General features: G+C 35.0%; 1 protein-coding gene across 3 annotated transcripts; it reads right to left on the reverse strand.

Annotated features, from left to right (window-relative positions):
• Positions 1-30,952: 30,952 nt before the first annotated feature.
• Positions 30,953-75,948, reverse strand: LOC149576749 (uncharacterized). 3 transcript variants are annotated; one of them, XM_089819549.1, is made up of 8 exons: positions 74,796-75,948; positions 32,975-33,058; positions 32,729-32,858; positions 32,445-32,558; positions 32,050-32,248; positions 31,904-31,949; positions 31,552-31,627; positions 30,953-31,425 (listed from the first exon to the last, which is right to left on the reverse strand). In XM_089819549.1, the coding sequence occupies exons 2-8, from the start codon at positions 33,029-33,031 to the stop codon at positions 31,121-31,123; spliced, it is 927 nt and encodes a 308-aa protein (XP_089675675.1). In that variant the 5' UTR covers positions 33,032-33,058; positions 74,796-75,948; the 3' UTR covers positions 30,953-31,120. The 3 variants fall into 3 exon arrangements, with proteins under 3 accessions (XP_089675675.1, XP_089675684.1, XP_089675690.1); XM_089819558.1 differs by having other exon boundaries at positions 32,729-32,874; positions 74,796-75,158; XM_089819564.1 differs by lacking the exon at positions 74,796-75,948 and having other exon boundaries at positions 32,710-32,858.
• Positions 75,949-135,118: the final 59,170 nt, after the last annotated feature.

Consider the following 135,118-nt stretch of genomic DNA (forward strand, 5'->3'; position numbering starts at 1 on the left):
TGTGGCCATCATCTTATATACAGATTCTTCCACCATATTCATTTCTACCTTTCCAAGTTTATCAAACCCAACATGTTTTAACCTAAATAAATCTACATTATTCTTAATATTATCACACAAGTTGTCTAAATCAAAAGAGAGACTACGGCTTACTACTTGGAATTGAATGCTGTCATGTGATTATGTCCTCTCCTTGTTTGATTCCATTGGAGCTACAAACTTTCTCCTCTTTCTCTTTTCAAGTTCATCCACCTTTGTAGCTTCAATAGCTCTTTTGCCTTTAGGCTTCTTGGCTTCTTAAGTCTCCTTTGCAGTAGCCCTTGTGCTATCTCTGGTAACAAGTATTGCTAACTTTTGTTGTTTAGGTTTCACAAACTTCTTTTGTTTATTTTCTACTTTCTCTTTGGCTTTCCTCTTCTTCTTCTCTATTGGCTTAGGTGCTTTATTGGATTCTTCTTCCTCGAAACTTTAATCATGTTCTACTTCTTCTTCTTGGTCTTCAACTTGACCTTATGTGAGTGCAAGTGGGGCTTGAGCTAGTTGAACTTCTTCAACATCCTCATCATCTGCTTCTCCTTCTTCTCCTTCCCCTTCACCAAATCTTTCCTTTAGCTTCTTCAAAAGCTTATTTTTCTTTCTCACCATAGAAGTTGTCTTCAAGTCGATAGTGATTCTTGAATTAGCTTCATCATAATTGCCAAAAGATGTTGTACTCTTGTTTATTTCTTCTGCAAGTAAAGATATGATGGTTGCAAATGCCTCATCAACATTTATTTCATAAGGCAATGGTCTGAGCCATCTAACCCTTGGAACAAAATCTTGTACATATTCATGATCAACATCAACTAGAAAGAAAACGTCATTATAATACTTCTCCGCTAGTGATATTGGAATCCTCAGTCTCTGTTTCATAGACTTCTTAAAGTCTTCAAAGTAACTTGTCATGACTGACTCAAAGTTGTCTCCAAGTTTCTCTATGAATTCTCCAATTTGAACTACAATAGACCTATTGGTCTTCCAAGAAAATTTTCCAAATGAAGGAAATTTGTTATGCACATAGAAAAATATGTAGACAAGCAATTAACCAAATTTGCATTCTGCACTTTTATTCTTTCTTATGGTTGCCAAGTTTTCTGATAATTTTTGGAGTTCCAACTTGGAATGGTCATAAGAGTGGTCCTTCTTCACTATCTTGTAGCCCAAATCCAAATCCATACAAGACACACTGTTCAATTTACTAGATTGAAAGAACTTGTGAGCAACCACTCTCACTGCAAATGTAATTAGGGTATCTGGTATTGTGTATATGGTCATTCCTCTTTTGTTCCATACAACCCCTGTATTCTTCTCAATTATCTCATTGGAATCACTTTGCATGGTCTTGGGTCTTTTTAGGGTACGATACCCTATTACTTGGTTAATAATTATCTTTGTAAACATTCAATTTTTAATACATCTAGAAAATCAAGGGCACGAGTTAACTATTTTCTTTCTACAATTTTGTTCTCCTCCTTTAGTACTAAATCAACACATAGTTGTCCATACAAATATTTGGTTTCCATGTCTCCAATACTTCTAACCTTATAGGTGTAACAACATCTAACATATTGTATCATCAAAACTTGTGGTGGTATCATAGATAACGCACCAGAAGGATCTCCCTTGTATTATATCTCAGGAATAGATCTGAAGGGTGGTTATTTGATCTCATTACTTATTAATCAAACATTGAAAACCTCTTTTCCTTCCTTCCTAATAGTAGTAGAAGAACTAGATGCCATATTAAATTACTAGGATTTGTGATAATTCAGACAACATAACTCAACACATGATAAATATTGTATGAATCTAATGATTGGTGATGAGTAGCAGTTGAATCATATTCACAAATGCTTGAATATTTCTTCTTAAATATCCTTAATCTCTTTGTGCTCTCTTCAATCTTGAATGAATGTAAATGAGTCAAAAATTGACCATATAACCCTTAAAACTCGGCAATAAATGCTCAGTGTTTACACAGTTGTAAGCTTGGCTATCATAGCAATTTCAACTCACTCATCTTACACATGATTTCCACTTCTCTTGGCAACCACAATGAGCTTGTCAAATACTATCATCTTTAATAGCTCGACATCAATTGAGATTTTATTTTCACTTGGCAACAACTATGTAAATTTTCATGCTCGGCAGTCACATAAGAACTAACAAAACTTATAGATTTCTTCCAAGTTCTAACCAATACATTTCATATTAATTCATGCATATATAATCTTTTCAAAACTTACATTCTTGGAACTGATGTAGAATATATCAATAAAAATATTAGTCCCACATACCTTTTGATTGCCTAATTGGAGGTGATGTGATCACCTGATCCATTTGATGAAGTGACCTCATCTAAACTTGATGTGTTACAATCTTCCTTTTTCTTCCATGTCTTGTTCATCTATACTTTTAATTTCTCAACATCAATCTTATCTTTTCCTTTATTGGATTCATTACTTGAAGCCTTTGACCTTGTTGGACAATTTCTATTGATATGACCAGTCTTCAAACAATTAAAACATCTAGTTTGACTCAACCATCTACTATAGTCACTTCTCAAATGTGTTCTAATACAATTTTCATCAACATGTCCATACTCTTAAAAATAGTGACAACTATACCTTGTATTGTAATCCCAATTATAAGAGTTGTCAATATGGTTTACCTCTGCTTTCTTATTTGATGACTAGTTAGGATTTGATCTGCACTCATATACTCTATGTCAATACTTCTTATAGTTATAGCAGCAACCTTCAAATCTTTACGTGTTTTAAGTCTTGGTCTTGCATTCATGTGTCTGATGTCCTTTCTTATTGCACTTATGATAGTTACCCATGAATTTCTTCTTAGGGTTCTAATTTGAATTGTTGCTCCTATAAACGTTTGTTGTATGACCTAGCTTTCCATAATTATGACAAGGGGATTTTTAGTTCTTACCTTTGTTTTTTCTTTGTTCACCACTCTTAGATGATTCTCCCTCCTCAGTACTAGTGTGTCCCAATCTAGTAGTATCATCATTAGATCTAGGAGATCTCATTAGTTTCTCAAAGTACTTGACGACTTCACTAGGTTTTTTGAAACTTTTAGAAAATTCATTTTCTCTCTTTAGTTTATTCTTCATTTTTTCATTTTGTAACTTCAAGGTTGTGATCTTAACATCCTTTCCATTCAGTTCATGATTTGCAATCATTAATTGATTCATTATGTCTAGTTTCATGCAAGAAATCCTTTGTACCTCTGATATCTTCTCTTCCATTATGTTGGTAAGTAACCTTTTGTCATCTTTAAGCGTGACTTTGTCTTCCTCAACTTTCTTTTTTTGCTCGATTACCTCACATAGCAATACCAATTGGACTTCTTGTTATATCTTTAGATTTTTGACCTCTTCAGCTAGGGCACCATTCTTTGTTTCATATTTGCAACTGCTCCATCAAACTAATGAGTTTCCATCTATGAAAAATTCAGTAGTGTCTTCCTCTTGGTAATGTGTATCATTTTCCTCAATAGTTGTCTCTTTCCTTCTCTTTAATGAATGCTTCAACTCATCTCTTGCTCCATTCAAGTGATGTAGGGAAAGATAGATTTTAATCTCATGGTTCTCAATAGTCTTTCCCAACTTGTAGAATTCCATCTTCAAGATCTTTTCTCAAAGTTGCAAAGCTTTCCTTTTCAGAGAAAAATTCTTTGATACCAATTGTTGGAATTTTACAATAGGAAAAGTAAACTCTAAGAGGTTGGGGGTGGGGGGGGGGGGGGTTGGTGTTGAATCAATCCATCTAAACTTTAACCATAAAAACATTCACCACACATCCATCTCACAATTTTCATGTATTTGAAATAGCTATCTAAACATATTCATCCATAGCATGAAAGAAAATAAGAAACCATCCAATGAGAAGGTAAAACTGGGGTATGGATGACACCCACAAATCTCCACTACTGCAATTGTAAAGTTCAGCCAATTAAGGTTACAATAAGTTTGATCATAAACTATGATCTAACTTGTAAAAGTTCTACCCTATTAAAGGCTTACAAAGACTATTAGGTCTCACCCTGTTGAAGGATTTCAACACCTTGCTAAAAGTGTGTCTGGTTAAAGGACTTTAACTTACAATAAAGTAAGCACGCAGTGAAGAAATTTATACAAAAGTCTACTAGAAACTTGAAACCTATTAGGGCTACTCTTTTAAGAGATTTTACTGATTCACCTATTAGAATGAATCAACCTTGATCCTTCAGTTAGCACTGGTTTGCTGGATATTAGATATTCTCTTTACCAATGTATACTTGATCCTCTTTGATCATATGTATCACTTCTACTCTTTCCTCTTCTTCTTTTTCTTCTCTCTAACTGATTCTACAATACAATCCTTTCACATCTTCTTAGTTTCCATGAATTCTCTATCTGTGCATGCAAATATCTTCCTTCACACACTCACAAACTCTTTAGGGTTTTCCCTCCTTAAAATATTTAGGTGACCTAAGGTTAGGTAGGATTCAACGATTGTGATTTAGCCATTTTGTCACTTAGAACATCCCTCAATCTGATTGGTTGCATGTACTACATAGTGATTTATAATATACCTTCGTATACATCTTCTAGAATCGCAAATCAATTCTCAAGTCAGTCCAAAAAATGGTTTACATTGGAGCTTGTGCCATTACAAACAACTATGTCCAAAAATGTTTACTCGATAGTTGAAGCCTTTGATGCCATGCATCCACTATATCTTCAATGTTGTAACTTGACCTCTAAATGACTCGACATCCACTGTTCACTCAGCATCTAAATCACTCACCATGTACTAGCTTGCTCATCACTTGAGTGACTTATTGTTTGCTCGGCAAATGCTAGTGCCCAATACATACTATATATTGCACTTGACATGCATTATCTAACAAATTATGTTTGGCATACACTACTTTCTCATCATACACTTTATAAATATGACTAATTATGTAGTCATTCATATGTCAAAACCAATTTGAGATTAAAATTTTCCTCACTCGAGGAAGACAGATAAGAAAAATACCTATTTGATGATACTTGCAATTCATCAAATGAGAGACATAGTAGGACTAAAGTTGATGTGGATGGTAAAGAGTCTACTGCAAATAATAAATTGTATCTATAGGGTCTATTGACTTATGCCTATTGATCCATGTTATTGTGCATGATCTTGGTCAAAGGAATTAAATTTCCTGCATATGTAAATCATTTATCTTAAGTTAGCCAAAAATTACATAATATGTATGCAAAAAATTACATAGAAGACAAAAATTAGATGATGCATTCATCAAAATCACTGTATATTTTCTAATTCCTTACCTGTACTTTAAGTGTGGTGCGTATGCAAAATTATTGTATATATTCCATGACATTAGAGTTCAACACATTATAACTTAACTATAAAATCATAAAAGTCATACAAATTTCTATGAATAAATCAATACCTCATACGTGACATTGATCATACCTCGACATACATTTCATTGATCGTGTCATTGATCATCCTCTTCATCCATTTCATCATCGTGACTATCATCATCATCATCATCACCATCATCATTCTTGTCCCCTTTATCATTGTTGTTGTTGTCATCATCATCATGACAAACACCACCACGTTCACCATTATCGTCATCTTCATCACCATTATCATGACCATAATTGTAATGCCCCACCAAGGGATCCAAAGAATTAACCTAGAATTTCACTAAGTTTAGTAGCATTTTTTTTTTTTCCATAGAAGTAAACATCACATATAACTTATGCACAATAATGGAAGCAATAGCATTGTCCATCTGAAATTAAACATAACATAAATAACAGATTACATTCTTTAAGATCCCTAAACGTTGAATTACATACATGAATCCATCTAGCACAACATCCACATGAAATAATAATGATACATCCAATATACAAATGTCCTTTCTGAATTACATTCCAGAATGCACAATCATCCACTGTACATGTCACAGGGTATGATAGGCACAAAGAATATACATATGTAGAATATGGTACATCATCCTATTCTAATCCATGATACATCAAAGTAGAGATAATCACATGATACAGCATCATAGAGAACATATATATCCATCATAAAGATCAAACATAATAAACTAAGTGCACGGTTCCTCCCAACCGTCAATAGCATCATTAGACCATCGTGGATCCTAGCCATCCCTCCGTGCATAACATTCCAAATCACCGAAGAGATCATCGGTATTACATAGTAGGAATGTCACTCCTAATAAATACAACATCATATGTAGAAGTAACCTAACATGCAAATAAAAGAATAAGATAGCATCATCTAACATATGCTAATCATCAATGAAAAAGGATACATATCTACCATCATGAAGGATGCATCAACCACGATGTCTCAATGAATCTCAAAATGATAAGAGTGGAAAATACACTACCACCCGACTGCGTGGTACCTAAGTGGTCCACTCCCACCGTGCTAAGGAGATAATCTCAAGTCCCAAACAGGCTATTAAAATCACATAGCACATATCTCTATAAGTCCAGAAATCCTAAAAGTATACTAACTCAAAGATTCCAATCACAAAACTGACATCTAATCCCAGAGGCACACAATGACATGTAGGAACCTACTATGCAAGCGGGAAAGTGTCATCGCAATTATCACGTACAAGTTACCCTGGCAGTTAGCTAAACTCCACGGGTCCATACTGATTTCATGCGGCCACTAGTATCCTCTCATACTGATGAGGCATACTACGGAATGCAAGGTCGCAACCATGCGTCTCACTACTCCCATCCTAGCCTGTACAAGCGCTCAAGGAATGGGCGAGAACAAAACACTTATCTTTTTAGGTTCATTCAGTTAGTATTAGCTGTGAATGTTATCACTTATTAATCCAACTTACAATGAGTTACCCTGGCAGCCTCTTAGGGCCCCGGCCCCCATTGCAAGCCACTTCCCGTCACTACATGCAAATATCCTACCCTAATGCTCATGGACTCATAAATCTCAAAATCACAAAAGATAATCCATAATAAAATCATCAAATATGCATAAAAGCATCAAATCTCCATGAGCAAACATCCATAGAAAATCATGAACACAACAGCTCTCTATTGGCAACTGAAGTATCATTGATAATCAAATATCCAATGGTTCTCAATAACCAAAATATATCTCAATCAAACTGATCGAAGACTCCAAAAATGGTTGAGTCAAACATGTCACAACATGACATCATCAAGAATAAATCCACATCTCAGTCCCATCATGGCGACTAGAAAATAATCAAGGATAACTGATCGATGACCAAAATAATGGTTAGGTCAAGAGTCTCATACACAAGAATTTCAACTATAACAATCAGTAATCACATCCAATACATAGAGCATTCCATCACATAACCATGGTTGGGTTTATAAAGATCGAGATTAAAACATCATCATGACATCACAATCACATAACCCCCAAGCCTCTGGTAGACGTGCTATACTGGTCAACACTAGTCAACCCAAAACCCAAAACAATAGCATAAAGAATACACAATGTAAACACATGTTTTGGTTTTGCTAAGTTTTCAAATTTGAATTTAAAAGTCTCAGTTTATGTTTTTCCAAATTATATTAAGTGGAGAAATTTCACGTTTTTCCTAACCCATGTATTTGTTTGGCAGATAAGAGTTTCTCTCCAAAACTATTAGACTCAATTTTCTAATTGATCTAATAATATTTTGTTTATATAACATTGTTTGAAAACTGACACTCTCAATGAATCAAAACTTCGATTATATATTCTAATAACTAATCTTAATTAACTGAGTTTAATTAAATTAATTATTAATATCTCTTCATAATTGACAAGCTCAATATCAATATTTTAAATCATTAAAAGAGTGATCCATTAATTTAGAACTTTATAATATTCATTTATAATTAATTATATATACATATATACTTACATACATACATATATATATATATATATATATATATATATAATAACATTTAAGAATTAATGATATTGCAACAAAATTGAGATTCATATCCAAATCTCATATGAAATAACATTGCAAATAAAACTTTATATAATTTAAAACCAAACTCAAATCACAATGCGATTTTAAAATCGCGCGGCCCAATACATCCGCATTGTAGGTACACTGCGGTCTCGCAGGCCTGCGCTAGGTGGGGTATATAATACCCGCCCAACATCATATATATATTTTTTTTAAATGCGATTTTCAATTACGTTTTTTATAAAAACGTTCCCATGCAATATGAAATACTATTACCATGAAACTCTATCGCGATTTGACATTCGATTATTATATAAATAAATATATACATGTATATATATACATATGTATGTATATATATATATATATATATGAGTATATATATGTATATATATATATATGTATATATATATATATATATATATATATATATATATATATATATGGGTATATATATGTATATATGTATATATATATATATGTATATGTATATATATATGTATATGCATATATATATGTATATGTATATATATGTATATGTGTATATATATATATATACACGCAGAGTTTATCACCATCACAGCACATACATATATATGTATATAATAATATATACATATATGTGTATGCAGATTCAAGAATATACATAGTTTACTTAGAAATTCTAATTTTCAAAATTTTTCTTTAAATCTTTGATCTTCAAATTTATCCAATAAATAATCTAATGGGTTTGGCTATGAATTTAAACCCTAGCCCCGTTTTCTTTCAGATCTATGCATATAAAGATTTTCACATAAATTCAATTGCCCATATTGAGAATGCATACAATAAAAATATGAAATTCCTCAGAAGACATATGGAAGACACGAAGAAGACAGGGAATGCAAGATGCGGAAATAGCATAAGTAAAATCACAAGAATCTACTCGGATTCTGATGCTAATTCGCTCTTCCTCAGAAAACCCGCAGAGCAAGCTCCCTTCTTCAGAATTCTCGAATGCTCCAATTGCACTCCAAACGCTATGTCTAAACTTCTAGGAATGCCTGAATATAAAGAACTCTCAGGAAACCTCTAGAATGTTTCTAGAAACAGCTAGAAGGTGTCACCAACTAAGCATGAGTCTTTTCCAACCTTCAAGATGAGCCTTAGGGTTGTAGACACCATGTGCTTAATTGATGCACAAACCCCTGTGTTGTTGACACATGAGAAATAGAGAAGTGTGTTAACTCCCATGCAAGCTTATAACTCCAATCCACTTTTATATAATTTTTATTTAAATATTTATAACTTTCATTTTAACTTTATAACTTTTATTATTATTATTTATTTATTACTTTATTATTATTTTATGATTATTATTAATTTTAATTTCTAATTTTCTTTTATTTAATTCATTTTCCTCAATAATTCACATTTAATTAATTATAATCAAAATATCAAAGATCATGATATTTTATTAATTTTCTCCAAAATAATTAATTTATTAATTAAATCTATTTATTAAGACTTAATTAATAGAAAATTCACCATAGACCTCCAAGATAAAATATGAAAACCCATCATAGAACAAATCATACAAAATCAGTTTAAAGGGTTAAAAATCACGAAATATGTCATCCGACACATTCGGTGGGTACTCAACTCTGATACTTGTCCTAACTCACTAGGACAAATGGTTTAAGGGTTTGGGATTTGGACTTGAGAATTTATCTCCCTTCTCTTATCATTGAGATAGTATGATAGGGTACGCTCATCCTAGCAATTCAGAGAAGTCGATACCCGGTACTTGCAACCTGCAGAAAAACCATGCATGTACATACAATATATATAATGCTAAGCTAAATAGATAATGGCAGGAAGTGGTCCATTGTGTAGATCCCGAATAAGCAGGTGACTACGATTCCCTTCCTGAACCACATCAGAAATGCCATACAATAAGAAAACACGCACACCATACACATGCAACTATGGGGTAAGTATCCATAATAAAACACATAAGATAATAAACCATCCATCCAATCATCAATAATAACTGAAAACCGTATAATGATCATCATACATACATGAAATGTAAAGTCTAAATGATCTCATCATATATCAACTGAATCCATATCATAATATCTGATAGTGTCAAAACAATACCACTAAACCATCAACATAAGACTAGTCCATCAAAGTCTGATAATAATAACAATGTCCAGAAAAGATGTGAACAAGGGTAGGCACTACATCCACCCCCCCTTGGGTTAGGCTTACTCCTGGAAGCCTACAAACAAGTAGGGATATAACTCCCTCAATCTGGCTGCATCCTCCCAAGTAGCTGAAGAATCATCAGTAGGGTTCCATTGGACCCTTACCTGCTTGATGGTTCGACCCTTGAGGGTCAAACCCTGCTGCTCCAGAATACGAACCAGCTCCAAAGCCAGCTACTCGTCCTCTACCTGCAACGCATTCCAATCAAGAACATGCACAATATCAAGAATATACTGCCTAAGCACTGAAACATGGAAAACATCATGAATGCGAACTAGGCTGGGTGGTAGAGCAAGACGGTAAGCAACAGGGCCAATCCTCTCTAGAATCTCGAATGGTCCCACAAAGCGAGGTGCTAGCTTAGAACCCTTTCCATATCGGATCGAACTCTTTCGCGGTCACACTCTCAAGAAAACCTTATCACCCACAGCAAACTGCTTATCAGTCCTATGAGCATCGGCATACTTCTTTTGCCTATCCTGTGCCATAGTCAAGTGCTCACAGATACGCACTACCTATTGCTCCATATCACGAAGCATCTCAGGACCCAAAAGGATGCAATCCTCAAGACTATCCCAACTCAATGGTGTACGACAAGGACGACCATATAATGCCTGAAATGGTGCCATACCAATAGAACTATGATATCCGTTGTTGTAAGAAAACTCCACTAGGTAAAGATAATCCTCAATGTGTCTGCCTATCCATCACATACATCCATAACATATCCTCCAAAACCTGATTCACCCTCTCTATCTGACCATCAATCTCTGGATGATATGCCAAACTAAATTTTAACTGAGCTCCAAGATCATGCTGCAGCAATGTCCAGAATGTAGATGTGAATACAAGATCCCTGTCAGAAATGATCTTTCTAGGAATACCATGTAATCTCACAATATCATGCATAAAGATATTAGCTACAGAAGCTAGTGTGTAGGAAGACCTAATCGATGAAAAATGTGCCACCTTAGTCAACCGATCAACGGTGACCATGATAGCATCATGATGCCGAACTATCATAGGTAATCCTACAATGAAATCCATGGAGATGATATCCCACTTCCAAGAAGGAATGAGATTAGGCTGCAAAAGTCCAGCCGGGTGCTAATGTTCTGCCTTAACTCTCTGACACTCAAGGCACCTAGCCACAAAATCAGCAATATCTCGCTTCATCCCAGACCAAAAGAATAAACGTTTCAAATCAGCATGCATCTTCTTGACACCTGGATGTGCTAAGTAAGGTGTACGATGGGCTTCTGCCAGTATTAAGGTGCGAAGCTCATCCGAAAATGGCACATAAATCCTCCCCAAATGTCTCAAAAGACCATCTGACTCTCGAACGTAACCTGCAAACTTACCTTCCATAGGTCTTCCTGAATCAATCTCTCTACACACTTCCTGATACCAGGAATCCGTAGGAAGTGCCTTAATAATCTGACTCCTCAAATCCACACTAAGAGTCATCGATGATACCACATGTCTCCTGTGACTCAAAGCATCTGCCACCACATTCTCCTTACCTTAAATGTACTTAACCTCAAAATCATACTCGCATAGAAACTCCATCCATCGCCTCTGGCGAGCATTCAAATTAGGCTAAGTAAAAATGTACTGAAGACTACGATGATCACTGTGTAGCTCAAAGCTGTGCCCCAACAAGAAATGTCTCCACCTTGTCAAAGCATGAACTACTGCTGCTAACTCAAGATCATGCGTAGGATAATTTAACTCATGATCCTTGAGCTTGCATGATTCATACGCAATCACTTGTCCATTCTGCATCAAAACTGCCCCAATCCCTTCAAGAGAAGCATCTGTACATACCATGAAATCACCTTCTGGATCCGGTACAGCTAGAATCGGTGCACTGGTCAAAAGCTCCTTGAGCTTCTGGAAAGCTTCCTCACATTTCTCTGTCCATACGAACTTCTTTCCTTTCCTTTGAAGAGAAGTGATAGGATGTGCTATCCTAGAGAAGTTCTAGACAAATCTGCGATAATAACCGGCTAAACCCATGAAACTACGAATCTCTGACACATTAGTCGGTGTAGGCCAATCTATTATCGCCTGAATCTTTGCAAGATCCACTGAAATACCATCCCCTGAAATAACATGCCCTAAATACTGAATCTCTGATTTGAAGAATTCACACTTAGCTACATTAGCATAAAGTTGATTATCCCTTAAACACTGCAAAACCAACCGCAGGTGTTCCTCATGCTCCTTCTGAGTCTTAGAATATATCAATATGTCATCAAGAAACACAAGTACAAACCTGTCAAGATATGATCGAAAAAAACCATTCATCAAACTCATGAAAATTGATGGAGCATTAGTTAATCCAAAAGGTACCATTGTGAACTCATAATGCCCATAACGAGTTCGAAAAGCAGTCTTGTGAATATCTGCTTCCTTAATGTGAAGCTGGTGGTATCCTGACTTAAGGTCAATCTTGGAGAATATTGTAGCTCCCTTGATCTGATCGAATAAGTCATCAATCCTAGGTAAAGGATACCTGTTCTTAATAGTCACCTTATTCAACTTTCTATAGTCGATACAAAGGTGCAAAGAACTATCTTTCTTCTTCACAAAGAGCACTGGAGCTCCCCATGGTGATACACTAGGTCGAATGCTCCCTTTGGCTAGAAGTTCCTCTAGCTGAAGACGTAGCTCACCCAGTTCCTGAGTAGTCATATGATAAGGAGCTTTAGAAATAGGCTCCGCTCTAGGAATCAAATCAATACTAAAATCAATGTCCCTCTTAGGAGGCATGCCTGGAATCTCACTTGGAAAAACATCTGCGTACTCCTGCAAAATCGGGTGATCCAAAGTCTTCCTCATGGGATCTTCTTCATCAAGATCTTTTACCATAACAGCAAATATCTGACATCCCTTATGGAAACTTTGCTTTAATTGCATAGCAGAAATCATCTGCAAAAATATAGGCCTCGGTATCCCAACTATCTGCACATCATTCCCTTGGTCATCTTGGCACATAATAATCTTCTTCCTGCAATCTATACTGGCTCTATGAGATCCAAGCCAGTCCATGCCTAAAACCACATCATAGGAACCAAGGGGTATGACTCGAAGATCCATTGCCGTATCGGAGCTTCCTAAACTAAGCCCACACTTATGAACTACAGAATCTGTGAAAACCTTAATGCCTGAGGCTAGTTCCACTTGCCAACCACGATCTTGCTTCACCGCATCCAACTTACACATAGAAACTATAGATGGTGAAATAAATGAATCTGTAGCTCCTGAATCAAACAATACTGAAAGAGATATACCTCTAATAGCACCTGTGGTTTCAACTATTGTTCCTTGATGATCTGCCTGACGCTGATCAACTGCTGCAAATACTCTATGAGCTCTACCTGCATCACCAACTGTAGGCTCTGAAACTGTAGGTCTAGGTCCTAAAAATTGAGGTGCTCGCTGAGGACACTAAGCTGCATAATGTCCAATCTGACCACATGAAAAACATTTCGTATTTTTGCTAGAACCTCTTCCCATAGGTGGTACATTAGATTGCTGGCGACTGTTCCTGCTCACAAAAGACTGGCTACTCTGAGCTAGCTAATTGGTCTGATTATGTTTATTGTGTTGAGCATTGTGGTTGTTCTTGGTGTTAGAACCTTTACCACCGCCTTGAGCTTGAGAATTTGAGCCCTTCTGTTGCTGTGTCTGTTGAGATTGCTGCTGATACTATTTCCCCTTAGAGAAAGAAAACTTCTTGTTACCACCTAAATTAAAGTTGCCTTTAGATCCTGATGCCGCTGGTGCTCCTACAAAACCACCTTGACTAAGGTTGACACTTTGCTCAACAAGGATAGCTCGATGCACCACATCCTTGAGGGTTTTTGGTTCAAATACCTTAACTCCCCCAATAATACAGTTATTCAAACCCCTAATAAAATGTTGTGTCAACTAAGCTGAATTTTCACTGAACCCTGAGAAAGGCATAAGCTCATAAAACTTACGCTCATACTCGATCACTGACAAAGTGTACTGCCTGAGATTATGAAATTCATCAACCCTTTGTTGTTTCCATTCCTCTGGTAGGAATCGTTCACAGAAACTCTCTAGGAATAATTCCCATGTAACACTACTCATATCGATTCCCAACTTCTTCTCCTCTATCGTCCACCAAGTGGCCCCAAAATTCTCTAGATTAGTGATTGCAAACCTTGCCTTAACATTGTTGTCGAACTCCTCCATGGAAAAAATCCTATCGAGAGAAATAAGCCACTGCTCGGCCACATAACCAGAACCTTGCCCATTAAAAGGCTTAACCTTGGATCTTGAAAGATCCTTCATCTGAGTGGACACAATGGACCTCTGACGTTCCTTCCAAGGACTTCTAGATCTGGGTCTATGCTCTTGTTCTGTCTGATGCACTTTAGGCTATTCTTGAATAGGAGGTAGATGTTCTAGAATAGTCTGCATCATCTGCCTCAAGCCAACCTCTTCAAACTCAGCTTGGTCCTCTCTACAGCTCTCTTCATGCTGCCTACTAGAGTGCTCTTCCCTGCTCTCTACATGAGCCGATCCCTCATGGGCAGACTCATGGACACTGATAGTTCTGCCACGACCATGGCCTCTACCACAGCCTCTAACAGAAGACCTAGTCCCAGATACCATCCTACAACAGTACAAGGTACTAAGTTCAGTTCTATGTTTAAGTTTAAGTAAAAATTTCCAATTTTGAAACTAAGTGTTGAAGTATGAAAAATATCCAAGTAACAATTTGAGTCCTGTGTTTCAATTCACCTAGATCAAGTTTGGAAATTACACTTAATAGTTCATAGTCCTAGTTGTTCCAAAATACCCAGAGCTCCCAATGTAGAAACTCAGGCTCTGATACCAAATGTAATGCCCCACCAAGGGATCCAAAGAATTAACCTAAAATTTCACTAAGTTTAGTAGCATTTTTTTTTTTTTCTATAGAAGTAAACATCACATATAACTTATGCACAATAACGGAAGCAATAGCATTGTCCATTTGAAATTAAACATAACATAAATAACAGATTGCATTCTTTAAGATCCCTTAACGTTGAATTACATACATTAATCCATCTAGCACAACATCCACATGAAATAATAATGATACATCCAATATACAAATGTCCTTTCTGAATTACATTCCAAAATGCACAATCATCCAATGTACATGTCACAAGGTATGATAGGCACAAAGAATATACATATGTAGAATATGGTACATCATCCTATTCTAATCCATGATACATCAAAGTAGAGATAATCACATGATACAGCATCATAGAGAACATATATATCCATCATAAATATCAAACATAATAAACTAAGTGCACGGTTCCTCCCAACCGTCAATAGCATCATTAGACCATCGTGGATCCTAGCCATCCCTCCGTGTGTAACATTCCAAATCACCGAAGAGATCATCGGTATTACATAGTAGGAATGTCACTCCTAATAAATACAACATCATATGTAGAAGTAATCTAACATGCAAATAAAAGCATAAGATAGCGTCATCTAACATATGCTAATCATCAATGAAAAAGGATACATATCCACCATCATGAAGGACGCATCAACCATGATGTCTCAATGAATCTCAAAATGATAAGAGTGGAAAATACACTACCACCCGACCGCATGGTACCTAAGTGGTCCACTCTCACCGTGCTAAGGAGATAATCTCAAGTCCCAAACAGGCTATCAAAATCACATAACACATATCTCTATAAGTCTAGGAATCCTAAAAGTAGACTAACTCAAAGGTTTCAATCACAAAACTGACATCTAATCCCAGAGGCACACAATGACATCTAGGAACCTACTATGCAAGCGGAAAAGTTTCATCGCAATTATCACGTACAAGTTATCCTGGTAGTTAGCTAAACTCCATGGGTCCATACTGATTTCATGCGGCCACTAGTATCCTCTCATACTAACGAGGCATACTACGGAATGCAAGGTCGCAACCATGCGTCTCACTACTCCCATCCTAGCCTGTACAAGCGCTCAAGGCATGGGCGAGAACACAACACTTATCTTTTTAGGTTCATTTAGTTAGTATTAGTTGTGAATGTTATCACTTATTAATCCAACTTACAATGAGTTACCCTGGCAGCCTCTTAGGGCCCCGGCCCCCATTGCAAGCCACTTCCCGTCACTACATGCAGATATCCTACCCTAATGCTCATGGACTCATAAATCTCAAAATCACAAAAGATAATCCATAATAAAATCATCAAATATGCATAAAAGCATCAAATCTCCATGAGCAAACATCCATAGAAAATCATGAACACAACAGCTCTCTATTGGCAACTGAAGTATCATTGATAATCAAATATCTAATGGTTCTCAATAACCAAAATATATCTCAATCAAACTGATCGAAGACTCCAAAAATGGTTGAGTCAAACATGTCACAACATGACATCATCAAGAATAAATCCACATCTCAGTCCCATCATGGCGACTAGAAAATAATCAAGGATAACTGATCGATGACCAAAATAATGGTTAGGTCAAGAATCTCATACACAAGAATCTCAACTATAACAATCAGTAATCACATCCAATACATAGAGCATTCCATCACATAACCATGGTTGGGTTTATAAAGATCGAGATTAAAACATCATCATGACATCACAATCACATAACCCCCAAGCCTCTGGTAGACGTCCTATACTGATCAACACTAGTCAACCCAAAACCCAAAACAATAGCATAAAGAATACACAATGTAAACACATGGTTTGGTTTTGCTAAGTTTTCAAATTTGAATTTAAAAGTCTCAGTTTACATTTTTCCAAATTATATTAAGTGGAGAAATTTCACATTTTTCCTAACCCATGTATTTGTTTGGTAGATAAGAGTTTCTCCCCAAAACTATTAGACCCAATTTTCTAATTGATCTAATAATATTTTCTTTATATAACATTGTTTAAAAACTGACACTCTCAATGAATCAAAACTTCGATTATATATTCTAATAACTAATCTTAATTAACTGAGTTTAATTAAATTAATTATTAATATCTCTTCATAATTGACAAGCTCAATATCAATATTTTAAATCATTAAAAGAGTGATCCATTAATTTAGAACTTTATAATATTCATTTATAATTAATTATATATACATATATACATATATATATATATATAATAACATTTAATAATTAATGATATTGCAACAAAATCGAGATTCATATCCAAATCTCATATGAAATAACGTTGCAAATAAAATTTTATATAATTTAAAACCAAACTCAAATCGCAATGCGATTTTAAAATTGCGCGGCCCAATACATCCGCACCGTAGGTACACTGCGGTCTCACAGGCCTGCACTGGGTGGGGTATATAATACCCGCCCAACATCATATATATATATATATATATATATATTTTTTTTTTTTTTTTTTTTTAAACGCGATTTTCAATAACATTTTTTATAAAAACGTTCCCATGTGATATGAAATACTATTAACATGAAACTCTATCGCAATTTGACATTCGATTATTATATAAATAAATATATACATGTATATATATACATATGTATGTATATATATATGGGTATATATATGTATATATATATGTGTGTGTGTGTGTGTATATACACGTAGAGTTTATCACCATCACAGCACATACATATATATGTATATAATGATATATACGTATATGTGTATGCAGATTCAAGAATATACACAGTTTACTAAGAAATTCTAATTTTCAGAATTTTCCTTTAAATCTTTGATCTTCAAATTTATCCAATAAATAATCTAATGGGTTTGGCTATGAATTTAAACCCTAGCCCCGTTTTCTTTCAGATCTATGCATATAAAGATTTCCACATAAATTCAATTGCCCATATTGAGAATGCATACAATAAAAATATGAAATTTCTCAGAAGACATATGGAAGACACGAAGAAGACAGGGAATGCAAGATGCGAAAATAGCATAAGTAAAATCACAAGAATCTACTCGGATTCTAATGCTAATTCGCTCTTCCTCAGAAAATGTGCAGAGCAAGCTCCCTTCTTCAGAATTCTTGAATCCTCCAATGCTCCAATTGCACTCCAAACGCTATGTCTAAGCTTCTAGGAATGCCTGAATATAAAAAGCTCTCAGGAAACCTCTAGAATGTTTCTACAAATAGCTAGAAGGTGTCACCAACTAAGCATGAGTCTTTTCCAACCTTCAAGATGAGCCTTAGGGTTGTAGACACCATGTGCTTAATTGATGCACAAACCCCCATGTTGTTGACACATGAGAAATAGAGAAGTGTGTTAACTCCCATGTAAACTTATAACTCCAATCCACTTTTATATAATTTTTATTTAAATATTTATAACTTTCATTTTAACTTTATAACTTTTATTATTATTATTTATTTATTACTTTATTATTATTTTATGATTATTATTAATTTTAATTTCTAATTTTCTTTTATTTAATTCATTTTCCTCAATAATTCACATTTAATTAATTACAATCAAAATATCAAAGATCATGATATTTTATTAATTTTCTCCAAAATAATTAATTTATTAATTAAATCTATTTATTAAGACTTAATTAATAGAAATTCACCATAGACCTCCAAGATAAAATATGAAAACCCATCATAGAACAAATCAGTCTAAAGGGTTAAAAATCACGAAATATGTCATCTGACACATTCGGTGGGTACTCAACTCTGATACTTGTCCTAACTCACTAGGACAAATGGTTTAAGGGTTTGGGATTTGGACTTGAGAATTTATCTCCCTTCTTTTATCATTGAGATAGTATAATAGGGTACGCTCATCCTAGCAATTCAGGGAAGTCGATACCTGGTACCTGCAACCTGCAGAAAAACCATGCATGTACATACAATATATATAATGCTAAGCTAAACGGACAATGGCAGGAAGTGGTGCATCATGTAGATCCCGACTAAGCAGGTGACTACGACTCTCTTCCTTAACCACATCAGAAACGCCATACAATAAGAAAACACACACACCATACACATGCAAGTATGGGGTAAGTATCCATAATAAAAACACATAAGATAATAAACCATCCATCCAATCATCAATAATAACTCAAAATAGTATAATGATAATCATACATACATGAAATGTAAAGTCTAAATGATCTCATCATATATCAACTGAATCCATATCATAATATCTGATAGTGTCAAAACAATACCACTAAACCATCAACATAAGACTAGTCCATTAAAGTCTGATAATAATAACAATGTCCAAAAAAGATGTGAACGAGGGTAGACACTACAATAATCACCATCTTCATTAACATGATCATCATCATCATCATCATCGCCATCATCGTCAACATCACCAAAATCATCATCATCATTGTGCAACAGTCATTTGCGATCACCATTTATTTCATCTTCTGATTCTTTAGTGTCTTCTGCTTCCATCACATTATACTTTATAGACATTCCTCTTCGATCATGTTTAACGAAAAATGACCAACCAAATTTATGTGGAACGCCAAAGTAAAACACTTGCTCACATTGGCTTGGAAGAACATAGGGCTCGTCTCCAACTAGCTCAAATAATCTTGTGTTAATTATTGTAAATCCACTATCATGTTCAATAACAGTCCTATCGGGATCATTTTGATTTAGTCGTAGCCTATACCATTTGATGACAAATAGAAATAATTTGAATGAGTTAAAGTTGCACTCAAGTATATCATCCAAAATGCCATAGTATCATTTTTCATATTAATGAGGATATATGTCATTTCTAGATGAAATATTAGTGACCTTGAAGACTGCAATTATCCTTGAATTACAAGTTTTCTTCATTTCATCTAACATTTTTATGCAAAATTTATGGTCGTGATAGTACATAGCTTTATGGTGTTTGATCTGCAATGATTCAAACATGTCAAGATTATTTGCATCTATCCGTGAGTTGATATTAAACTTATGAGTCATGATTAGTAATTTTATAATACCTTTCTACCTCTTAAACCATATGCTAGATTAAGTACCATTGGCATAAAATTGGGATCTCCATTACGATGAGATTCTTTAACTAATTATGCAACACCATCCCATGTTCATGAGCGACCATTTTATTGAGATTGTTGAATCCATACCATGATTGTTTGCAATATACAAATATAGTGCATCCCACTCACGACCAACTTAAAGAAAACAAATAGACCACTTAGAAACAACTTATATTGAAAATTTATAAGAAGTAATAAACTACAATACCATCTTATAATTCGTTGATAGAGTTGGGATCCCAAATGCGATCTACATGGATATTTGATGCAAACTTGGGAAGATATTCACTAGTGTACATCATGTTCCAATATACCATATATCCCTCCACTATAGAACCCTTAGGACGTTCTCTTTGTTGAACCAAGCCCTTCATAAATTCTAAGTGTCTCTCAACCATCCACATTGACCTAGTTTGTACAAGTCTACATAATTCAATCTCCTCAACTTCATGTATGAGGTAGTGTTCTTGAACATTGAAAAAAGATGAAGGTAGACACTTTTGCATTTCACATATAAGTTGAAAATTTTTTCTCTTCCAATATTTTATAATTTTTTTATCAATTTCTTTAAATGATAACCACCTAAAAGAGATTCAACATGCAAGAACATATAAATAAGATTTTGGAAAAAAAAAATACAATAAATTACATAAAAAGTAAAGCAAGTTGTAAATATAATATATGTACAACAAATGTAAGAAATAACACTTCTAACCTCATGTATTTTTCAAGATTATATATAACTTGTTTAACATTGTTGCCAAATTGGTGTGGGAGGGATAGAAGTACGGCGTACTGCAATAATTAAAAAATTATATTTTCAATATATTATAAAATAATGCAATAAAAAGTGCATACAATGTTACAAATATATTGTAAATAGACAACATGACTTACCTTGATGAAGGTATGCCAATCACGTGTTTTCAACCTTAGCCCAAAATCACCTTTCTTTGATACAAGACTGCTTATATTTGCAACAAATCCTGTGGAAATTTTTTTTTTTATGACTTCTTTGAATGCATCACTTTGTTGTTCCGTTAATAATCAAAGAAGAGCACTCGTACTTATGCAATCTCCATTGCTCTTTGATTCAATAAAAAATTTCAGTGCATGATTGGATTCATGAATGTCATTACAAATTTTGACAATATTATCTTTGTCATGCCTTCCATCCAATATTTTCCATAGTGTCTCTATTACATTCTTTCCAATATTCATAACATCAAACAAATGCAAGATTGAGAAATCCTTGTAATATGACAACCTACTAAATTAAGCAGGATAATATTTTATTCCTCTAAGAATTTGGTCATTGATGTCTTGACTACCTTCACGAGCATCAATTACATCATTACTAAATAAAAGACAATATCAAAATATAAATTTCTAACAAAAATCATCAGATCAAATGATATTACCTCAACAATTTAGTCTATTGTATTCTAATTCCACAGACGAGGTGTCATTCTTCATGGCCTTGACATTGTCTCTTATTTCCCATTAAAAAGATGTTTTTCAGTAATTCGATACTTATGATTATTATGGAGAAAGTGCCTAAATTCATTGAACACCTTCTTTCATAAACTTCTTGAATGACAATATTTTATCTTCTGACCACAAACTAGACATGTAAATTTTGCCTTTGTCCGAAGACCTAAAAAATCGTGTACAATTATCATATGCAAACTTAAACTTACAATAATAATTTATATGCACTATAACATACCAAAAATATGTGACCTTAAAAATAAAACATACCATAAAAATGAGTTTACCCAAGGACATCATGTATTGTCCATACAAGCATTACATGGAATTGAAATTGTCTTTGTCCTATTGGTCTAGAGATGTCATACATAGTGACCCTATTTCATAACTTCAACAACTTGTCAATAAGGGGCTCAATATACACCTTCATATCTTTAACTTGGTACTTACCTAGTTGAATGAGCAGAAACATTACATAATTATTATGACCATTTTGATACAATGTTTATAAATTAATTTAGATAACTATTAAATGAAAAAATACTTGGTGCAATCATTGACAACATAATGTGCTCCTTCTTTATGGACATTCAAGGAGAAATTCTATTGTTAATAACAAAAATAGGCCACATTGAGTAAATAGATCTCATATCTCCAAATGGATTGACACCGTCCGCTACCAATGCAAGCTTCAGATTATGAAATTCTTCTTTAAATATTGGTCACCTATCTTCTATGTCCTTAATACAAAACCATCCATAGATATTCACATAATGTCATCTTGACTTCTATTATGTGTATTATAATACATAAATTGTGCCAAGGTAGCGCACCTTAATAATCATTCAAAACATGGAATAATGAGATTGTACCAAAAAATCTTGTGAGGCACCTTTTTTGTTATTTGATCTTACCGATATCTACTAATATGACAATCAGGGCATTCTGTTGTAAATTCATGTTGTTTATGATATAGAATGTGATCATTGGGACATGATGTATTATCTAATACTTCATTAAAACTTGATACATAATAGTAGATAATTCTTTGTATGAACGAGGTAGAATATTTGATGGTGGTAACAAAAACTCACCTATCAAACTACAATAACAAGTATGATTTGTTAATATAATGAATAGTAATGGTATACTACTATTAAAGATGGAAAAAATGGCATACCTTAGCATACGTTACATTGCTACGTTGGATAAACATTCATAACCTTCAAGTTCACCAACAACACTATAGCGAAGAGAAGAGTTGTTTGAGAGCCTTGGTATAGGGGCTTGTATGCCTTCTCAAGTATAGGTATATCAAGACCATCTTCATCATCATTATCAGACATGCTAGTATCATCATCATGATCATCTTGATCAGTTGCACCAATACCATCTTCTTCAATCATGTCCTTTGGCACACTATCAGCTATGCCAATACCATTATCTTCAATTGTGTTCTCTGTCATAAGATCATCTTCTTCCATGGGAGTGTTGTCCTTGGCTTGGATATTCACACCTCCATGTTCCTCCAGTTGGAAATCCACATTAACCAATCGACGAAAATCGTGCCCCCCTTTAATGTGACCATATTGCCTACAATGACTCTGGGTTGTTGTGATTATAATTCTTTGATTATTTAAGCCCTTACACTTTTTGCAAGGAAAATTACATTTATCAACTTTTCGTTGAAACTAAGACGACGATCTAGCAATTGTCTTGTTATTTTGTTCTGGGTTCATATTGGTAGGTGTGATCTTTCTTCACAGGAAAATATTCAGGCTAAAAATATACAAAATGTAAACATAAAAGCATTAGTAGTATCTTGTATATAATAAAAAATTAATAAATGTTACAAGATTATACAAGATCTACAAATACACACACAACTCATGCTCACAAGATTAGGCCAACTAACTTGCACATTCCTTCCCATATCATCTTCATTTCCCCTTTATTTCTAAATGCCTTTTCCACAATTTCCAAAGCTTATACATTTGTACATCTAGTTTCAACAAACTCCTTATAGTGATATGTTCTAGTGTTTATGTAGTCTCTTGAGTTGTAGTCCTCTTTTAGACCCTATTGATCAACCATGTGACTGCATGTATCCCTTAGAATGACTACTCTAGATATTTCTGCACACAAAATCATTATTATTGAAATTGTGATGCTAGTGCTTTCATCCAATGGATAGTTTTTATCTCCAAATCACATGGAAACCCCCAGACTCATTTACTCTCACACATTAACATAGAGTTGGATCTAGAAATGACTACTTGGAATAGTTTGCTAACATTTTCCTTTACTCTTGACACCTACCATCTTGGCCCACACCTAGTTGCTTTGCTTTCACTCTATCGGCCCACACCTAGCTGCTCTACTTTCACTCTATTGGCCTTTCACTCTAAAGGTGTAAAATATTATGCAAGGCCATATATGGATTAAAATGTAATGTTAAAATGATCATTGTAAGCCTTTGGACCTATTTCAGGTGCCAATTAGGCATGTGGTAGCATAAAATGTCAAAAATGGAAAAAGTTGAAAAATATTACAAAGTTGTCAAAAATGTTGCTGATAACATTTTCTTGCAAAATGACAATTTTGGAATGTGAAGGGTCATCAAGTTTGTACTCTTGGATATGAGTCTTTAGGAAGTTGAAAAGTCATTTTCTATGGCATATATTATGCAATTCATTGTAATGAAGAGGGGTACATAGAAGGATATGGTGTGGTTTTTGAATAAGTTAATCAGTTTTTGGTTATGGTGAAAGTAGACTGGGTACTTGTATTTGACTGCAATTTTGGTGCTTTCTCCCTTACATCGTCGATGTGATGGTTCCTAAGCTTTCTATATAGTTGAATGAAGTCTATAACTAATGTTAATGTTAAAGTTGTACTTAGCATCATTGGTTTATTGACAAGATCTCATTGCTCGCTGATTAGACAACAAACTGTGTGTATTTTTAGAGTGAAGTACCCCAGTGACTATATGATCTCACTGTGTTGAGTTAGAGAAGGTTTAAAGGTATTCCTTGTTGTTTGAGATTTCTCTCTCATAGATTCACACCATAACCGTGATCTTGATAAAGGATTTGGCCAAGAACCTATAAGATATTTGATGTTGCATGAAATGGAAAAATTTGTAAAATTGGTCGATTGCAAAGTTACTTTCACCATTTGCATATCCAACCTTGAGCTTAGAGTTATGTGTTGATAGCAAAGGGTTGTTCAAATTGATTAATTTGTAGAGTAGTTCTTGTGGTCATGCATTTTGTAGAAGCTCTTGAGAATTTAACAATGGTGGATCCAAGTGTTAGCACTAGATACAAGGTTGGAAATTTTTTTGAAGAATTTGTGTAGCTTCTATCAAAGACTTCTAACAGTATCTCTAGAAATGATCACACATGGAAGGACACATGCTACCAGTATAGATATTTTTTTAGTGGTACTTCATTGTTCATGTATTTCTTGGATAATGGAGTGAGGGAAGTACCAATGTGCAACCCTTGGTAGATAAACTTGGAGAAAATGATTATAATTAATTTATTCATGAATGTGGACCTAGTTAGGGACCTAACAAAGTATTACTGCCCTCAAGCCAAAGTGATAAGGAAAAGGGACAAGTCCAACCTAGTGAAGATTGATAGAGTGAGTTTCATGGAAGCTTTTGGAATAAGCGGTGCACCCTATATTGATATCAATTTGGAGGAAATAAGGAAATATAACCTCCACAAGACTATTCTTAAGAGAAATTCTATACCTAGGTACATGCCTAGACTTGGTAGAAGGATAGCCCTAATTACAAATGATGTCAAACGATCATTTGAGTTGGACACTTTCCACAATCATATGAGATACATTGTCTATGGACTAGATAAAGTCATTGGAATGGATTGTGATAAGAGTGTGACTTAATATTTTCTAAAAATGGAAATGAATGTTCAACAAGATTCCACTAAGGTAGACTTCATCTCTAATATCATATATGATGAGTTGATTTTAATGAAAGTAAATATGGGCATACCTATGCTAGTTAAACAATAGACCAGTATTTGGGGGAATGGTACTCATGTGTCTTATTTCCTTAATTTTAATAATTGGATAGTTATTCCTATCATAATTGTGTTAAGGTATCTCCCATTTCCGTAGCAATGTGCAATAGCATAATGAAGTGCTATATGAAGGGAAAAGAATGGTACAAACTCAATTATAAATATTTTAATTGCCCACATGTTGTTTGCAAATTTTCTTTTATCAAAGTCTTGAGAAGCTTTAACTATATGTTGGATGTGATTCTGATTTTGATATACTTGTTTTGACATTTGGAGAGACTAATGTCTTGTCATTTTGTATGCTCATTTCACAAGGAATGAGTTATATCCTACCTACAACTATGTTAACAACTTATTCTTCTCAATGTCAAATTTTTAGTATTGAAGTTTTTTTTTGTCCGTTGATGCAATGTCATGTTAGCAAAGAAAATTGTCAAAGCAGTTCTTGATGTTGTAGATTTGGAAAGAAAATATGTTAACTTAGATTTGATTAAAGTTGAAGGAAAAGTTGGTGGAAGGTTGGAAGATACAGAGCTAGTTGAAGGCATTGTTATTGACAAAGATATGAGTCATCCACAAATGCCTAAGAAAATTGAAGATGCAAAGACCTAGAAATGGTTGGCAATGTTGTTTCTTTTGCAAGTTTTCTTAGATATATATTATATATTAGTACTAGGGAAGAGAATATTCTTGCAAGGTTAAAGAGAGTAATCAAACCATTGCATATAGAGAATAATCCACGAGTCTAGTGAGTATTTCAATTAATTAAGAAGAATATTGAGGGAAGCTCAAGTACCTCCACCATATGATACCATCATCGATTTGACTAATCGAGAACTATACAAAATGGCACTCCACAACTCTCCAACCAATATTCAGCTCAATTGATTTGGATTTGGGTTAACAAATGGCGCTCCACATAGCTCTCCAGCAACTATTCTGACTCATGCCTCCATTTTCTAGGTTAACAAATGTTCATGTCCAATATAATCGACCTAAATGCATGAAATCACCAGATCAATCTAATTTGTTTACATATTTGTATTGTTGCACTTAACCCTTTCTCCTACCCACACATAGCCACTGGAATGAAATGAAATGAGAATCAAATTATTATTTTTTGTTTATATCCCGTGTTGGTCGAAATTTCGACATTAAACTTTACAAAGGTTGAAATTTGACCTTTTCGAGACATATACTAAAAAACCATCATAAGCCAAAATGGCCTTTAGTCAAAAATCAATGGTAAATGTACTAGTGTCAAATAGGATGGCAATATTGAATTAATTCTTCTACTCCTTGAGACTATCATACAACTGTGATAATATTACAGAGGTCTATCTAATATTATATGTAATATGTTGCAGAAGAAAACACTTGGTCGCAAATATTGTTGAAGATGATTTACATGGATTGATTTGATGGTTTTCCAACGATCCCAAACATTATATATATATATATATATATATATATATATATATATATATATATATATCAAAGAGTCATGTCCATGTAGGGTCATGACCCTACATGTGTAATAATTCAATATGATGATCGATATCATAAACACAATTTCCTAATGTAAACTCGATAGGTTAAAGACAAGCTTGATCATTTCATACGCAGTGCTTTAACTAGCATAACATAAATGTGGCACACAAGCTTGAGCATTTCATATGCAGTGCTTTAACTAGCATAACATAAATGTGGCACAAGGGTATGATGAATGTGGTTTGTCATAGATAGATGATAATATGCTTCACAAGGGTTATGTTCCTTGATCAACGAACACATAAACCACAACAACTATGTGATGTTGTCCAAATTGCAAACATTAAACATATAATATAACTAATATAGAATTATTATATATGCAATCAGTTTGAAGGCTTTAATATATTTATTTGACATAATAAAAAATACTTGTGTGTGCACACAAGCGCACGTGTGTGTGGGTGTGTGTCTGTGTCTGTATCTACGTCTGTGTCTGTGTGTGAGTGCACGCACTTTTGTGCATGTGTGTGTGTGTGCGTGTGTGTGTGTGTGTGGGCACATGCGCGCATGTAGGCACATGAATCAAACTTCACAATCTAATTGATGCTATATCTTCAACACTTTAGATTGAGACTTCCAATACTTTTGTTGTATTGAACCTTTACACTTTAGGTAATATAATTTTTAATACCTTTTAATTGCTTGTGTTTGCGAAATGTTCTATTTATTTGTATCATTATTGTCGGATAGATTTGTCAAATCTATTTATTTTTTAATCAAATATCCTTGAGTTCTTTAGTTCCAACATATCAACAATTTGGAATAAGTGTACATAATCCCCAACAAAAAAAATAGAGTGCACAAGAGTATACATGCGTTCTAGAAGACAATATTTCAACTAGTTAGATATATCATGTTAAAGGATATAATGAAATATATTGGTTGGTTGTTCAAACATCCATAAACACTTAGTACTTGTGGAAAACTTAATCATATTGATAAGGCGTTTTCTCAACCTATATGTGTAATGCATAGGAAAGTGGTAGTTATATTTAGCAAAACCATAAATAGTAAGAATTTATCAAGTGTAAAGCATCAATCTTGAATCATGTACGGCCCCGTTTGTTTGCTGGAATTAACCTGGAATAGGGAAACAGGAATAGGAAAATTGGAATAAATCTATTCCAATTTTGGCCCAAAATGAGAATAAATCGAATTCTAATTTTTTTTTGGAATTCGATTTATTCTCATTTTGGGCCAAAATTGGAATAGATTTATTCCAATTTTCCTATTCCCGTTTCCCTATTCCAGGTTAATTCCAGCAAACAAACGGGGCCGTAATGAAGTTCACACTTTAAAAGGGATTACACTCTAAGAGGCAAAATAAAATTATTGTAATGCAATATAACTATTTGAATAGAGTATTAAATGTTTTACCAATAACATATAGTTTTCTTATTTAGCTATTTCTTTACAAAGATTCATACCATTTACTATTAGAGCTCTTTCCAAGGCAAAGTGAGCAATTTTTTCCCAAATTATTTTTATTACAAAAATCTTATAGAGTTACATGTGGCTGTTGCAAATTTGCATGTGATCACATAGTATAAGAAAAGACTTGCATTTGGTTGTAAAATACTTGCATGCAATTGCATACTACATCAATAAGCTTGCATTAGGTTACATTTGGCTATAGAAGATTTGTATGTGCACACTATAAGAAAAACTTATATGAGACTACTTATGGTTTAAGAAAAAGTTGCATGTGATTGTCCATTATAACAAAAGACTTATATGTACAACATTTGAATGTCATCACAAACCATAGTTCCAAGAATCACGGCGATTCATGCGATTCACGCGATTCAGCGATTCGATTCAAGCCAAACGATTTTTTGTGAATCGGTGAATCGAATCAGCGATAAAGGGTTTATGAAATAAGTTACTCACTAAATTTCAAGGGTTTTTTAAATTTTCCGATTCATGGCCGATTCGATTCCGATTCATGGCCGATTCACGATTTGATTTGGCCTTGCCGATTTCGATCCGATTCCGATTCTTGTTACTTTGTCACAAACAACTTGCATGTTGTAAGAGTGCTTTAAAATTATTTGTAGCACTAATGAAGTTGATTAAGGATGAAACAAAGCCATTTACACTATTTCCATAAATTTAAGAGTACTTTGGTTTAATCTTATCTTTGATTAATATGTAAAAGTAGAATATAAAGACTAAATAGGTGCATGACTAGATTTGGACGATGATGTAAAAAGTGATATAAAGATTTCTATTGGTTAAATTTAAAATATTATAAATTCTTAGAATGTAGTCATGACCCTATACAATATTGTTGAACCAATAGAAAGACATTCTTCTTCAAAGAAATTCTTTTACATTTCAATATAGTGGAATATTATCACAACTCGGGGGGAAAAAAATGGTAAGATTAAAAAACAAGTAGATGACCTTCAATTTAATCTCATTTGAAGAACATAAGTTATCATGTGATGTAAGTAAAATTTTATAAATCTCAGTTTTGTCATATGTTATATAAGTAAAAATTTATTTCCATATTTGAAAAATAAAACATAGTTTATATCCATATTTGAAAAATAAAACATGCTGAACTATTGAATGTAATTTACCAAAAATATGATATTATGATATATGCACATACTTTGTAAGTCATCCTACTAGTTAACGATATGAAACCTTATCAACCCTCAAAACAACTGACCATATATTGTATATTCTAATTTAACTATTTAAGAAACATATATTCTCTCTATTTTAATTATTTGACCAATATCTTAGAAAAAGAATCATGATGAAATTATTTCATGTAGTAGTGTTCCTCGTTATTCCGTCTGACATGTTAGCATGCCTTTTCCATTATTTCTTTCCTCAATCTGCAGGTTATCCTCTAAAGCAAGTCAAATGCTTACTTTCATTTGTCTTGCTTCATAGACTGCCTCGTAAGTTTTCCTAAGCCTGAAGATTTCCTTATTCGATGAAGTGAAGACATCCAAAAACCCATTTAAGGTGGGAAAATATGTTAATGCCCACTACTAAGGATGCTGGAAATTTTACAAGAAATTCTACAAAAACAAAAAAACTCTCTACTGACAAGCAAAACCTGTATCTTTTACTCATCCTTCTCCACTATTTTATTATTACCAATCATGCCCCAAAACAATTCATCACATGTATATGCCTCACACAGTCCTCACAGACATTCAATTGTCCCAACAAACACAAAAGCTGTCTTATATCACTAACCAATCCAGATACCTACTGCTTAACTAAACTTGACATTTCGAACTGCAACCATGAAGCATCACCAATAACCAGAGTAAATAACTGCAAAACGACTTTTACACCTGTTCCCTATTGAAATTTTAAGAAGTCTATTCCAGGTAGGCAGCAAAAGAACACTCAAACAAAGAAAAGATGGCAGTGGCAAAAATTTTCTCAAATTATACTATCTTCTTTAAACATTTGCATCCGCCATCTTGTCCAAGAGCACAAATATTCAGCAGACAGGACTTAGTTTCAAATTTTCTAAAACTAACATTTAACTTTAGAAAAGTACATCTAACTCTTGCACTTATCCTTTTGCTCGTATTTTCTTTACATTTCAACTTGTTTATTTTACTATTTTGGAAACTGAGATGAGATTTATTGCATAAAACGAAATCTCCAAATATGACCCATTTAATCTTCAGACAAGAGCTCATCTAATTCTTGAACAAAATCATCAGCAACTTTCTTTGTTTGTGTTTCATCTAGCCTCTTTTCTACATTAAATGGCTGTTGTTCAGACAAGAACTCATCTAGTTCTTGAACAAAATCATCAGAAGCGTTGTTTGTATGGTTTTCATCTAGCCTATTTTCTACATAAAATGAATCTCGTTGTTGATTCCAAATTTCAGCAATCCTCTCTAGATCCTCCCCAACTTTTGCTCCATTTTCTTTTGCAACATCTAATAGTTCATCTATACCTTCCATGGCACTAGTCTCTGTCAAGTTACAAACATCATGTTAAAAGTTCCTCACAAAAAACCAAGCCCGATAGCTTTTGACTTTCCAAATGAACTTCAAAATGGTGTCTCATCTAAAAAGCAATCGTCATTTTGAAAATATACCTTGAATAACTGATTCTTTCGCCTTTGAGTACTCGGAAGCAAGTTTCCTAAGTTCATCGAGTCTTAGATCCATCCCCTGCCATTGCAAGCATAAATCTTAAGTTTCAACATGAATAGTTAAAGACACATAGATCAATATCTCTGCTGGAAAAGACCCTATTCTTGCACAAGTTTCAGGCTCCTGCCTAATTGTAAAATTAATTATTTTTTACTTTTATTAAAACTTCTGTTCCTTGATATTCAAATTTGGAAAAAGTTTATAATTCTTCTATAACTTTATATAATATAAATATATAACCAAAAAAATCTTCAGCAATCTTTGACATCGGTCATGAAATCTGATGGCACTTACAAGATTCATGTGAGTATGGTTTTGTATTGGAAGGTAAGATAACAGCCTGAATTCCGAAAAAGACAGATCAGTCAGCAATTTCCTCATTTAAGAGCACAGGAAGCAAAAAATGAACTATAAAAAAAATAAGCTGCTTCTTTAGTTACTTCTTGGAGGCAACTTGGAGATGCGCATGTTGTTGTTTTGCCATAGCATTAACTGTTTTGAAAACCAATTCCTCGTCAACTTCAACAAAACCAAAAAGAAACATGTTTTTGTTCAGCATCATCTTTATTGTCGCAATAGCAACTCCAACACCATTCTGCTTTGAATCAATCACAAGTATATTTAGCTTCTCCAAGTCCTCTGTATTTAAATAAATTCATAAAAAAACATTGCCATTAGATCAGATACAAGGAAAGAGTACAAGACAACTAGGAAGCTATAAATTCTGAGTACAAAGCTCTCTTCAAACTGTAGCTGGATAATTAGTAAATTTTGAATCTACAGAATTATTTCTGAATCCAAATTAAAAAAGAAAAAAATTCAATAGTGAGCATACTTAGCGATAAATAAATTTTGAATGGTTGTTCAAACAGTTGTGTTTCATAGAGACAATATAAGGTATATAATCCTGCTAGTCTCTTTGAAAGTGATTCTCCAGAAACCATATGACCTGTGTACATTAGTTTATGTTGATATGAGTGGGTCCAGAACAATGCTTCCAAACTTGTAGAGCAGATATAAACAGCACTTCAGAATAAATGAAATGACACTAATATGACAGGGAAATGTCTTAACTAAACAGATGTGTGTCATTTAATTACATAATGAATGGCTGCTTACTAATTGCACGGTCATATAATGTCTGCATGAAGAATGCTGAATCCTTATCAGTAGGCCTAGCCTCGTGGATGAACGAAAATTTCCTGTTACGCCATATAACTTTCATTTGTGCAAGAGTTGTTGCTTCAATCTACAATCCAACCAGACTTTGGGTTTATAACATTTAAACATATAATAATCAGGTTCTGTCAAAAATAAACTGGAATAGACCATAGTAAAACCTTGATCCACAGAGATAAAACCCACCTCTGTAAATTCAGCTACAAGCTCGTCGATATCCAACTTAAAAGGAGTCATATCCATGGCCAAAGTGATGAGCCGTCCGGTTAACTGATACATAATAAACCAAAGGGTTATGGCAAAACATGCTACCTAAAACCACTTAAAGCAGCTATCGAAGTCATAAAATTTCTTGATGAAAAGCACACACGCATCAGAACAAAATGAAAGAAAGAAATTATGCTAATGTCTAGAGAAGACCTTTTGGCTTTGGAAGTAAACCAAACCTTGCAGGACCTCTGAGCACCCACCTAAATAATTCAAGCTGAATAATCAGGAGAAAAAATCAGAGCCAAGTTATTAGTATAAATCGATGCAGGGTTTTTTGAGTCTTTCCAAAAACTCATAAAGATGTGAAATGTGTTTTCTCTACTTGTATAAAAGAAAACTTCAATTGGCTACTAGGTCAACAGCTAAGGTGTAATTTGAGACTGCTACAAAGGAATGCAAGGCTGCGGTTGAGTTTTTGCGGTACTATAGTGTGCATGGTGTCGAACTTTCAAACTTACCTTCAAACTTTCCAGAAAGTACATTTCAAAAAGTGGATAAAAAATTATAAGTTCAAACTTTGAATTTTCATATTTTTTCCTTCATTATGCTTGTCATTGTTTAAAATTTTAATGGGTATTGTGTAGTCCATGACAATCAGTTTTTTAAAATTTAGCAACTGTCATGGGTTGTAATGTAGTAGACTCTGTAAAACTCGGCTGGCCCAAGAATTATAAGACGCAGAACTTGCCCGGAAAAACAGTTTAAAAATCGGCACCTTGGCAAATTTATTGAGCATTTTAAAATACATATTTTTTTCCTAAAATACTCTTCAAAAACACACATATTACTAAATTTGATGAGCAGATCACTAACTTGCATCATATATAAATCAAAATTAGAGTTTAATGCTAAGTTGGCAGTACAGATATAGGAACAAGTAGAAGAATGAGAACCAGGTATGCTGGTACAGAAAAACAACTGCCCTTGGGTACAATATGTTTGGTTATGTTTATATATATGCAAAAGAATTCAAAGACGAATACACAAATGTAAAACAAAATACATTTTATAGTACAATACTTCATTACTGATCAATGACAAAATGGTACTGATAAAGATAAATATTAAATGCCAGTTGATAAATAAATATTTAATATTTATCTTTATCAATTGGCATTTAATAGTGATACTTTCAATTGTCTAAGTATTCTGATCTTCACTCGAAGACCCCCTCATTGTAATCAAATTTCTTTTCTGAAAAGAGATTCCAATAACTAGAGGGGGATTGGCAGTGGAGACCCTAATGGGTTTGATGGGCAGCAATGATAAGCTGGACTAGGTGTTAGATGTCAAAAAACCCAATGATAGAAGAAAATAACAAAAGAGAGAGTGAAGGGCATTACCAATGAGAAACATGTTTTTTAACTACATGCAAGAAAAACAATATTATATGAATTTGAAAGAGTTTTTCAAGGAAAAATGTGATTTTTTTTGCATTTACTCAGGAGTTTTCCAAGAAAAAATTGCTTTGAATTTTACAGAAACTTGTCGATGGGTTATTGGGTGAGTGCCTCATCTAGAGAACGCACACGCGCATTTTGGGAGTATTTGGCGAGTTTTGCAGGCTTGATTTTAAGGCAAAAGTTAGCAACGAAAAAAACATTTCACATTACAAATGGTCTCAAAGCAGCAGTCCTGCCAGCCTATGGTGCAAAGCTAAAATCATGAATGCAATATAATCAAAGAGATTTGAAAGCCTATGAAAGGAAGAGGGCACAGATCATATCAAGATTTATTGTACAAACTCAAGGCACCAAAATTATCAAAAAGTACTAAAGGTTGTCAAATGATTTGGGAACCATAATCCCTAAACAGAAATATATATGAATACATAAGAAAAAGGGCCCAAGGAGGAGGAGCACACTCCAAAAGAATCATTAGAAGAGAAGCCAAAATTAGAACCATAGGAAGTTACTTAACCTAAGGAGAAGAAGAGCCGATACAATGTGTTAAAGATGCATCCACGATGGCAGATATAACCAAAGAAACATTCACCCAATTTTCTAGTATGGACATAGTTCAACCACATGACAATGATTTTCAATGTAAGGAAACTATTGTGCCAAGTGATGCTATTGTGAAGCTACAACTGACCCCCGTGACAAGGAGTTGCAAGATTATAAAAATAACTCCATAATGATAGACATTGACTACATGGATGTTGACTAGGAAACAGTTAAACTCCCTTGTTCTAATGAGTTCGTTGATGGATTCATTTGTAATCATGAGGAGACCTCTGATTTGCACGTGGCAAATCTAAGCCAACATGAACACCATGCAACAATGGATGCTTTCACCAAGTTGTCACTTCATCATGCTTAAAGAACAAATGGAGATTGTAACCTTGTATTTGAAGCCTGATGAAGAGAAGCATTCCCATCATTCATACCAGTACGATTCAAAGCATAAAAAGGATGATAATTGTGAGGATTTACTTTTTGTTATATCCTTTCAACATTTTTGTCATCATGGAAAGTACTCTAGGCATGGAGAAAAAGTGAAAAATATGATCCGCGGTAAAGCACACCTAGATCTTTTACTCAAATCAAAATAATGTTTGCCAAAAGAGTGGGATCTTAATATTTTCATCATGATTGGAGGATACAACATTTTCCTATCATTCTAAATTTTGACAATGGCAATCGAGAGTTTGTATTCATTGTCCACAATAATTGATAAAAATGAAATGATAGAGCAGAAGATCGTGATATTGTAAGGTCTTATTCAACATGATCGAGATAATCTTTCTTATTGATCGAGATAATCTTTCTTATTCTTTTTCAAGTCCAAAATCTAATGCTATAAATATATTAAGCAGAATTTTTATAGTACTTGGTTGATCAGAGCATATTGTTTCGTAACAAACACCTATTACAACTGATGAAATTATTGCCATTGATGTCAAAGGTATGAAGAAGAAATTGTCATTGATACCAATGTTGTTAGATCTTGTCACAGACATGAGATGATGAGACGCATAATAAAATAAAGGCCCAATAACAATAAGTCTGTGTATGAGTCCATTAAATGAGAGGTATGTGAGAGATAGTAAGTTAAATGAAGTGCCGAAAAGTACATGTAGACTAAACAAAATTCTTAGGCACTAAAGAAAGAAAGAGTATACAGATTCAATAAGCAGAAAGTAATGAGAAGAAGAAAAAATTTCAAGGAGATTATTTCAGACTTGTGAAGAGGAGATTATTTCAGACTATTTCAGACTTTTGAAGAGCGTCATATTTTGTAAGACAAGTCTATCAAATATCCTATTAGAGAAAGAGAAACAATGACAAGTTTAATCAGCAGTAAGTCACTACATATTGAAGTATCGGAGATATAAAAATGATGAAGTCTTAACAAAAGTATCACCATTTGGATAAATAAACAGTTGACATATTGTCATAAGCAAAGAGCTATGAAGACCAACGTAGTGATTTAATGAAGTATGATAATATAAATCACATTCAAGTATATAACAAACATAGTATGGTGAATATGATAGTTTGAAAGATTCAGAAATGACGAAGAGACATGTATATGGCAGTGACAAAATAAGACTAAGCAAATACATATTTATTCAACAAATGATTTTAAACAGCAATTATAATTCCAAATTAAATGAAGGCTATCCAAACCATTGTTGGAGGATACAAGTTTGTTAATTTCTTTGGAAGTTGATCGATGGAAAAATTTAATAAAATGACAACAGCAAACTTCCAACACCGATAAAACTATGTCATAAGCAAGAAGGCAATATCCTTACATTAAGACGGCATCTTTAAGAAGCTGCAATGGAGTATATAACAAATAGTTTGCATCAACAGAGCATACAAATAAACTAAGTTCATAGCCGGCTAAGTCTACAGCGATAATGATTATTTTATTTGAGGCAAAATGTTAAAGACAGGGGACGTGAATCACATATAGTATGAAGATGATGAATTGCATTTGATGAACAGCAATTGGAAGTTTGAAGTCAATGGAAGAAAAAAATGCACCAAAATTTGTATCGCATATATATATATATATATATATATTTTCAAGAAAGATGTATATCACAGGAGTTTGAAAAGTGTGTTGCCGCTGCTTATTCATTGAATTTGCCAAGTCATCAAAGTCTTGACCAAGAATGTGATGATACAGCAATTTCAGAAATTTTAAAAGGGGAAGAAAGTCCAATTGATAAAACAACAGTTATATGTATCCGGATTACAGAAGGATAACATTTTATCAACAACTCAGATTGAACCTGAAGTTATCCAAATACATGCGTACCAAGTTATGATTGTGAGATATGCTCAAAAAGGGGCTCGTCAGATATCTATGCACAGATGGCATCAGGAGTTTTAAAGTCAGCATATAACAAAATCTAAGGAGATTGCACAAAGCAAATAGTCATTTTTAATGAAAATTATAACAAAGATATACTATGAAAAAGTGGGACTGAAATCCCAATATATTGAAACAATACAAGATGGAAACTCATGATAACAGCAAACACATCACAGAAGTAGCAATAACAAAATAGAATTCATATCATAAATAGCAAGAGCATTCACTAATCAAAAGTGTGATTGATTAAAGGCAGTTCACGGCAAACACAGATATACAAAGCAGCAACTTTATGAAGAAAGGAAAAACAATACAAACATATGTTTTGTTTAAAAGAAAAATCAGTGTATTAAGTGCTGCGATTTATGTTACTAAGCATAAAAGATTTGTTTATAAGTGGAAGGGTACCACTCAGTTAAGAGTGATGTGTTGTGAGGTTTTCACACATCGCCCCAAAATCTTGGGGACCCCCTTTTTAATCGCCTTTAGGGCCAGTGGAGAAGGTTAGATGTATTTTTCACCCGGTTTCAACTTGATTTTCCAGAGCTATCAGTTCTATCCTTAGGCCGAATAAGTTCAAAATTGATTTCAACTTGGCAGGATAAGATTGTGAATTTTGTACTTAGACGATTTCTTTTGAAACTTTGGATTTAATTGTAAATTTGAATGATTTTCAAATAAGGAAATTTTTCGTTAGACTTAGGTTCTTGGAAAATCTTATTTTTTTTGGTGAAATAGAATTTAATTTTGTAAGATGAAGTTAAATTGCAAAATCGATTTTTACTCTAGAGGCAATTTTATTTTTTGTCATAAAATTTTAATTATTTAGCAAAATTGATTTAGAGGAAAATTGCAAAAATTGGCTTTAATAGATTAAATTTGCCTTGAAAGCTTTTGGTATTTAATGAAATTGGTAAATTAATATTAAGAAATGGCTTTTGGTTAGCCAAAATTCAACTTCAAGGATGTATTAATTAGCAAACCATCATTAAATAGAAATTTTTAGCATCCCCAAGGCACCATTTAATTTCGTTTTGCAATTTGTGGTTAATTAGTAAATTAAAAGTGCAGTTTTCATTTTAGAAAATTAAAATTTTGGCAAAGTATTTAAAGTGGGCCACTAACTTAGCTTTAATTTTGGTTTTTTTTTCTCTATAGGACCAAGTCGGCCAGCCTGGGAGGAAGGTGAAAGCTGCTATAAAGGGAGTCCCCTCCCATTTCATTTTCATCAATTCATTTGCTCCTCATGCTTGGGCGAATTTGAAGCAAGGGCAGATTTCCAGACTTGGGCGAAATTGGTGGAAGGCAGTTTTTTGGCGATTTTTGGACAATTTCTCCATTGCCATTGTTGGGCGATTTGTCTAAGGGCCAAATTTTTTGCGTTTTTGGGGATTTTTGCTCCACTTTGCGGGCTGCGATTTGTGCCCCTAGGTGGCAGATTTTATAGATTTTGCTCCTTCTTTGCTTAGCCGAATTTTGTGGAAGGGCAGATTTTTTTTCATGCTTAGCCGAATTTTGTGGGGGCCGAAATTTGTGGAAGACAAAATTCTGATTTTCTAGAGGGGCTGCAATTTTTATATCAGATTTGGGCAATTTTGTTGGGAGAAGAGATACATATGAAAGTTTGATTTTTGCATAGAAGGCAAGTGTTGGATAAGCTTAGAGGCTTTGTTTTCTAATTTGCAAAGAGATTTGTAATTCTTTGATGTCATATCCCGGGTTCCAAAAAGTTGCTGTAAGATTATTAGTTAAGGTGAAAGTCATCATCTAGAGTTGCAAGGAGTGCTTAAGCTGACATCCATTCTTTCGCTCTTTTCTAAGAATTGCACTACTTGGTTCTTCTTGCCTTTTGGTCCACCACTCTACCATCCCGTAATAGGGCGACGAGCATGGAGGATGATAGTGCAAGTAAGAATCCCAAGCGGGCAAACGCTAAGAAAGACAAAGAGGATATGACGCCCAAAACTTCCTTCTTCTCGAAAATGAAGAAAATAACCGATACTAATATCGCTACAGTGGACATGATACGGATGAGGGACAGGCTAAAGGAAGGACAATCCCCCTTGGCAAAGAGGATATACAAGAGCGGAATTGTACATGCAGCAGCTTTTCCTCCTACTTTGCCTTGTCCGGAATTGATTATGGAGTGTGCATCCAGATTTGATCTAGACAGTAAATCCATCATTTTTGGCGAAGGGAAGAGAGTGTTGGCCAACATTGGCGAACAAGCAATTGAAGAGACATTTAATATTCCCCAGAGCAAGGGCATGACAGTTGTAATGGTGGATCAGGCGGCCAAATCATTTCAAGGTAACCAAGAGGCCTACTTCTCACATCTAAAGCGGAATTGGATACACGAAGGAAGGAAAGGAGTTAACAAATCAACAAGGCTTACAGTGGCAGATTTCAAGCCGGAATATGGCGATCTCATTGTTCTTCTCAGCCGGATCATGGGCCTAGCTCAAGCTATGCAATTCGAAAACTGGATGTACTTCTTCATTGATGAAATTGAAAAGGGAAAAGGAAAATTTGATTGGGCTAGGATCATAAGTGAAAATTTAGAGTTGCAACTTAGAACAGTTCAAAACCAAAGGCAATTCTACATGGGATCCTATCTGTTTTACTTAATTGCTAGATTGTATGAGAGTCCGAGACTTAGGGCCTTAGGAGAGATTGGTAATGGGCCGGGGCAATATTTGGTGCATGAATGCTATCCGTAGCTTCATTTGCACAATAACAAGGATTACAAGATGTTTTGCGATGCATTCGCCATGAAGACAGTAAGGGTATTACAAGGGGCGCCTGCTAAGAGACTTTCATCGGAAGCAAAAGCAAGGATTAAGAAGTTTGGGAGTTGGTTCATCCAATTCCCGCAATTCACATACATTAGAGTGGCAGGAAGTACAGTTTGTCCCAAGAGGCTTCCAAGATACCCGCCCGACAAGGTAGTTTTGATGGAATTGGCTAGGCAGCTTGAGCACTATGATAGAGTAATGAGGAATGAGGGGAAAACAGGCGTTTCCTTCTCAATTATAATTGGCAATGATAGTTGCCCAAATCGGGCCACCTTTGAGGCTGCGGAAAAGGAATTGGAGTGGTATCATCTAGGATGGTACAGAGCAAGGCAAGGATTCGACCCTATTGGTCTTATCAAGGCATCTCATGGAAGCGAATTTAAGCATGTTCCCACTATAGAGGACTTTTGGGCCAATGCAAAGGATGATTTTCACGTGAGAAAGCTAGCTTTCTCGAGATTGTCGGTGAACATGATGAGAGATATCAGATGGAGAGGCCTTGATATTCCCGATCAATTGGAGGATGATCGTAGTGTGTTGAGAGAAGACTATGAGACAGTAGTTGGAACAGAGTTGAATCCAGTGGATTGGGACGATCATCAGGATCCTTCCTTGGAGGCAGTCACAAGGACAGTAGATTTGCATACCGAGTCGTGGTATTATGCCAAGTTGAGAAAGCTACAAAGACAAAAGGTTCTCCTTACTTATGAGATGATGAAACCGAAGGAAGGTCTAGTAGAATTAATCGGACAGAAGGGTGAAGGAAGTGGCCGGCAATCGGAGACAGTTAGAAATAGCAAGAAGAGGGCTTTGGAGGTAGAGAAAAGCCAAGAACGTTCGGAACCTCCAGCCAAGAGACAGCGGGCAGCGCCGTCAAGAGAGAGTATAACTAAGGCTAGAAGCCAAGAGGTCAATTCGAGTGATAAAGGGGCCGCAGTGGAGGTGAGCTCTGATTCGGAATCAAGTGGCTACAGTGAAAGTACGGAGTACTCCCCTCTCTCGGAGAACCAGCAAGGAAATATGGCAGAAACTAGTAGAGAAGAAGATGGGCCGATTGATATTGAAGAGATAAGTCAGGCGTCTAAGGCCGTTGGTGATGCTTTGTTGGTCGAACCGAATCCGGATTTGGGGAGATGCACTGCACCACTATGGTTAAGGCAAATGCTTATGCCGAGAGGCGAGGTGGTAATGGCTCACGCAGTTGATGATATCCAAGGACTAATAGAAAAGGATGATAGCGAGAACCAAAAACAGATGGCAAATACGGTGGCAAGGGTAATCAGAAGCGACAGTGATGGTCACCGAAGGGTTCAGATTGCTATACCAACAGTCAATAAGGCAGCGGATGAGATTGCAGCCCAGGAGTACGAAATAGTAGAACATAATTTGGGAAGAAATACAAATGATATGGAATGTGAGGAGGTTCAGGAAGGCATAGCATCAATCAGAGAAAGATTGAGGAAGGCAAACGAAAAGATAGTAAAGTTGGAGGCCGAAAACAAATATTGAAGAGATTGCCAGCCAATCCAACAGCTGCATCAGGCAGCCCTTCCTCAAGACAGCGGGAGCAATTCAGAAGAGGTATCAGCTCAGTTACATGAAGTAAGGGGTTGGATCTATGATACAATCCAAGATGGGCGAAATTTCTTGCCCTCCTTCATCTCAACACTCCAGTCATTGGTGACTGTTAGAAACAAATTCAGATTATTTGAAGAGGAATGGAAGAATTTTCTTCCCATCAAGGATTTGGTTATTCCTAGGCTGCAGGCGTTCATTAGGCTACCGGAGGCATATTTGGAAAGAGCCCGGTTGGTTGATGAGAGAGGATTGAGCATAGTTGAATCTTGGTATGTCGCATTGACTACCAGATTCAGAACACTTGAAGAAATTCATGATGAGATTGCACAACACGGCCCAAGCGTCAACACTTCCATTTCGACCATGATGAGCGACGTTGGGGTGGCGCTTGATTTTGAGGGTATTAGAGAGGAGGATGTCAGTGAGACAGGATTTGGATCGAGATTGGATGAGTTAGGAAAGGCTGCCGTCAAAAGGAAACATCTGAACACCCTTTCCTCACTCAATGCTTTTATTGGGTTTGCAAAGGAATATGAGAAGGATCACGAAAGGATACTACAAGCAGCAAACAGCGTGGCAAAGTCAGCAGAACTCCGAGCGAAGCACACACCTTGTCCTCCTATGGAAGAAGTTAACGAAAGGCTAGCTAAGTTCATTGCCTTAGCTAAAAGAACAAAAGAAAAAGGAAGAATTATATTAGAAGATCATCTTATGTAAGCCCAAGTGGCAACTTTCTCTTTCTTCTAGAATAGGACAAGTGTTTGTTTCTGATTGGCCACCATTTTGGTGCCTTCTCATTGGTTGCCACTTTTGCACTTTTTTCATTGGTCCATTGATGAGGTGGCATCTTCTCATTGGCCGATGGGGTGGCAACCCTAATTAGGGTTTTTGGATCCAATCTGAATCGTCGATCTTGTTTTGATCTCTACCGTCCATTGTATTTTGGACCTCTATATAAGGCCATTGGCTCTCATTTGTAAAAAAAGGGGAGGGGTTGGAGAAATTGTTGCGAAAATAATACCAAAGTGCTCTCTTTTTCATTGCATGTTGACTAAGAACATTGGGTGTTATTGCATGTTTTCTACTTCCACATAGTTAAATTTTCTTTTCAAGTTGAAGCAATTTCATTTCAAGTTGTTAGAGTAAGAGTAAAATAAAATGGATAGTTGCATGGTAGCTTTGGTAGATGTTTGATAGGGGTCAACAGTAGGCCACTAGCATCCTAGCGGCTGGTTGGGAGGCTTTGTGTGGTGATCTAGTTTACTTTCCTTTGAAGCGTTGCATCTATGGAGGTAGGGCCGCTAGTTAGCCTTCATTAGATTCGATCCCCGTCCATCTGCTAACCTTCCATTCTTAGGAGTAGGAGTAGTTGAGTAGCCAAATTTCATGCTTAGAAGAGGTTAGTTAGAGAAGTAAACCAAAACATCGACATTCTCACCTTCCATCGCCATTCACCCTACATTGCCATCATCGCGCCATCAACATCATCTAGCATTCACACCGAACCACCATCTCCATTTTCTCACCAAGATCCAATTTTTTCTCAAACAAGAAAACGTAAGGCCGCCTACGTGATTACCAGCAAATCACATTGATAAAACTGAGCGAGTATCCAACGGTGTAAGGAACATTGGAGTTATACTCATGTCCCATGAGAGATAACTTTTCAAGAGAGGAATTGTGTATTTGATATTCTGTATCAAGCATCCAATTACTAATATGTTATGTAGTGACACAAAACTCGCATCAACATGATGCTTATTCGAAAGGATGCCACTTTTCATAGAAAGCAAGTAGATATAAGGAGAAATGAGGAATGAGTTATGTTGAGTGTTGAGAAAAGTATATCAGAGGTATGCACCAGCTCTAGAAGGCTATATAAGAGAGAGATTATTTCAGATTTAATGAAGAGAATATAAGAAGTTTTGTAGCAAAACTACCTAAGGAGTTTAAGATCATATTCATGGCAGATTTGAAGAGAGTTTAATCAGAATAGTGAAAGATATATGAACAGAGATGTGAAAGAAAGAAGTCCCTAAGTGAAGAAAAAGAGTAGTGGATGTGCAATAAAAATTATATATATCAGAAAAAGAAGCGAGAAATAAAAGGAAGAGCATTTGATGCACAGAAGAATAGTGAGAGCAAGAATATTGAGTAAAGTATACATGAAGGATTATACATGCTTGTGGAGAAATAACAAATTATCATGATCAACTAGTGAGAAAACTTACGGCAGACTTGAAGTATAGATTATTGCAAAAGTGTGCAAAGAATAATAGTGGAAGGATTTGTGTGCTACAGATATCCATCATCAGTTGCGTAAGAAACATCATCTAGGTGGAAGAATAGTTTGTGTACAGTGGGTTGGTGCTCATGAAGACAGAAGTAGGGAGTTGGAGCTTCCAATGAGTCGGAGCTTGCGAAGTACAGGAGTTGGAGCTTCGAGTGGGTTAGAGCTTGCGAAGTGTGGGAGTTGGAGCTTCCAGTTGGTCAGTGCTCATAAGCATCGGGGTCGGAGCCTGTAGTAGGTTGGAGCCTACAAAATATTGTAAAAGAACAAAGTTTATATAAAAGCATTTATTTGTCGCGGTTTTCTCCCGCATTGGGTTTCCACGTAAAATATTGTGTCATTGTGTTCATGTGCATAATTGTTCATTTTAGCATTTGAAGATAGTTGTTTGGATCAAAGTTTTAAATTGGTAAATTTGTTATTATACTAATTCACCCCTCTCTTAGTATAATCGTGTGCTCTTCAATTAGTATCAAAGTCGGTTCCTTCTCTAAAGCCTAACAACTTGAAGGTAGATCTGTCAAGCACACGTGGTAAAAAGGAAAGGAAATAAGAGAAAAGGAAATTTGAAGAAGATTAATAATAGCAATGCACTAGCTATTAGAGATGAAGCAATTGATAATGAAATCCTTGAAAAACAAAGCAACTCCTTATGTCGTGATGACCGCATCGACATTATAGAATCAAATACATGTGATAATATGAAGGTTAACATATGTGATGAGATGGTAATTGGAATACAGAAGGAAATAGAAAATAAAGATAATGTATCAAATACAAAAGAAGTTCTGATTGATGGAAATCTCAAAGAAGAATCCACTACATATACAGAAGATGAAGAATTAGCATACAGTGAGGAAGAGGATGTTGAAATCATGGAAGAACTTCATTATGCTTACGAATAAAATGGAAAGCTTGAGAAGAATGCAAAACTGAAAACACAAATCCAAGAGTTTCATGAATCCCAAAAAAAGTCAAATAGAGTAATTAGATATTTGAAAGAACAATTAGAAGATGTCAAATGATTTCAGGATGATATAATGGAGTTAAATGCAAAGGAAGTGTTGTGAGGTTCTCACATCATCGCCCCAAAATTTTGGGGACCCCCCTTTTTCAATTGCCTTGATAAAATTCTCGGAGTTGTCCAAAAAATTTAGATTTAGAAAATTTTACGCCTTGGATGCCTTCAGGCCAAGAAAGATATGGTTAGATTTGTTTTTCACCTGGTCTCAGCTTGATTTTCCGAGACATGTAATTTTATCCTTGGGCCAAACTAATTTCGAAAAACAACACTTGGCAAGATAAATTTACAAATTTTTGGACTTAGACAATTTTATTTTAGAAAATTGGATGTAATTATATAATCTTTAGCATTTTCAAAATTAATTTTTTTAGATTTAATTGCTTCGAAAAAAAATTTATTTTTTGGTGAAAAAGAAAATTTTGCAAGAGTGAAATTAAATTGGAAAAATCGATTTTGAATGCTAGAAAAATGGTTTATTTTTGGTAAAAAATTGAAATTGCATTGTAAAGTCAAAAATGGATTAAATTGCGAAATTTTGCATTAAACTGCTTAAATTTTGCCTTCAAGATTTTAAAAATATTTAAAGAGATTGGTAAATTAAAATTGAAAATCGATTTTAATCCGATTTTAATGATATTTTAATTACCAAGATGTTATTAAATGAAAATTTTTAACACCTCCAATGCTTCCTTAATTTTATTTTGCAATTTTTGGTCCTAACCGGCAATTAAATATGCAAATTTCACTATGGGCAAAATTAATTTTGCCTTGGCATTTAAATTGGGACCATTAATGAGACACTAATTTAGTTTACTTCTCCTATAGGTGCTAGTCGGCCAGCTTGGAGGAGTAAAGGGAAAGTGGTATAAGAGGGCTCCTCCCTCTCCCATTTCTCCATTCCATCACAGCCTTCTCTTGCTTGGGGATTTTTTTTTAGAGCAGCTTTCTTCTCTTGCTTGGCGATTTTCTAAGGAAGGGCAGTTCTATGTGTTTGGCAATTTTTGAGGGCAGATTTCAACCTTGGCAATGATGGAGTAGACCTGAATATTCTCTTGCTTGAGGATTTTTTTTCACAAAAGGAGGCAAATTTCTGCCCTAACTGATTTTCCTTGAGGAGCAGATTTTCATGTGTTTGGCATTCTCCTTCCTCCAAATTGAGCAAATTTCAGACCTTGGCAATTTTGTTGGGGCAGATCTAAGTGCTTTCTTCTTGTTTGGCGATTTTTGAGAAATCTGATTTTCTTGCTAGAGCTGCAATTTCAATTTCAGATCTGGGCAACTTTATTTGGTAGAGGATACATATTTGAAGATCTGATTTTTGGGCAATGTGGGCGGTTTCAATAAGATTGAAATCTGATTTATTTATTTTTGCAATGTAATGATCCCATCTTTTAGCAGTTGACCAAGTGTGTGTGCGTTAGCCTTGTTCTACATGGTCCCGAGGGCTAACGAAGGGTTTAATGGGATCCTGGAGTGTTTTGGCCTAGTCATTTCCAGTTTGGGCCAAAACGAAGTTGATTTACTCAGTTTCAGACATACTATTTTTAGTAAGTCGGCAGGACACAGTACAGGTCAATTTTGGTGATTGGAATTCGATACTCCTCGGTGAGAGCTTTCCGATGAGCTATCACTCGCATTATTCGGAGTCCGATTGCTAATACATTTTAATGCCTGAAATTTTATTAAAGTAACGTCTAGTTAATTGTAAAATATTAAAGTGTTACTTTAATATTTATTTTATGGTAGTGTGTACCTAAGGGAGACATAAGGGGTATTTTAATATATGTTTTATATAGTACACATCTTTTATCCCACATTGCCCATATGAGTTGAGCGGACCCTTGGAAATAGAATAAAAGGAAGCATTTGTGGCTTCATTAGGCAGGTGGAATATGAGAAGAAATTGGTGTGTGAGTTGCAGCTTCGTTCTTGGCATTTGAGGACGTCTATCCTCTCTTGTAACATTCTAGACGTCATTCCCTTGGGGTTTGGCCTTTGGAATTCTTTCTTATTGGCTTCATTATCAGGCAGTTTAGTTGCATTTCCGGCTACAGACAGATTTGATATTTTGCTCATATCTTCTTCACTACTTGTCCGACGCTTATGCCGCTTGGAGGGAATGGTATTATGAAGGTAGTGGATTGATTGGAGGACAAAGTATTGTAGCAGCAAGTTCGTAAGCATGGGCTGGAGTATTATGACAATATTGTTGAAGTAATTAGTGAGTTGATAAATCTGCTATGTATTTGGTTTTATGAATTCTGAAAATAACATTTTATTAGCAGCAGTTCATTTCCACTTTGCATATTATTGTAGTTTATTTCTTGTTTATGTTGTATGATACCAATTCCATGCACGAAACACAACAAACAAATAAACGTTTGATTTCCAGAGTTATAAGAGGTTTTAAGAAGTTGAATGCAAACTGTTTGACATAATTCCTTTCAGCAATTTGGTTTAGTTTTTTGGGACATCCAAGGGTGTCCATTACAGTGGTATCAGAGCTATAAGTCCTGCCATCCTGTGGAGGTCTTATAGGGAATTTGGAATAGCCGGATAGAGGGAAAAAGTGTTTGACGAAATGTCAAAACACTAAAATCAGAAATAAATAAAAAACACAGGCTAAGCATTTATGTTTGAGCATGCGACAGGGGTCTTATAATTTCCGCGATACCAGAGCAAGACAAAATAGGATTTCAGACTTGCAAAGCAAACAGTCTAGTACATCCGTGCAGGGGGACATTGAATCCAACCATACAGACACAGAGGAGATATTCTGTGATCAGGACAATAATATGGGTGATCGAGATGACAGGAATACAGGATTAGGCGGAGGCAGAAATGCTGGTCCAGATCAGGGGGAGGTACTGTTCAGACAGTTATTGGGTACATTAGAGAAGGGGCAACGTATGCAACAGGAGCAGAATAGGCAAATGGATATGATGTTGCAGCTTATGGCTAGACAAATGGGCATCAACATTGATGATTTGTATGCTGCTCCAGAGCAGAAGGTAGTTGATTCCTCAGGTGGGATCGAGACACGTATAGAGCCAGCCAGTTATGATGTTGGTGATGTGGGTATTTCGACAGAGTCTATAGAGACATGCGTGCAAAGTCAGGAGACCACATATGAAGCCTTGTCAGGGGATGATGATGTAGCAATAGTGGAATTAGGAGAATGCAAGGGAACTGTCATATCAACAACCACTTCTATGTCAGTTGAACCATCCAATGAGGAGTTTGGTAATAAGCATTCGGTTGTAGATGTGTGCTCTGATGATAGTACACTTGTTATTGCTAATGAGGTGAGCAATATAGTGACAGAGTCATATTATACTATCGATCAACAAAGTGTTAATGTTCACTCTTGGGATAATATTATGTTCAACATGGATGCAACATTGTCTTATGACAATCTGATGTTTGAGGCTGATGTTGATCATTCACCTGAGTGGAGTTGGGCTCAGTTTTCACTATCTACAAAGATTCAGTTTTGTGTTGCAGCAGTTGGGAGGAAGAGGTTTCATAGATCTTCTATGGAGCCACCTTCTAGTGACATCCAGACTTATACTTCATCAGCACAAGTTTTGGGAGCTAACTTGCAGGACATGTGGTTGGTCCTAATGATGTTCATTTGTAATTTGTTTAATGTCTATATGGATATCACACATTACTTCAATTGGGATCCAGGCGGAGGTTGGAGTTCATTATGTTACTTAATTGCTTGAGGACAAGCAATTTCAAGGAGGGCGGATTTGTAATGATCCCATCTTTTAGCAGTTGACCAAGTGTGTGTGCGTTAGCCTTGTTCTACATGGTCCCGAGGGCTAACGAAGGGTTTAATGGGATCCTGGAGTGTTTTGGCCTAGTCATTTCCAGTTTGGGCCAAAACGAAGTTGATTTACTCAGTTTCAGACATACTTACTATTTTTAGTAAGTCGGCAGGACACAGTATAGGTCAATTTTGGTGATTGGAATTCGATACTCCTCGGTGAGAGCTTTCCGATGAGCTATCACTCGCATTATTCGGAGTCCGATTGCTAATACATTTTAATGCCTGAAGTTTTATTAAAGTAACGTCTAGTTAATTGTAAAATATTAAAGTGTTACTTTAATATTTATTTTATGGTAGTGTGTACCTAAGGGAGACATAAGGGGTATTTTAATATATGTTTTATATAGTACACATCTTTTATCCCACATTGCCCATATGAGTTGAGCGGACCCTTGGAAATAGAATAAAAGGAAGCATTTGTGGCTTCATTAGGCAGGTGGAATATGAGAAGAAATTGGTGTGTGAGTTGCAGCTTCATTCTTGGCATTTGAGGACGTCTATCCTCTCTTGTAACATTCTAGACGTCATTCCCTTGGGGTTTGGCCTTTGGAATTATTTCTTATTGGCTTCATTATCAGGCAGTTTAGTTGCATTTCCGGCTACAGGCAGATTTGATATTTTGCTCATATCTTCTTCACTACTTGTCCAACGCTTATGCCGCTTGGAGGGAATGGTATTATGAAGGTAGTGGATTGATTGGAGGACAAAGTATTGTAGCAACAAGTTCGTAAGCATGGGCTGGAGTATTATGACAATATTTTTGAAGTAATTAGTGAGTTGATAAATCTGCCATGTATTTGGTTTTATGAATTCTGAAAATAACATTTTATTAGCAGTAGTTCATTTCCACTTTGCATATTATTGTAGTTTCTTTCTTGTTTATGTTGTATGATACCAATTCCATGCACGAAACACAACAAACAAATAAACGTTTGATTTCCAGAGTTATAAGAGGTTTTAAGAAGTTGAATGCAAACTGTTTGACATAATTCCTTTCAGCAATTTGGTTTAGTTTTTTGGGACATCCAAGGGTGTCCATTACATGCAAGGAGGCTTGAATTTTTTCAATGTCTGATCCGAACTTCAAAAGGAGGCCTAGCTATTGGTTAAGGCAAAATCAAGGTAAAATGATACTCGTTTTAGAGGTGAAGATTGGTTCAAAGGCGGATTCCACTCCTTGTTCTTGCTTGGTTTCGTTTCTCTTATATTCTTCTTGCATTCATCATCCACCACTTCATCATCCCATTGATAGGAAGAAGTTTGGAGAGATAAGTAATAGATTTCATGATAGGACACCTAGCAAGGCAGAAATAAGCTAGACCACCCTATGTTGAAGTTGGGAGTGTTAAGTGTAGTCCATCCTAAGGTAACGAAGAGGCAGAAATAAATGGTAGCCCACCCCTAGGTTGAAGGTTGGAGATTGACAAGCATAGAGATAGGACTTGGCGAGGCAGAAATAAGCTAGATTCCATTTATATAAAGAAAGTTGGAGATCGATAAAGGTAATCCATATCACTTAGAACGAAGGGGTAAAAATAAGTGTTTCGGATGGTAGATGTTAGTGCAAGCAAGAACCCCAAGGGAACGAATACCAAAAAAGACAAGGAAGACATGACAACTAAAACCACCTTCTTCTCAAGAGTGAGGCGAATAAGTGATACCAATATCGGCACAATAAACATGATACAGCTAAAGGACAAACTAAAGGAAAGACAATCCCCCATGACAAAGAAAATTTGCAGAAGCTGAATTGTACATGCAGCGGCCTTCCCTCCTACCTTGCCTTGTTCAGAATTGGTAATGGATTGTGCATCCCAGTTTGATTTGGTTAGTAAATCTATCATTTTTGATAAAGGGAAGAGGGTGTTAGCCAACATTATCGAACAAATGAGCAAAGAAGCATTCAATATGCCCTAGTACAAAAGCATGATAGTGGTAATGATGGACCACGCGGCTAAGTTATTCTAGGACAACTAGGAGGCTTATTTCATTCATCTAAAGCAAGATTGGCTACACGAAGGCAAGAAGGGAGTTACCAGATCATCAAGGCCCACCGTATCAAATTTCAAATCAAAGTATGGCGATCTCATTGTGCTTCTCAGCCGAATCATGGGCCTAACTCAAAGTATGCAATTCGAAAACTAAATGTACTTCTTTATTGATGAAATTGCAAAAGGAAAAAGAAGATTTGATTGGGCTAGGATCATAAGTGAGAATCCAGAATTGCAACTTAGGATAGTACAAAATCAGAAGCAATTCTATATGGCGTCCTATCTGTTTTATCTGATTGCAAGATTGTATGAAAATCCTGGACTTAAGGCTTTAGGAGTAATTAGTAATGGATCAGGGCAATATTTAGTGCATGAATGCTATCCACAACTTCATTTGCACCATAACAAAGATTATAAAATGTTTTGTGACGCCTTTGCCACAAAAACGGTAAGGATATTGCAAGGGACACCTGCTAAGAGGCTCTCATCAAAAGAAGAGGCAAAAGTCAAGAAGTATGGGAGTTGGTTCATCCAATTTCAACAATTCGCTTATATTAGAATAGCTGGAAGCACAGTATGTCCCAAGAGACTTCCAAAGTACCCACCCAACAAGGTAGTTTTGATGGAGTTGGCTAGGCAACTTGAGCATTATGACAGAATGATGAAACTTAAAGGTGAGACAGGCATTACCTTCTCATTTGGAATTGGCAATGATAGTTGCCCCAATCATGTTGCTTTTGTACCTGCGGAGAAAGAATTAGAATGGCATCATTTAAGATGGTATAGAGAAAGGCAAGGATTCGATCCTAATGGTCTTATCAAGGCATCTCATGGAAATCCATTCAAACGTGTTCCTACTATAGAAGATTTCTGGGCCAATGCACAGGATGACTTTCACATGAGAAAGCTAGCTTTCTAAAGATTGTCAGTGAACATGATGAGGGCAATCAGATGGAAAGGCCTTGATATTCCAGATCAACTAGAAGATGATGAAAATGTGCTAAGAGAAGATTATGATACAGTGGATAGAACAAAGTTGAATCCAGTGGATTGGGATGACCACTAGGATCCTTCCTTGGAGGCAGTTACAAGAGCAGTTGATTTGCACACCGAGTCATGGTACAATGGGAAGTTAAAGAGATTACAAAACCAGAGGGTACACCTTACTTATGAGAAGATGAAACCAAGGAAGGTCCAACAGAGTCAGTCAAAATGAAAGGTGGAGGCAGTTGCTAGTAGCAAGGAACAGTTAGAAGCAAGAAGAGAGGTTTGGAGGTTGAGAAAGGAAAAGAACATCAGGAACCCCCAACCAGGAAACAGAAGGCAACACTGTCAAGGGAGAGCATAATTGAGGCCAGAGGCCAAGAAGATAATAAAAGTGGACAAGAGGCCGCCATAGAGGTGAGCCCTAATTCAAAATCAAGTGGCTACAGTGATAGCACCAAGTACTCTCCTCTCTCAGAGAATCAACATGGAGATGACATGGCAATTACTAGTGAAGTAGAAGATGGGCCAATTGCTATTAAGGAAGTAAGCCAGGCGCCCGAGGCCATTGGTGATGATCTGCTAATTGAACCAAATCCAGATTTGGGGAGATGCACTGCACCACTATGGTTAAGGCAAATGCTTATGCCAAGGGGTGAGGTAGTGACTGTCTAAATAGTTGAAGACATCCAAGGATTAGTAGAAAAGGGTGATAGTGAGAACCAGAAACAAATTGCAGACACGGTGGCAAAGGTAATCAGGAGCAACAATGATGGTCACCGAAAGGTTCAGATTGCTATACCAACAGTTAACAAGGCATTGGATGAAATTGTAGCTCAAGAATACGAGATAGTTGAGCATAACTTGGGAAGAATCACGGATGACATGGAACGTGAGGAGATCTAAGAAGGCATCGTTTCAATCAAAGAAAGGTTGAGGAAGGCAAACGAAAGGATTGTAAAATTGGAGGTTGAGAACAAGTATTGGAGAGATTGCCAGCCTATCCAACAGTTGCACCAAGCAGCCCTTCCTCAAGATAGCGGGAGCAACATAGAAGAGATATTGGCCCAGCTACATGAAGTCAAGGATTGGATCCATGATACAATCTAAGATGGGCGAAATTTCTTGCCTTCCTTTGTCTCGACATTCAAGTCATTAGTGGCTATTAGAGACAAATTCAGAATATTTGAAGATGAGTGGAAGGATTTCCTTCCAGTCAAGAACTTAGCCATTCCTAGACTACAGGCATCCATTGAGCTACTGGAGAAATATTTGGAAAGAGCCAAATTGATAGATGAAGGAGGATTGAGTATGGTGGAGTCTTGGTTTGTTGCCTTGACTATCAGATTGAGAATACTTGAAGAGGTACAAAACGAGATTGCACAGCACAACCCAGGCATTGACACTTCCATTTCAACCGTGATGAGCAATGTTGGGGTTGCGCTTGATTTTGAAGATATCAAAGAGGAGAACATCAATGAGACAAAATTTGGATCGAGATTGGATGAGTTGGGGAAGGTTGTTATCAAGAAGAAAGATTTGGGTACCCTTGCCTCCCTTAATACCTTTATCGGATATGCAAAAGAGTATGAGAAGGACCATGAGAAGACACTGCAAGCAGCAAGCAGCATGATGAATTCAGCTAAACTCAAGATGAAACATACACCTTGCCCTCCTATGAAGGAAGTCAACGACAAGCTAGCCAAGTTCATTACTTTGGCTAAAAAGATGAAAGAAAAGGGTAGAACTATATTAGAGGATCATTTGATGTAAGCCCAAGTGGCAAATTCTCCTTTTTCTTGGATAGGATAGGTGTCTGATTCTGATTGGCTACCATTTTGGTGCCTTCTCATTGGTTGCCACTTTTCCTTTTTTTCATTGGTCCATTGATGAGGTGGCGTCTTCTCATTGGTCGATGGGGTGGCAACCCTAATTAGGGTTTCTAGGATCCAATCTAGATCGTTAGTTTGCCTCTTTATCTCTACCGTTGGTTGTAATTTTGGGCCTCTATATAAGGCCATTTGCTCTCATTTGTAAAGGGTAGGAGAAAATTGTTGCTAGGATAATACCAAAATTGCCTCTCTTTATCATTGTTGTGACTTGCATGGTGATTAAGAACATTTGGTGTTATTGCATGGTTTCTAATTCCAATAGTTAATGTTAGATTTCCTTTGAAGTTGTTAAAGTAGATTTTATTTCAAGAAAGTTGCCAAGTAGGAGTAAGAGTAGATGAATAGTTACATGGTGATATTAGTGGATGTTTGATAGGGATCCATAACTAGGCCACTAGCATCCTAGCGGCTGGTTAGGAAGCCTTGTGTGGTAATCTAGTCACTTTCCCTTGAATCATTGCATCTATGGAGGTAGAGCCGCTAGTCAGCTTTCATTAGATTCGATCCCCGTCCATTTGCAAATCTTTCCATTCATAGGAGTAGGAGTAGAGTAGCAAGTAGTTGATTAGTCAGATTTCATTCTAAGAAAGTTAGGAAGGTAAAAGTCATTACAAGCATTATTGCCTCCTCGCGCAATCAACATTATCTCGCGCTAAACCCTCCATCACTGCCACCATCAACATCATCTGGCATTCATATAAAATCATCACCATCATCTCCAAATCCAAGTCATCCTTGAATGAACAACATAAAGCCGCCTACGTGATTACCAGCAAATCACATCGATATAACTGAGTTAGTATCCACAGGTGTAAGGAACATTGGAGTTTTTCTCATGTCTTCATGAGTATTAACTTTTCAAGAGAGGAATTGAGTATTTGATATCCCATATCAAGTGTTCAATTGCTATATGTTATGTAGTGGTACAAAACTGACATCAACAAGAAGTAGATCATGCCAAATTAGAGAAAGATAATATCATGTTGAAAAGTGATTTAGAGAATTCTAAGCACTAATCTTAAGTTTGAAAAGAGCTCTAAAATTCTAACTAATATCATTGATAGTCAAAGGCCATCTTCAAGCAAAATGGGAGTAGGTTATGAAGGAGATTCAAGCAACCATGATCGTACATTCAAAAGCTTCATCAAAGAAGGAAGTAGTATGATAGATTCATCTAAGAAAGAGGAAGAACTTGAAAGATATATAAGTGTCAATAATTCCTATCAAAGACAAAGATAGAAAGAAGGATCAAAAGTCGGCCACATCTACAAAGAATAAGAAGGATAGAATCAAACAAGACCATATATCTAAGTTGCGACATAACTTCTATGGATATTGTGATTCCTACAATTACTTTGGTCACAAAGCAAGGGAATGCATAACACAAAATAAAAGCTTTCAAGGATGGAGGAGGAGAAATCATGATGGGCATTTAGCACAACACTGCAAACATGAGTTCATGGAATCACACAAAGGATACAAGAGAGATTATACAAAGAATAGACAAGAAAGGCCTATCTTTGTATTAAGAAAGAAAGAAAACAATAAGAAGAATGAATCTTTATGGACTTCGAGGCAAAATAATCTAGAGGGAAGAACTAGAAAAGTTTGGAAAAAGAAGATAACTAAAGGAGAGGAACAAACAATTGCAAGTGCAAATTGCAATTCATATGCCTCCTAATTGAGAGGAGTAGCATGAGTTCAAGGGGAGACACATGAGATTATTCATTAAACCCTTAGAAAAAGGAGTGAGGTTTATTGATGTCTTGAAGATGGAAAGCTGATTGCATTGAGAAAGCTTAAAAGAGGAAGATATAGTAATGGCAGAAATAGAACATGCAGGAACATTGAATAATCCTTCTTAGGAGGAGTACGAGAGAACTTTCACAAGGGGCGCTTTCGATGACTAGTTTTGATAATTAGCCCCCTTTGCCATTAGTGTCAAAGGGTGAGAGATAAAGGATAATAGATGGAGGAAATGAAGAAGTATTACCATCAATGACAAAGGGGGAGATTGATGAAATTATTGTCACTGATGTCAAAGGTACGAAGAAGAAGTTGTCATTGATACCAATGTTGTTAGATCTTGTCATAGACATGAGATGATGAGATGCATAGTAAAATATAGTAAAGGCCCAATAACAATAAGTCTGTGCATGCGTCCATTAAAAGAGATATATGTGAGAGATGGTAAGTTAAATAAAGTGTGAAAGAAGTGCATGTAGACTAAACAAAAATCATACGGACTAAAGAAAGGAAGAGAATACAGATTCAATAAGAAGAAAGTAATGAGAAGAAGAAAAAAAATTCAAGGAGATTATTTCAGACTATTTCAGACTTGTGAAGAGCATCGTATTTTGTAAGACAAATAAGTCTATCAAATATCCTATTAGAGAAAGACAAACAATGACAAGTTCAATCGGCACTAAGTCACTACATATTGAAGTATCAGTGATATAAAAATGAAGTAGTCTTAACAAAAGTATTACCGTTTGGATGAATATGTTAATAAACAGATTGTTCTTTTACTCTACTCTTTGAATACCCAATATTCGTGAACAATAGCTGGTTACAACAGTTGGGAAATCATAGCTAAGTGATTGATTTCCCTCGAAATTCTTAGGTACAGCTCCCTTGGATTTGTGATTTGCAATGAATCTTGTTTATTCCTGATTCTAAATGGGGTTTGTTTTTTACCAGAGAACAAGAGAGGTAAACCAAGTTAGGCCTAAATAGGAACTAACTCAGGCAAAGTTTGGATCTTAAAACTTAACCAAATCTGTGAACTCACACATCTTATGAACCTGCAGAATTTGACGAAGCGTTAATGGATTCTATCTATGAATTAGCTGTTTAACTGAAAGTTTCTACATCTGATAATGAAGAGACTATCTTAAGGAAAACACAAAACAAAATCTCTTTTAACTTTCAATAACACTTCTATTATCTTCAGCTTGTTGTATTGAACAGGGGAACAAAACTCTGTTTATTCTTTAGCTCAATTCAACTGAAAGAGATATCTAAAACTGTCACAAAACAATGGAACAGAAATTGATTAACACAAAATACATTCAACTTGTCTCTGCAATATGAAGTATTTCACACCAAAATTAGCCGATAATTTATTAATCTTTTGATTATCCGAGATGACCGTTACAAAATAATACTCAGATTGGTTCATCTCCTCAAAATTGACAAATGGCAAGGAGCCAATTATCAGTTACAATCTTTACATTAAAATATGAAAGGGTGGGATAAGAATCACTTCGCCTTCTTTCCTTCTTCCAACTTCGCCTTATAGGCTTTGATGACAACAATGATTGGGATCAACTCCTCATGTCTATGAACATGGACGTTAGTGTATCTTAAGAGCCACTTGGAATGCTCTCTGGCTAGATCTTTGATGGCATTCAACCGCTCTTGCATTTCCTCTATACCCACATGTACACACCCGCCAAGCTTTTGGAGCTCCGACACTCTGTTCTGATGATCAGAAGATTTCTCTATTAAGCTATTCAAATAATTAGAGAAATTATTTTGCATGACAGCAACTCCGACTATCCCTTTCCCTCATCCACTAGCTTGGGAGTCCGTATGTAGACCTCTTAGTAATTCATAGTCTTTGTCCTGCTCCTTTTTAATTTTGATCTCCATTTCCTTTAATCCTTCTTCTGCCACTAGAATCATTTCAGATTTGAATTGCATACCTGTAGCCATTCAAATAAGGGCTCATCTCCCTTAGGCAGAATCTTTCATTTGGATGACCATTTTCAACAAGGAAGTGCAATCCTCACTCTTGGCTTTTTCTGTTGACAGGGTAGCCTGGTTAGCCAAGATGTTATCTTTTTCTGTCTCAAGCCTCAATACTGCATTCCCAGGCTGCTCTATGCTTGCAAGTTCTTCAAACTTGAGTTTTCCGCTACATTCTCTACCAATTTCCCCGAAGTGTTTGTCCTCTTGTAGCTAGGAAATTATAGATTGGATATCCGCAGTTGTAGGATCACTGGTAGGAGAAGCTCCTAAAATACTTGCTAGTGGAGCAATTAGTTGCCTGATGAAATGATTAAGCTCATAAATCTCCGCTTTCATCCTGACTTTGGCGAGCTTGAGGCTTTCTAGTTCCTCCTCTATCACTTCATCAGTTGACTTCCACAAGCCCACTTTAGTGTCGTGCCTAACTTCCCTTAGATCTAAAGACTGCAAGGTGAAGTCATCGGTAGTCAGGTCTTCAATTCTCCCCTCCTTGGTAGGTTTAGCAATTTCCATAGTCAGGTGCCCTATGTCAAGGTCTCGGCTGAGAATTGATAGAGTTTTTTGTTTCTTAACCTTGCTTAATGCTGATCCAGAGCGTATGGCTAGAGATAGAGTCTCTTTATTTGAAACTCCCTCCTCTATCCTTCTCTTCTTCCTGTCTAAGGTATTCTCACGCCATGATTCAGTGCCAGTCACCTTAGATGTAGTCCTGAGCATATCTACACTGAACATTTTCCTCTTGATTGGAGTTAATGTCTTTGTAGCTGAAGAGAAAGGATTCTATGGAGCCTCGGAAATGAGTTTTGAAGTTTCGAGAACTTTCTCTGTTTTTGTAGTCTTCTTTGTAGCTTCGAAAGACTTAGTAGATTCGCTCTCACTACTTCCACCATCTCCAAGGTCCACCACTTGTATTTGGGGGCTACTTGGAAGGAGTAATGCAACACTTATAGATGGAATCAAACTGCTGTGGGGCGAGAGAGCCACCGTGATTGCACTGTCCTTCAATTCTTCTGCATTCTTCTTCTCAGCCTCCATTTCAGTTTCGATCACTGGTACTGAACCATCCTGACAAGTTTTATCAAGAGGGATATTCTTGTCAGGAGGTTGGTCACCCCCACCGACTGGTTGAGCAGGCCCTTGAGTGATGGGCAAGATTGTGCCTGAGGCACCAGTTTGAGAAGATGAGGCCACCACTACATTTGGGGATGATTGGGCTGGCGTGCCTTTATTCCTGCTTCACCACGCCGTGGTCCACTCAACCCATTTTCCAGTTCTCTTGTAAATTCTAGCCATCATCACATCTATGTCTTCTATAGCATCTTCATAAGGTTCCGAACTTATGGGAGTACTCCTTAGCTTGGTCAAGTAAGTATTGCTATACATGCTTTGACCATCATCTTCAACTCCTACATCAATGTTAATCTTATACATCTTCACTTGGTTGACTGTCCATCTAGCAAAGGCTCAATCACCGCTCTCGAACCCATCTTTGCAATCAGCCCAATAGTCCTCAATGGTAGTGACGTGCTTTATCACACTCCCTATCTGCAAGACATCTCTGGCATACCCATTCGAGTCGAACATGGGCCTTAGGACATCATACATATGCAGCTTATATTTCTTCTCGAACACCTTCATCATGTTTTTGGCATCAGACCGTGTGTCGCAGCTGAAGGCTCCAACTTTCATGGGGAATTCGTATCCTTTCTCTTCAAGCTCCTGCTCAGTATATTCACTTGCAGGGCTTGCCGTATGATCTCGATCAACACGATCATGTCGCTTGGATACCATGATAGCTTTAAGGGAAATCCATCAAATGTTGCAAGACGCGAATAAGTAAATGATGAGAACTGAATGAAATAACATCCAAACTGACTAATAGCTGCCATGGCTTCTGGGCTAAATCTCCTTCCCCGACATCCCTGTAGCTCCTTGCAAATCCTCATGGTAAACACATCATTCACCTTAACATAATCCACATAACTATTATGTAATTGTAGACATGGATAAAATTCATAAGATTTAACATCAGTAGGGAAATTCTCTAATCTAGGGAGGCCTAGCCATAATTGCAATGAGGCCAACATGTAAATCAAGAAGGAAGACGTGTAGAATGTATTATAGAACTTGGTTGCCTGGAAAGCACTGGACAGAATTTTGCTTACCTCTTGCGCCCAATCAATGTATTGGGTATCTAAGCAAATTACTTGAACTAAAAAGAAATATTGCTCAACAAAATTTAAAGCTTCTACCTCACCTTTCAACCTATGCAGGAGAACCAAAATATCAATGATTTATGGCTCAAGACTGGTCCCAAACAATGTTTTGGGACTTGGAACCATGTCCTCGTGATTCTTTTCTCTAGATCATCTTCTTTGCAGAGAATTCTGAGACGGCTCCACCAACGCCTAAATCGGAGAACTCCCACTCTAGCACACGAATGCAGTTTACCACTATTTGCCTATCGATTAAGATTAGCACCGTAACATCAGGTAGCACAATTTACCTAGTTTATGGGTTGTAGTGATGAATGCATTCGTAAATCAACTCAGGGACTTTGACCACAACCAAGAAACTAGCGGCCTCGACTAAAACCGCATCCTCGAAGATTCTCAGTAATGTGATAAATTCGTTCAGATCTCACCCTTTTCTAGAAGTCTGCCATGCCAAAGAAGCGAAGAGAAGTATCTATGAAGTTCTACAATTAGGACTTGATCCCAGTTAACCCATCAAAACCCGCAAACTTGGTTGCCATGAGTTCGTGAACAAGATTTTGAATCGAGAGTGAATGAGAACGAATGCAACAGTTACAAGTTTTTCAAAATCTATGCGTATTGATAGAACGAAAAATCAAAGAAAAAGCGGTAACTTATTCAACTGCTTGTGCATCTTTAAATGAGAGCTTCAATTCATCAGTTGATCTTCAGAATTTGTGCCACACGGATGAAATTTAAGGAAATACCCGTAGGATAGTAAATGCAAGAGTTCAACGGACATCTAGGGGTCTTTTCAATGTTCCGTTGAATTCAGCAGTAACTTTCTATATGCCCACTACTTACTTTTTCATTTTCCTTTAAGTTTCAAAAAGTTACCATTAGGGTACCCCGTTGAGGAAAATCTGCTAAATGAGATTCTTGCGATATTTTTTCTTCCCTAACGATTCAATCCATTCCAATATCATTCTAACATACTTTGAATCTAGTACGAGGGTCAAACTTAATCATTAACTTGATTTTCTTGAAAAATCGGAAAACTGTCTTCATGGGTTGGAAACCCGCCGAGGAGAAGACAGTTTCCATTTTTCTGCCAATGCTTCCATCTAGGTTGAATCTTCGACAATTGCATTTCTGGAAGTTGGGAATGCTTGGCAAAGGTGTTAGGACCTGTTGAGAATCGTCAAACATCCTGTTTTTCACTTCAAGCTCTTTTTGCTGAAAATTGTCCTCATGGGTTGGAAACCCGCCGAGAAGACAGTTTTCATTTTTCCACAAGGGTCAAACATTTAATTAACAATGAATCTGATCAATGCTTGGAAGTCTTATTTTAGATTCAAACATCAATTTATTGTAGAATCTTTCGCCTTTTGCATGTTTTGATCCATATACGTCTTCAAGTGGTTTTCACAGGAAATCACCTTCATGAGTTAGAAACCCGGCGAGGAGAAGATGATTTTCAAATTTTCGCCAACGCTTGCTTATCAAGGAGTGGTGCGCCGTGACTGGATATGGAACATGATTGATCATCCATTGAGCAAATTCGATCTCTATCGGACTAGGTACTAACTTACCCGACCAATCACAAGGTAAAACAAACACCCCCCCGGTAATAGGGAAAGACAAGGCAAAAGGGGAAAATCCGATAGAGATCATCTAGCCTTAGGAACTTAGACCTAGACTCAAACACAACTGAGAACAAGACTCGCTTCGTCTACTTCACAAAACTCACTTTTGCCAATTGGTTAGAAAACAAAAAGTGGGGCAACAAAATAATCAGTTGACATACTATCACAAGCAAAGAGCTATGAAGACCAAAGTAGTGATTTAATGAAGTATGATAATATAAATCACATTCAAGAATACAACAAACATAGTATGGTGAAGATGACAGTTCGAAAGATTCGGAAATGATGAAGAAGAGATGTGTTTATGGCAGTCACAAAATAAGACTAAGCAAATACATATATATTGAACAAATGATTTTAAACAGCAATTATTATTCCAAATTAAATGAAGGCTATCCAAACCGTTGTTGGAAGATGCAAGTCTGTTAATTTCTTTTTCTTCGTAAGTCGATCAATGGAAATAAAATGACAACAGAAAACTTCAAACACCGATAGAACAATGTCATAAGCAAAAAGAAGGCAGTATCCTTTCATTAAGACGACATCTAAGAAGCTGCAAATAGTTTGCATCAACAGAGCAAACAAACAAATTATCTTCATAGACAGCTAAGTCTACAGTGATAATGATTATTTTATTTGAGGCAAAACACTAAAGACAGGGGACGTGAATCACATATAGTAAGAAGATGATGAATTGTATTTGGCGAACAGCAATTGGAAGTTTGAAGTCAACAGAAGAAAGAAATGCACCAAGATTTGTATCGCACACACACACACACATATATATTTTCAAGAAAGATGTATATCGCAGGAGTTTGAAAACTACGTTGCTGCCGCTTATGCACTGAATTTGCCAAGTCATCAAAGTCTTGACCAAGAATGTGGTGATACAACAATTTCAGAAATTCATAAAAAAAGAGGAAGAAAGCCCGATTGATAAAACAACAGTTACATGTACTCAGATTACAGAAGGATATCATTTTATCGACAACTCAGATTGAACCGGAAGTCATCCAAATACATGCGGACCAAGTTATGATTATGAGATATGCTCAAAAAGGGGCTCATCAGATATATATGCACAGTTGGCATCAAGAGTTTTAAAGTCAGATTATAAACAAAATCTAAGGAGACCACACAAAGCAAATAATCATTTTTAACAAAAATTATAAAAAAGCTATACTAAGAAAAAGTGCAATTGAAACCCTGACATATTGAAACATTATAAGATGGAAACTCACGATAACAGCAAACACATCACAGAAATAGCAACAGCAAAATGAAATTCATATCATAATTTCATAAATATCAAAAGCATTCGCTAATCAAAAGCCTGATTGATTAAAGGCAGTTCATGGCAAACACAGATATACAAAGCAGCAACTTTATGAAGAAAGGCAAAAAAATACAAGCATTTGTTTTGTTTTTAAAAAAAAATCAGCGTATTAAGAGCTGTGATTTTTGTTACTAAGCATAAAAATTTGTTTATGAGTAGAAGGGTGCCGGTCAGTTAAGAGTTATGCTATTGAAAAGGATGCCACTTTTCATAGAAAGGAAGTAGATATAAGAAGAAATGAGAAATGAGTTGTGCTACATGTTGAGAAAAGTTTATCAGAGGTATGCACCAGCTCTAGAAGGCTATATAAGAGAGACATTATTTCAGATTTAATGAAGAGAATATAAGAAGTTTTATAACAAATCTACCTAAGGAGCTTAAAATCATATTCATGGCGGATTTGTAGAGAGTATAATCAGAATAGTGAAAGATATATGAATAGAGATATGAAAGAAAGAAGTCAATAAGTGAAATGAAATGATTTTACTAACCTCCACGAGACCAAAGGTCTATGGGACCAAAAAGGGGGATTCACTAAATATCCTTGTGAAGTCTTGGTCCCTCGAAAAGCTCTTTTATACTGTCCACTTGTATCGGGTCCATGATGTCTTCGTATGCTGTGCACTCCTTAATATAGTGAAAAAAGCTCTTTTTCTTGATATAGTGAAGAAAAAGGGTAGTGGATGTACAATAAAAATTATATATATCAGAAAAAGTAGAAGCTAGAAATAAAAGGAAGAGCATCTGATGCGCAGAAGAATAGTGAGAGCAAAGGGCATAAAGGATAAAGAATAATAATATTGAGTAAAGTATATGCGAAGGATTATACATACTTGTGGAGAAATAACAAATTATCATGATCAACTTGCGAGAAGACTTACAAAAGACTTGAAGTAAAGAATATTGCAGAAGTGTGTAAAGAATAATAGTGGAAGGATTTGTGTGCTACAGATATCCATCATCAATTGAGTAAGTAACATCATCCAGGTGGAAGAATAGTTTGTGTGTAGTAGGTTGGTGCTCACGAAGATAGAAGTGGGGAGTTGGAGCTTCTAGTGGGTTGGAGCCTGTGAAGTGTGGGAGTTGGAAATTCCGGTGGATCAGAGTCTGCGAAGTGTGGGAGTTGGAGCTTCTAGCGAGTTGGTGCTCATAAGCCTAGGGTTGGACCCTCTAGTAGGTTGGAGCCTACAAAATATTGTAAAAGAACAAAGTTTATATGAAAGCATTTATTTGAAGTGGTTTTCTCCCACATTGGGTTTCCACGTAAAATATTGTGTCATTGTGTTCATGTGCATAATTGTTCATTTTAGCATTTGAAGTGAATTGTTTGGATAAAAGTTTTAAATTGGCAAATTAGTTATTATATTGATTCACCCCCAAGAGGAGGAATAGTTTTGTGTGCAGTGGGTTGGTGCTTGCAAAGACAAAAGTAGGGAGTTGGAGCCTATGAAGTGTCGGAGTTGGAGCTTTCAGTGGATCAAAGTCTTCGAAGTGTGGGAGTTGGAGCTTCTAGCGAGTCAATGCTCATAAACATAAGGGTTGGAGCCTGTAGTAGGTTGAAGCCTACAAAATATTGTAAAAGAACAAAGTTTACATGAAAGCATTTATTTGAAGTGGTTTTCTCCCGCATTGGATTTCTACATAAAATATTGTGTCATTGTGTTCATGTGCATAATTGTTCATTTTATCATTTGAAGTGAATTGTTTGGATAAAAGTTTTAAATTGGCAAATTCGTTATTATACTGATTCACACCCCCCCCCCCCCCCCCCGGTATAATCATGTGCTCTTCAATCACCACCTAAGAGAGCATTGTGCATAAAGATGGAGATTCGTAAGCAAGGAAAAACTAACTTGCAAAAGCTCCCTAGCTGCTATAAAAATGACCATAATACAATATTTCTCATCTTCTTATTATGGTGAAACCTTACGGCCCATTTGTTTGTCGGAATTGAACTGGAATTGGAAGCAGCTAATCCCTAAAATTTCTAATCTGTAGTTTCGAGGCGCCAAACCAGAATTGGGAATTGAATTTTGTATTCCCATGTTGGGCCCAAAATGAGAATTTGGCATTCCACCTAAAGAGATGGAATTGAAATTGGCAATTCTAATTACCATTTCTAGGCACAGAAGAGTAAGGCCTGATTACAAAATAGATGTTGGCAATTCCTTTGAGCATGAAGGATTTTCTTTCCCGATTCTTTCTGTTGAATCCCAAGAAAGTTCGAGATCGCCATTGGAAGTGTTTGGATCCCTAGAACACTCAACTGCGAAGAGACTGGTACGCACCAAGGAGTGGACAATCCTTTTCAAAGACTGTTGTCATCACAGAATTCTCAACACTTGCTATGGGTTTCTGAGTCAAACAGTAATGTGGACTCTAATCACCGCATCATTCCAATGGATAACGGAGGACTCCATGAAAAACCAAGATCATTCCATGCGATTTACACCACCACATAGTGCACTTGCCCATTTTCATTTTAATCGCAGTTTTGGGAATTTAATTCCCAGTCCCACAATACAAAATGTTGACAGATTGGACCAGTGGCAATATTTTCAAACCAATAAGAAAAGACTCGTAGATAGTTCTGTCATCAAGATACAAGTATTGGACAACAAGATGGTGAATGCATCCAACACACCATTCTTGGAGATAGAGACCTCAGATCTAAACAGGTGCTTGTTGCTATTTTCTGTAGAAAGAACCAGGATGAGTTTTAATTTCGATTTCAACCCTGAAATACCCAAGTTTGGAAGGAATAATAATGAGGACGGTGATGATGACAAGCGTAGCGATTTGAGCTTGAATCTTCTCAAAATTGATAGCTTTGTTTCACAGGGGGTCACACACTACCAATATAGCATAAGGGGTTCTTTGGACCATGGTCTCATGTCCTCTGTGCAACATTGGTGTTACGAACCAACCGAAATTATAAATAACATGGACAAGACCAATTCTAGGAATTGGAATTCGGAGAGCAATATATTCTTCTCAAAATCTTATGATCAGAATGTTACAAGATTCAAGAAGAGTTGGCAAATTAACGGATTTCCGGATGATTGATTAATCAGAGGAACAAATGTGTTCCTTATAAAGAATTACAAGGACGTTGTTTCTAAAAGAAACAACGTAGACTGAAGACGGAATTAGAAACAAAACTTGAGACAGGATAGGAAACATTCCCATCTGGACTGAAGACGGACTACAGACAAGTAGTTGACTATTATAGAAAGTATGTAGTCCGTCTTCAGTCCAGATAGGAATGTTTCCTATCTTGTCTCAAGTTTTGTTTCTAATTCCGTCTTCAGTCTACGTTGTTTCTTTTAGAAACAACGTCCTTGTAATTCTTTATAAGGAACACATTTGTTCCTTTGATTAATCAATCATCCGGAAATCCGTTAATCTGCCAACTCTTCTTGAATCTTGTAACATGGTATCAGAGCCATGATAAGGAATTTTTCGAAAAAAATTATAATTTCTTTTGAAATTATCTGCTAAATTTTTTGAAATTATTTCTAGGGATTTCTCTATAGCATGTCCAAGATTTCTACTTTTTTGAGAAATTTATCTGTACCCATCTAAGTTTCAGCTAGGGTTTATGAATCTGAAAATCGCATCCATGCAAAACGAAAGTTGTTTTTATCTGCTCATGCTTGCGTCTAGGGTTCTAATCACGATCTTGTTATTATCATGACTTGTCTTCATTCCTGCCCACACTTGGCATTCTGTTCGTGCCTGCACCTGGTCTTCATTTCCGCTCGCATCTGGTTTTCAGCTTGTAACTAGTATTTCCGCCCGCGCTTGATATCCTTTTTTCTCTACAAATCAAGACGGGAAGTTGCGTATTTCCTTTTTTGTTTGCCTACATCTGCAAATCGCACCATATCCATCTATAAACTCGTGATTTTTGGAGGTCTTTTTTGGCATTTTTTGTGCAAATTTTTTTTACAACCAACAACTTGCAATCTCGACCATTTGTGGAGTTAAAACTCCAATTTTCAATTCTTCGTGGGTTTTCCGAGAGCTCAACTAGGTTGTCGTCCATTTTTTTTGGGTGCCTCGATTTTTGTGCCTCAATTTTCGAGCCAGCGGATCTAGAAAACGATAGCAGATTCCTTCTGGGTTTTTCAAGCTCTCTTCTGGGTCATTCTCTGATTCTTCTGGGTCTTTCGTATTTTTGCCTCGAAGAACGTGCCTTCACAGATTTTCACAGTTTTCATTGAAAAACGTGCCATGGCATCTCTGACAAATATTCTGCTCGAACATAATTCCAAATTCAATGGTCGCAATTATGGAACCTAGAAGCAGCGCATCATCGCAATCTTCGAATATCGCAACACCGCTCAACTTGTTCTGGGTGTTACACAGCGTCCGACTTCTCCGGGTCCTGATAAAGATACATGGGATCTGAACAATCGAGAGGCAATAATGCTTCTCAAACTATCCGTAGTTGATGACCAGCTTCCTCAAATTCCATCCGGCAAGACAGCTGTCGAAATCTAGACACATCTAAAAGGTCTTCATGAGACTTTCGACAAGAGCAGAGCCTTCTTTCTGAAAAACACTATGTTTTCTATTGTCATGGATGAGTGCACCTCGCTCCAGGCACACCTGAATCGGATTCAGGAAATCCGTGATCAGTTACTTGCCATCGGTCGCAAGATGGAGGAAGAGGATATTGTGGTAATCACTCTTTGGAGTTTACCAAAATCTTATGAGCATTTTATCGAGACTCTCAACATCACATCTACTGGTGTTGATCTAAAGTTCACTGATCTCTGCACCCTGCTGCTTCAGCAAGATCGGTGGAAACAACAGTTTGGTAGCAGCTCCAGTTCCACCTCCACTGAGCAAGCCTTTGCTGCAAAATCCTTTCAACAGAACATTGGCAACCATCAGTCTTCTCAGCCTTCCCAGCATCAACCTCTTGCTCAATCCTTGGATGGCTCTACGAAGCAAAATGTACAGTGTAATTACTATCACAAGTTCGGCCATATGAAATTCGAGTGCCGGAAACGTTTGGCTGCCCAAGCAAGGCAAAATGCTTCCCAGCCAACAACACAAGTTGTCGAGCTTCCTGATCAAGGCGAAGCCGCATTTTTCGTCTTCTGAATTTGTTTCTGTTTTTCATGGGTTTGTTGATTTTCTCCTCAAAAATCATTTCAAGTTGTCTATAATACGCAAGGTTGCGTGAGATTCTGGGTTTTACTGTTTTTTCCACAAAAACGAAGTTTTGTAATTGCAACTTATTTTGAGTCATAGCACTCTTCTGGCAAAGCTTCTTGGTTTCAGCATTCTGTAGATCCAGGGAGGGTCTCAGTTATCACAGAATGTTCCATCATCTGTACGTTGACCATTAAGGGAGGGTATTAAGATAATATCTTATACTTTCTATAATAGTCAACTACTTGTCTGTAGTTGACTATTATAGAAAGTATAAGATATTATCTTAATACAGAAGACTGTTAGGAGACTCTATAATATAGTTCTTGTCAAACAATCAGTGAGGATTATACGGGAAAAAGCATAGGGAAAACATTTCAAAATGTTTCAATTCTAATTCAAATTCCAATTTTAATTTTGTAGGACCAGATGTAGGAAAAACATCTTCCCCATGAAATTCTAGGTGAACCAAATGGGTCCAATTATTTTTTCAAAACTCAATTCCGAATTACAAATCCAGAATCTGACAAATTCCAGATATGAAACCAATGCTAGAAATACAAATTCCAGCAGCCAAACGGGCCCTTAGTGACTCTCCACAATACTCAGCTAGTCCATATGAGTTCGTACAAAAGAGGGAAGTTATTTTATTGGATTATAATAAGAACATATTTCTACCACATACTATAAAAGGACTCTAGTGGGAGTGAAAATCTTTTTTGTTATTTTGGGAGAGGAGAAGAGATTAGTATTCATCACTATTCCAAGGCCAATGATACCATCTATAGTGTATAAGTGTAATGCTCCTATGTTCTACATTTTGATTAAGAGGGGAGGAAGGCAAGAATTGGTAGAAAATATCATATTGGCTTTTAGTATTCACACAATCGGTAGCTGATCTGAAATTCACCTACCAATTGTTTGGGTTAATAAAAATCAAATGGTAATATATAATGTAATAAAAATCAAATGGAAACCATACTTCACACTAATTTGATCATGATTAACCAATATCATAAGGCTCAAAAATAAGGCAGAGTAACACCAAGCAAAATTAGGGAAAGTGAATAAGATTTTCTCATACAAAGTAAAGGAACCATGAAAAGCACCATTGCAATTCCAAAGAATTAATTTATTCCATTAAGAGTATTGAGTGAGAAGCATGAGAAGTTATGTATTCAAGTAAAAGATGAAAAGATGACGCAATGCAACAATATGATTGAAGAATAACAACAAAAGATGAATATAGATGGATGCTTATGGGATGCTTGTAAGACAGATATATATGAAGAAATGTACACAAAGCTAAGACCAGAACAAAATGACTTGAAAAATAAATCACAAGAGTCTAAGGATATAACTAAGTACAAGAAACGTTTATTGACAATGACCTTTTGTTTGATGCTTGTAAGGTGAAGTTGGAAAAATTGGCCTGCAAGATGTCTTTTTGTTTCTTTCCTCTAAGGATAGAGAAAACTTATCTTAATGGACCAACACTTGGAATGTTGATTAGTGTCATTAGGAAATACAAGTTCATGAGCCAGAAAAATAAAGGACAATAAACTGTCCTCATACGTCAGAGAATAGTATCTACTATCAACCTTATGACATTGAAGGACTATACTGGTAGTCTGGTAGTGACAGGTATGTTAACAACTACTTTCCAGGAACATCAGTAAGTACAGAGGCGAACATAACCAAGTGAACAAGAGAAGCATCACTTGGTGTAGAGTTTTCCATTCCTAATTACATGAAGTATCCCAACAAAAATTAAATTGTGAAATAGAGCTTCATTAAGCACAAAAAGAGCTTCATGTAGCACAATTCTTTGGAAAGTTAGAAATTGCTGAGCCAAAACATTTAGCTAGGCTGGGTATGACTTGAGAAGTTTTGCAAAGTGAATAAAGGTGGTCAAGAAAAACTATTTGAAGAGAAGAGAGACAAAGTTGTTCAGCAAGACTTAAGAAAAAAATAGCCAGTTAAAGAAATACACCGCAAGATTCATTGTATTTCCAAGATTGATTTGGCATCCTAGTAGCTCCTGGTGCATCCTAACTCTGATTTCTTGAGGACAAGTAATCTTTGGAAGCCCCCGCCTGCCAAATTTCTACCAGTCGCAGCTACATAGCTGCCCGTTTTACAACAGTTATGAGATTTATTAACCACATATCATCCTAGCAGCAATTCAAGAGATTGCACCAACTGCTTCCTTTCTTCTTTCCCTTTGACATCTAGATTCTGTGCTAGTAGGATTAGTGTATCTTGGAGCTCCCTTGACTTTTGATTAATCAAAAAGGTTTAGCTTATTAACATGTAAGGCCTACGCTTCACGGCTTCAAATTGTTAAGAAAACCGAGTTATGGCCTTTTACAAATGAACGAAAAAGTCTGAAAGCTGTTTGGACTAGTGTTTATAACTTTATAACTAAAAGAGAGTCTTTCCCTTGATTTAGAATGACATCACAACACTTGAAATTTCAAGTCTTGCTTGCCCCACTCCTTTTACTCTTTTTAGATTTGATTTGAAACAAACATTTGGTGTTTTGACTGTTAATTGTAACATGATGGGAAATAACCAATCTTATGATGACAGTTATCTGCCACATTTTCCCTTTTAGTATAATTTCCCCTTTATGGCTCCTTTACCCTATTTAATGCATAAATCTAACATTTAGGATTCAACAGTCACTGATTGGGTGATTACTATAATTTTCCATCACATATGCCACTGACACTTTGGGGACATGCACCAAACTTTGATCTTCAAAGAAGTGATGGTGTGAACCACAAGATAGCTTTCTGGGTTATATATAACTTTTGAAAGCATACAAAAAACTAAAACACTATATCATTAGTCTTTTAATCATAGAACCTGAGACCTTCCAGCTTTTATACATCTGAAATCTCCTGCCACAAGCATATCCCAATTTTAAACACTGCAGCAGCCTCAAAGAACATGCCCCAAGACCACAAGCACAAAACTTATTTTACAAGCCTCATAAACAGACAACACACAAAATAAGCAAAAGATATGATATACATGTAAGGACCATCCTGTCCTTATTTTTGAAATAACAGATAACCAAAGAAAATCAATCATATCATATCAGTTCAAAATGCAAAAGTAATTTTTAGGCAAGAGCCTACAACATAAAGGTAAATTGTGAGCCTCTTATCTGAGAGGTTTTGGTTATGAGTCTACTCGAGCTCAATAAATAATAATAATTAATCACAACACATAATAATAATTAATCTTGGCTTTGGCCTCTTACCAATCAAAAAAAATGCAAAGGTAATTTTTTTTGTTTTCTCTTTCAAAGTTAGTCATTGATTACCGAGGGAATATATTTAAGATAGTACATCCGGAATCAAAAAAAATGCAAAGGTAATTTTTTTTGTTTTCTCTTTCGAAGTTAGTCATTGATTACTGAGGGAATATATTTAAGATAGTATATCCGGAACAATATTAAAATTTAGCCATCTAGGCTCTTCTATCGTGGGCAAATAAAAGGGGCTCTTTTATTGTGGGCAAATAAAAGGGGTCGTCCAGACCCAACCTCTATCCATACAGAACAGGGGATAATGTAAAAAATCCATCCGGGATGGGTTCTCATAGGGACAGGAAATACGTAACACTCTGAACAGAGACTTACACTCTTTGGGACCATTTGGATCCATAGTGACTTGCCAAAAGTTTCACAGTCTGCCCAAGACTGTGCCAAGGTTCTTGGCAAGTTAAAAAGAAGCTCTACACCCTTGGCAAGGTTCTTAACAAATTAAAAGTAAGTTCTACACCCTTCCTTGGATTTCAGGCTTACAGCCAGATGCAGACTATTGAAAGTATCTCTAAGTCCTATACCCCCTCTCGGCTTTCAGGCATCCAGTCGGGTATAGGTGTCTCTTAAGAATCATTCATTTACTGAGTTTAGTAATTTTATAATGTGATGATAAATGAATGAATACCACATAACTATGTCCAAGACGCTTGTGCACTGGAGGTATCCTTCACCTTTTAGGCTGCCTACATACGTGTATCCACGGGATCAAAGCCCTTGAACTTCTCTCACTAATGATATGTAGTTCTATCTTCTAATTTGTTTGATGTAACTGTTGTGGAGACAAAACCCTTTTGGGGCACCATCCATCCCAAACAGTTCTTCGTCGTCATACACCCGCTTGGGCGAATCAAACGACATTCCAAAATATCCACTATAACAGCAAGAAAATTAGGTTCAAAGTTGTACTTTAACCATGTGTAATGTTTACATATACGCATGTATCCCTATTTCTTCACCTATGATACTAGGTGTATCAAGTTCTCTTGAAGTTGTTGAGCTTCCTACAGTGTTTGTTTTCTTTTCCATGTGCGATGCTTAACAAAAGACAATTTGCTAAAACAATTTAATTTGTACAATCAAACAATTATAGGATAACATGAGCAACTAGATAATTAACAAGACAGTCTTTTTCAAAACCATTCACATTTGATTAAAATACAGGACAAAACTATTCTATGCTATGGAAAGCGTTTAATATTAGTACAGAATACATATAATGACTATAATCTATCTAAAATCATTGCAACTTCAGCACAGCCTAGTAAAAAGACTAAAAACGTATTGATGCATGAATACTAGCTTGTGATACTAAGGTGTGTTTCGCGTTCACAATCTACCATCAACAGGGAAGTTTGTCCACTTTTACTGCAGCAGCCAAGATGTCTGATTGTATCAGTTGGGCTTTGTATAAACAAGTGCATATTAATGGTAAGTGTGTCCAGTTTTACTGCAGCAGCCAAGATGTCTGATTGTATCAGTTGGGCTTTGTATAAACAAGTGCATATTAATCATACCATTTTTTGAGATGGAATGCTAAAAGGGCTAGAGCTGAAGATAACTAATTTTCCTTCTTTTCATAAATTTGAACAAATTACTCTAAAACTACGCATAGGTCAGAGCTTATCTTAGTCTAAGTCAATGCAGACACATCCAGTTAATGCCAATTGACATGACAGAATTGTAGCATAACGGTACTGAAATCTGAAGGTGGAAGGAAACTATTAGCGACAGGGGTTGTTAGCTTACCTTTCTTGTGAGAGAACATTCATGAAAGTCTGGAAACACTCGGCCTACCTTTGCAACTCACCAAGCTGCCTAATTTGATGGTTTTTAAGTTTTTATCCTTTACTTACGAGTCATATTGAATATTCTAAGATTATAGACCTTCCGTGTGCTGAAAAATAGTTGTGTTCTAGACCTTATCATACTGTATCTGTTAAAGTAGTGGCAACCATTTTAGTGTGAAATTTCATTAGATAGTATAATAGTGCTGGCATATTTTGTGATCGCCATCATTTGTTCTGCGTAACCCTACAGGCTACTATATTTAGGTTGTGTATGGTAAAGAATGTAATTGACATGTCTCATTCTACTTCTACAAGGCTCGGCTAAATAAGGTAGATACAATTGTTTTATCGCTTTCCTAGTTTGTATTATTGGAGAGACAGTATACATAAGGCTAACTAATGTGCACAAATAAACAATATAATGATTTTGATTTCTTTAAAATTTGGCTTGGAGCAGGATATAACGACATTCAAGTTTAAATCATAATAACATTTAAACATTGTGCTGAGCAGCCATTGATTACTCTAAGAGCAGCGATACTAATCCACAAATAAGTGGCGTAATCAGAAATTATAACAGCAAGAAGACCTGACTCAGCTAAAATCATTTTAAGTGGAGGCACATAGACTCCAGACCACTTTAAAATAATAGCAAAAGAACTTCAATTCAATGTTTAACATTTATTTCAGAGTTATAAGTAACCCATCAAGTTTGCTTTCAGAATTAGGTTCATAAAGGAACATGCTACAACAGACTGTAGAAGAGGACCAGGTTTGGACAAGAAATACAAATAATATATCAAAATAGTACTTTTCAAGGCGAACAACTAATTTTCAAAATATACTTATTAGGAAACCTGACAGCGATTCTGTACCACTGTAATCCACCTAAACAGTTGATCGTCGTAGTTCTTAGCTATTAGTATTCTTATAAATTCTATTCTACATATACGTTTCATTTAGAGAAGCCATCTTTCATTCTCAGAACACATCAGATACTATCCAGCTTGAACTCATTTAATCATGACATTAGGAGACTTTTGAGGCGGCTGGAATTAAATTTTTTTTTAAAAGAGCTAGACATTATGTTCCTACAGAATCTCTTGTTTGACATTTACTTAAATCTATATTAAATACTGTTAACATTCTTCACAAATAAAAGCATCCTCGTAGCCATTTTAACTATGAAGAATCCTCACAGAAATAGCTAAAGATTTTATTTTAAACAAAATTGAAAGAATCTAAGATACCGATTCTCTCCCAAAAGCTCAGGGTGCTGATGCCAGTGCGTTAGGATGTGCCGGTGCTTTTGGATGCTGCACTGGTGCTCTCAGGAAGCACACCCAGCGTCTGTGGATGCACTCGGGATGCTTCCAAGAGCAACCAGAGAGCACCTAGAGAACATCCAGGTGCATCTGGAGAGCATCAGTGACTTTATCAACACACAGTCACTTAAGCGACTTTAAAAAGCATGTGTTAATTGATTTTTTAATTCTATTTTTCTTTTTTTTCTCCTAAACCCTAAAACGGCCCTAAAAGAGACCATTCATTGCTCATTCTTCTCATTTTGTTTGCAGCTGGGCTCTCTTTTTATTTCAATTTGAACTATTAATGTTGAAGTATCATGCTATGGAATGGTTTGTTTTTGTATATTTCTTGCATTTCTTTATATATATATGGACGCACCCAAACTCATCCAAATTTCCTAAACAATTCGTGCATCCGTGCATCAGCGCCCCGCACCCGCATCAACAGGCATCGGTAACTTAGGGAAGAAGAAATAAGAAATGTGGACATACCTGGCAATTTTCTACCGGTAGTAAGCACTCAAAAGGAAACTTAATATAGCTGGATCTTCTACAGGTTAGATCGCTGCCTCTGTCAATTTATAAATCAATGGCTTTCAAACCCTAGTAAATCACTTCCAGTCACTTCTTCTGTGTCTTGTCAAAATGATAAGAACCTTGGCCTGAGGATTTGAAGTAGAGTTGTCAAAGGAAGCATTCAGATATGAAGGTTGTGAGAACGATTCTTTTACACTTGAAAGTTGCATCAACAACAGGTCCAGAAATAACCCGTAACTATATTGCCCCAGTTTCCTTAGTTTGTGGAGATAGAGATTAGGGTAGATTGCAAGAACATTTCATAATCCACCCGAGGATGACACTTACTGTATCAGAGTAAAGAAATATTGCTGCTGACACGTCCTTTTCACTCACAATCTTATTGATGTTTCCATATCCTTTCCACTCTCACTCTTATTGCTGCTGTCACATCATTTCCACTCTGAATCTATTGAATTTAGTTGCTACTCCAAACTTATAGAGCTATAAGCTGGCTTCCAGCGGCTACCCTCTTCTATAACCTGATTTTTTTGTATTAAATCCCTATTGTTTCCTTATGTAAGAAAATCACATACCAGAACTAGAAAGAAGCATATACATCAATGCTGGATATTGGGGTGGCATTGAAACAAGCATAGTTGTGATTCCCTACGTTAGATGGGAGGTGCGACCGATCACCCAAACCACTCGCGATTAAAGGAGAGGTTCATGTTGGATTCATGCACTCCCTTGTTCAATCCTTTTGTTTCTCTCCCGCCCAACTATAGTTCTCCCCGAATCCTGGAACTACCCTCCGGCAGAATGAATCCCGAAAGCTGAAACACGTTCTCGGATAATTCTTCCCAAGGATAGATAAGCTGGAAGAAATTTAGTGACTGATTTTAATCAAATTCCCTTGTTTGAGACTCCATGACTGATTATAACGTCTGTGTTCCCATTCCATGCTGTCCAGGTTTCCTGTCTGCATTTCCTTTCCTGGTTGCATTTCCTTCCTTCCTGTCACTGGACGTGTGCCTTTCTCCATGTCGTGTTTTGAATAATTTGCAGCTTAACATTTGATGAAGGAAGAGTGCGAAAGATTTATTTTCTTTTTTTTGCCCTCTCGTTTCTAAAGGTTTAAATGTTTTGTTAGTCCCTGCCTTATGGTCAGGGAACAAATGTTTTTTGTTGCCTCATTCTAATTAATTCCTTCATAAAAAGTAATTCACGTACTAAAGTTTAAAATTGTTTTATTTAAAAAATAGTTTTACTCGCAATTTAGCTGGGGTTTTCATTATTTTTTCAATTCTAAAAATACAATTTTTTTCTACTCTAGAATTTTTTCGTGGTGTGGAAGCTTCTGAGGAAGACTGGAAACGGATGCTTGAATTTTTTTGAGAAGACTAGAAGCTCTTGATTAATTGTAGAGGTTCAAATGATAGATAAAGCCTATTATGAGACTGACACAAAGCCTATCGCTGAGATGTATTCATATGCGATAAAATCATCCAAAGTTGATCCCAGGAGAACCACCACATCATGTACTGTAGATAGTGGACAAAACCCTTTCATATGAGAAAAGGGAAGTTGTGATCTCTAAAGTGCAACAAAGAGGAGCGCTCTAAAAGGTTTTGGCAAAGCCTTGTTTTTGTTATCACTTGCACTAATATGAAGGGTAGTGGGTACTTCTACTCATTCTTTTATCATACTTAGGCACTAGACTTTTTGCCAAGAAATTCCTCGTCTGATTTAAATGGCCGGGGTGGAAGTTTAGAGGATTTAGTCTAGGACTCACCATTCTTCTCTGAATGACTCTGTGTTAGAGCTTTAAAATTCTTTTTATAATGTTCAAAACGACTTTTGGCAGGAACGGTAGAAGAATACATTCTTGGTTGTGAGGAACTTGAAGTGGCATGACAATCAACATCACAATTATTATTGATCTTCTTTGCAGGTGATTTCAGAGCACTGCTTGACTGTGAACAAGCATAACCTGTAGACAGCTAAGGCTATTTCTAAGATTCGACTTTGTGATTCACTTGCTTCTTGTGAATGCAAAGCTTCATCATTTTAAATTTGATTCAAGAATTTGAAGTGTTGGTGGTATTAGTTTATGGGTGCTTCATAGTCAGCGTGTGTACTTGCAATTCTAATAATATTTGGTTGCTATCTAATAGAAAACTGAAATGAATAGTGGCTATGTATAGCCTACTACCTAGTTAGTGTAGTTGAGGCTGCTATATCAAGCCTTAAACAGTACTTTTGACAATTTCAAAATACATATTTTTACTGTCCATCTTAGCCCCTGGTTGTTTTCTTTGCATCCTTCTCATCATAACTCTACAACAAAAACACTATAGCTTAGATATATTTTTGTTGATTTGAAAATAAGGGCTAGAAGTAATATCTATTTTTAAAAGATTTTAATTCATGTTCATTTTCAAATATGCTAATTTGTTTGTAACAAATGGAAAAAAAGTGAGCATTATTTAATTTTTTTTAAACATTCTATAAATGTTTGTTTTTAGATATGTGACAATGTATATTATAATGATGCCTTCTAAAAATTTGGCACAGTATGTAAACATAGCTACACATCTATGTAATATTCATATCTTTTATAGAGTTTTGAACTGTTAATTTGTTAATTTATATTATGTTTTAAAACATGAGGTACTCTATGTAAATATAGCTACACATATATGTAATATTCATAATTTTTTAATTTATATTATGTTTAAAACATGAGGCACTCCTCTTAGTTTCTGCATTTGATTGTCTTTTTCAAATTAACATTATGTGTTTGATATTAAATATTATGTTTAATTATTTTAAACTCTTGGAAATAGGAACATTACTAACTAGCCATTTAAATTTGACTATCAAATTTTTAGTTCGAAGCATAATTTTCTAATAGCTAACAGCTCCAATTTCCACTTTCAAATTTTACTGGTTTTGTTTCATGCTTCAAATTGAAGATATTAGCTATTTTTTTCTAATTCTCCATTTTGTAGGGACTCCAGCTTTCACAAGAGCTCTTGTTATATAATACTTTTCATAATGATGTTCGTATTAACTTCTTTTCTTATATCATTTTTTTAAATCAGTAGCCCAAATTAATTATTATTAGTTTTGGCCTTTTTCTAAGATCATTATTAGATTTCTAATAAGTATTATTCCATCAATTAATTATTATGTTTTTATTATTTATTGAGAATAAGTATTATTATTATTATTATTATTATTATTATGTGTTAAGTTCTAATAGATTTGGAGAAACTCAAAATATTTTTAATTTTATAATTTTTATAAAAAAGAATTATGATTAATGAGAATATGATTTATTATTTGATGTTTTTAATTTTAGTAAGTGAATTTTGATTTTTATAATTTTTAAAATATCATTTTTTTCATCTTCAAAAAGATAATATATACTTATATTGTATAATCTATTAAAAAAAATTATTATATTTTGTTATTACAGAAATATTGATATTATAATTTCTTTATAATATTATAGTATCATATCATATATGTAATAGAAAATATATAATAATTATATTTAGAAATAAAATTTAAATTTAAATTAATTATAATTAATAATTAATGATTATAATAATTTAAAAATTAAAATTTATAAGTCAAAAGTTAAAAATCTTGTGATTAATTAGGCAAAAGTTTACAACACAATGGTAAATTGTGAGCCTCTTATCTAAGAGATCTTGGGTTTGACTCTACACAAGCTTAATAAATATTAATTAATTAATTAATTAATCTTGGCTTCAGCCTCTTACCGATCCAAAAAAAAATCTTGTAATTAATTACTATTATCATTTATTAAGTAACGTTTGTGTCACTGTTTTATTATTTTGATTAGTTTTTATTATTGCATTATATGCTAAATACTTAATAATTTCTAATAGTGGATGAAGTCTTGACCATAAAAATAAAACTAATTTTATTCATTATTATTTTCTTTTTATTTAATTAATATTTTACTAAGCTTTTTCAAATAAACTTTCATACAAAATTTCTCTTTATTGTGTGATTTTTTTAAACTACTATCTAAAACAACATTTTTCAATGCAAATAATATGGTTAGCTTACAAATCTTAGTATAATTATTTACTATTATTTTTATTTTATTTTTTCTTAGTAATAAAATAAGACAATGTAAGTTCATCTATTTTAATTTTAGTTATTGCCCTTAAGATATTTTACCTAGTTATTTATTTCAATGCAAACAATATGTTTACTTTATACTATGAATCTTAGTTTATTTATCTATAAAATAAAATTGTAAGCAATTTATTTTAAAATATATTATCTTTTACCATAAGGTATATACCATAATTTTTTCATAGAAGCAATTTAAAATATTCAATAGAAGGTACATTTTGGCATATAATAACTAGGAAAAGAAGCTATATTTAATCGTTGAATTTGTTGATTCCTAAGGTATGTTGTCTGTTAGGGTCAAACACTTAGTCATTTATTTGGCAAAGTTGGTCAATCATCACTATAACCGAGCCATCCTACTTAGGTTGAGCTATGTATATTAGACTTGTTCATATTTTAGTTAGAGTTGAGCAATTGTTATTGTCGAGCAAGTCTATGGTCATTGAGTACTCCTATGCATGTCGAGTAAGACATAAGACAGTTTAAGTTGAGCTATAGAGAGTCATCTCATGCTCAGTCATACAGTAAGTGTTGATCATATAGAAGTTGAGGAACAACATGAAGATTAGTTATGACTGAGCATTAGAGTGTTCATGTGTCAAGCAAACCAATTTTGATATATTTGTTTGGAATTGCACAAGCGTTGAGGTAAATTGTTTTTGGCCAACTTAATGCATGTTTTAATGATTGAGGAGTAATTTAAGGAGATGATAATGCATTTTGTTGAAGGACATCAATCCCTATGCAAGGTAATCAACCAATTAGAAAAAAGGAAGGTTTTAGCGGCAAAAGGGAGAAATTTGGATCTAGAAATTTCTCCATATGGTTATAAAAAGGAGGATCCAAACCCTATTTTCATTATGGTGTATGTGTGTGTTGTAATGCCTAACCCTAGTTGACTTTTCATGTTGGATTGTTGGATTCTTTTAGACCTATTTTATGGTCATCGCTACTTGGTTATCAGATTTGATTAGATGTTATTTCATACTTAGATGATATATTTGATGAGTTACTTAGTTATTTCATGTGTTCGTGATTATTTCGATGATGATGTATGTGTGTTCATTTAGTGATTTAAGTTATCTCATGATGATTAGTAGATGGATTATTTATATTTTGTTCTATGGTTACTTACCTCATACTTGCATGTATATGGCATACTTGTTTGTTTTACTTTACGATTGATGTTCCTAATGTGGTTGAGGGAGAGCATTGTAGTCACCTGCTAGTCGAAATCTACACGATGCACTACTTCCCACCATTGCCTATTTAGTTTAGATTATATGTGTATGTACATGCATGGATTTGATGTAGATTGCAAGTATCGAACATCGACTTCCCTAAATTGCCAGGATGAGCGTGCCCTGTCACAGTATCTCAATAGTAAAAGTGGAGAGATAATTCTTGAGTCCAAACCCTAACCTAAACCAATTGTCCTAGAAAGTAGGACAAGTAGCTGAGTTGTTTACCCACTTGAATTTGTCAAGTGATGTGAATTCATGATTTTGACCCTGGAGTTTGATTATGTCTTTGTCTTTAGTTGAGTTGTTATATTTAGTCTTGTGGGTCTGTTGTGATTTTCAGTTATAATAAAATCAAATTAAAGATAATTTAATAGAAATTTTATAAAGAAAATTCAATATTTAATTATATTTAATTAAATAAATAAAAGAAAAATAATTAATTAAAGTTTGAATTTTGGCATAATTATATTTATTTAATTTAATAATTATTATTTAAGAGTTTATTATGAAACTCTTGAATAATTATTAGTTAAATTAATAAATAGTTGATTTAAAATGTCTCGTAATTTAATAAGAGAGAAAATGAATTGATTAATAAAGATTATTTTAACTAAATTGCAAAAGTTCATGCATGAAAATTAAAATATAATAAAGTAATTAAGGAAAAGGGGTTTTATGTGATTGCACAATCGAAGCCCTAATTTGGGGAAAAGCTCTTTATTAGGAAATCAGAGCACATTTATGCATATCAAGGTTTAGAGGAGCCAATTTCCAATAAGAGGGTTTTCGAAAGAAAAATAATTTGCTTGCAAGCTCTGTGCATCTATTGTTTAGCATCAAATACCAATAGGATCTTGTGAGTTTTGCATAGTAGATTTGTCCTTTGAAATTTTTGTCTTCTTCATGTCTTCTTATGAGTTTGTTTTCAAAATTTCAATTGGGTTGAAACCCCTATTGCAAATTTCATTGTTCCTTGTTTCAAAATCATTTGTATATGAATTAAGAATTAGAAATCCGCCCTTTGTAAATTTTTAGTAGGTTTTTTGTTTCAAGAATGTTTCCAGTTTTAGCAAGTTTATGTTTTTGGAAAGTTTGCATTTTTAGTAGGTTTTTGTTTCGAGAAAGTTCCCATTTTTAGCACGTTTCCATTTTTTGAAATTTTGCAATTTTAGCAGGTTTTCATTTTGAGAAAGTTTCTATTTTTAGCGAGTTTCCATTTTTGGAAAGTTTGCATTTTAAGCAGATTTCCATTTTTGGAAAGTTTCCATTTTAGCAGATTTTCATTTTTGGGAAGTTTCCATTTTTAGCAGTAGTCATTTTTGGAAAGTTCTCATTTTTAGAAAGTTTCCATTTTTCGAAAGTTTATGTTTTGGCAGGTTTCCATTTTTGGAAACTTCCCATTTTTAGCAAGTTTTCATTTTTGAAAAGTTTCTATTTTTAGCAGGTTTCATTTTTGGAAAGTTTATGTTTTTAGCAAGTTTCCATTTTTGGTAGTTTTCCATTTGTAACAAGTTTCTATTTCAAGAATATTTTCATTTGTAGTAGGTTTACGTTTAAAAAAAGTTTCCATTTTTAGCAATTTTCCATTTCAGGAAAGTTTTTCCAAAGTTTAATAAATATAAAATTATTTTGGTAATAATTGATAGTTATTATTATAAAAAAAATTAATAAGTATTGTTAAAAAAATTAATTTAATTATTTGAAAATTTAATTTATCACTTTATTAATTAAATATAATTTTAAAGTAAATTGAAAATCAAAAAAATTAATTGGGATAATTAATGTTTTCTTTTCTAAGCTTTGATGTGTTTATATGGTTTAGATATATGAAAATGATTTATAATACTAGGGAAATTTTATTATTCAAAAACCTTGGTACTCATAATACTTTGAGAAGACAAAAATTGGAACCCTAGTTGCATATCGAATCTCGTGTTCTTTTTTGAAAACCATAGTGAAAATTGACCTTTATGACTTCAAATCTAAACGAACTATGAAAATAAATGTTAAAACTTTTGATGACATGTGTGTTGTATTTCATGTTGGGGTTCGAGTTTGACTTAGTTCTTTGACCAATCAGGGTGTTTACTAGAGGCTTAGGGGTTTTTGTTCTATGGGGATGTTTTGTATATAATCTTTTATACCTAACCATGGTAATGTGTCATGTGTTTCTATGATGAGTTATGATCAATGCTTGTTTGTGCTTTCCAATTGCTTGTACATAACTAAGGTGATAATTATGACTTTCTTTTTGTAACCGTATAGTTTTTGATCGGTTATCTTCTGATGCTTTCTAGTTACTTGTATAGGACTGATGTGATTATTGTGTTTTATCTTTTGGTGCTTTCTAATTGCTCGTATAGGACTGAGGTGATATTGAGATTTGTCTATAGGTGCTTTCTAGTCGCTTGTAAGGGACTGAGGTGAAAACTGTGATTTTATGAGTTATACTTTATGAACCTAAGGTAGGTTGTTTTAATAAGTGATAACATTTCATTAAACATGCTTAAAATGAATTAAAAAGAGTTGGTGTTTGTTCCTCGCTCGTGCTCTAAGTGCTAGTACAGGCTAGGATGGGAGTAGAGAGGATGCTTGGTTGTGACCTTGCTTCTCAGTATGCCTTGTCTGAACGAAAGGATACTGGTGCCACATAGAGACACTAGGGGGCTAGAGTCCAGAGAGGCTACTAGGGTAACCTTAGAGTTGGCTCATGTGATGACACTTGCCCACTTACATAGTAGATTTCCTATGTGTCTTTGTTACCTCTGGGATTATTTGATGCTTATATCTTGGTACCGTTTGAGATAGTTTGCTTTCAGGTATTTTCTTGACCTAGATGTTGGTTATGACTTATATTTTGATATCTATATTGGACTTGAGTTCATCTCATCAGTGCAGTGGGAGTGAGCCATTTAGGTTCCATGAGGTCGGGTGGTAGTGCATTTTTCTTATACCATTGAGATCCGACTATTGGATGCACCTGTGTAGTTGATCCTTTCTTTCTTATCATATATTTCTATTGGATGGTTATATCCTCTTATATCGTACTTGATTTATCATAAATCTTATGAGATGATGTATTTTATATATGTTGTATATTCTTTGAGCTTTTCATACGCTATGACTTGTACAATGGATGATTATGCATTCTGGTTATGCCAAGTGGTAGCTTATGTAATTGTATATTTATTTAAATGGATTCCTACTTGTGATTATTCCATGATGTAGATTTTTGTTATGTATTAGATTTAGTATTAATTAACTTATATGTGATTCAACATCATGGGACCCTTAAGAGATGGAATATGTTATGTGTTGCTTATGTATATGTGTATGTTATTGCTTCCACTATATTATATTTGTTATTGTTTATAATCTTTAAAAAAATGTTTGGCAAATTTAGTGAAACTTTAGGTTAATTTCTTCTAGGTTCCCTAACAGGGCGTTACATGTATGTGTTTGGATGCTTGAAGCAAAGTTTGAAGGAGAATCAGATAGAGCGACCAAGCAGAGTAGTGAAGGGCAGAATATTGAAACATCAGATTGGAGATCAGGTCAAAGATTGGAAAGAGGAGATCTATAATCAACATATTAAGTGCAAACTAAAGGATCAAGTACTGATACATTCTAGCAAAGTGTTTCAAGATAAATCTCTTAATAGAGAGGTCCTAATAGACCTATTATGAATCTCCTTTAACAAAATGCTTGCTTATTTGTAAGTTTAAATCCTTCAATCAAGGTAGATTGAATAAGTCATGTAAGCTCTTAATAGGGCAAACCCCTCATAGGGTAGATCATCAGAAGTGATCAAACTTGTAGCCTTGACATGAAAACTTTATTGCGGCAATAGTGAAGATTTGTGGGTGTCATCCCCACCCTAGTTTTACCTTCACCTTGGAGGGTTTCTAGGTAACCAAATCTTTGTGTTATGTGTTGATCATTTAATTTCATGTTCATGGATGTGATTGGCTGTTATATCTAATACATTATTGCAATATATGTTTATGTGATTTATGATATTGTTGAGATAAGGGTATAAGGTGAAGTTATCATATTTGACATTTATTTCAAAGGTTAAAAGTTTTATAGATTCAAATTCACCCTCCCCTTACCCCTCTCAATATCTAACTTTCCCAATAGACTTCCAACAAGAATGAACTTCCAAGCAATTGAGAATCATGTGTAATATTTATAAATATACATTATAATATACTTCTATATTAGGTATAAGAAATGGTTCTAACTACATATCAAGTTTATAAAATGTACATATAGAACCTCACACACCTTTGAAATATCAAGCATTCTATATAATTGTATCACCAATTATAACACGTGCCATGTAGTGGTGTGTACTTGCCCTTATAATGTTTAAGTAATTAGCAGTTAGAATTTAAATAATAAATTTAGTACTTTTCTTACAATAATTTAAATGATGAGTTCACCACCAAAATAAATAAATAAATTCTAATAATTTAACTAATGAGCTCAAGTAGGAGATTAATTTTAATCTGATAGATTATTTATAATTTTTTTGTTTAGATAAAATGAATTCTTTTACTGAATTTAATTCAATGGTGATTATTAATTTAGATATATAAAATCTTTCATAATATTATAATTTTTGTACATAAAAAAGAGATGTCAATGTTTATCTATATTAATTATTTAAATTAATATAAAATCTCATGATAAATTACACATTCTAGAAATAAAAATTTACTAAGCATCATTATGATATTGTGTTATTAAAATAAAGTATAATAAAAGATTGTGCTTTTCTACTTTGATATTGAATCATTTTAGTTAACAATTTCACTACTTTCATATAACAAATGTATTGTTACAAATCCCTTTCAAAATATCATGTATCTTTAATATGTACAATAGAAAAGAAACAAGTGCCACATAGTGGCATGTACTTGCCATTAGAATAATGTATTGTTATAGAAAAAAATATTCATAGATAAAAAATATTATAGTAAAATATTATAGAAATTATATTATAGTAAAATATTATAGAAAATACAATGATTTTGCATACCATGTTAATTTTAATTTAAATAAAAATTAATTAAAAGTTAATAAAAATTTAATTTACATGGTAATGTTTTTTTATATGTGAAAATTTCTTTTGTATTATGTTAATTGCACTCGTCATATAAAGAATTTCTTTTGTTGTTTGTTTTTTGTTATTTGTTATTTTGTTAAATAGTGAATGTTTGGTAATTCTTAAATATTTAGATTAGGTAATAATGTCAAAATTTTCAAACTAAAGTTCTAAAAATAAAGTTATTAATTTTTTTTAATAGTTTATATATATACATATACACATATATATAGAGAGAGAGAGAGTTAGTTTTATAAAATATAGTTATATAATTTAATAAATAATTATCAATTGTGTAGCAAATTTTTAATTTTTATTATTGTTCAAATAAAACTATAGTATATTATAATTCATAAATTTGAATTATGGAGAAACTTTTTTTTTTATGAATAGACATTTCTGAGTACAATCATTTGATTTTCAATGTGTAAATTATACATCTATGAAAAATAAAGCTTTGATCAATTGACATCATTCTAATATCTCTTGCTTCGTGATTTTTTATTTAATATTTTTTTTACTTCCTTAACCTTTATCTTGGTTGTGATTTTGATATTAAGTTTTGGAAAAATTCAAAAGAATTGTGATATGATTCAAAAAATAAATAATATAGTCCTCCTATTACAACGATGTTAGATAATTTAATATACTTAGTCATACAAAGCATTTGAATAGTTAAAAACTTCAAATCCAAAACATACCTAACTTTGGAAGTGAAAACCATTTAGGTTGATAAGTTTTTGCATTTGATTTTTGTTTGAATATTTTGAATTTTTAAGTATGATTAGGTTTAGAATTTAGAATATAGTACAATATAATTATAGTATAAGGTGTTTTAGAATTTAAGATGACAAATAAAGGGTGTGTTAAAAGAAAGTAAACAACCAAATTTAAATATTGTTAGTATTTGGTAAAAGTTAAATGTAGTGAAAAATTAATAATCATATTAATTCAATATTCTATGTCATAAATTTTAACCAAAAATATTGCAATATGGAGAACCTCCGAAAAAGGGCTCCTATAATGCAAAACCAAATCAACCAATCATATAATTTCTATAAAATATAAAACTTATAAGCGAATAACAAAACTTTATATATTTTTTAATAATTCCAAAAAAAATGCTTGGGATTGGTGGATTGATGTTAAACTAAGTGAGTAATCTTGCAAAGTGAATGCAATAGTACTAGCCTACGACAAGTACAATAAGAATGTGATATTGAATAAACATTCATGAATGGTAGCAATATTTCAAAAAATAATAAAAGAACTTATATATATATATGTGTGTGTGTGTGTGTGTGAAAAAAAATTATTTGAATAGAAAAATATCAAATGTCAATTTATTTATTTATTTCATTGATTTTTTTACTTTGTAGAATATATTTGTATGTTAATAAAAAAATAAAGGATATTTAATTGACATTTATATAAGTTCTATTTATAAATTGTCAATTTATAATAAATAATTTTAAAAAAAAATCAAATGACAAAATGCATTAATTTTTTTATATTATTGATGACTAATTTAATAATGCATATAATTCTTTAGTATTAATATTACATATATTTTGCATTCATCAAATATATACAAAATATCAAGTAGAAAATAAAAATATATAAACTAATATTTATCTGGAGGACCAAACCAAATCAACAAGTAAAATTTGAGAAAAATAATTATAAATAATAAAACTTTACAAATATTTAAATGATTCAAAAATAGTTATCTCAAACTAATTATTATTTATTATAGTATATTGCCTATGGAAAATACAATAATAGATCAAATCATTTTGACAGTGGTTGCGCATAACCTTGTTATGTGTTGTGATTAATTATATAATTAGTTCAAGTAACTCAAACTCAAGACCTTGATTATTTTTATTATTTATTAAGCTCACATAGACTCAAACTCAAGACCTCACAATAAAAGGTTCATAATTTATTGTTTTGTTACAGGCTCTATTACTATAATTATCATTATTTAAAAACTATAATTATAAAATATTTTATATATACTATAATAAGTTTATTAAACTAAAAATAGATGTATACTTAGTTTGCGAGTACTAAATACTATATGCCACTTGTTTATTTTATTATTAAATAATTCATTAACTTATACATTATTTAATCTATTTTAATTATTTTAATATTTATATTATTTCACAACTATATTATGTTCTTACTTGAATTTCTAGGTTATAAGTAGTCATGATATTTTTAATTAATATTTAAATTTTAATAAAATGAAAAATCTAATAGTCACAATAAAATTCACAATTATTGTAATTGAAATTAAATAATTAAATTAAAAAGAAAAATTCTAACATCTTTTGCCAAGAGAATTACATTGTTTGTTCATGTTAAAGGAATACTTCAACTCAAAATAATTTAACAAACATTGTCTAAAATGGTGAAAGTTCTTGAATAATATATTAAAAGGCAATACATTAATGCATTTGTCAAATAATATTTTAATATATGAGAATGTAAATAACTTGTCTTTTAGAGGTTGTGACATATATATATATATAATTTTTATAATCAAGATGTTGAAGCCATTGATCACATTCCGAGGTGAGAGATAATACAACCCAATTCATGGGGCACTAATAGGACAGAGTTGGGTAGGAGTCTTTTAATATTGTCCAATAGAAGTTCCAAACTACCTGTAAAGGGTGTTATAATAAAATTATATGCAATCCCATGAAATTTTATCTATATAATTTGATGGCTTGTATAATAATGACCCATTCATCTTCAGTTTTCCCTTCTATTACACTTGCTAAAAACACACTTCCGCAACAACAACAACAAAAAACTCTAATCTACTAACTAGGCAGTTAGTAAAACTAGATGAGAAAAATGCATGATACAAATAAATTAAGGGAAAGGCATAGAGGATTAAATACTAATGAAAAGGAAGAGTGAAAGTTGTTAAAATAATTTTGAAATTAAAATTTAGAATTTCCAGCTTCAAATGAATACAACTGAAGCTTTGAAACAATGGTTTCAAACCCACTTTGAAGTTATCTACCTAATAGAAGAAAACATGAAAAGTTAATTGAATGACATATGGTTTGAGGCTGGGAAATCTTCAATGTCAAAAACTTCTACTTCATCCTCTAGGGCAAGGAGTTCCTATTACAAAGTAAAGTCCACCAAGATAATTGAGGGGTGGGGGAGGTGAATCAATTGTTAGATCAATGTAACTTATATCAACCTTATCAAATCTTAAACATGTACTTATATACAAGTTTCTTGTAAGACGATGGACTCTATTAGGAGCCAATGAAATAAATTTAATGCATATCAATCCCTCTTAGGAGATTTTGAATCCCTATGGCAAGATTCCAACCCTGTTAGGAGTTGTGCCAACCCTATTTGGAGTTGTAAAAGGAAAATGGACTTATTGTCCAAACAACTTCAAGGGCAAGACCACCGAACTCACTATCCAATTGGCCTTTGTATTATTCCTTTCTAAATAATAGAAATGCAACTGATCTTAGCAACTCAATTCTTGCTCTATCCTCTTACCATGCCACTAGCGCACTAAAATATTTCTCATATCTCAATGCTAGATTTGCAAACTCACATAACAATAATCCCTTTGATCACTTAGTCACATTTACTAATCTTCTTTACTTATTGCATTCACAATCACTTGTATATATTTTATATCTTCATCATAAGGAAAGTAACTTTCCTTTATGTTATGTCCTTAAAATAATTCATTGAGTCAGCTTTGAGGTTTTCCCAATTACAATTACAATAGGACCTCATTAAGATAACACTCTACATATATCTTTTCATAATTACAAAACATTGTCGACTCATAGTCTCTACAACTTCTCATGCATGTGACCTTGAACTTCATGCACTTGTTTATGTCATCATCAAGGTGTCTTCTTCCTCTTTCTATTAATTAGATTCTGTCCCTATTAGGAGATATAATCCAATTACCAAAAACTACTTCTTAGGAATTTTGTCTACAAGTTGTCTTCTATAAATCTCAAGTAACTCTCACCAGTCTTTGACTTTATGCACATGCTCTTAGCCACATCATTAGGACACATTTTAGAACATGTCCCCAACTGTGCTTGACCTCATCTTCAATATTTGATCCATGCGACCTCAATCTCTATCTGTTACTCTATCATTCTTTTCAAAATTCTGACATAAATGAAAAACATAGTGATGAATGTAACACACGGTCATGATGTCAATCTCTCCAATGCTCCAGCAATGCTAAGATACTCCCCCATAGGAATATGATCAATGTTCATGTTAAAAGTATCCAACTTTGGTATTGATGGAAACATAGAGAAAAACATATAAGTTCCAAGAATACCAAACATACTACTCTGTTGTTGTTGTTGCTTTCATCTTTTCAAATCCTCTTCATCAATCAAATATAAAACTCTTAGAAAAAACTCTGCCCCTTTTGTATGCATATCCTTCCATGAATTCTCCCCATTTCACTCACTTCTCCCCCATTGACATCAATGACAAAGGAATCATTATGCCAATTTTTTGCTCAATATCTTCAACCAGCTCACTTGTCCAAAGACACTATTCAATACAAGCTACCAAGAGTCCTTTATGACTCAACTCAAACATAGATACTACCCCATAAAGGAAGCATCAACATTCAGTCTAGATAAATAATAGTGCTCTATACCATTAGACCAATGCAATCTTTGCATCATCTACTCAAAAGTAGGCAGGGGCATAACCCCAAGCATACCTCACAAGTACTCAAATGTATCCTTAGGCAAAGGATTTGTAAATATATCTGTAATTTGTTCCTTTGTATTAACATATTACAGTTTGATCTCTTTTTCTGCAACCTTTTCTTTCAAAACATGATACTTAATAGTTATGTGCTTTGTCTTAAAATGCAACACAAGATTCTTAGACATACTCATTGTACCTGTCTTATCACACTTTATGATAACAAGTTCTAAAAACTCTATCCCAATATCCTTCAACATATATTTCATCCATAAGATCTAATTGCAATTTTTTGTTGCTGCTACATACTATGCTTCTATTGTACTCTATGAATTATAGTCTTGTTTCTTGCTTATCCAAGAAACCAATCTTCCTCCAAGGAAAAATGCTCCACCAGTTGTACTCTTTTTATCATCCATATTGTCTTCCCAGTACACATCAATATATGCACATAGAGTAAAGTCATTTGATCTATCATACCACAATCTAAAATTAGGTGTGCCCTTCAAATATCTATATATTCTCTTTATCGTTGCATAGTGTGACTCCTTAGGATCAGCTTGAAATCTTTCTACTGTACCAACTGCATTGCTATATCTAGTCTTGTGTGAGTTAGATATTGAAAACCTCTAATCATGGATTTGTACTTCTTCTAGTCAAATATAGGTGTCCCATCTTTGATAGATAACTTATGACCAATTATCATAGGTGTACCAACGTGCTTACAACTTTCCAAACCAAATCTCTTCAATAAATGTTTCAAATACTTAGTTTGAGAAATGAAAATACTTTCATTGTTTTGCACAATCTACAAACCCATAAAATACTTCATCTCACAAATCATACTCATCTCAAATTCCTTCTTCATTTCATTAGAAAATTTGTCACTTGCTTCATCATCACCTCCAAAGATCATGTCATCTACAAATAAATCAACAGACCATTCTCAATTTCCTTTAGATACATGTTACTATTTGTGGTACCTTTACAAAATTTCAATTTTGTCAAATATGTATCCAACCTTGTATATCAAGTTCTGGGTGCTTGCTTTAATCCATACAATGCTTTCTTTAGCTTACATACCATAATTCCTTCTTCTATCAAAGGAAATCCTTCAAGCCACTCAATACAAATTTCTTTAACTTCTCCATTCATAAATGCTAACTTCAAATCCATTTGATACACTTTGAATTTCTTGTTTGTTGTACAAGCCAAGAACATTCTCACTACTTCAAGTTTAGCAACAAGTGAAAATATCTTTGCATAGTCTATACCTTCTTATTGTTAATATCCTTTGCATACTAGTCTAGATTTGTTTCTCACAACCTCTCCTTGTTCATTTATCATATTTCTGAAAACCCATTTAGTTCCTATAACATTTTTGTTGTTGGGTCTAGGGACCAATTCCCATGTTTCATTATTCACTATCCAGTCTAGTTCTTCCTTCATTGCTTGAATCCAATTGTCATCCTTGCATGCTTCATCTACACTCTTAGGTTCAACTTGAGAAATCAAACATAATTCTTCATGTGCTAGGTTTCTTGTCATTATTCCTTTGTCTTTGCTTCCAAAAATCTAATCAACATGGTGATTCTTTGTCAAATTCTTGTTTGGTGTGGGTGTCATTGTCTTAACTCTTACTTCTGCTATAGGTTCATATCTTGTTTCCTCTCTCAATTCCAAAATTTGAATATCACTCTACAAATCATTGTTATTCTCATAAAACAACTCAACATTCTCATGATTATCCTTAGGATTAACTTCATCAAAATTTTAATCAAGTATCCTCTCTTAGATTCTAAAGTTCTCATCCAATTTAACAGATGCACTCTCAACAATAGTCTTAGTCCCTTGATAAAAATATCTATAAGCTTTGTTGTTCAATGCATTTTTAGAAACAATAGTCCACCAAGATAATTGAGAGGGTGGGGTGGGTGGTGGGGTTGAATCAGTTGTCCAACAATTAAAACATTTATCTTCTTTAAAAAAACTTAACCATTCAACCAAAGTAAACAGCAACCATAATAGGATGTACATAGACAATTACACCAGATATGTCAACTACGAAAACTCTTGATTAGAGGGAAAACCTCGAGGGGAATGATGCCCACAAGATGATGTACTAATATAAATATTTCTTGTTAGAGGATGGACCTTGTTAGGAGTCTGTTACAATATTTAGTACATATGAATCCTTATTAGGAGACTTTGAATCCCAGTTAGGAGATTCCAACCTTGTTAGTAGTTGTAGTACAATGTATGCAAGAAGAGCCCACTACCAAACATGCAATTTCAACTACAAGAAGGGCTCATTGCTCAAACATGTAATTTACTATTATGTTCTACTTTCCTTTGTTCAATAAATTGAACCAAACACTTTTAGACCTTGTACATCAGGTCATGAACCTCGGATCCAATTATCAAACCTCGGATCACTTAGCAAATCCTCGGTCAGTTTCGCTCTGCTCTACTCAACTTCACATTCCACTCTCTCTACTACTTACAATTACTTCATCATGTCATGTATCTTTACTATATGATAAAGGAAAATTTCCTTCCTTTATACCAAGTCTATAAAACAATTCTCTAAGTCGGTTGTTAGACCTTCTCAATTAATCATTATAGGACCACATCAAGAACATGTTATAGTTAGTGATAACATTAATCTTCCACCTTGCAACTTGAATATATTTGTGTACACATAATATTATGATGAGAAAACTTAGCCATGTCATCACCAACATGTCTTCTTCATATCCCCAACCTCGATTCTCAAAATAACAACTCTGCTTAGAGATATAACAAGTTTACCAAAACATGCTTCTGTAAAATCTATCTCAAAATAAACATCACCAAAACTTACATAACTTCTTCCAAAATCATCATTTATTCTTCTAATGTTAACTGCATATACTAGATACTTGGAAGTATCTCCTATAACCTTGGATAGTGAGAATACTAAACTAGTCATCCTACCAACTTGATCTTTTTGTTGTTCTTCTGTTAGATACCACAAAAGATTGTTATGTTAACATCAATGACAAACTCAGTCATGAATGTAACATATCATCATAGTAACATATTTATAATACTCCCCCATAGGAATATCATTAGTATTCATGCTTCCAACAATCTCCCCCTTTGGCCTTGATGGTAACATAGATGAAAAACATCTAGTTCCAAGAATACCAACAAAAGACTGTTATGTTGACATTGCAATCAAGTTTGTTATTAGTGACACACTCTTATTTAGATTGTAAGTATCTACCAAGCTTATTGTACAGTTAACAGTGTTAACTAAGCATTTTAGGCTTTATCGAGTTCTATAGTTACTACTGAGTTCAAGGAACAATATTCAATTTGTGTTGAGTAGTTTTTACTTGTGTTGCATAAAAATGTAACTAAGGAAATAACACTAAGAAACTAATGCACATTCCTACATTATCATGCAAAACCTCAAAATATGAAAGAAGACATGTAAATGAACAACATGAAATAAACAAGAGTATTAATGAAATCAAAATAATAAATATGCAAACCTCATGAAACCATCAAGTGTAAATGATTTCCTTGCTCGTGGGATGTGGTTGCTCACAAATCCAGTAGCATAACAATGAGGTAGAAGGTGCTTCTGGAAATGAGGAGAGAGCTCTTCTTTTATAGGAAAATGGATGCAATGGACGGTTAAGATTGAATGCAAGATGGAGGGCTAGGATCTCTCAGGATTGATGAGGTGTCAATGAGGTGGAGGCCAAGTAGACTCCACATGGATTAGGGTTTTGACCAATTCAAAGGGGGCAATATGCTCACACATGTGTGAGCAACCTTTGATGGTGACATGATCAATGAGGTGTGAGAAGCATGGCTTCTCACACATGTGTGAGACAACTTGATTCTCATGCAAGAGGACAAGTGTGCAATGGGTGTGAGAAAGCATGGCTTCTCACACATGTCTGAGACAACTTGACTCTCATGCAAGAGGACAAGTGTGCAAGAGGTGTGAGAAGGCATGGCTTCTCACACATGTGTGAGACACATTGACTCTCATGCAAGAGGACAAGTGTGCAAGAGGCATGCAAGATATGAGGGATGAGGAAAGTGTGAACATCTCTCACACATGTGTGAGGATTCCTCACACATGTGTGAGCACACACTTAGGATTAAAAGGAGATTAGCAAGGTGATTAGGAAAAGAAAGCATGATTAAGGAAGTGGGCAGGTTTAGCAAGGTGGGTTAGTTAGGATAGTGAGGTTAGGTGAGGGTTAAAGGTAGGAGCCATGTGCTCAAATAGGATTAAATGCAATATTTAATTCCAAGGGGGATTTAGCAAGGAATTAATTAAGTAAATGAAGTACTTAATTAAAAGGAATGGGTTAGGATGCAAGTGGGAAGGCTAGGGTTTAAATAAACCTTAGTTTATTTAAATCAAGGAAAGGCAAACATAATTAAATACATGTAAAATTTATTTAATTAAGGTAGGGGAATTAAATAAATAATGAATATTTATTTAATTGGCTAGGAACAGGTTTTGGACAAATTTAGGTGTCTACATTTTGCCCCTCTTTGATATAGCATTAGTAATGTTATATCAAAGCAGAATAAAATATAGTGGCTGAGAGGATAAGACTAGTAGCATGATGCCCCAGTTATGAAAGGATGAGGAAGGATGACGAGGGTGGAAGGATATGCCCCCTCGAGAGGACATGCGGGTTAGGAGAACACATATGTTCTCTCAAAATGGATGGGAGGATGCAAGGGAGGGGGAAAAGTTATGCTGCAATGGTGTGAACAACCTAAGTTTGATATTGTATTCGACACTATGCACCAATGTATGAGGAACCAAGATGACAATGTGTCAAGTACGTGAAAATAGGGGTCTAATACAACCATATGCCTTATGAAACCATGATATGGACGACCATGATTCTTGGGACAATAGGATGCAAAGACCATGATAAATGCAAAAAATGCTAATGCATACAAGTAATCAAGCAACCATGCATAAAAGACCAAAAGCAAACCACCATTTTGCCCCTAGTCAAGCTGAAAACCCATTAATGGATCAATTGATGATGATTGATTAAGGATGGCAAAGCTAACGATAAGCGTAATGCACATCCAAGGATTGGGAAGGATTCATCCCATGATAATGATTGAATATGGTTAATGGATTATCAGCTAATTGGGTCAAAGTGATGAATTGAGTAAAGATTGATGTACAAGATTGTAAGATTAGATTGATTGAATTAGTATTGATTGCACAACGAGATTTTTTTTTGATTTTTTGATTTTATGGCAGATAGAAGAATGAACGTGGATGAGATTGGAAGAATGATGTTGATAGGATGAAGAATTATTAGAGTAGAAGAGAAATTGATGTGAAAGAATTAGAAGAATTGAGAATTGATTGAATTAGAGGATGAATGAAGTTGATTAAAGTGATTGGAAGAATTAGATTGAATGTTATATGCATGAATTTGGAATAGAATGGATAGAAATGAATTGATTAGACAAATCTGAGATAGAATGAATAGAATGGAACCAATGACAAGGGAGGGTCAAGGTATGGTAAATGGAGGAAAAACAACGTGATGTTGGTGGATGCAAGGAATAGTGAAAGGATATGAGGGGCCAAATGATATGGTGTTGGAAAAATGCAGAGCCAAGGACCATGTTTCGAAGGAGTCCAAATGCCCCATACCAAGGATAGGAAAATGGAAGAAAATGTGGTGGGAAAGGATGCATGAAAATGGAAGGATAGTGTAAAGGCTAGTGGATGGAGGAAGAGAAGGCATGTGCTCTTCCAAAGAATGTATGAACATTTTGTTATTGTGCCTCTAATAGGGATCATGAGCATGGGTATGAAAGTGGAATGAAGAAGGGATATGCAAGGGAGGGTATGAAAAAGGGATAATGATATGAAGGGTATGGATGAAATGTGGGATATGAAGTGGAGGAAATGGAAGGGACAACCAAGATCAAAGACATATGAAAGGGGGAAGGAAGCATGTAGGAGTATGGATGGAAAATGGATTAAATGAACATGACAAGGACTATGGGATGCAAGAGAGGGATAGCATGTCAAGATCAAATATATGGAAGAATGATGGGCGTATGTAGGAGAATGGATGGACAATGCACAAGGGATACAGATAGATGAAAGGAAAGTGAAAGTCAAGATCCAAGATGGAAGGGGATAATGAATGGTAAATGGAAGGATGGAAGAGATTTAAGGCAGTATGGTATGGCTAGAGCTTGCCCCCAGTGTAGAGTGCAAGTGGAAGAGGAAAAGTGAAGGGATGGATAAATGGAATGGGAAGGCAATGGGAGGACTCAAGCATCTAGATATATGGATAGTATCCCTTGATATTTTATATTTTCTTTTCTTTTCTATTTTCAAGGAATTTTAATGATTTTCTCATAGATGTTGGTAGGATAGTGAATAGAGGGCAATGACTTATGAAAAGGTTTGGATTAACAGGGTGGAGGGGGTGGGAGGAAGACATGGTTGATGGATGCTAGGTTGGAAGACTTGTGAATGAGTGGATAAAAGAGGCAGAAGGATCATCATCAACACATACCTTGAAGGGTGATGGAAAGGAGGGAATTGTGGATGATATGTAAGGGAAAGTATGAATTTTGGGATAAAGGGACCCAAAATGGATGAAGGAGACGATGGATTTAGGATGGTGGATTTTGGGGCATAAGGACCCAAAATAGATTTGGAAAGTGGAAGCGTGGATGGATTATGCATAGGGGAAGCCTTTGGATTAGCAAGATTGGATGCCATTTTGAAGTTTTCTTTGAGATTTATTGCTACATTAAGTAGCTTTGGGATCCACAAAATTTTTGCATTTTTGATTTTCAGCCTTTACGGCCTTTTGATGTTGCTTTGGATCAGATTTTTCTTTTCTTGGACATGTCGTTTAGAGGGGACATGTTGATCCTTGAATTTTTGTGGATTTTTGGCTTTATTTTCTTTGTCTCTGGCATCCAATTTGCTTCCATTGGCTATGGTATGGGTGCATGAAGGTAAGTGGGATGGAGAGCAGATAGATGGTGAACATTGGAATGAATTCAAGGATATGTGCCTTTGTTGGTCTTTATTAGGAGAAGCATGAGGGGATGAAGTGGGAGACATGGATATGGTGGATGAATGTATGTAAGGACCCAAAATGGAAGGAAGGGATGAAGGATTTGGTGATGGAACATAAGGACCTAAAATGGATGGAAGATAAGGACCTAGAATGGACTTGGAAGATGAATGATGGGAAGCTATAGGTTTGGAAGGAGGAATTTTGGATTACGAAGGAGTGGAAGGTGTACCAACATCTTGAGACATTATTTCTTCAATGGGATAGTTATCATTTTTAACACAAGATGCGAGTCCAGGTATATGGAGTTCATGAGGGGATTGGATAGGTGTGATAGGATCATGTGGAGGATTATGAGGGATAATAGGATCTTGGGATGGGGTGGGATCATGAAAGGCAAATGAAGGGGTACTTTGATCTTGACTTAGAAGAGGATCATGGAGTGTAATGCATGGATCATGAGATGGAATAGGGTCATTGAATGGAGTGGAGGGAATGGAGCCATGAGATAGGGTGATTTGATCTTGACATGGAGAAGTATTAATGGATGGTAGGAAGGAAGTTTTGTACGAAGTGGAGGAGTGACGGAGGCTAACTCTCTAGATGGAGTGGAAGGAGTAATGTGCTTGGTACATGGAATGTCTTGATCTTGGTTAGGAAGGGAATCATGAGATGGACTAGGGGGGATAAATGGATCTTGAGAGATAGGGGAAGGATGGAATGGAGAAATGGACAGATCTAGAGGAGAAGAGGCATCTATAACGTCATGCTTTAGAGGAAGGTCTTGAGATGGAATGGGGTGTATGACTTTAGGTGATTGGCTCTCTTCATTTTGTATTTTACACTTAGCCAAGAATGATGAGAAATACCCCTTACGAGGTGGGGATGATGTTTGTGGAGGATTAGGATTGTGTGAAGGGGGAACGATGGGTAGGGGATTGCATGGAGGGTTGGGGTTGGATGGGACATGAGGACTAGGATCTTCGAAACATGGAGGAAGAGGACACATGGCATGGAAGGTAGCCTCTTTCTGTTGGCTTGCTAAAAGATAATTCTTTAGTTGCTCCATTTCCTTAGCAAGGTCATTTGTGTTTGCAGAATTGTGTGGGCTATGAATGGAATTGTATGTAGATGAAGGATAATGGGGTGGATTTCCCTTTTCAAAGGTAGAAGAATAATGAACATGAGATGGATTAGAGTTAGATATGAAATGTTGAGAATGAATTTGATATGCAGGTTGAATGGGAGGTATAACTCCATATTGTCTTTGAAGATTGTCAACCATTTGATTAAGAAAATTCAAATCCATAGATGTTAGAAGAAGAGTGACGAAAGATTTGATATGAACTTAGGACTAGGAGCCTTGGACTTTGACTTGATTTGAATTAGATTTGACTTGATATTGATTTGATTGAATTTGATATTGATTGGATTAGCGTTTGATTTGAATTGATAAAAACCCTATGATATTGCAAATAAGTGAATGCGAGATTTGAATGAAAGTCCAAGGGTGATGACAATGCTCCTATGTGCAAAGTAGAAGATGCGATGCAAAGTTGAATTAGGAGACGTGAATGGATGAAATTAGAAAGATTGATTATGGATGAAGAGGTAAATGGATTGAATTAGGAGTTGATTAGAAAAGAATGAATTTGACAAGGGATTAGATTAGAAGGATGATGATGTGGAGGATTGAATTAAGAATGCATTATGAGATTGGCGGAAGAAATTGAAGTTGGATGATGATGAAGCATGACTAGGATGAAGATTATGGATGAGATTGAATGACAAGGAAGTGATTTGGACGAATGGAGATGATTAAGAGGTTAAGGAATGGTTTGAATGATGAAGACAAGAGATGTATGAGGGTGATGAATGTGATGGAAAGAAGAAGTGATGTGGAATGATGTGGACAACTTGACTAAGAAGACCTAGACCAAGACGTGCTTTTGTTGTTTTTGAAATTTGTTTTGATTTTTTTGGATTTTTGAACTTTTACAAAAAAAATTTGGATTTTATGTTTTATGATTTTTTTGGATTTTTAGGTTTAAGATGCAAAATATATACAATGAAATATGTACAAGGAAAATGTGTTTCAAACACTCAAGAACATCAAACACACCAAAAAACCTATAAGGTTGCAACTAGGTTGTACAAGGATCAACTAGAGGGCATCCTCAATATACGCAAGGTACGTGAGGCCCAAATCTGTAGATGAAAGAAAATACTGCCACACAGCCAGGGGGAGACGGTAACCCAAATATCCTCCTTCACTTCCCAAAGGTATAAAGTTCTTTGGAGCTTAGCCAAGAGTGACAATATTATGCTTCCAAGAGAGGTGTCTTCCGATTCACCTCCCAATTTTTATACTCCGCCAGAACACTGGAGTCGAGGTCGTCCCAAGGGGTGATGAAATCTCCAAGCAGGCCTCCTAAAAAATAAAAACAAAACCACTTATTTCTTGTGTACCCAAGATCACCCAAAGGCACGAGGGGAGAGAATGCGTAAGTGGTCTTGGGGTTTAAAAGACACTTGTTCTTTCCCAATGAAGCTTTAAGTTTTCTATCTACTTAAAGACACTCGTGATTAAAACATGCAAGGTTCTTTCCAACTTGAAATAGCACCAACATAAATGAAAACGCGGGTTCCTCAACAAGAAAGTAAAGCGAGCATGTGCATAAGCAAAATTGTTGAAAATGAAATCAATTTCTCTTAAGGCATTCAAGATTGTGTGAGTTCGTTTTAAGCACCAATTCCAAATGTTTGCTAGCCTAAGCATACATGTCAATTCCCTTAAGGCGTTCAAGATTGAATTTGATTGTTTAAGCATTTAACCATGCATTCAAAGATGAGTGTTTAGGCATACAAGTTCATTTCCAAAACAAAATTGAAACAAAAAGCTGCAAGCAATATGGTTAGTGAGCAAATATCCCTGCAAAAACACAAGTTAGTGCATCGAAAACCCTGCAATGGAAGTGTTAACACAAAGTTTGTTCTTTGACAAAAAAATCAAAGATCTAAATTGCATCAAAATCTTATGAAATCAGCCCAATGATGACGGGCTCGAAATCAGCTTTTCGACGATATTTTGTTTTGCAAAAATGGAGCTCGTATGCTCAAGTTATGAGCAAAAAACCAAATGCTGCTCCTTATGGCCTAAAAAGGCATGTGGACTGCTAATGCAGTGTTGACGTCAATGACCTGCAAGGTTAAATTTGACAGTTAGGTGCACATCAAGCAAATTTTTTTTTGTTTGTTTTTGAACATTTTTGCTAAAAAAAGAATGTCAGATCTGAATGACTTTCATAAAAAGCTAAATTTTATTTTTTTGTGAAAACAAAACTTCTTTTATTTTTCAAACGAAATATCAAATTTGAAAAAAATGGGCAGTTTGAAGGTGGCAGTTTTTGAAGGTGGTGGTTTTGGGGGTGGCAGTTTTGAGGCCGCCATTTGAGGGAGGGTCGCAGGGTCGCGGGAAGGGGAGGAGTGGCGGAGGAAGGGAGGGTGGCGCAGGTGAAAGAGGTGGTGGTGTTGGCTGCGGGAGGCGGGGTGCTAGATGCGGCCGCAGGGGAACAGCGGACAAGAGAGTAGGCAGCGCGTGGAGGGTTGCAGGTTGCAAGGTGGAACGGCTAGGGTAAGCTGTGGCGGATGCAGGCAGTAGAGGTTTCGTGTGGAGTGGCGCATTGTGGTGAAGCGGCAGAGAAGTGACTCGACGGTGGGGCAGTTGGTGGGAGCTGCCGGGGAGTGGAGCGTTCAGCAGAGGATGGGCGATGTAGCGGGGTTATGGTCATGGTTGCGGCAGAGCGAGGTCTATTGCAGGCGGGCTCCAGCCAAGCAGCAGACGACAACGAATGATGGCTTGAATTGGCAGGTGGGCGGAGATTGTAGATAGGCGGGCGAAGATTACAGATTAGCGGCTGGGTGACGCTCACGGGAGGGAAGAGGGAGAGCTAGGGGTTTCAGTGGATTGTAGCAATAAGCCGTGGGGCTATAGTATCGGCGGCGGCGGCGAAAATAATGACCGCAGGAGGTTGCAGTGTTAGTTGCGGAGTAAACGCAGAGGTTTGTGGGGAGGCGCTAGGGGGTTCTGAACGGTGGAGACGCCGGGCCGTGGGAGGCAGCGAGCGGCAGAGCAGAGGCCGCAGTCGTGAAGCGCAAGGGATGGAGTCTGCAGTGGAGGCGGAGGCGAAAATAAAAAATGGCGGCCAGGGGTGCAGGGGTCGCAGCGGCCGCGGGTTGCGCCGCTCGCGGGTGGCGTCGCGGCGGTGGCCTGCAATCAAACAAAAATGGAGTTAAAAAATTTTTGTTTTTTTTTTTAATTTGTTTTTTTTTTTTTTTGAATTTTTGAATTTTTGAAGTTTTGTTTTTGAATTTTTAAATATATATAAATGCTAACCAAAAACCCCCACTTTTTTTGTTTTTTTTTTTTTGTTTTAGATTTTTGACAAAACTATATTTATATAAATTATTTTATTTTTATTTATTTTTTTCTATTTAAGCTAAATGACAATTTTTTTAAATTTATTAACAAAGAGTATATTCAACGTATATACACCCTAAAACTTGAAAATAAAGCAATAAGAAATGAAATATAGAGTGCTATATATCAAAAGATGTCCCTTATTTCCTCCAAATGCAATGATGGGCTTTATGGCTCGATTAGACGTTCCTCATGAAACTTGACCTCCCAATGCAAGCCTTCAACCTACAAGCTTGAAAACTCACAAAACACTCAAAAATACATTTGATGGTTAGTTTGAACCCGTGAAGTGGGTCCCACTGGGCATGCCAAAATGTGTTGCATAAAAATGTAACTAAGAAAATAACACTAAGCAACTAATGCACATTCTTACATTATCATGCAAAACTTCAAAAAATGAAAGAAGACATGTAAATGAACAACATGAAACAAACAAGAGTATTAATGAAATCAAAATAACACATATGCAAACCTCATGAAACCATCAAGTGTAGATGATTTCCTTGCTCATGGGATGTGGTTGCTCACAAATCCAGCAGCATAACAATGAGGTAGAAGGTGCTTTTGGAAACGAGGAGAGAGCTCTGCTTTTATAGGAAAATGGATGCAATGGACGGCTAAGATTGAATGCAAGATAGAGGGCTAGGATCTCTCAGGATCGATGAGGTGTCAATGAGGTGGAGGCCAAGTAGACTCCACATGGATTAGGGTTTTGACCAATTCAAAGGGGGCAATATGCTCACACATGTGTGAGCAACCTTTAATGGTGACATGATCAATGAGGTGTGAGAAGCATGGCTTCTCACACATGTGTGAGACAACTTGATTCTCATGCAAGAGGACAAGTGTGCAATGGGTGTGAGAAGGCATGGCTTCTCACACGTGTGAGACAACTTGACTCTCATGCAAGAGGACAAGTGTGCAAGAGGTGTGAGAAGGCATGGCTTCTCACACATGTGTGAGACACCTTAACTCTCATGCAAGAGGACAAGTGTGCAAGAGGCATGCAAGACATGAGGGATGAGGAAAGTGTGAATATCTCTCACACATGTGTGAGCACACACTTAGGATTAAAAGGAGATTAGATAGGTGATTAGGAAAAGAAAGCATGATTAAGGAAGTGGGCAGGTTTAGCAAGGTGGGTTAGTTAGGATAGTGAGGTTAGGTGAGGGTTAAAGGTAGGAAGCATGTGCTCAAACAAGATTAAATGCAATATTTAATTCCAAGGGGGATTTAGCAAAGAATTAATTAAGTAAATGAAGTACTCAATTAAAAGGAATGGGTTAGGATGCAAGTGGGAAGGCTAGGGTTTAAATAAACCTTAGTTTATTTAAATCAAGAAAAGGCAAACATAATTAAATACATGTAAAATATATTTAATTAAGGTAGGGGAATTAAATAAATAATGAATATATATTTAATTGGCTAGGAACAGGTTTTGGACAAATTTAGGTGTCTACACTACTATAATGGTGATCAACAATGTAAACCAAGCCTCTTAGTGTTTACCGAGTTCCTGAGTGTAAACTGAGTTATGTAGTGTTTACCAAGTTCATAGTTATAATGATGTGAATCTAGTGTTGGCTGAGCCACTCAGTGTTAAGCAAGTGATTCAATTTATACTGAGCTCATTGTGATACCATTGATCAAGCTATGCAGTGTGAATCAAGTGATTCAATTTTATGTCAACTTTCACAGTATTCATCGAGTCACTAGTGCAGACTGAGTTCAAACTACTTGGAAGTGATTAGTATGGATTGAGCTTCTATGTCTACCAAATGCATGATGATGTCGAGCATTGATAGTGGATGCTAAGTATCAAAACCTCACTGAGTTAGTCTTCAGAACCCGAGTTCTTGCAGTTGGGCTGACTTTGTGTATTTTGTGTAAACTTGTATTGTAGCCGACTTTGTTGAATTATAATTTGGATTGGTATATATGTAATACATTTTATCACATCCAATAGGAGAAGAATATATGGCAAGAAGTATAATGTGAATTTGAAGAGAAGAAATGTGAAGTAAAAAGGCTATAGCAGTATAAGGAGCAACAAAGATTTATCTATCACAACAAGGTGATCATCACACTCAAAGGAATCTCATTCAGCAAACCTAGTTGCAAATCAAAGATCAGCCACTGTTTCATCCTAACAAGTGTATCAGTTAAATCCTTTTACAAGATAGACTTAACAATCTTTTATAAATCTCTTTACCAAGTGAATACTTAACTGTATATTTGTAAATCCTTTTGCAAGGTGGACCTAGTAGTCCTTATTACTCCTCATAGGGCTGATCATCAGAAGTGACCATTGTAAGCCTTAATAGGCCAACTTTATACTATAGTACTAAAGCTTGTGGGTATCATCCCCACCCTAGTTTTACTTTCTATTTGGAAGGTTTCTAGGTCACCATACTGTGTGTCAAAGTGTTATGAATGTTTTAATGCTTTCTTATGCATGGAATTAGATCAGAATTCATATAAAGGATTGATTGGTAAATAAAGATTAAGTTCCATTGGTTACCGATTCAACCCTCCCCTCTCAGTAACTTAGCCTATCATATATATTTCCAACAATTGGTATCAGAGTTTTGTGGTTCTTAGGAAAGAAGTTTAATAGCTTGAGCAAAAATCAAAGGTTATGGAGGTATTCAAACTTGACAAGGCTATTGATAATGAAAAGATGGATTTGGAATTGGCTATTGGACAAATCAAGAAAGTAAAGGAGCAACTCTCTCAATCCTTGAAAAGAATAAAAGGTCTTGCAATCCAGATGAATGACACACTACATTGAAGAAAGAATTGAAGACATCCACTCATAAAGAAATTCAGATGAAGCTAATGAGGCAATCAAAGAACTATTGGAAAATAATGGTACACTTCAAGAAGAAGTAAGAAAGTTGAAAAGAGAACAAGAAATTTAGTCAGTAAGATTGTGTGAAGTTATGGAGGAGGAAAACCAGACAAAGAAGAGATCGAAGGAAAGAACAATGAAATTCCCTTTAGCGAGCAGACTTCATTGATTAGATCACTAATGCAAATGAAGAAATCATGAATCTAAGATCAAAAAATGAAAGATTGCAGAATAATCTAAACACTGAAAGGCAAACCAATGAGAGGATGATGAAATCTCAAGCAGACATGGATCAACAAAATGAGCAAATCTAATGCAAACAAAAGGGAAAAACAAGAATTGGATATACAGAAGAAGGTGAATCCTCCAAGCAAGGAGCTCAAAAGAATCAAAGACCTACTTGCAGTCACTATGGTAAGATAGGTCATACATCAAACAAATGTTGAGCAATGGGAAGCCTAAATTCAATGGAAAATGCTACAATTGTAATCAACATGGTCATAGAGCTAATGAATACAAAGAGAAACCTAAGTTTGAAGGCAAATGTCACAAATGGAAGAAGCATGGGCACAAATCTTCAAAGTGAAAAACTAAGATATTGAACCCAGCAGAACAGATTGTAAAAGCTATATTTGGTTGGGACTATAACACTTGGTGCAGATGTCATTACTGTGGAGAATGTGGACACATTGGAATGACTTATGTAAAACATCACATGAGGACAAGAGACACAACCAAAAGATATTTTATTTGTATAGAACTTGGTCATCTTACCAAGAACTGTATGAATATTGGAAGAATTAAAGATGAAAAGAAAACCAAGGCTAATAACATCAGAAAACTTATGAGACAACAATAGCTTCCAAAATCTTCTAAGAATGCAAGTCTGAGCAATGAAGCAATTGTCACTCAAGAATTGGGTGACTCAAGTATTTCCACTTGATCTCCCACAAGGAGAACTGGAACTAGGATTCTGAAGAAGACATCTCACATCAGTTCTAGTTAGCTACAAGGAAAGATCCATATCAGCATTCAAGATGCAAAGGGATCACTGAGCATTCAAGAAGATGCCAATCATTACTGAGTGAGGTCAAGTTGCAGACCTTGTTGAGTGAGGTCAAGTTGCAAGACCCTACCTAGCAAGGTCAGGAGTAACTCATTATTATGTGGAAATCAAGTCGTGGATGTTCCTACCAAGCATTTGATGTAGGCCGAGTGGAAGACCGTCTGTCATTTGAGTAAAAGCTTGTACCAAGCATTTATGGCAATTGAAAGGAGAAATTTGATAAAAAGGCTAAATAAAATTCATTTGTCACCACAAATTTTCAAGAGCTATCTGTGTAGAGCTATTTTAGTGCATCTAAGTGATTCATGTGAATTATTGTTGAAGATTTTGGTGTCTTTGCAAACCGTACTGAGCAAATGGCATCCTCTAGTAGCAAGACTAAGAAAGGGTCAGAGATGTTAGTTTGAGGCATGGAATAGAAGGCACCAGACTTCAAGTTGAGTTTGGGTATCTCAAAAACCCTAGATCCAAGCGGAGCACAATCTCAAATTCCATCCAAGGTACCATTGATTAATGATTTTCATTCACATTTTTGATGTGCTATTCAAGATATTGGAACCCTGTAAATGGATGAAACCTTAGAGAAGCTATGTGTGAATGGTATATTAAAACCATAACATCAACACCTTGAGGCTAAGGGTTTGACTCACATTCCTCACGTGCCACGAGACTTTCAAATTAAATGGATGAGATTTATTCTCAACCATGTGCATAATGGTTAGTTGTGGTTGGAGCAACCTATTATGATAACGAAGAAAATGATTCATAGGATCACATGTCTCCCAATGCTAACCAAGACAAAGACGACTAAAACCCTAAGTCAGGTGGAATTGGAAAAGAAAACTCTTGTCAAGTGGGAGGGAAGGGGAACGAAGATCAATTGTGTTACAGATATGGAATTGAAGTTCGGGATACATGTCATTGCACATAAAATATACAGCTTGAGCAAACTCAATAGTGTATCATGTGAAGCTATGGATCTCGCGTACAAAGTGGTCAAGAATAATATGTCATTTGACATTACCGAGTTGATGCTAAATCAGTTCAACAAAAACATACAGAGCATAAGAACTTCAAAGAAAAATCCTTGTAAGTTCAGTTCACTCTTAACTTGTCTATTTTTCTATGTGCAAAAGTTCTTCCCATCAAAAGGTACAATCATATGGAGGAAGGATGTACCTATTCTTTACCAAATTAATGAGTATATAGTTGAAATGGGAGAAAACTATGTTAATATTATGGATAACTACTCTGATTAATTTAAGGACAAGATGAATAACATATTCAAGATACCTAAGAAACTTGTTGATGACTACAAATATGATATTTGTTTCATGGTTGATAGTGATAAAGTGTATATACAAGCAGTAAGACCGAGAATTGTATGGGTCAAGCCTCTAGGTTATGAGGTTAATATTGATGAAACTAAAGATATCATTGAAGCACTGTTAAATGAGCCTGTTGACCCAAAAGCTACATACTTTGGCACTTTTGATGAAGCAAAAGCAAGAATACAACTAGAGATAAAACTCCCTTAGACTATCAAGAAAGGGAAGAAGAGGATCACAAAATTGAAAACTAACTCTACCCTTCTATTGATTGAAGGCAAAGGTGATGACATTGAGGAAGATGAAGTAGAAGATGAAGAGAAGTCAGAGGAAGAAGAGCCAGTAAAGAAGAAAGGTAAGGTTATTATAACCAAACTTGCAAAACCATCTACTATAGTGTTTACAAGGAGGGCATCCCAGAAGAAACAAGGAGGAGATGTAATCTTCAAAAGGCTTCCACCCTCATTCCAAGAAAAGTTGAAGGAAATTGACACTAGAATCGGTATGGAAAATTTCAAATCATTGAGGTATGAAATAAGAACTATAGAGGAGCATAAGAAAATTGAAGACATGGTTATGTCTAAGATGGGCAAATGGAAATATTCTCCAGACCACCTTGTTTAGCAAATTCTGAGTGAATTGATGGAGAAAGTTAAGGCAAGATAGGAACAAGCCAAGAAAATTGCTAAAGACATATATGAGCAGACCCTAAGGCAACTCATGCCAAGCTTGAGTAATAAAGAAGTTAATGAGCCCATCAAGAAGAATGAAGAAAAACTTACCTTGAAGTTTAACACTTGTCTAATATTAATCAATGACATTGAACATGCAGTGAAGAATGCTACCAACACATTGAAAAATATTTTTAATCTTCATAAGAAGAGTGATTTTGTTGTTAATGTTAGTGACAAGGATGATGATGATGATGGTGATGATGATGACAAGGAAGAAGAAGGAAATAGTGATGAAGAGGAAAAAAATAATGATCGTATAGATGATGAGGAATAGGAACAAGAATCTATCGAGGAAGATCTACCTGAAGTTCAGAACATTGAGAAGAGCGACCTAGAGAAGATTGCAATAGAGGTCATAGCCTCACTTCTTCATTCTTCGAGTGAAGCATTAAAAACATCAAGCTTAGAGAAAGTTACTATAGAATTAATTGTGTCAAACATTGCAAGTACAAGCACTCAATCAATTTTTGCACATGTCCAGCTCAGTATTTCATTGACAAAAGTGACAAGCACTTCATCTACCAAGCAGACAACACTTCCTCCTCCATCAATTTTGATTATGCAAGGTATTTCTTCAATAAGTGTAGTATCTACTTTTTCTACCAGTCCTACTATTTCTACCATTTTTTCCATTCCAAGCATGCAATTAATAAGTACAAGGACAGTTGAGACCAAGCCTCAACCGAGTACAAAATTTTTGAGTAAAGGAAAAGAGAAGGAAGAAGAAATTGATCTTGATGAGGAGATAGTTATCTCGAATTGGGATATCTCCAATCTTAATCCTGATTAAATGCACATCATTGAAGAACTTCTTCAGAAGAAAGCTAAGCAGTAGAGGCTTAGAGAAGAAAGGAATAAAGAATTTCAAGTGCTTGAAGATGCAAAGAATATTCTAGCAGAGGCACTCAACATAGAGTTTGATACTTCTCAACCAATTTTCGCTTAGTTAGCAAAGATAGTCCTGAAATTCAATGAAGATTTGAATGGACAAGAGAAATTGTTGCAGAGAGCAAACAAGAAATTTGAGAATAAGGTATTAGAGCTAATTGCACAAAAGATTGCAATTCATCAAGTAGACTTGTCTACTATTATAGGCTCATTGGAGACCTCTTGCAACAATGCGACTTCATTATTTGGTAAACTTTGTGATACTTCAAATTTCACCAAAGAAATTAATCTAAAATTGATGAAGATTTGAAGGCAAGTTCACATCAGTTGCAACTTGACTTGAGTTATAGCTCTGCTCACTATACAAAGATCAAATTCTTAACTGATATTTAGGCAGAATTACTAAGAGAAGAAGCGAAAATAAGAGCTACATTGGTAGATATATAGGGCATGATTCTCCCGAACATGGATGCATTGTAGAAACATATTGCACATGCTAAAATTCTCATCAATGATAACAATTTCTCTATTGCAGACCACATGATAGAACTTTTAACAGACGTTCAAGTTGCATTGCACACATGCAAGGTGTTGCAAGAAAATTGGGAAAATAGTGAATTTGGTTAAGTATGAAAAATAATTGATAATTTAGAGAGGTTGCCAGTAAAAAATTGAGTATATTGATGGATGTGCTATATTTAGAAATTTATATTTTTAGTAGGTTTAATTGCATCTTTGAATGGCCTAATTTTGAGTTTGGAAGAACTTACTATTTTTAGCATTATCTAATTTTAGTAAGTTTTGTTGTGTCTTGATTTACAATTATTTTTATTTAAACAATTTTAATATTTACAGTAATTCTATTTTTTGTGGGTCTGAGGAGCATTGGCAAAAGAATGAGCAGAATGGTATCCATTTCTAAATATAGAAAGTGAGACACTTAAAGTAGTTTGTCCAAAATGTATTATCTATGAGTGCCCATAAGTAGAAAGGACATGAACAATGATGAGGGTCATGGATTTGCACCCAACTTCAAAATCCTTCACCTTGCTTCATTAGCACTCATGTGCATGAATGCCACATTACCAAGTATTATGTTTCAAAGTTAAAAATCCACCTTCATACCTCAAGTGCACCCTAGAGTGTTATTTCATTAGGGATAAGGAATTGTTTCAAAGTTAAAAAATTGGCTTCCATGCGTAGATGTGACCATGAGTGCTACTTATCCTATCCCAAGGAGATTCCTTAGACATTAAAATTCCTTCAATAGGACAAAATAGCACCCAAGGGAACTAAACCTTACTTATCATAGAAATTATTTCAAGTACACAATTCTTTCAAATACTCTCATGTGTTCCCAAGAATACAAATTCTACATGGTCAAGGAAAATTTGTCAAAGTGAAAAGTACACATCCTAGTTGTTTAGCACCCAAAGGCATTGGATCTACATGACCAAGGAAGTTTTCTAAGTGCTCAAAATCCACTACTAGTCTCATTTTCTCTCTAGGAATAACATGTGGAAAAGTCTTAAAATTTTCCATCCTATATTTAAAGTGTGCCCAAGAACAAAATCATTGGAACAATACAAATTGGTTAAGTGCTAGAAACCCATACCCATATTTAATTAGACCACAGAATAATTTGGAAGGAAGGAGTTTAATTTGCCTAATGTGTGGAATCATTGTAAGTGTCTAATTTACACCCAATACCAAGGGAAAAATTCTTGGAAAACTTGTGAAAGGCGATGAAAATTTGGTTGATAATAAAATCCTTGACATGTCTAAAATGTGCCCAAGATTGATATTGAATCCAAACTTTGGAAGTATTGGGGTTTTGCTTAAATATTAAAAATCCTCCTATTGATCTAATTTTCTCCCAAGGAAAGTTGCACATAATGATTGAAATTGAATAAGTTTTGAAGAATTCTTCCAGGTTTCTCATTTACACCTAAATTGGTATGAATTTGAAGTGGGAGTTGCAATTTAGCAACTCGTGGGGTTATTTGAAGTGACAACTCATGATTCCTTGTTGAAGAAGCATAGAAACTTGTAAGATTTTTGGAGAGTAATTAATGCATTTGCTAAAATTAAGGCATTTCCAACATAGCAAGTAAGTGGGTGAGTTTTCTATATAGGAGGGGCATGAGATTTTGTAGAGAATAAGTTTATAATGAGTTTTAGAAAATCAAGATGTTTTCTTTAATTTTCAAAAATTATTTCTTGGTTGGGATGAGAAGTATAAAAGAGTTTATAAATGTTGAATTTTAAATTTATTGGTTCTTATGTAATTATTTCGTTTTGTAAGAAGAATATGATAGAATCCAAGGTATGTGGTTGTTGAGATACACACTCATCAAGAATGAGATGAAAGGATTTCTTCCATAACCCATGTTGTGTCAAATTGAAATGTTGGCAACACAAATTTGGGATGCCTCAACATAGACCAATTCTTAAAAAATATGTTTGATAACAAATAATATTCTCCAACATCCTTGGTGAAGAAGATAGTTATAAGTGTAGAAGTTGTCAATCAAACTTCATTGAGCCAAGATCACTTGCATCTAAAGATAACCTTTCACAAGGGAGAACGGAGTAAAAAAATAAGGGGTTGGACTCTAAAAATATAACAGATTATATTATTAAATCAAAAAAATGAATAAAAAATATAATGGACCAATCCTTATAAATGAGATTGAGTAACTTTTTAAAAAAACCTAAAAAGAAAATATTTAACAATTAATATAACTATTAAATGTCACTAATGACTAAAGTGAAATCTAAAGAGTGAAGTCAAGGTAACTTAATGATTAAGTTAGGATAACTTAATAATTGAGTTATTACTTTAGTATAACACCCCCCTTAAGATGAGAAAGAGTGAAACTACAAACAATGCAAGAAAATAAAAGGAAACTACAATGCTAACATCAAACTTGGGTCCCAACAACATGGCTTGATGAGGTACCTAATCACATCCAAATCTCTGTAAAGTGGAGAAACAAAGAAAACCACATGGGAAAAAATCTACTACAAAAAGAGATGGAAATAATTTTGATAAAAAAGAATATGAAGGAAGGAAGGCCTCACTGAGACCCACCTAGGACAACTTCCTTCACCCAAGCATGAAGCACAACTGAACATAGCGTGCATATGCCAAAGGTTTAGTGAATATGTCTACAACCTGATCCTTTGTAGGCATGTACTCCAAGATGATATAACTATCCTAAATTAGTTGTTTAATGAAGTGCATGTGGATCTCAATATGCTTATTCTGTTGATTCTCCACTAGGTTTTGGGAAATGTGAATGACATTTTTATTGCCACACCAAAGAATAGTGGGACTATTAGGGGGAAACCAAACTCTGTCATCAAATTTTGAAGCCACCATATCTCTTGACTAGATAAAACCACTGTTTGGTGCTTAACCTTTATAGATGGAAATACAATACCATCTACTTCTTATAGGACCATGTCATAGGACCAGAACCAAGACAAAATACAAAACCAGAAGTAGACTTCCAATCATTGATATCACTAGCCCAATCTGAGTCAATGAAGCCACCAATGTAATGATATGATCTTTAGTACCCCAAATGTACCTCAAAATACATTTAGCTTCTTGCCAATGATTCTCATGAGGATCATGCGAGAATCTAGAGACAAGTCCAACTATAAAGGAAAGATCAGGACAAGTGTGTGTTTGGTAGAACAAACTACTAACCAACTATGTATAATGTGGGATCTACTAAAGGAGTACATCATGTTGTAGACAAAACAATTCTTGACTAAAATAGTGTGGGGGTAGGGCTGTTAGAAAGAGATGTCCAACTAAGGTGGTGGGTGGGGGGGGGGGGGGGGGGGGGGAAGAGGGGGTGAATTAGTTGTCTACCAATCAAACTTAAATTCAACATATTAAATCCAACTTCAATAACCAAAATAGTGATAAATGCCAAGATATAAAACATGTTCAATGACAAAATGATTTGTTAACTATGGAAACCATTGATTAGGGGGGAAACCCCAGTGGGGATGAAACCCACAAGATGGTGTACTTTTATAAAAAGTTCTTTGTGAAAGTACATGACTCTATTAGAAGACAACTATAATACAATCAATACATTTGTCCTTGTTAGGAGACTTTAAACCCTTCTCATAAGGTTCTATACTCGTTATAAGCATAAAGAAATACAATTGAACACACTATCTGATTGCTTCAGCAATTGTATACAATGGATCTTAAGGATAAATAATCCAAAGAGTGAACTAATAAAAAATGCAACTCAATTGCTTATATAGTTCCTTTGAAGTTCCCAAAACAACATCAACTCAATCCTCTACTCCTCTCTGATCAAATTTACATCCTCAACATACAAACATTACATCTTATACCAAATTCACAATGTCACACATAATTACACTTACACCCAAAGAAAATATATTTCCTTTATACCTTGTACTTACAGCTAATTAGGTTGACCTTTAAGGGCTTTACCAATTTACAATTATTACATAGGACCTCATTAATATATTAAATTATGTTCCCACACATTACTTTACACTTTACAACTTCAAAAATAATTCCGAATACAAAAGTCGGCTTGATAGTGAACATATCACATGTTACACTTAAAAGACCTTTCCAAAATGATCCTTAAGATGTGCTAACATGAACATAGCCTCACAAACCTTTCTTCAACTGTAGTCTAAGCTCACTCAACTTAATTCCATCTCGCTTATAAGATATAGCCATAAATGTGCAACTTGTTTTACTCCACATTGGACTTCTACTAGTTTTCACAAGATAATCTTTAAATTATGCAATACTTATCGAAAAAATATGTGAATACAGATCTAGTATCTTAACACATTCTTGAACATGAATCTAAGCTTGTAGAGCTTGACTTGTTATATCCCAACTTTGCTGACCAATCTAACATATGTGATGTATATAATCTTAGTATGTCATAAACTGCAATCCTAACATAGCCTTGCAATCAAGCATGCCAAAATGTTGAAGCATATCCAAAGCATACTTTTGTTAGAGTGTGGAAATCCCATCCAAAGACCGAATAACCCGTTGGCCCAAAAATAGTGTAGAATATCAAGATATGTCATCTCAAACTAATCCATCAAAGTTCTATGAATACTCTAAATCATAAAGGATGAGCTACATGTAATAATGAGATCATCAACACAGAGCACAAGTATCAAACAATTAGCCCCATGATGTTGAATGCACACTATATAATCGAAATGAAAATAGGGGAAGTGCAAAGCAATAAAAAAGGTGTCTATCTTCTCATACCAAGCTTGATGGGCCCTTTTGAGACCATATAATGACCGCTAGAGCCTACCAAGTAGAGATAAAGTCCTTCACAAAACCATGAGGCTACTCCATATAGATCTCCTCATGTAAGTCTCCATGAAATAAGGCACTCTTCACATCCATCTGAAACACTATCCATCCCTAAGAAGCTATAAGAGAGAGTACATGACAAATAGAGATCATATTGGTGACAAGAGAAAATGTTTTGAAGTAATCAATACCTATCACTTAAGAATATTAGAATATTTTGATGTTTCTTTAATGGTCATCTTATTTAGTCTTTAGTTTATTAGGTATTTTCCATTTTTGTTGTTATTTCGCAATTCTTTCTTCTAGAAACATTGTCTTTGTAAATATTTATGAGATTTCATCTCCTTTGTTTAGTATAAGTACAACGACATTGATTTACCATAACATGGTATCAAAGTAGGTCAATGGGATTTCATAAAATCTAGCAAATGTTTTAAGGAAAATTTAAGCCTCTTTTGATCTTAATTTTTTTCAAAAAAATTTCTTTTTTAAAATTAGAAATAAAAATTATTAGCGGTATTTTATGAAACTTTTGTGGTTCACCTTCAAGGATTTTTGTTGGAAATTGCAAGCTTGGTTAGGGGTTTTGATCTTGTGATTTCTCGATTGTAACAAAAGTCTCTAATTTTTTTGGGTTTGCATGTACATGTTCTTCCATGTTGCTTGTATGTGCTAGTTTACCATCTGTAGTCTCATGTTTTGCTACCTTAAAATTTAATAACATATTTTTAAAAAAATTCCCATAAGTAATTCTGATTCTATAATTCACAAACTTGCATGGGATTCCTTTGTGGGTTTATAAGTTTTTCCTCAAAAATTATCTTGTAGTTTCTAATTTTCTCCTAAAAAATTATCTAGTGGGTTTTTAATTTTTTCTTCAAAAATTATCCGTTGGGTTTCATCGATTTTCCTAAAAAATGAAATTTTATATTTTATTATTCGTGTCTACAATTTTGTTTGGTTTTGATTGATTTTTATGTCAAAAATTATGCTAGGTTTGTTGAGATAATGGGTGTTGCACACATTGCATAATATTGTTATATTGTATTATTTTATTATATTATATAACGTTGCACCTAGATGGACGTGCAATATGTAAAGTTTCCCATGGGATATACTTGATGAGTTGTATTGTAACATTGTGATAATATTTCATCTAATTATTTAATATTGGGAAAAAAAATTAAATTTCCAATATTAAATGTGGGGTGAATGGGTTAGGTAGCACATGGTTTTAGCATGTGGTTTATGTAATACCACTTGGTGGTTTTGCGGGACTTGCTACTATATAAGTAACCACAAGGGTAGTTTTTGGTATGTGAGAAGAAAAAGGCAAAAAGGGAAAGAGTCGAGCAGGACAAGGCTTGACAGGTTAGCCAAGGGAGCATTTGTGAAAGTTGGAAGCATGGCATGGGATGTGTGGATTCATGCTTGTTCACATGGATTGTTTGGTTGTGTCTATGGCTTTGAAGGCTTCCATGGTTGTATTTCAATGGTGTTTTTGCTGAATAATACATGGTGATGGATGCTTTTGGAGGCTAGGTTTTTTTCCCCTCAATAAGGGCTTCTCAGTGTATATCTTGAGTCACAATTTTTGTCGGTATATTGTCTATTTTCTTGCATGTCGATTTCAATTGCATATTTATTTCAAATATATTATGGGTTATGTAGAAATGGTTATATTCTTTGTTGTAATTTTCCTTACAAGTGGTATCAAAGCTATGGTTTTATTATTATAACCTTAGATTGAATCCATGGAAATGCATGAGAGGATAAAAGAAAGAGCAAGATATAAAAGTTGTTTATTGCAAATCCAAGGGTTTTGAGTTTGCACTTGTGATGGGATATTGGTAGGTTTTTGGGCATGTGAAATTGTTGGACAAAAGGGTTTTTTGAATGTTTCATTTAAATGAGGGTTTTAGGGAGAGCTTGCAGAAATGACCCCCTGGATAAAAATAGGCCTCACCATTGGATCCAAGTCAATGTTTCCATAAATTTTGATATATAAGATGCCTTAGTTTGACCTTGTTCAAAGGAAATGAAAGAGTTTTTTAGTTTCAACCCGTGATTGCTATCAAATTTAATCTCATCAAAAAAAATTCGTCAGAAAAAAAATCACATTGAAAATAGTAAAAGGACTATCTTAGTAAAATAGCCATAACTTTCTCTCAGGATATCAGATTTCAAGCTTCTTATAGGCGTTGAAAAGCTAATTTAGAGCACTACAACTTGGTGTAGGTTTGGTTCTATGATTTTAAAATTTTTTTAGGTTTTAAGAGCCCAAAATTTAGATGTTGTTTATTTTGAGCACATATTAGGGCACAACTTGGGCATACAGAGTTTAATTTTGGACTTTGAGTAGTCAACAAAAAGTTCTTTGAGAGTTCTACACATTGGTTTAGATTTGGTGCAGGTTTGGCATGATTTATTTGGTGATATATTAATCTAAATAGTTTATGGCATATATTGACTATGGTAACATTGTGAGTTTATGACATTGTATGTTCATACATTTTAAGATTTTATGTCATTGTATACTCAGTTCATATTTCAAATTGGTCTCATGATGATATGGTTATCAGTGTTTGGTTTGGACATGTATGATGACTTGTTGGGTCTACAAGTTGTGCAGTGTTGTAAGCGGTCTATATTTGTAAGTTGCATTTATAGCTTGGTTATGGGTTGTCTTTACCCATTGATCTTTCATTATTGATACATATTCAGATTGGTGGCTTGGATTTGGGTTGTCTATGCCCTAAGTCACATGATTTTCTAATTTTTTTCTTCATGTAGAAGGGATGAGATGTTGTTACCAGGTATAGTCATGGTGGAGGATTGTAGTTGACTATTTTACACTGATAGGTTGGACACTTTGAGATTTAGATGCTCGGTTCATGGATGTGATCATGGAGTCATGGATTTTGGCATGACATGATTGGATATACAAGTACATACTTGATGTTCATTGGTTTGGATTCTTGCTTCAATTATGGTGGTATATCTTCTTGGTTGAGGATCATGGTTATTTGGTTTATTTTGAGGAGCTCATGATGTGCACTTTGAGCTCTTTGATGGTTTGATGCCTTGGTTGATTCTCATGGTGAGAGAATGGTTTTTTCATCATGATGTCATGGATAGCTTGGATACATAGTTTAGTGGGAGCTTGTGATAGTGCAAGATTAGTTCCTAATTTGCTTTGTATCTTCTTGTGTTTGGAGATCTTGGTTTCACTTGGTATTGACACTTTGGTTGTGTGAGTGTAGACCTAGAGGATCTTCATGTAGTAGATAGATTTTATGATTCCATAGGTGACTTGGTGCCACGATTAAGTAGGAGTTTTTTTGGCATTGATATATTTATTGAGTGTTTGCAAATGTTGGAGGTTTGTCTTAGATCTTGTTGCTGCAGAAACGTCTTTGACATTTACATGATGCACTTGTTATCTTCATGGTGTGTGAAGATGGTTAGATCTTGAGGACTCATGGGGTTCTTGATTATCTTCGTGGTGTGTGAAGATGGTTAGATCTTGAGGACTCATGGGGTTCTTGGTTATCTTCATGGTGTGTGGAGATGGTTCTTCATGGTATGTGGAGATGGATTTCTTCATAGTGTGTGGAGATGGTTGCATCTTGAGGACTAATGGGGTTCTTAGTAAAGGTGTAGTTTGTGCTTTCATTTGACATGTTATCCTTGGTGTAAGGATGGTTTTATTATTATGTCATGGTATACTCTTGATATGCATTTAGAGTTTTGACATGTTATAGTATGTTCATATGGAGCATGTTATCTCTCTTTGGTTGAGATGGTTTAGATCATATTGTCATGTTTATGTTCCTGAGGCCATGGTTGGAACTTTGACATTGATCTTGGTTTAGTTTCTTGGTATTGAGTACATTGATCATAAGCTGGATACTTCATGATATTGTTATGTTGAATTTGGAGTTGGCATGGATTGATTGGTTACAGATGCTCATGGATACTTAGAGATAACGGTGATGTTGATTTCTCTTGGATTAGAGAAGTATTTGTTGGGATAGTTGATGGTTCTAGTAGGAAGTCTGAGGGGCAGTCACCTGATATGGACTTGAGGAGATTGTTCTTAGATGAGTCTTGGTTGGATACTTGGATATCTTGATGAACATTCTCATTCCCCACTCTTGGTCTACTCAGCGGTTTTGCTACTTGAGAGGTATAACCCATTATTTCTCCCAAGTGCATTAATTTTTATGCATGTCTTTCATGGATATGGATCTTGAGCTACAATACATGAGTTAGTTTTGGAGGGTTCATTTGAGAGATGGTTTAGCATTGGTTATCTCCATTTGCATATGTTATTATGTCAGTTGAGTTTGGGAGATGGTTTTATATTGGGCATATTCCTTGGATTAGGAATGGTTATTCCTTGGTTTAGGAATGATTTATGAGTTTGATCTTCTTGTGAGAGGCATACATCCATGATTAGTTATATGCTATGGTTTGGATGTTGTTGAAGCTTCTTATTTGAGGTTTTATGGAGGAGATCATACTTGCACAGTTTACATCTAGAGGTGTGTGTAGAAGGACATTATACAAGTTATGATTTGTATGGTTTCTCTTTGGTCTTGATTATCTTCTTCGATGTTCAGTTTCACTTACATTAGATTTGAGATTGGTTAGAGATTGTGATCATTGGTTTGTGCTCATGTATGTCATGTCAGAGATGACATGGTTATTCATTTATCTCTTTGCTCTGTTGGTTGTGGAGATCTTGGGAAATTGTTGGAGATTTTTTTGTGAGAATAGTTCTTGCAAGTTATTGGTTTATGTATTGTAGATGCCCTTGATACTACATGGATTCACTTCTTTGAGATGTTTTCAGTGGATTGGTTATATATTTGACATTATCCTTTGAAGTGAGAGCTTCTTGGTATATATGTGGCAGGTATTGCTCTTGAGGCTTGTGATTGCAGGTTACAGATTGTATATGTTGATGATGTGAGATTCACTTGGTATACCTTTGGAGGTATGGATAGTTTGATGGGTTTGAAACTTGTTGTGGGTGCTATTTTAGCTATGGATATTTTGAAAACTACAGATACATGTGATTACCTTTGGATCAATTTTTTTTTGTGTTTGACATTTCAGTTGGTATAGGATTTTATGATCTTCTAATGCAATAGGTTGGGTGGTTTTCTCTTTGGATGGCTTCTATGTATGTTTAGTGGTAGTGGCATAATAGAAGGTGGCTTCATTCATGTTTGAGATGCTGGATACTTTGATTTTGTTGCAGGTACTAGGATGGAGCACTTCGTGTACTTTGATCCATGATGTTGGATGTGCTAGGAGGGATTGTTCCCTTGTTCATTTATGTGGCCACAGATTGACCCTATGCAACGTATACAACAAGTGGGAGATTGCTGAGATAATGGTGTTGCACACATTGCATAATATTGTTATATTATATTATTTTATTTTATTTTATTATGTAATGTTGCACCTAGATGGACATGCAATATGTAAAGATTCCCATGGGATATACTTGATGAGTTGTATTGTAACATTGTGACAATATTTCATGTAATTATTTAATATTAGGAAAAATAATTAAATTTTTAATATTAAATATAGGGTTAATGGGTTAGGTAGCACATGGTTTTAACACATGGTTTATGTAATACCACTTGGTGGTTTTGTGGGACTTGCTACTATATAAGCAACCACAAGGGTAGTTGTTGGTATGTGAGAAGAAGAAGGCAAAAAGGGAAAGATTCGAGTAGGACAAGGCTTGACTGGTTAGCCAAGGGAGCATTTGTGAAGGTTGGAAGCATGACATGGGATGTGTGGATTCATGCTTATTCACATGGATCGCTTGGTTGTGGCTATGGCTTTGAAGGCTTCCATGGTTGTATTGCAATGGTGTTTTTGTTGAATAATACATGGTGATTGATGCTTTTGGAGGCTGAGTTTTTTCGCTCAATGATCTTGTGTCACAATTTTTGTAGGTATGTTGTCTATTCTCTTGCATGTGGATTTCAATTGCATATTTATTTCATATATATTATGGGTAATGTGGAAATGGTTATATTCTTTGTTGCAAGTTTCCTTACAAGGTTTTGATCAAATTTTCACCTCAAAATTTGTATTAGATTTTTATCAAATTTTCTCCTAAATAATTGTTGCTTTTTGCAATTTTTTTTGGAGCTCATGTTGACCTACAAAGTTTGGAGGGTTTGCCATTTTTTCCTCAAAATCATGCTAGTTGTTTTTAGTGTTTGTTTTTCTCTCCAAGGAAGGGAAAATTCATTCTCCAACATTAGATTGGATATTTTGTGATTATTTTTGGTTAGATGTTTTTCTAGTTCCAAGAGGGTTAGTGGAAAACTTATCTCGGTGGCAGATTCAATGGCAAGATCTTGTCTATTGTTGCAAAGAATTCTGAAGAATGGGATACTCTTCTCCAATCTTTTGTAGACGAATTTTGGCTTCTTGTTCATTACATTTTACAGATCTAGGGAGGTTCTCAATTTGTGTCCAAAAAATATAGTTAGACAATAACCATTAAGGGAGGGTATTAGACTATTCTAATATTTCTTTAATGGTCATCTTAGTTGATCTTTAGTTTATTAAGTAGTTTCTATTTCTGTCTTTAGTTCATGATTGTTTCTTTTAGAAAAATCATCTTTGTAAATCTCTATAAGGAGCTTTCATCTCCTTTGTTTAATACAACTACAAAAACATTGATTTACCATAAAAAAGAAAACCCCTTCACAACAAGATATGTCTTATACCTATCAATCAAACCATCTGCAACATACTTGGTAGGGTACACCCACTTGCATTCAACCAACTTTCTTCCTTGCAGAAGATTAAAAAGATCCCAAGTGTTATTCTTCATCAAAGAAGAATACTCCTGGTCTATGACCCTATCTCACTCAAGGTGACTTGTTGCCTATGAAAATATTTGAGTATCATATAAAATGACATAAATCAAAAGACTAGTACTAGAAATATGAGCATGAGTGTGACAGGTATCTAAAGGATCACCTTCCAAAGAGCCAACTTCCTCATCAATAACATGGGCCCTCTTGGAAAAATGCCAAGTTATTAGGTAGTGGTGGTAAAGGAGGTTCATCAGCTACATCATCCTTAGAAGATATGGATCCTCAAGAGGTGAAGAGGAAGGACTAGGCAATGAGGGAGAAGTTGGTGATGGAGAAATCATCTAAAGATAGTGCTCATCAAATTGAAAGATCTCACCTAAACAAGACCTCTCTAGAATCATAATCAAACAACCTATACACCTTCATATCCCCACAATAGCCAAAAACTAAGAGTGGTAGACTCTTCCTCTTCATGATTTTCCTTTGAGCATCTAGAATAAATGCCCAAGCATGACTACTAAAATCTTAGAATATAGAAACATTAGGCTTGACATGGGAAAAAGCCTCCTTGGGAGTGATATGTCATAATGCCTTATGAGACATCCAATTTTGAATATAGTTAGCACAATTCACCGCCTCAACCTAGAATGGAGACTGCATATCTTGAGACTATATGATACAATTGGCCATATCCCATAAGGTTCCATTCTCTCTTTCAACAACACCATTCCATTGAGGAGTGTGGGGCATTGTCAACTGATGCAACAGATCATGCCCAATTCAAAAATCTATGAAAGTTAGATTCATATACCCCCCCATTATCTATGTCTATCCTCATAACAGGGAGTCTAGATTACTCTGAATAAATATTTTAAATATTCAAAATGTATCAAAGACATCAAACTTGTACTTAAGAAAGTGTGCCCATGTATGCTTGGAAAATTCATTGATGGATGTAAGATCATATTAGGCCCTTAAAAAGGGAGTAAAAAAGGACATGAGATTTCTAGGGACCAACTCCAAGGGTGCCTTAACACATGTGGCTCTTCCTTTAGGAAAGGGATCCTGATGATGCTTTCTAGAACACATTTGCAATAAACACCATCTATGCAATAAATTTATGGTAACCTAATTACAAGTACCTATGTATACTCATCTACTATAAATATTTGTAGTTTACATGGACAAATTCTCATGCCAAAGTCCTCTCATTGAGTTTGCATTTACAACAAGAGAAACACCTAAACTGCATAAATTCTCAAAACCATCAAATCTGTATAAGTGTGTCTCAAAATTAACACTCCCAATTGCTATAACCTAATCAGGATCATGGAAGTCTTGAAAAACCACATAATGTGCTGAGAGCTCAACTATTTTACTATATATAGAATGAAAAAATTGATAAATAGAAAGGAGGTTCATATAAATATCAAGAACCAAAAGAACATCCCAAAGATAACCACCATCAAATGAAATAGAACTAGAACCTGTAATTGAAAGTTGTGATGAGTCACCAACTGCAACCAATAAAGTGTCACTGTGGGAAAATGAGGTGACCAAATTAGGTGAATGTGTCATATGGTGCAACACCTGAATCAATGATCCATGAAGTGATAGAAGATAAAGTTTATGTAGAAAGAGTATGTCCCTTTCCTATCTGTTAGTGAACAAATTGTCCTTCGAAGAAATACATACAAAATCACTCTAAATGCCCAAGTAAGAAGACCAATCAACACTAATAGTTGGGTCACCTCAATATTGAATGAGTGTAAGCACCCTCTGAATTTATCTGGGTATAGCTCCCTGTTTATGATTTACAATGAATTTGAATATAGATGCTTTTAACTTGAAAGCACAAAAAGGTTTTACAAACATCAACCCGTAAACATGGAGTAGATGTAGAAACTTAATAACTGAAAATAAAATAAAAGCAAAGAACAATGGATGACACAAAGTTCATTTGTTGTATGTTGTATTACAAAGTGAAAACAAAGAATATATCTTCCATCCTCTTGAGCGCATGAAAAATTAGAGTTTTAAAAGATATTTTGAAAAGATAACGTATTAAAGGAACAGTGACATTAGAATGTATTTAAGAGAAAACTCAAAATGACGCAAAGATCATGATCAGCGGAAGGAAAATACATCATAATCAAAGTTTTGATGTGATTATCCTCCAACCTCCCTTCTCTAAATGTAAAAGACCACAAAGATCCTTCTACCCATTTACAGCCAAAACCACTGTCTAAAGAAAAACTGAAACTCTCTTCTTTAACATTACATTAACAACCAAAATCTATTCCTATCTCTAACACATAGTTCAGAATAGGAGAATCAACACATGCTCTACTTCCTATAGCCTCACAAGAAAATGGAATAATTTGGAAAATTTTCCTCCTTGCTATAGCAAACAGTTTTCAGTCTCGAAAGAAAAGTGGAACCCCCTCTTTGTCTTCTACTGGCCTCTTTATTATCTTCTCATTTCTCGTGAAAACTTTTTAGTTTTCTTAACCGAATCTTGAAAAACCTTATGACTTCCCCTTTTCCATGTGTTTATATCATTATAATCCTTGTCTTATATCTTTGAAAATATGATGCCTCTATGATATATGCATGCTAAAAGGTGGCATCTGCTAGTTGTAAAGTGTTGTTGTTGTTTCATGACAGTCATATGCAATTTTGATAGCACTACACTCATCTGAGCATAACGATTGATCTAGAACGAATCTTGCAACACTGTTTGGAGAGGATTTGTAAAACTAGAATTTACAACACATATCCAAAATTTAGATCAATCCAACAATTGGATTGTGAAATACAACCCCCGCAACATGACTATTTTACTATGCTTTGCATTTTGTCACTGTAATTGCTGATCCGATAGTGTTGCACTCAAAAATCTGTAACTTTTGATCCATAAATAATATGATGAAGTTCTTTGGAGAAGATTTAGAAAACTAGGTTTGGCCACATATATCTAAACTTCAGCTCAATCCAAAGTTTGAATTGTTAGATATGACCCTTGAAATAGGATCTATTTTTCTGGCATCATTTTCTGGGTGTCATGGATCATTTTGAATGTGCTGCATTAAAACATGTGTAACTTTCTATCCATCAAGAATATTTTAAAACTGCTTGGAGGAGGTTCAGATAACTAGTTTTCTTCAAACAAATCTGAAAATAGGATTGATCCAATGGATAGATTGGGATTTATACCCCTCGCACTAAGACTAATATTCTGGTTTCCTGCAAATTCGTGGTCATAGAAATTACAACAACTTCTTTCAACAATATTTGCAAATGCATGACTTCCACCTCCAAAGCCCTAGTCAATCCATCAAACAACATGCATATGGAATTCCACATCCCCAAGTAACTGAGCATGTTTTGGATCCAACGAAGATTCATGGAGCTGCTATCATTGTCAGCCTGACATGACATCTTCTCTCAAATGTAGAAATCTCCATGTTTTAAAACCCTCATTTAAGGATATTATTTACAATTCATATTAATACATTCCATCATAGGATTGACTGATTGTGAATACAATTTTGACTTGGAGTGATATGTATCTTGAGATGTAGCCTCGATATTTCAGATTTTGAACTTTTCATTGAAACTTGCAATTCGATTGATGAGTTCTGAAATGGATTGGAATTTTCAAACATTCTGAACTATGAATATCTGAGAATTTGGGCCATGTGGCTGCACCTTTGAATAATGAACATTGAATTGGTGTACCTTGAAAATATTGAGCCTAAACCTTGATTCTAAATCTACATTTCAAACCATTTTGAACCTTTGAACCACCTCAAACCACTTTGAACTGAGTTTTAAGTAGTTCAAAGAGGTTCAAAACTTGAAACTAAAAGGTTCAAGAGTTGAAACTGCAAGTTTAAAACCTGGGTCCATATGTGTACCAACACTATTAGAGGATGAGGTGGATTTGAAGAAGTAATGTAATGTTGCTGCATGACCTCCTCTAAAGCCTCTACACATTTCCAACACTTGGAAACTAGATGTCCTTCCTTTCCACAAAATCTATAAGGATCACCTGTATACTTTTTAGTATTGGAGGAAGATTCACAAGACATAGAAGACTTTCCTTGTTTCAAAGTGAGTTTTCTTGAATCTAATTTTGGAGGTGGCTTGGAGGAACTGTCATTCCTAACTGAATCTATTTTGTACTTTGATTTATGCCCCTGCTTCCCTTTTGATGTTTGAGAAAATAATGTTTGGTTCTATGATCCTCTTAGAGAGTCCAACTGTGTAAGCTTGGCCTTCCTTCTAGTCAAGTGGTCACAAAAAAACTCAAATGTGGGTATGGTGAATATAGGACCCAAGGCATCCATAGTGGAATGAAAAGTAGATAAGAAAATCTAAAAGCTTTGATGACACTTTGACAAAATCAGGTAAATATGCTCTGTATTAGTCTTAGTATTTTCACAACAAATTAGTAGCGATCTCTATTGTTTAAACTTCATCTGAAAATCCTCAATAGAAGGAAAAGAATGAGGTACAAGTGAAGTAATTTCAACTTCAATTTGAAGTGCTTTGATCTCATTAATGGTATCAAATAAATCATTAAAATTTCCCACATCTCACGAGGACTATTACACCCATCAATATGAAATACAGAATTGTCTGAAACATGTAAGGAAAGAAAACCCATAGCCTCATCCATCTTATTTCTATGTTGCACAACCTCAAATGGTCATGTCAATACTGGTTGAACCAAAAAGCACAAAATGTTGTAGACAAGTATCTTGTGTACTTGATAAATTTTCTTGAAAAAATAATAGACAATCTTAATTGAGTGTGAGAAGATATTTCCAATGCCTATTCAAGTTCAAAAATTGGAGGAAAACTGAGCAAGATATGGTCCTCAGAGTGTAAAATAATCATTTGACTTTGACTGCAAGCAAGGGAAACCAAATAGAAGAATATGTCATAGAAACTTGCACCACTGTGATGGGCTTAGAATTAATTTTTTGATAATATCCCATTTGCAAAAAATAAAGTCCATATGAGCAAGATATGACCAAAAAATTGAGAAGTGCTTTGCAAGGGCCCAGAAGGGGCTTGAAAGGTTGTTGATACAATGCTAATATTAGTAATTTATTTTGACAATCATATGACCATCACTAGAAAAAAATATTTTTCTTGAAAATTTTGTCGAAAAAATATCTTGATGTCAAAAAAAAAAATTGGTCATTGGGAAAATTCAGATTGCTGGAAAAACCACTGGTAGTACCCTAGTGATGCATGGATGGGTAGATGATAGTGTTGCTATTGGTCAGGTGTGTGGTATAGTAGCACAATGATTACTCAATGACAACTAGGCTGCACACACCAACAACAGTGGGATGGCTTATAGGTGGCCAAATAGCAATGTAGTATTTACAACACAACACACATTTTTTATAAAGGAAGTTAATGTTTTTTTTATAAAGGGAGTTAATGTAGATGTTATCTGTGATAAAGTAAAATTACATGTAGAGGGTGAATTCATGGGTGAAATTATGGATAGTGGTCTAATACAAGTTGTAACCTTTCCCCAAGCTATAGTAAACCGTCAACTAGTTCAAGAATGTGTCAACCACTATGACATTAATTCTCAATGTCTAAGGAAACATGATGGAAGTGTCTTGCTCCCAGTGACCAAAGATACAATAATTTTTGTGTTCAAAATACCTAATGAGACATTTTTTGATTTCACCTCGACCCAATCATATGTTAAATTCAATGAAAACCCTGACAAGAATCACTCTATTATAGCTTGCCATTGGATAGAGAAGTTTTATAAGGGTGGTTCATGGCTCCCAAAGTTTTTGAACAAAGATCAAATGAAATCACATATTCATGATTTGGTAATTTTGTTGCATAGAGTCAAGGATTCACTAGAAGCATTTTTGTTTGAGGATTAGATGTATCATTTCATTGACATCATACTACATGGAAAATAATATTGAGAGTGGGCTAAAATCATAGTTGATTTAATGAGGGAACAATTGAAGTTAACTCAAACCATTAAAAATGATTTCTTTACATCTTCCTACCTCATTTACTATTTGGAATGTACCCAAGATCTCACTCCTCTATCTCATGAACCTTGGGATGATGATATCCTTGTATACAATTGTTGTTGTTCACTAAAAAGAAGTAAGGTTTTATCCATTTATAGAAAGGTTTGTGACATTTTTCTAGGTAAACTATGTTTTGAACTAGTGGGCAAGGTAGAGGAAAGAGTCTCATTGGAAGCCCTATAGTTGACACAAGTTTATGGTAGTTTGTTCATCCAATTTTTGAGGTTCACATATCTTAGGGTAGGTGATTTTTATGAAGAACCCTAATGATTACCTAGGTTTTCCTTAGATTTCTTTATCTTAGCAAAAAATTTTTGCTAAATTGTTGTTGTAATAAAGAGATTCTCACCTGAAGATAAATGGGATAGTTTGTTCCCTGTTAAGAATAGAAACTTTCATGCAAGAACCTAGAGAATTCCATTAATATTGTGAGTGATTTTTTTTCTTATCATGCCTAAAAGTTTTCAACTATAATCATGCCAGAAAATATTTTGACAATAAGGAGTTTTCCAGGAATGTTTTGGAGGCCAGAGATCAATTTACACCCTTATCTCATTTGGAGGATTATGGGGGGGATTGTTTGAATGAAAGAGAATTCAAAAGAGAGATAACTCTAGGTTGTTAATGTCATAAATCTCTTATTTCTAGTTGAAAATGAATACTAAGGGAGTTCAAAAAGATAATTCAGTGACTGTTGAAATTAAGTACATGAAACAATGAGAACTTCCCTTGCCTCTCATCAATTGTTCAAAACCATAGAAGGATGACATAATGTAGAGGGCTAATAGTGTTATTGAACATGCTAAAACTTGGCTTCAATATAAGAGGAAGGGGGCATGCCCCGACCTTAGCTTAAAGATGCAGTTCATGAACCTCCTCCTTCCCCCAGTGCTAACATTATTTTTTCCACTAGTCTTGCAAGTAATAAAAAAATTCAAAAGCTTTGGTCACTGAACCAATCCAAAATCAACCTGTTTTTCAAAGAACAAGGCCAAAAACTATGTTCAATAAATATAACAAAATGACATCTCAACAACATTCTAAAATAAACCTAGATACTGAAAAGGAGCAAGACGCAGGTTCAATCAACAATGAACAACAAGTTCAGGTGACCTTGGATAATATTTCACAGGTTCTAGATTCACTGAACATGTCGATAAAATAACCAGAAAGATTTGAACCTTCTTCATTGGTACCAAATTAGATCACTAATTTAGTGAGAAAGAGGAGGATCCTTGTACTAGTCTCTATTCCTATGAAAGATATAGCAAGAAAGTAAATTGCTAAAACCCTGACACCCAAAAGAGTGAGGAATGTTTCTTGGCTAGTTACATATACTAAAATAGGGGAGGCTATAGTTGAGGTTACCTTATATAAGTTGAAAGACAACTCGATAGGTCTAAATGTTAGGGACTTTGAGAGTACAAAGGTGGGCCTAGGCATACTAAATAGAAAAACTAAGGAGCATTAGTTAGAGGAATCTTCTCAACATATGATGGCTCAGTCTAATAAAGATGCAAAGGAGAAAAGAGAATTGAAACAAGTGATTAGAATGATGGCCAAATATATTGACTCCTAAGATGGATGTAGTGTTCCACCTTTGGTTTAAGCCCTCAAAAAATTGATTCTTCATCACTTGATAGTAAGAGGCTATTGAAATCATGGCAAAGCCATAGCATTATCTGTGGACAAATGGGTAGACAACATGATCAAGAAAGGAAATGAATTACTCCAATAATGTGCCATAGTTTTCAATGACATTGATTCCTTATTAAGAGAAGTTCAAATGTAATTTCCCACTTAGGAAACATAGGAAGGTAAATGATAAATTTTAGTTATGTGAATCTTGGATGTGGAACAATATGGCGTAGAAAAGTTCTTGGACAAAAATCCCCTCAAAATAGTGGATCTTTGCATGTTGTATGTGATCAAGAAAAATATGAATTGGAGGTTCAATTTACAAGTCAATCATCACTAATACACAGAGCATTGAAATAGAGATCAAGTGCATGTATAATGGCTTCGCCAAAGACATGCAGATCATAAGCCTCAATAGTGTAACTTAGTTTGATGAGGGGAACTTTGATATTGAACCATTGGTTAAGTCTTTTGAAGGAGATTTGAAAGTGATCAAAGAGTTAACTAATCTTATAATTGCAAACCTTATGAAAGTAGCACAAATCAAAGTTATGATGATCCTTTGCATGGAACACTTGTCAGAATACATGGAACAAATGTGCCATGATGAAGTGGGATAAAGACATGTGGAAAATGTGACTGTTGAGTTTGAGGAATGAAAATTCTAATGTACTTCAAGAATTCATAGGTGTGTATTGCAGATGGAAACTAACACATGTTATAATTGGTGATGAAAAGTAAACTGGAGATGAAAGCCATAGTTCACTCACATAAGAGATTTTTCTCTATTTATTTTATGTTGTTTTGAACTTGGAGGACGTGTCCCTTTTAAACTCTTCTATTACTATAAGTACTCTTGTTAACTGTTTAGGGGGTTAGGTTTTTAGGGAGACCCCTTCCAACATTGAAAACTATGTAAGATAAACTAATAAACATTTAAAGGGGTTAGAAGATAGAGGAAAGAAAGACATGATGGTTTTTTCTCTTTGTTAGTATATGCTAAATGCTATCATTCTTATGGTAATATTGGAATTGATTTAATATCTAATATATGGGAGATCATTTTATTATTGAACTTTGAACTAATGCTATATGAACTAGTTTCATGGAAGCAATCTAAATCTATGTTATTTGAGATTGAATTGAAAAGCATTACCTTGTAAATATTTTCTCTAAACTTCTACAACATTTTAATCTCTATGGGTTAATGGTTTAATTGATTCTGTTGTTGCTATCATCTTCTACTGAATTCCTTAATCACTATGACCTTGAAGGGATTTATCATCTTCTTGTTCTGTTCATTGTTTTTATAATCATCTTGTTATTGGCCTCTCATATAAGAATGAGTTGTTTTCCCTTATGTATTTTTGGGTTGAAAACATGTATGTATGTTTTAGTTCAGGAATTCATTAAACATCTAACGTGGGAGTTGTACCTCATAGAACTCAGAGGGAAGGTAGTTATTGAACCTTCCCAATTGTTATGAACCTTTATGTCTTTTGAAATAGGGGTAATAGAGTTAGAAACTATTAATGCAAAGACAAATATGTTCACTAACATATTTTTGGCTACTCTACTTGGGAGTCATTTAAAAGACAACTTGGTTTGCATAGTTAAATTTGAAGTAATGATCAAACATGGTGCTGCCCCAAAATGATATTTTTCTAGTTTTGTAGCCTAATCTAGGGTTCAAAAATACACAAGAAGATCTATTTATAATCTTAATTTTGTAGCATGGCAACAAAGTCTAGTAACCAACAACATCGATGAACCTTGAGAGTTCTGAGGAGGAACAAGAAATAAGTGAGAGAATAAGAGGAGTCTCAATTGTTTAAGAGCAAGCAGTTGTCAATAAGATTGCTCAAGGTTAGATTACAAATTAAACTTAGAATTTGATAAACTAGCTAAAAAGAATTATACTCAAACTTAGGAGAGTGAGGGATTGATAGAGAGGAGATATATTCGAATTCCAAGATATGGAGGAGTGAGAGACAAAAAAATTTAAGCTATAAGGAATCTAAACTTTTTCCTAGATCACACACTCAAGAGAAATAAGAAAGTCAAATCAGCTAGTAGATCTTCTTCTCCAACTCCTCTTATGCTTGAACCAATAGTAGTTCAAGCTTTAAGCACTCTAGCCCGACAATCACTCCAACTTACTTCAATCCTCAACCTTTGAATATCATATTACCACCTATGGTAGCAAACCCATGGGGACAGGTAGTTGGCCCTCTAAAATTGGTGCCAAACCTCAAAACATTACCTAAAGGAGCAAGGGATGTCATAAAAAAGTTCAGTGATGATGGTAAGAACAACTAAAGACCATGTGAGTTCTTTCCATTCTACATGTGGAGTGTTGGATGTTCGTATGGAAGATGTGGTAGTCAGATTGTTCATGCAAACCCTCACTAATGTTGTGACCAATTGGTTTCATCATCTCCCTCAAGCATCTATAATTGTTTGGAATGAAATGGTGATAGCCTTTGAAGCAAGATTCAAGACTCCAAGAGATGAACATACCTGGCTACTTCAATTGGTGCAACTGAAGAAAGAGATACAAGAACCAATGAGAGAATTCATAGTAAAGTTCAATCAAATCTTACAAAAAAATTATTCTACATCAACACCCAATGATGAGAACTAGAAATGATTCTTTATAAATGTTATGCCTCCAAATATTAGCTTCCACCATAGGAGGGCTAGAGTGGCTAATTTGACTATCGCATAAATTTGAACAATTGAACTTGAAGATGATTTGATTACTATTGGTAAATGGAGGAGAGAAGTTCAAACCTTGGCTACTCAACCCTCTACTTCTACCACATATCTTGTTGTACAAAGTTTGGTAAATGACATTCTATCTTTAAAGAGGCAACAACATAAGAACATTCCTTAAAATCAAGCAGTATGTCAAGATATTAGTTGTCAATAGTTTAATCAACCATATGGGAAAACACCTCAATTGGTGAATCCACAACCTCATCTAATGATTGAACCTACTCTTTTTGTTTGATGACAAACCATGATGGATAAGCATACCCTAACTTACAAAGAGATATTCAAATTTACCTAACAACAGATGAACTCAGAGAAGAAACTGTGGAAGGGGAGAGTAGTGAGCTAGGACTGAGTGAAAGAGGGTCATTCTATGTTGAGTATGAATTTGAGTCAGATAAAGGAGGACACATTCTTGTGACTTTGAATGACCCATCTTGCACAATCTTGAAAAGAAATCAAAGGATCCGAAAATATTCTTCTAGTTCTAATACTCCCTATGCTGCACACAAAGGAAGGATAAAATACATGTTTTACCTTCCAAGAAGAAAGGAGCGGAGGTAAAAATCTTACCCAAGAATATTATAAGTTCATCTTATTCTTCTAGTCTTGATATCATAGAGTTTTGTACAAATTCAATTGTAACTATATCAACTGCTGAATATTTGAAATCTAACCCTCACGAGCTAGATAGGCTAGTTAGTATGTCAAAGGGGAGACTAGTTCAATAGTTCCAAGTAATCATTTTTTCATAAGACATTGTAAATTCTCAGGAGTCTCCTGTATTTGTCTCTGAGATGTTGTTGTCCAACAAGAAAATGTTGAACCATCTTGTGCAATTGAAGATGATGTCAAAAAGGATAAACCCAACCCATTCTACATATCTCTATTGCTAAATGGTCATAAGCTTAGTAATTGTATAGTAGACTTTGGAGCCTTTGATAATATAATGTCATCATCTGTAGTTAAGGCTCTAGGTTTGATGATTACCAAACTTTTGGGAGATGTTACTCTATGGATGGAAAACAAGTACCTCTTATGGTTCAAGTGAAAGATGCCCAAGCTGTCTTGGCAACATGTCCTCACAAAAGGGTCAAGTTGACAATATTGGCGGCACATATTCCATAAAGTTACAAGATGCTTCGTAGTAGAATTTTTTGTAAACACATGGGTGGTGAAATCAAAATGGACTAGTTTGAAGCCATTATCCTGGTTGGAAAGAAGAACTTAAAATTGGAACCTGAACCTAAGAAAAAATAGAGTTTTCCCCTCTAATGATCTAAAAGCTCAAACCCTTTACGATGAATGTGAATTTGGGAACTATGTTATACTTCCTGATAAAGATTGTAAGTCCACAATAGACAAATCAATAGAAGAAGAATTGTGGACCATCGAGTTTGACAGAAGCACCTCCAATGCAAGTTTAGAGGAAGGAGTGGTCTTGGTATCTCCTTTTGGTGAATGTTTTCCCCCCTTTTTTAAGTTGGACTTTGTAAATACTAGTAATATGACAAAGTATGAAGCATTATTACTAGGATTAAGGGAAGCAAGGTTCAAAGGAATAAAATTATTATGTGTTAAAGGAGATACAAAACTAATAGTGAACCAAGTGAAAAAGATATACAAAATAAAGAATGAGAAGCTTACACACTACAGGAACTTGGTGTAGGATGAAATAGAATTGTTTGAAGCTTTCTCTATAGAAGCCATTCCTAGAAATAGGAATACTAGGGTTGATTCCTTGGTAGAGTCAACATCTTTACCTTTACATCATCAAGAATTTAAAATGAATACCTATAGAGTTGAAATAATCTATCAACCTAGTGTTCTAGGTAACATGGATTGGTGGCAAGTATTTAATAATGATAACCCAAATGAGAGTTTCTTGGCCTGCACAAAAGGTTTTCATGATTCATGCTTTGAAGGTTCAGAGAAAGGAGAAAGAGAAATTGACTTTGGTTTAGATAAAGAGGACATATGTATTCAATTAAAAGGAAATAGAATACCCAAAGGATTGGTTTCTCTAGAACATGTGTTTTCAAATAAAGATGACCTCCACATCCACAAATTTCAAAGGAATGTGGCAAGATTAATATAGGTACATATCATGAACCTAGGTGGATTACAATAGCTCACTCATGTTCTCCCTTCAAAAAAGGGAATCTAAAAGAGTTGTTGCTCAATTAAAAAGATGTGTTCACATGGAGTTACAAAGATCTAAATGACTTCAGAGATGGAAGGTTCAGGAATCACATTCCATTGAAGTTTGAGGTCGTGCCCAGTAGATAGAAGCTATGGAATTATAATCCAAAGGTCTCATAAGCAATACAAAGAGAAATAAACAAAATGTTAAAGGCATGAATTATCTATCCAAATCATCATTCTATGTAGATAGCTAATATTGTACCCATGAGGAAGAAGAATGAAGAAATAAGAATTTGAGTAGATTTTAGAAATCTGAAAACCAAGACAATCTCAAAGATAATTATGCCTTACCAACCACAAAACATGCATTACGAACAGTGACAAGATCAGAGATGATGTCGATGTTAGATGGTTTTTTGGGGTATAACCACATAATCATGGTACAAGAGGATCAACATAAAATTGCATTCATCACACATGCAAAGACAAATCTATTTAGCAACAATTAGATCAAACAAAGGAATAAAATATACAATGGATCAAATCCTTATAAAAGAGATGAAGTAACCTAAAATAAGAAATCCTAAAAAGAAAACATTTAATAATGAATATAATTATTAAATGTCAATAATGCATGAAGTGATATCTCGAAGTAAAGGTAACTTAATGATTAATTCAACTTAATAATTAAGTTATTACTTTGCTCGAACAAGAAGTGCTTCTTGCTATCTAGTATCTGGACCTAATTGTGGAGCATGCAAGGCATTATACATTAGAGGACCATATGATCTAGTCTCCAAATTGCATGCTGCTAGCAAATCTCAGTCTCCCAACAATTGTTCAGGCCTTTGGAATCTCAACATATCATTCAATGGTGCATAATCTAAGAAGAGGGCAGTGAGGGTTTATAACACTAGAGTTGATAGTTGGGATGAAATTATCAGTGGAAACTGAAGCCTAAGGCTCATCATTCAAAATTGCCCAAACAAATTTTCTTGCTGGGTCTCCAACAAGAATATAGTGATTTGGTAATTATGTTGAACAAAATAATGGGATTGCTACAACCTTGTATTTTTAAGCCTTGGATGTGGTATTTTATTAAGGAGGTAACAATGTAGCTAGAACTAGTTAAGGATTATTAGCAACAACTTGGATGAGCGGTTCACAAATTTGGAGTAGTCCAGGACTTCTCTATGAGTTCTTCTATTGTATACATGCTGACCAAAATGACTAGATATGAAGGATTGAGGTTCGAAGGACCATTAGGATGTGGTCCAAACTAGTTAAAAGTGCATAAATTCTACCCTTTGTTGCACATGTACAATAGAGTTGACTTCTTGAGATCTAATGATGCCTTCACTATGCATATTGTTAGATCTCTATAAGGTGATTTTCCCACAAGATTATCATAGGTAGCAATGAAGTTGATTGAAAATTACTTCTTTTGGTTTATCCAATTCCCAACATTTTCCTATATCAGGCTTCAAAGATTCTCTTGTAGCCATATAGGCTTCCAAGATATCCAATTGACAAATGGTGCTACTAGAAGTCACTAGATGGTAAAATTTAGAAGAAGAAGAAGAAATTACTTGAATTCCCAATCATCATGAGGGATTTTGATGAAGTGTCCATTTTTGCTAGCAATAGAGGAATTGGAATTCTCGCATCTCATGCTTCATACAAGAAGGATGAATTATGATCCTTCTAATAAAATCAAAGTTGTGGCTA

This window comes from Cupressus sempervirens, chromosome 1 (genome assembly GCF_028749045.1).
Source record: "Cupressus sempervirens isolate cs-2001-9-10 chromosome 1, ASM2874904v1, whole genome shotgun sequence".
Lineage (NCBI taxonomy): Eukaryota > Viridiplantae > Streptophyta > Pinopsida > Cupressales > Cupressaceae > Cupressus > Cupressus sempervirens.

Bases quoted from the DNA above. Each gene is read 5' to 3' on its own strand.
- LOC149576749 (XM_089819549.1), bottom strand. From the start codon at position 33,031: ATGGATATGACTCCTTTTAAGTTGGATATCGACGAGCTTGTAGCTGAA. The intron at 32,249-32,444 runs GTATGCTCACTA...ATTTAAATACAG, and splicing joins CAAAATTTATTTATCGCTAA to AGGACTTGGAGAAGCTAAAT. The intron at 31,628-31,903 runs GTAAGTGCCATC...TTGCAATGGCAG, and splicing joins ACCATACTCACATGAATCTT to GGGATGGATCTAAGACTCGA.